At 45.9% G+C, this 144,179-nt stretch overlaps 1 long non-coding RNA gene across 5 annotated transcripts; it reads right to left on the bottom strand.

Moving 5' to 3' along the window:
• Positions 1-50,160: 50,160 nt before the first annotated feature.
• On the bottom strand, positions 50,161-121,963 carry LOC105061602 (uncharacterized). 5 transcript variants are annotated; one of them, XR_012500973.1, is made up of 7 exons: positions 121,637-121,963; positions 119,302-119,488; positions 81,009-81,184; positions 60,618-61,855; positions 58,045-58,181; positions 52,002-54,947; positions 50,161-50,992 (listed from the first exon to the last, which is right to left on the bottom strand). It is a non-coding gene; the product is annotated as an uncharacterized LOC105061602 (long non-coding RNA). The 5 variants fall into 5 exon arrangements; XR_006721533.2 differs by lacking the exon at positions 81,009-81,184 and having other exon boundaries at positions 52,002-53,121; positions 54,720-54,947; XR_012500972.1 differs by lacking the exon at positions 81,009-81,184.
• Positions 121,964-144,179: the final 22,216 nt, after the last annotated feature.

The following is a 144,179-nucleotide window of genomic DNA, read 5'->3' as shown; positions in this document are numbered from 1 at the left end:
CCCCCATGCGATCTTCCTCTCGTGGAATACTGACGCAGATGGAGCGACACCTGTCGTGTGTCTAGTGCTGCACCGTTTTCAGAATCACCTCTTATTTGCTATTCCAGCGGGCACTGTGATCGCTGCAGGAGGTCGTGAGGCCATGTCGCAATAGCCGCATTTTGACGGCTGAGGAAACAAAGGCGCAGGATGTAAACAATTTGCCCAAGTCACACATCAGGTGAGGAAGCCAGGACTTCACGCCTGGGTCTTCTGACATCCGGTGCTCTTTAGACTCCTGCCCTGCCCACTGGCTTGTGGGCACTAAGGGTTCTGACGGAACAGTGTCACACGGGTAGGCACGAGGTGACGCTGCCGCCCGCTACATCCTTAGACACTTCCTTCCATCCTCAGTGCCGTGATTCCGGTTCACGCCATTGTCATTTCTACTTCCATCAGCACAACAGCTTCTTTACTAGTCTCCTTGCCTCCACCCTTGCTGCCCTCCATTCCATGTCTCATGCTGTCATATGCTGCAGCCGGGGTGACCTTTCTAAAGCAATTGTCCCTGCACTCTCAAATATGCATATATTTACAAGTGACAGGCATGTACTATTGCTACCATATTGAGCTCATGTGTAAACTGCACAGGGAACTAGAAAAATTTAAAGTGTGCGGTTTTTAACAACATGATGAAAGGATCTAGTATTTTCCTCCTCCTTCTCCTCCATTGTAAATTAACTAAACTACAATTTAAAAAATTAAATCAAAGAAAAAAAAAACTGAAGAAAGGTAAATGAAGATCTTATCTGCCAGGTCTTCTCTAGAATGGACGTTTCCAAAATTGCAGATAATTCCTCTAAATTTCCAACTCAAGCACTGACATGGAGAGGCTGTGAATCTGGGTGACCTGCATCTTATTTATTAATGCTAGCTAGATCTTTTGCTTATTTAAAAGGTGAAATTTTCCATAGTGATCAGATTGACTTTTAAAAATTCAGTTAATGAAATTTAAAAATACCGTCATCTTAAATTGACTACTTTGTCCCCTTAATGCTGGCATTTATTATTCCATTCCTCAGAACGTGTTGCAAGATAACAGTTTGTTGTGGAACCCCTCTAAGGCAGCCGTAGCCAGTTGAGACTTCCTGCAGCCTTTTAGAGTAGGGGAAAAAATATTTAGGGGCATTGCATAATTGGCAGTTTTAAAAGACCCAAAGAAAGTCATAAAATGCATGCATGGCTGTAAAAGTATGTTCATGAAACTATCCTCAAAAGGCCTGACTAGAAAATACTTATAGTCCAGAGTTGGAAAAATGAAGGCATTTTCTCCTTGAAGCAGCAGAGCATTCTTTGTTTCTCAATTTAATGGAATTCTAGTACAAAAACACCCGATGATCCATTTAAATAACAATGCCAGGTCTGCTGCAAAAATTCACAGAAACAAGGAAATCAACACTTACAGCTGAAAACTTAGCACAGCCAGGCTGCCCTCAGCTCAGACTATTGAGTCAACAAATTAAAGAGAGAGAGGGCCCAAGGTACAAGGTACACCAAAAACGTGTCACTGTGCCTTCTAGACACAAGTGTAAAAGTCCTGGCTTTGGTGGTAATTCAAATTTTTACTCCTTAAGGAACTGTTGTGGAGTTCGAAATGCAATTCCTTTGTTTTCTTTGAGGGGAAGGGGTGTGTGTGTGTGTGTGTGTGTGTGTGTGTGTGTGTAAAACTAAACAGCGTTTGAAGGCTTAAGTGTTTGAGTCCACAGAAGTGAATAGGCCATATGGTCTACTGCGGAATAAGTAATTACAGACTTATTAAAAATACATGTTAATTTTACTCACTGACACCCCATGGTAATGGCTTCCTCAGGATCTAATCTGCTCTGCCCATTATACTCATCTATTTCGGGGGCAGGAACCTCTCGTCCTGAACGAATGGCTGCAGCAAGATTTGAGCTGACCCAGTCCCATCCCGAAAGATGAAACCACTACTTTCCAGGGATGTAGATCATTGAAGATTATTTTCTCTGTTGCCCTCTCTTTATGTTCTCATTTTGAGTCAGAGGCAGCTAAAGCAGAAAAGAGGTTTCTCCTCCTCTCAATCCCTCAATCTGAAGGGGGAAAAAAAATACAAAAAAAAATTTTTTTATAGAGGGTAAGACAGAGATTTCCCTGAGTTGCCTCCTTAAGGAATACAGTACTCATCTAGGTTAAGAACCCCGGAGTAAATCACCGATACTTGAAAATGAATTATAAACTTTATCCCCATCTGTTTTGGGGGAAACAGCCACAACATTTCTTCTAGCTCTTAATGACCCAGTTATTTATCCGAACTTCCCCAACTTCAATATGCGTATGAATCACCGGGTGGGGAGGGATCTTGTAAAATGCAGATTCTGATGCAGTAGGTGTGGATGGGGCCTGAGATTCTGCCTGTCTAACAAGCTCCCTGGTGATGCGGATGCTGCTGGTCTGGGGATCATTCTTTGAGTGGCAAAGACACGGCTAACTACAAGATGCTCTGGAGGTGGCCACACACACTCAGGCTGTGAATGGACCAGGTGTCTGTGTTACTAGATTATTAATTGAATACAGATTAAAATGCAGGCCTTCATTCAGAATATTAAACTTTATTTTCTCAGACTTTCTTTCTTTAACCATTGAAGTTTCTTTAGAGTTGGTCAGTTCCACACCCAAAGATCCTGACCGTCCATGGACTACCATTGGAGACTATAACCACAGAAGACATTTCTCTCTCTTATAACCTGGCCCTGCTAGTCATTCCTTTGAGACACATAAATCACCAAAGCTTCCTTGCCTATCAGCCTATATAATTCAAATCAAAGCCATGTGTTTTTCTAAATGGAGATAGATTTATTTATGTTCAGTGATCACAGATGATATATGCTCCTTGTTTAAAAAAAAATCAAACAATTAAGAAATAATCTGATATGTATTCCTCCAAAGGTAATTTAAATTTGTATCCCAGCAAAATATGACACATGATGGACATCTGGAGCGTCAGCATCAAACGCGAAATCCCAGATTTCGAGGACGGTGACAGGCGATTAGGCTAAAAACAGCAATAGGTATCATGTATGGAGTGTCTGCTGTGATGAGCGTCCTCCTGTGCGCTCTGGCTGTATTGTGCCCTTCACGCCTGTAATGGTCAGGGTTCCTGGATTCAAGCAAAGTCACCAACTTATTAACTCTGAGCAGAAAAGTACTGAAACAGTGTGTGTCTGCAGTTCACTGAATGGGAGGCTAGAAAGCTGAGCTCTGGAAATGGGCAGGAACCAAGGAAGGCTGAGCAGTGGGGATGAGGTCTAGACCTTGTCACAGGATCACTCCGGTTAGGGCCGCACCACTGTCAGACGCTGGCCCCTGACGCAGCCCACGCGAGTGGCTTTGCAGCTGTCCCCACACCATTGAAAGGTTCCGCTTCCCTGTGGGGCCGGAATCGTGCCTCCTCACCAGGACTCACATAACTGAGGATCCCCCCAGGGTCGTCACCAAACAAAACAGACTCTACGGCTTTTCATGATCTTGTTTAATCCACACAGCACATGGGTGACACGTGGGTGACGACGTTCAGGACATGCTGCCCCCCAAACCTGGCACCTTGGCCTACTGAATACTTTAAGCTGAGGGAATTTGACAAATGGCCAGTGCAGGGGGGGCTTTCTGACTTTCCCTTGAAGTAGATTGTAAAAGCCCTCATGGGAGAGGTGCCCTCCCTAAACCAGGCAGAGAGGGGCATCCTTGTTTCCTGAGACAAAGGGACACAGAGAGGAACACCAGGCCTTGCCAAGTCTCCCCCAGTTTGCTAAACTCACACCCTGTGTCCCAGCCCATCTTCCTACTACTGCCCTCTCTTCAGCAAACTTAGAGCAAAAACACCCAGGGACAGCTGTTTCTTCCAGTCTTCATTTCCTTATAAAGGCCCGCACGTGGCATAAAACTTACACTAAATAAACATACATGCTTTTCTCAGTTAATCTGTCTTCTGATACCGGGGCCCTCGTCAAGGACTTTGAACATTAGAGGGAAAGACGTCTGTCCTCGTCTGCACTGCAGCTGATGTGACTGTTGCCGTTTCCAAGAGGAGGATGCTGGGTCCTGGAGAGGAGGCAACTTACCCAAGAAGCAAAGTTCCTGCCGCTTAAGCCCAGCAACCCCTTCCCCCAAAGCCACGCTTCCTGCTGCCTGCCCTGGGACTTCACGCCTCACCCTGAGGTGGAGGGAGCAGCGTATCATTCATCTGTTGTATCTTTTGGATCACAATCATACTAGTTTTCTAAGGAGGAGCAGGAAGAGAGAAAAACAAAACAAATAATGGAGGTGACTTTTCTCCCCTCCAGCTGTTATCATGCTCTTCATCTCTAAGAGAAGCTGCAGCAGGACGTCAGAGCTACAACAGAACCCGCGGACCGCCTCTCCCTGTGCTTCTTGCCTGACCCGCCTTAGCACACGCCGGCGCTGCCAATTTCACGCTGAGAATTAGGCGTGCTCAGTTCAGACTCCTCTCCAGTAGAAATCGTCCTTCCTTCTCCACTTGTGGAGGTTCACCACCAGTTTCCTAGGATGAAATATACTCACAGGTGAAAGCTGTCAGTACCTAAAACCTGTCCCTTCGCCATGCCAGGCTGCAGGACGGTCACTGTGGGGCAGGAGCAGGGCAGTTCCCTGGAGAGCATGGCTTGTTGTTCCAGTGGAACTTCCAGCCTTTACCTGGAGGGATGGCTTTGTCTTGAGGGGTTCGAACAAAACTAAGGTAGAGGGTGCTCGTGGTGAGCTGAAGCCCGTGGCTCTGAGACAGCCAGGGCACTGCATCAAGATGTCTTAGTGAGGCTAGAAAAAGAGAAATACGTAGTGTATTTTCTGAAGCCCGGAAATGAAATTTCCCCCCCCATTACTTTCATAGTGGTCTAGATTTCACTTCTTCCCCGAGCCCTAGCCCCACTTTGGTAGGAGAAAAATGCTTAGATCAGCAGAAAAGATGAATCCATCAGCAGTTCTGTTTCTGTGTGTATTGATTCTCAAGGGGCCAGAACAGAACTCAAAGGTGAGGGTAAGTGGAAAATACACATAGGCAATATTCAACCAGCTGTATTTATGAGCCATTTAGAGCGTCCCAGGGGTGCTACGGCTTAAACTCTATCAAAGCTTTGGGTACTTTCTCTCTTCTTCCCAAGGAGATGCCAACAGTTGTTCATTTTGCAAGTTTCTGTAAGATCTGAATGCTTCCCATGAATGGTACCTAGAAGGAAAACAGTGATTGTCCTGCCAATAAGTGAGAAATCCTGGGGTTGAGGGAGAGAAAAAACCCTGCAGTGTTTCTGTTTTCCATTTTGCACCTATCATGTTAATGTAGGGACTGTGCACGTCTGGCCTGTGAGACAGCCAGTTACCTCTTGTTTTTCATGTAGTAAGTTAGGTCGTCATCCACGGGCATGGGGCATTTTAAGGACCCAGATATTGAATCCAGTTTCTTTATTCCTTCTTTTCCTTTTTTCTAATTTCCTTATTGTTTAGAGGAGTCTCTAAGCTCAAAGAGGTCTCAAGAAACAAGTTCGCTGCATGGCGTGCGAAACAAGCCAGGCTATTTCAAGATGGGTCTAGTGCTTCTCATTGATTGACTGATTCATCCATCCAAAAAGCATTTATGTAATGTCCCCTCTGTGCCAGGTCCAGGAATAGAGAAATAGCTTCTAAAAAAGCTCACAGTCCTGAGGAGGTTATGGACAGGTGAACATTGTCATGCTCAGAACAGTGTGGGAAGTGCTATCATAATTTTCACAAAAGCGACCATTTTTGCTTATTTTCTATTCTGGTACCATGCATGTTAGTGCATATTATCCCTAATCATCCCACTACTCTCCAGTAAGTTTTTTTTTTTGTCCCCTCTGTTTAAGGAAATAGATTGAAAGTGGCTCAGAGACACACTGCTGAAAATATTAGCACTGGGGTCCAAACTTGGGCTGTGATGCTCTGAAACTCCCGTTCTTTGCATGTTGCTCCTAAGTGCAGTAAGAGAGCAAAGGCAACCACTCCAGACCCAGAGAGGGCTCCAGGAAAGCTTCCCAGAGGAGGTGAGCAGGAGGGGAGATTCCAGATGAGGGACAAGCTTTCCTTTACACCCCCCTTTACACAAAGCCTCATCAAAATGTGCCTTGACCCTTGAGTGGTGGGAAAAGAGTGACAGTCCCGCGTTTTTTGGGGAAAAGTAATATCTGGGCCAGGAAGGGAACACACGCAATAATCAAGGGGCGGCTGTAGTCTGCAGAAAAGCCGAAGCGACGCTTGGCCGTGGTAGGTCCGAGAGAAGAGATGGTACCCACCAAGCAGCATCCTGATGTGCGTAGCCTCAGCTTTGTTCCTTTGAATCACCGCGCCTCCTCCCCAAGGCGCTCGGCTTATTTCTCACACGCATAAAGAACACTGCTGAGGAACTGGAATTAAATAGAGTAAAATCTTATTATTTTGAGAAATGGGAGATTGTGAGGCTCGTTTGAATTAATTTTTAAAAAGCATCCTTACTCCAGGATTTGTTTAAAGAAATACTGATAATTACGTTACAGTATTTCTTTTTTTTTCTTTTTTGCTATAAACTCAGAAATGAATGGGATACTAATAAGGAAAATTAGCTAAATGAATCTAGGATTACAGTTCCGCAAACACTGGGTAATAAGTGTGGATCTCATAAAAGTACAGATTTCTAAATTACAACCCTTCATGCAAACTTCTCACCCAATAAGATCACTGTGTCTTAATTAATATAAGTCCCCAAATGCTGGGCCCAATTAAAGAAATTTTACCGTTATAGCAAATCATGAGGCGGGTAGTTGCGATTCTGTACTTATATCAAGAAAGCACTCTCAGAGTAATGATATCAAGAAATGTTCGAAGCCACTCAAAGGGGTGGGAGAGATCCCACAGGTAGATGCTGTATTGTGTCAGAAGCCCGCAAATTCCCCAGAACGTTTAGCTTTTTACTTAGTGGTCACTGAGTGCCTGCCATGTGACCGGGTCCCCATAAATACAAGCGTGACCCGGTCAGTAAGGTGCACACGTGCCGAGGGTATGTCCTGGCTCTCACGTGCATAAGCATCGTGTGTGATAGATCCAGTACGCACTCACCATTCCCATCCTCCCGTGGCCTCACTTCCCTGGAGAGGGGCTTGAGTCCTTTGGTAGGTAAACTTGCTACTGAAACAAAGGTCACTCTGGCTGAGAACTGTCACAGCATCTCTCCGGCACCCAAGTTACAGGCAAAACACCAAGGATGGGAAAAATCAGGCTTTTGTTAACCAGGTAACCTTTCCCGTGGCTGGTAGGGTCTGTGCCTCCAAAGCCTATTTTTTGAATTTTCAACTTTGCAAAAATGAAAGATGTTTCTATCTTCCTCTTCCTCCTCCTGCTCCTCCTTCATCTTCATCTTTGTGTTATTATTATTACTACTACTACTACTATTATTATTTACCATTATTAATCAAAACCTGAACGTCACACATTGATGGTAGTTTAAGCAGAGACCCAGAAGAGCCAAAGAAAGCAGAGGAGACAGAGAATCTCAGAGTCAGCAGACAGTCCCAGGCACAAGTTATCAGATGGGCAGCCAAGTTATTAGAAGTGAGTGCCTCTAAGATAAGACGACTTGAACCTTCTTGGGGACAATTTAGTAACAATCAGAATGATGCATTACTTCTGCCCTGGCTTGCCGCCAGACCAGCTCTGGAAGCGCGGTCACACTCTAACTGACTTGGCATGTGGAAATCAAGCTAAACCTCTTCAACCGTAAGAAGCGTTTCCATCTGCCCACCTAACTTTGCAGAAGAAAAGAGAGAGTGAGAAGTACAAATACTTGAAGATCTTAAAATAAACACTGCCATCCTCTTGTGGTCACCAGCCACGCCAACCTTCTGAGACCCCCCCCCCCCGGTCACCCACAGCCACCCCTTCCTTGGACCCCCCCCCTTCCCCAGCCGTCGAGTAGTGATGTGCAGTTTGTTCCCTATGCCAGCGTCCCCTATGTGAGGGGTGAGAGGTCACCCCTTCTGCACCCAACAAGCCATTGGCATTTGGGGGTGCACCTGCAGGAGGGGGTACCTTTTCCTAATTCACATAAAGGCACACTTGGTGTGAGCTGAGATTAGCCCGCTCTTCCTCTTCATTTTGTGGAGAAAGCCTTACAGAAGCCACTTTCTCCTTGCTTATTTCTGGACAACCATCTGGATGGATATTGGTCCATTTTTCTTCTCTTCCAGGTGGAGAAAGTGTAACCATTTGGATTTAGACTGAACTTGATTTGAATCCCGCACTGTATCTGCCACTTTCCATTCAAATGACCTTGCATCGATGACATACCTTCCCTTGACTCCAGTGTCCCCATCCACAAAGTGGGCATAGTAATAGCTGTTCTTAAAAGATTGTTTAAGGATTAGAAATGGCATAATATACAGAGTTGGCAGAGAAGGAGGATAGCCGTTGACAGCCAACAAATCACCAGGAAAGGGAAAATGACTTTCTTGAAGTTTCTAGGAAAAAAAAAAGTTTGTGTCTGGCCCGCATCTTAAATAAACTCTGCCAACTTCAGTAGGCTTTTCTACACTGTTCTTGCATCTCACGTGAAAATAATCTAATTATATAAAAATGTAGATTTTCCAAACAAAAATGTGTTGCATCCACTTTTTATTCTCTCTTTAAAATAATGCAAGCAGTTCTGCTACTTTGAAAAAAGGACTCAATTTGCAGTTTTTGATTTGTTTATTGCTTTTCGAGGGAAACATATAGCTCATAATTAAGTACACCTCAAGATTTTGGGTGTGCACCTGCCTCTTGCAGAAGCGAACATTATGAACCACGACAAAGATAAAGCATCTGCAAATGACAAATGAATCAGAGGTGCAGAAATGAAAGCAACTGATGAAGCCGTATGTCACCCAGGAGAAGCCAGGGCTTAGGACGAGAAAAATAAGCCAACACTTCCAATTTTCAAAATGAGCCTCAGGATTCATTCGCCTGGACAATGGACTAAAGTAGAGAACTCGGTTAAATTGGTGGCATGTTAGAGCTGAGAAGGACATAGTGATCAGGTGGTCCAACTCCCTGGTTGGACAAATGGGGAAACCGAGGCCCAGGGAGCCACACAGCTTCCTTTTGTGGCCAGGCTAGTGCCACGACCCAGGTTTTCTCACACTCTAGCCACTGAGGAATCTCTACTTCATCCAGGTGTGTTCCTATAAAATCCACTGGATTCTGTTGGTACAGGAAAGGAACTTTGGGTCTACATCTGCCTGGCCTACACTTGTTCAGATTCTGCCTGCTGTCCTAACGGGAGAGGCAGATCAGAAGATTGGGAGGAGACGTGACCTGGGAGATGGGCTCTCCCTCAGGTTCCGTGTATGGCTCCTGCGTCTCCAGGCTAGTGTGGTGCCTGGCTCGCGGCAGGAATTCCACAGGTCTTTACCGAATGAAAAGACTTCGAGTGTGCACTCTAAATCTTATTAGTTTAAGAAATACAGTGATGATCATCATGACCCCTTGCCAATTAGCAAGGAAAGAGAGAAAAGGAGGGGCAATATATATAAGTAGAAAGATCAGGGACTCAGGAAAAAGAGGTTCCAATCCTGGCTTGGCCCCCTGCCTGCCCAGGACAGCGACCTTTCCTGAACTTGATTTTTCTCAACTGCTAACGAATGGGGTAAAAATGTCTATTTCACAAGGTTTTATGACGGTTTTACATGATAATATTTATGAACTGCTGGGCACTGTATCTGGCACAGACTGGGAGCGCCATAAATAATCAATGAGACAGAGAGAGAGGAAAATACTGTGGCAATGGGTGTTTTCCTCACTCTCTCTCTTCTTTTGCCAATAGGCACAGACAGAAACTGCAGGGACAGAAAGACCTTCCCTGCAAGTGAAAATGGAAAAAAGCGAGGGGAGCTAGGCACTTCAGGCAAAACGGACTTTAAGCCCCGACTGTACTGAGAGAGACAGTCACTACATGGTGATGAAGGGGTCCGTCCAACAAGAGCATGTAACAGTGGTAACATTTATGCACCCAACATAATAGCACCTGAATGTGTAAAGCAAGTATTAGTTTTAGACCTGAAGGGAGAAGTAGGCAGCAATACAATAACTGAAAAGTGGGAGCAAGGGTGTTTCATGCTCTTCTCTGCGCAGCTGGGAGATCGCCCCTCCCCCATTCAGTAAATCGGCCAGCGCAGGGCTCCTCGCAGCAGCTATCGCGGGCAGGGTGCAGGTGCGGGTGCCGGGTCTAGGTGGCACCGGCAGGGAGCCAGGGGCTCTCTGCAGGTGTGCGATCAGGGTTCTTACGGCTGGAAAGAACCCAAGGTGTCAGCAGACTGAACCCTCTCGCCTTATGGTTGAGATACCTTGGGAGATGAAGGGACTTACCCAAGGTCACACAGAGACCTTACACTTCCCCTAATTCAAGGGCAGCCTCCCTATACACACACCCTAAGGGGCTGATTCAGGCTGCAGTGCAGGGACTACTAGGGGACTGCATCTTTGTAAAGGGAAGTAGGGGGGACAGAGGAGGGGATGAGTAAAGAGTGGGGAGACAGGTGGTCCAGGCAGAGAACTCTACTCCCGGGGAAGCGCCCAAGGAGCTGAATCCCTCCCTCTTCCTCCCTGACAACAAAGGAAGAATGTTACTAGGTATATTGTTTTGTTAGAACTGTCCTAATGAAGTACCACAGGTTGGGTGGCTTAAAGCACGGAAATCTATTCTCTCACACTCTGAATCAAGGTGCCGGCAAGACTGACTCTCCTGAGGCCCCGCTCCTTGGCGTGCAGATGGCCGCCTTCTCTCTGTGTCTTCCCATGGCCCTCCTTCTGTGTGCACCTGTGTTCTCATCTCCACTCCTTATAAGGACACCAGTTACGTCAGGTTAGAGCCACCCTCACCACCTCATTTTATCTCAACTATCTCTTTAAAGACCCTACCTCCAAATGCAGTCACCGGCTGCCATCCTTGGGGTTAGGACTTTGACATATGAATTTTAGGGGGACACAGACAGGGTGATTTGAGGCCAGGACAAGGGGCAAAAACACACACAGAAGGTGACAGAATATGGAGATGAAGAATGGAGTGATGTGGCCACAAGTCAGGGGACGCCTGGAGCCACCTGCGGTTAGAAGAGGCGGGCGAGGATGCTCCCCTCCAGCCTCCAGAGGGAGCGAGACCCTGCTCACACTGATCTGGGACTTCTGGCCTCCAGCGCTGTGAGAGAACACATTTCTGTCGCTTTAAGCCATCCGGTTTGTGGTACTTTGCTCTGGCAGCCACAGGACACTCGTACCAATGGGGAAACTCAGGGTCTGCCCCTCCCTGTATTATACACGCTCTGGACAGCTTGGCTTTCTCAGCTGCAGCCCAGGAATGGAGGGCGGGGTCCCCCTGGGCCATCAGCATCTAGACTCAGGCTGATCCCCTGAGCCCCGCGGTGTTGTCACAGGCAATGCTGCCTGGGGACCAGGCTCTGTAGCCGGGGCTGGATGGTCCATAGTTGCACAGGGTCCTCAGGCCCAAGAAACCGGAGGAAGGGAGAGAGGGAGACAGCACAGGACGGTGAGCAAAAGCCTGGATCCTTCTCAGGAATCCCAAGCCCTTCCCCTCCTGGGGTTTGTGCTCCGGATAGGCCCTCATCTCTGTTACTCGGTGGGGAGTTCACAGCAGCAAAGCCAGGCTTTCCCTGCAGGAGAACAGCTCAGGAACCACGGAGCTGCCTCAGTTGCTGGTGGCATCCTTGCTGGAAGGATTCACAGCTCCTGACAGAGGAGCACTGGAAACCCCTGCGGGAAGGAGGCCCTGTAAAGCCAGGGCTTTGTTATTTCTCAAAACCCACCCGGGAGCCTTGTTTCCAGACATGGGGCTCAAGTCCCCACTACGCCTGAGCGCAGCCCAGTCCCCCGGCAACCCCAGCTTGGTGCCCGAGTCTCTCTGTAACGTGTGCGCTTTATATGACGCTATTAGTCCTGAGCTCTTCCGTGCGCTGATAAGCGGGAAGCACCCCCTCCTGTATTTGGACTCGTCTTTCCCTTTTAAAGGTCTCCCCTCAGCCTCGCGTGCTCCTCATTCAGGCTGACAATAGCCCTGGCAGTAACGAGGCACCAGCGGGGAAGAGCTACAGCTTCGTAAAGCCCAGGCCCAGCGGCCTCCCACTGCCCACACTTAGGCTCTAATAAAGCCCTTTCATCGCTTCAGGGCTGCCGTTTTCCACCCGGCACCTGAAACTGAAAGGATGTTTTATTTGTACCTGGGACGCGGTCGAGAGCAGTCACGGATTTCAGCCACCCTGCGTGGGCTGAGAAGGGGAGTCAGGTCCAGGTAGCTTCAGGCCTGATCAGGTGACAAGACTCCCCAGGAATCGTGAAGCTTCTAGAAGTTTCTAGAATGGCTCCCATCCAGTGTAGATGCAGGTGGGCTGCATCACTGTCTTTAAACACACAGCTAACTTGTCTCCCCGACTTTCTTTTCGTGTAGAGGAACAATCTTTTCACTCTCCCCTCTGAAATCACTTACCAGACTGGAAAAGAGCCCCCGCTTTCTCCAAACCCCACCCTTTCACAGCACTTCATGGAATGTGAGCCAAGAGCTTTCATCACCCTTGTATATTTACTCAGTGAGTCTCTTGTGCTATTACTATGTGTTTTTACAAAGTGTTTTTATGCTGTTTTCATAAAGTGTTACTTTTTTTAATTACAAAGTCATTCATGATGTTGGTTAAAAATGCAGCATTCATGAAATGTGTGACTTAGAGACTGAGAGACCCCCTGTAGCCGAACCCTCCTGAGATCTGCGTGATGTGAGGTTTTAAATTTTGATTCTCCATCTTAGTTGTGGAGAAAACAAAAGGATGGCTGCTCGGATGGGAAATTGATGGGAAATCCACAACAGAAGTGGGCAGTTCTCCTTAGGGCACCAGGCTGAGCCGCCTTCCCTGCAAGGGGGATGGTTCTAACTTCTCTAACCACTCTCTCCACCCAGCTCACACCTGCTTTCAGCTCGCAGGGCTCCATGAGTCTTGGTTAGTATGAAGGAAGGACAGGTGGGTCCATGTAGAGTAAGCGTATGTGCTGAAATAGGGGTGCTATAGACTGAATTATGTGCCCCCCAACTCATATGTTGAAGCTCTAACACCAATGTGACTATGTTTGGGGATACAGCTTTATAGAAGTAATTAAGGCTAAAGGAGGTCATGAGGGTGGGGCTTTGATCTGATAGGATTAGCGTCCTTATAAGAAAAGACAACAGAGAGCATGCTCACTCTCCACCACGTGAGCACTCAGGAGGGAGGCGGCCGTCTGCAAGCCGGGAAGCGGGCTCTCACCAGCCCCTGACCACGCTGGCACCCTGACCTCAGACCTCCAGCCTCCAGAGCTGTGAGAAAATAAATGTCTGCATTTTAAGCCACACAGTCCATGGTATTTCGTTATGGCAGCCTAAGCCAGTCACATCAATTTAGTTCCCAGCCAACGTTTTTAGTGAAATAGGCTAGACTAGATAATATCAGAGCGCGTCTCAGGCAATAAAGGGAGTTACTGTTTTGTGGAACAGTTGTTTCGTGTGTGTGTGTGTGTGTGTGTGTGTGTACATGTACTACTGGGTGGCGACATAAAGTCTGTTTATTGTGGGTCATAAAGAAAAGCCCGAGAAGCACTGATTCAGGGTCCCCTCTGCCCCTCAACTTCCTTAAGCTAAGACAGAGGGAGGGAAAGTATGCACCCGGCCTAGCTGTTCCTCCACCCCTGCCCCTGCCCATGACTGCTATATTCACATTTCTTTCCCTGTGCCACCACTGGGGCTCCCTCCTCCCAGTGGGACCTTCTGCTTCCTTCTCTGCTGCAGCCCAGGGGCCAGGTGGTCCCCAAGTACCACTAAACTTGCCTATGGTGAGAGAGCCAGCTTCGGGGCACACTCGACACACCTTTGAATCATATTCACAGTGTGTTTCATGCTCTTCGCTGGCTTAGCTCAGATATAAATTCACTCAGCAAAGCCAGTGGCCCTGATGGCTTTGGTTTAGGGATTTAAAAGTTCTCTTTCCACTCCTGCCAGTTCCAAGCCTGCTCCAAGCCTCAGTTTTTGAATTATTAATTATTTAGCCTCTCCTGCTCCCTCTTGTCCTCACAAGACCCGCTGACGGACTCCAGGTTTGCCTCACCCTACAAACCTACAACGGGAGACACACACGTAATTCAAAAAATGAAATCAACTAAAACCCAGGAGGCATGTGGAGTCCAAAGGAGGAGTTTTGGTTTTTGCCTTTGGCAGACACGTCACCGATACCACCAAGGTGTGTTCTAAGATGCAAGTGTCTTTTTGAACTGGCTGTGAGTGGGGAGAAGGGAAGCTCAAGGAAGCTGGGGGGCAGAGGGGACCCTGAATCGGTGCTTCTTTGGCTTTTCTTTGTGACCCACAATAAACAGACTTTACGTCGCCACCCAGTAGTACGTGTACACACACACTCACACACACACACACACACACACACACGAAACAACTGTTCCACCAAACAGTGCCTACCTTTATTGCCTGAGATGTGCTGTGATATGATCTAGTCTAGTCTAGTCTGTTTCACTAAAAATGTTGGCTGGGAAATAAATTGACGTGGTTAATTTTATGTGTTATCTTAACTGGGCTCAGGGATGCCCAGAGAGAGCTGGTAAAACATGATTTCTGGGTGTGTCTGTCAGGGTGCCTCCCATTCGAGTGGGTGGACAGTAAAGCAGATCGCCCTCACCGATGTGGGTGGGCGCCGTGATCCAGCCCACCCAGGACTCAACAACAGAAGGTGGAGGATGGGCAGATTCACTTTCTCTGCTTACACTGAGGCATCCATCTTGTCCTGCCCTTGGACATCTGACCTCTTGGTTCTGGGGCTTTTTGGACTCAGACTAGGACTTACACCGTTGGCTCCCCTGTTTCTCATGCCTTTGGACTCGGACTGAATTACACCACTGCTTTCCTGGTTCTGTTAAGTCTGTTTCTCTGGAGAACTCTGACTAATACAACTGATTTCACTCAGAGAGAGCAGCATTTGTTAGCACTTGCAAGGATGTGGAGAGGATGTAAATTTTAGGGACATACGTTGGTCAGAGGGAGCACAGCAGAGTGGTTCCGACCCCTGTCTTTGGAGTCCAGCAGCGCCTCTGAGTTTGAGTCTCAGCTCTGCCCTCTTTGGGTGGGTCCTCTAACGTCTGTGTTCAATGGAGACAATGATACTTTCCTCACAAGGTCGGGATGAGAGTTTTGAAAGATGAAAATCTTAGCACAGTTCCCCCCAAACAGTAAACTCCTGATGAAACAGTCATGGTTACTAATGAGTAAATATCCAGTCAGTTATTCCGGCATTTGTTGTATGATGACCCTGGAAGCTCTGACCCCGGCCCCGCCTGCTTCTGCTGGAAGCTGGTCTGTCCTGTGACGTGGGAACGGGGATGTTTATCCACAATGGGAAGTGGAGCATCATGCATTTCAGCTGCTAGGCATGGTCATCCCAGACAGACTCGTGTGCAGCGTGTGTCTGCAATCCTGGCTTCTGCTCTTCCATTTTGGGTCACTTTCCAGCAACACGATCTTGCCTGGAATGGGCATCGGGAGGCTGAATTCTGCTTTCTAGCAGACGCTAATGTGTTACATGAGCTTACGCAAGGCATTTCGTTTTTCTGCATCAGTTTTGTAATAATGGGAATTGTAATACCAGCCCAGCCGCCCTCACAGGCACTCCCCCCCACCTTTTTTTTAATGTATTGCAAAATGTACAGCATTTATTCACAGACAGACAAAAAGGCACAAATTCTACTAAATAGTTCAACAACAACAAAAAAATACAGCTGTCTTCAACTAGTCTTATAAAAACTTTCAAAAAGGGGGTAAAATAAATACAGGATTGGGCCATATAATATCAAATAGTCATCTCTACATATACTTGGTTTATTTTTAAATGAGCACTTTAAAAAATACAGAAAGCGGCTTTGGACCCCTCACAGAGTGGCATATTACCAGTACAGAGGGTTTACTGGTGTCACTACTGTCTCCCTGCCCTGGGTATTCCACTCTTAAGGCTGGTGGTTGGCAATTGATCTTTTTTTTTCCCTTCCTTTTTAAAGGATAAAATTCATTTCTAACTACCTTTTGAAAGCCAATTTATGCTTTGGCCATTTGATTAATAGGAGTGGGGAAAACCAGCCTCCCAATCAAAGCGCTTTTGAATAATTCAATGCTCGATATTAAAAGAGGAGGGCGGCTGCCTGCCACAGTTCTCTCTCTACATTGTGGGGAAGATACGGGCTGCCCTTCCACCCAGACGAACACCTGGGCCTCAGCTCGCGCCTGTGCCCTCTCCCTCGTCCAGAGCCCTGCCGGTCCCCAAGACACTTAGCACATAAACATCGGAGCGCAGCCCCGGCAACCCCGGCCCTGTGTCCTGCCTGGGGCTAAGGTCGCAGACTCCAAGGAGGGAAGGCATGTCTTTTTCAAATTGGTCCACCCAGGAGGGTGACTTTCAAATTTGTCCAAAGCTCACTGTACAGACTAGCAGAGGCCTTGCTCCTAAGTGAAAGCCTCTGGGAAAACACCAGGCCTGGCAGTGTCCCCGCGGATGCTCCACGGGTCCCGCGCACGAGTCCCTTGCAGACTCCCCACTGGAGCTGACCCTGGCCTGCAGAGTTCTCCCCCCAGGCCCCAGGGAAGGAGGGCTGAGGGGCGTCCTCTCTGCCTTTCAGCAGGGCAGCGCTGCGGTGGTTCGGGCTGGGGCCTGAGGTCCGGAGCACACCCGAGGGTGCGTCCCCAGGGGCCGGGAGGCTCAGCCTTCAGTGCTCCCATCACAACGCCTGTGGTCCAGATGAAGCGAGAGGTGTGGCGCGTGACTTGCCACGTGACTGCATTGCTCACGGAGCGTTCCCAGTGCTCCCTTCCCCCCGCCACTCTGGTCCATCTTTAACCCTTTCCACTCCAGCCCCTTTGCCCCTCCCCTGCCTTCCTCCTTCTGTTCTCCCCTCCTCCCTTCTCTCCTTCCCCCACCCAGACTCCAGCTACATCCTGCATCTGTAATGATCTCCCCTCTCCGTGTGCTGATTTGCTTTACCCTCCCTTAGTTTTCTGGCCTTCTTTTCTGTTTACCAGCTTCCTCCAGTCTTAGGGGCATGATGAATGAAAGTGCAGGTGATGGGTTTTCTGCTACTACTCTAAGTGCTTTAAAGGCAAAAGTCCCTGTGTATTCAGTGTGTTCTCCCAAACTGAGGCTGGGGGTCCCCAAAGCCACACATACGATGTTGCTGGTAATGGTACCAGCAGACGCTCTGTGGTCATGAGGGCCCCAAATCCAGCTGGGCCGTTCTGGAAGCTGGTGATGAGGTTCAGACGGCACTACCCCAACTTGGAAACAGGAGGGTTAGTGTTGGTATCACAGGTGGTCGAAATCTCCATCTTCAGTGTAGTATGTTTCAAGGAATACCTAGACGTCTGCTCTTGTAATGGAGTCCGTCCATGTGAAACACTGGCACAGAGGTGTCTTATTTTACAACTGAAATAACTGACCAGCTTTACTGTGACTTCACGCATCAGGTTGCAGAGACTGGGAGGGACAATTTGGGCCAACTATCAATGACCCGTCTCATTAAGGGCAAAAGCCGTTCCCTTTCACAGCTGCCTTACCGGTACTCGGCAGGATGCTCAGCACACAACAGCCTCTCAACAAATGCCCGGAGAATAAGTGAATGAATGGGTGAATGAATGAGTGAAGAATGTGCTCAATATGGTGCCAAGCACCGTTGCTTACCGAGATGAGGAGACCCAGCGTCCTCTCAAGCCAGGAGCAGAGGCCCCATAAACACACACCTGCAATTGGTTACAATGACTCTTGTGATGGAGGGCGTGCCCTCAGGGAACACAGACTTGGGACAATAAACGGAGTGGTGCGCTGAGTAGGGGGATGGGAGGGGACCTAACCGTGCCATCTTGTCAGGTCACCCGTAAACATTCTAACTGAAAGAAAACCATTTTAATTGGGGGGATAAATTATGTATAAAACGGTTCTCAAAATACAGTTAAAAGCCAGAGACCCAACCATATGCCAGACTGTGGTGATGGGGAGGGGAGAGCTGCTCCTTTGTGCTGTTGGCTGGCCGCGCTCATCAGGCCCTGAGGCCAGCTCTCGGGAGGCCAGCCTCGCACAGAGTTCTGCTCTCCCGGACCAGCCCCCGCCCCGCGGTGGAAGCACCTCCACGCCACCTCTCCCCGTTCCCTCCTCCTCCATGCAAACTGTGGAACGACTTTAAGAATCAACTTTGGGAACCCAGTGGGTATGGCTGGATTTACTTTGGGTTGTGTTCTAGCCTGTGGTAACTCCAAGCACCAGAAACACCCAACAATAAGGTCCCTACAGGACCTCACTCTTCAATAGCCTGTAATCACCTACAATGAAGAAGAATATGAAAAAGAATATATATACATATAACTGAATCACAGTGCTGTACACCAGAAGCTAACAACACTGTAAGTCAACTATACTTCAGTTTAAAAAAAAGGAAAAAAAAAAGAGATACTTAATAGGAAAGAAAATTACTAGGCTTCACCCTAGACCAGCTGGATTAGAATCTCAGGAGCTGGAACTGAGGAATCTCCATTCCTCTAACTCAAGTGCCCTAGATGAGGTTTTATTAATTAACTGATTTTAGATCTTACAGAAAAACTGAACAGACATTACGGAGTTCCCATATAAAGCCTGCACATGGTTTCCCCCAATATTAACATCAGTGGTGCATTTATCATAATGAACCAATATAGAGACACTGTTATTAACTAAAGCCCACAGTTTACTCAGATTTCCTTAGTTTCTACCTAATGTCCTGTTTCTGTTCCAGGATCCCGCATCACATTCCCTTGATGATTTTTGCTTGTTTTTATTCATTTTTAATTTCAAAGGAAATTTGTGAATATATTCTTTTATTAAAAGTTAAATATTACTGATGAAAAGTTCCTTTAGCAACGCTCCCCCCCCCCAGGTCCTTACCCTTCCCTCAGGGGAAAACAATGTCAAAAGTCTACAGAGTGTCCTTCTAGTCCTTTTTGTATTCATATTCATGGACAAATGTATAAAAGGCTAGAGGATTCTTCTGTATTTCTTCCACATAAATTAAGAGGTTTTGTTCTCTGCATGTATTCAGCTCCTGTTTTTACTCACAACAGTGATTGCTGACAATTTTGTGTCAGTATAATGAAACCTACCAAATGTAAGTTTTTTTAATTTTATTTTTTAGTGTTCCAAAAGGTAATTTTTTTAAAATTTTTTATCGAAGTGTTGATTTACAATACTAGTTTCAGGTGCACAGCAAAGGGATTCAGTTGTACATAGACATACCTATATACTTTTTCTTTTCAGATTCTTTTCCATGATAGCTTATTACAAGAAACTGAATACAGTTCCCTGTGCTCTACAGTAGGTCCCTGTTGCTTATCTGTTTTATAGATGGTAATGTGTACTACATTCTTTTAAACTGAGGCTAAATGTCCATAACATAAATATGCTATATTTTATTCATAATTAGTTACTGATGAGCGTTTACGCTGTTTTTGTTTTTATTTTTTTCTGCTTTGCTATTACGAACTTGCAAAGACTACATCCCTATGCGTATTTGGACTGTTTCTCTCAGGCACTGCATTCATTTGCTAGGACCGCCGTAACAAAAAACCCCCACAAATTGAGTGTTTTTTAAAAAGCAGAGCCTTATTATCTCACAATTCCAGAGGCAAGAAGTCCAAGATCAAGGTGTGACGGTGCTGGGGAAGGACCTTCCCCAGGCCTCTCTTTCTTCTAGACGCTGGTAGTTGCTTGGCGTGTGGTAGCATTGCTCCGATGTCCACGTGTATGTCTCTCAGACTAAATGTCTTTTTTATGAGGACACCAGTACTTTTTTATAAGGTCCACCCTACTCCAGTATGACCTCATCTTAACTAATTACATCCACAATGATCCTATAAGATATTATGTGGACACAACTCACCTCATAACAGACACTGTTCTCTAAACTTCTCTGATCATGCAACCCTCTCAGTAAAGCACAATTTTGTGCACGGACCAAAATAAATGTGTATTTAAATATCTGTAAATTATATGTGAGCTTTGGTACCCATGTGTGCACATGATAAAACTTCCTTAGGTCAATTTCCCAGGAAACAGACACCCAGGCTCTGAGATGTCATGTAGGGATGTTAAAGAAGAGGACATGAGCTCAAAGCAGCTGCCAGTGAGGGCTCAGCTGGTCCCTGGAGTTCAGGGCTGGATGGCCCCTTAGTGCTGCCTAGGATTGAGGCAAGGGGCTAGGCTGTCTACCCCCGCATTGACCAGTCGTCGGACACAGGCTGCCCAGGATGGGCAAGGCAGCTCCCTGGGGCTGAGGGCACTTCCCTAGGAGGAACCAGCTAGAAAGGGTGCCTAGGCAGTGCACTACAGCGCCCTTCACACAAACAGACCCTCAACAATAAATTTAAAAGGATGGTGTAAAGCTAAACACAAACATCGGATTTTCCCCGATACTGAATGCGTCTGGCGTATCCCCCGAGATAGACAGAACCCACCTTCTAGACCACGGCTGGCTCACAGAGAATATGCATTTTAAATGTGAATAGAGGCTGACAGCTGTCTTCCTAAGTGGCTAGACCACATTACACTCCCATCAGGAGTGCACAGTGGTACCCATTTCATTTCTTTCTATTCCCACCAACACTTGAAGTGATCAAACTTCTTAAATTTTTCCCAATATTGGGTGTAAGAACATCTCACCCATCTAATCTGCATTTCCCTGATTCCTAGAAAGGCTGAGAATCTTTCTGTATCATGAATGACACGTTCATATCTTCTCCCCTCCTTCTCTTGAGTTCTGTGCCTTTTTCTCATTGGTTTGTAGGCATCACTTACTTCTTTGACTACTGACCCTTCATTCATTCTTAAGCACAGTGAAATGTGATAACCACACTCCTGTTTTTTCCCTCTCTAGCTCTCTTTCCATCTTTCTGTGATGAGTTTCTCCATGAGACCAACCAGACAGCTCTGATAACATCTACCTGGAACCAAAAGACGGGACCTCAGCCCCCGTGGTGTCACTCGTGTGTGCACTTCATTGGTTAATTTGATCTCTCTGATCCTCAGTTTTCTCATAAGAAAAAAAAAAAAAAAAGAAGAATTTTCCTTTCCAGGATTGTTTTGAAGATTTAATGACCTTATGTATGTGAAAGTCTTATATCATTATGGCTTATTATTTGGCCCTTATTATAAAAATACAGACATCTATGTGCATTCTCTCCTCTCTGCCTGGGATTCATTCATCATTCATATATTCATTTGTTTATTACTCACTAAAGGGAGATTTATTATTGCTAACCACCTGCTGTATTAAGCCTTGATGGATGACATGGTTCCCATCTTGGAGGAGAGCAATGGGGAAAAAAGATATAAAGAAAATAGAGTCCACTTACTGAAGATAACGGAGAAACTCTACATCCTTTCTCCTCGTGTTTCAAAGGAAGGTACTTTCACCCTGAATTCACAGATGCCCTCTACACTGTGCTGAATCAGAACCTAACATTCCCTGAGCCATGCCTTAGCCCTGGGCAGGGTGACTGTGCTGGAGAAGACATGGAGGGAAGCCCCGAGTCCTCCTGCGCAGCCGAGGCAGCCTGACCGTCTTCCTCTTTCCGCCAGTGAGAAGGTAAAGCCGGCCACTGGCCGCGCCGGGCAGCTGGCTGCCTAAGGGGATGTGGCATCTCTTTGCAGGTCCGGCCGTATCCTCCTCTCTCTCAAGTGCCCCTGGGTATTTAAGCCACAAGTCAGGTATCTGTGATGAAAGGGGGGACAGATTCAGCCCTGAAAGGAGACCATGTTTTCCAATCACACTGTTATCAGAGAGCCCTGCCTTTTTGGTAAGCCGGGTTTTGTCCAGCTCTTAATAAAGGATTACTTTCCTATTTCTCTTTTGGTCTCACGTTAGCGCTTCACTGCTTATAAAAGCATGATCTGTACAAGAAGTGGTGAGAAATGCCGTGACACTGAAGATTCAATAAGGTCCACGGAGTGAAAGTCCTGGAAAGGTAGGATCCAGCTCAGTCGTGGATGCCTTTTATATGCTACACAGGGTAGCAGTGGAAAGCTAAGTGTTTACAATAGGAGAGTAGCATGCTTAGATTTGATTCTTCAGAAGATGAAGACAGTGTTAGTGTAACGGAGCAACAAGTAGCAGGAAGCTTCCATTGTCAGCAGATTCTTCGACCCTCCACTGGGGTCCCTCCTCCAGCCCAGCACCACCCTCTCTTTACCCTAGAGACTGCAGGGATATCTGAAAGACAGTGCAGATAAGCCCACCAACTCTCTCGCCAGCATCCTGACTGCAAGGTTAGGAGACAGAAACGTACTTAAAAGGAAAACACATGTGCCAAACTGTAAGGCAAGAAAAGAAGTACAAAAGCTGAATTTGCCTCTGCAGCCAAGTTGCATTTTTCATTTTCTTTTCTCCATTTCCCCTCCTTTCCCAGTCACAAAGTTAATTCTCTTTTAGAGTCTCTTTACAACCAACTCATGATTTCCATCTCTGTGCCGTCTCTTGTGTTGAATGTCTCACGTACATCTGTTTATCATTGTATTTAGGAAGCATTTTTAATGAATCTCCCTCTCCGTAGACTGAGGGCAGAAGCCATGACTTTTTGATTTTGGTAACTTCAGCAGTCTTCACGATACCTCACGTGCAGTCGGGGTTCAATACATGTCTCAGAATAAGCGTTAAGTGATATGTCATGACCCAGTATCAGGCCACAGTTCTCTTTTAACCAACCATCGAGCTGTAACATTGAAAATCTCCTGGAGAAACACCTCGCTCAATATTGCACAGCAGGCTATGAGAGTCATTTGTAGAACCCATCTCTTTTGGAGATTAAAGATTGGAGTGACATTAAAGGTGATCATTATGACAGTTTATTTGGGTATGTTGATAATGTTTGGGCCAGAAATTTTTAGAATATGCAAATTCTGTCCTCTGGTAGTCTTACCTCTCCACAAGGCTCGCGGAGTAAATGCAAGGTTGAGCAACATTTTGCTTTTGGCTGGCATTTCAGCCCCTAAACTGCAGGGCACGTCTGTGGGCTGGGCCAGACCCTGTCTAAGTGAGCGCTGCCTGTAGTCACAGCAGGCAGATGCCTGATGTCGTTTGTTCTTTTCCCCCAAACATAGGCCTTCAGACCGTATCACTCTGAAAGGAAGAAAAGCCAATCCAAATTGCCAGACAGAGCCAGAGAGTCAGCAAGAACCCTGGCCAACACTTGAACAGTGCTGGCCTAGGCCTCTGGCCCCAGGCTTTCTTAAGCCAGCCCAGGGTCCACTCCACGGGGGAAGAAAGAACATCTAAAATTGATGGTAAGAGAGGGATCGCTTCAGAGGAGTTGAACCAGGGACAAACCCATCTTTTTAACATGTAGTGCCTCCAGCCACTATATCCACCACCATGTCGGCCAACGAAGTATCACAAAATGTGACCAATGACAGCAACACCCTCTTTTGAGGGTGAAGTTCTCTCACCCCACCCCCAACCCAAGGAAAGCAAGGACAAGAAAGGGAGGGTCTTGAGTTCTTTTTTTCTAGAAGCCAAGGACCCAGTGCACCTTCCAGCTCTCCCCACCAAACTCCACCACATTGCCCTAGGTTACAAGTTTTAATTTCACTTCTGCCATAACCTTACCCAGCACTCAGATTACCTCCCTTTGGAATCAAGTCTGTCTGTTGATCAAAACAGGTGACAGCATTAAGGTTTCCATCTCCACAAAGAATGGAAAGTGTGTGCAGAAAAGCTGATTGTAAAATTAACCGTAATGCATACAACATGGGACTGAAATTCTTAAGCAACTACTCATTCTGTTAGGCAGAAAATGGCCTTAGATCTTGGAAATTAAAGTCTACTCTAGTTTATGTATTTGGATCCACACTTTATATAAAAACACATCTGTCCTTAATTCCTAAAGGCATTGGAAAGATATATTTGTTTTAGTTTAGAGCACCTTCTGGGTTTTTTTTTCCTACAAAGCTAACTTTTAGTCATTTCCTTTGGTTTTAAATCCCCCTGCCCTTTCCAGGGCTTTGTCTACCAGACTTCCCCAGAAAACCTTTTTTGACCCACTCCATCAGTCTCAGTTCATAGAGCTGTGATGATCTCTTCCCTTTGACTGTTTACTTTTCTCCTTTTCTGACTCTTAACTCTTAAAACTAACGTATCTGTGTCCTTTTATCCCAGTATAGGAAGTCAAGTAGCTGATTCCAGCTTTCAGTCCTCTGTCTTCATACCCCATGCAATTTAGTTCTCTTCTTGCTTTCTTCTTAGAGTGGATGCTTCTTGAGGCAGGGATAATTTGGGGGGCTTTCATTGGAATCACCTGGTCAAAAGCAATTCTCTGCACAGAAAGAGCATTCAGTAAATATTAACTGACTCACGGTGACAAAGAAAATGAAGATGTACATACAGTTGATGGAAAAAATGAATCTTTTGTCTCCTTCTCTACATGTTCTAGATACTGAAATCCTAGTTGCTTAGGTTATTTTTCTCCCAAGTTATATTAATCTTCCCTTAGGCAACATACTTCACAGCTTAGATACTTTCTTCAGATGTTAGAAATTATTAGACATGCAAAAACATATGACCCTGATCTGATTTTAAAAACCCATTATAATACAAAGCCATTTATTCTGCCCAATACAAATGCATATTAATTTTGTATTATGTGCAAATATTTAGGTTTGGGTCCATGTAAACATACATCCATTAAGCAGTCAAATACCTAAATTAAAAATGGCAAGCTGAAAAAAAAATTCTGAGTGCAAAGGTGTGATTGCTTTGAAAATAGCCAATTTAGAAAAGAGTTCAGCCTTTAATTGGCCAAGTTAAATAAGGCACAATTACTACTAACTTGGTCCCCAAAGACTGGCTCTAATCGTGTCATGTTTAACTTGGCTGGCTAAATTGCAAATAGCGCTCTCCTTTTCTGACTTGGTTCATTGGCCTAATATAATGCCTTTCTATCGCCGACTTTTCCTCTCCTGACTTAGCCCTTTCTGTGAATGGAAACTCCATGGACTAGGAAATATTGTACTTTTTTTTTTTCCCCAGAAAAACAGCAAAATGTATGTGTGGTTGTTTTTTTTAAAGAGTTTCTGATACAATTTTATGAGTGTGTAGCTGTACAAATGTCAAAGGTTCACCATAAAATGGGTACGTGTATGTCAAAATTCTTTATAAATCTGCCGTCTCAAGATACTCTTGCAGATTTTTGTTCTGCTTTATGTTACAGATGCGGAAGAAGAATGTTCTTTTTGTATTAACTTTATCCTCCTCTGTTACTGAGAGATGAGGTGCTTAACTTGTATGTACATTTAATGTTCAATTAGCCAGCTCAAGGATTCCACACACATCCAGGAGGGCCCAGGGAAGGGTGGTTAAATATTTATCTCAATTTCTGTCTAAAAGCATCAGAATTCAGAGAAGGCCAATTTCTTTTTGTTCAGGATGGTCCGTTTTATGCAGAGTGGATTCAAAGGGCATCTCACTTCGTATGTAATACCATGGACTGTATCAACCTAAAAAATATAAGACATCTTTTTCTCTGGTAGAGAAACGTGTATATTAAGCATTCGTTCATTTACTTAAAAACTATAAACATTTAAGGAGGGACAACAATGTGCTAGGTTCCATACTAAGCACTAGACATAGAAATTGGTAAGACACAAACTTTGCCTTTGAGAAGCCTGTGGTGTATACTGTACGGAGTTATTTGAGTTACCTGCAAAGTGAGTGAGTCAGGAATAAGATGGCTTCAGATTCCAAATTTTAGCTCATTCTGCCTCTTTTTAACTCATAACATAGTTTCAGTCTGTCTTCAGCATCTCTCTCTTGCATGTCACCACCCAGTTCTGTTTGGCCTCCCTCCTCAGTAGCGTCCCCCCTCCCGCCTCTGGTTCCACTGCTTTCAAGGGCTCTCCAACCTCAACACGAACTCTTAGGAAACAGCTAGTTAGGCTGTCTTGTTATCGCACATCATCTATTAAGAACTCTCTATATTCTCTCTCCCACGATTGTTTGCCTTGAGCCAGAGCCAGCAAAACCATATGCTGATGAAAAAAGAGATAATTTCCTGATACCTTCAGGTACATTATTTACTTAAGAGTAAGCTACACACACCAAGTCATTTTTATCTGAATTTGCAGCTTAATCCAAACACTTTAAACATTTTCTATTCCACCAAGTCAGGACCTGCTTTCAGGCCAAAAAGTGTGTTGGGGGAGTGAAAGGGTGGAGAAGGGGATGCCTACAACAGACCCAGGTCTACAGATTGGTTATAAGAGATGGTCCAGTCTGTACATCAGCTTTATCTGATGGGTTATTTCTGAAGGATACAGGCTTGAGGCCTCAACGAATAAATTCTCTCCATCAACATGCCACTCTGTCGTAAAGCGCTAACTTTTGGTAACACATAAACACGAAAATGAATCTGTCCATCAAATCTCTGTTAGCCTTGTTGACCATTCAGCATACAAGTGAGCCCACAAATGAGAGCCCACCACCACGGGATGTAGCAGAGCACGTGGACCAAAAAGCCCAAAGCCACAGAAGCCTCAGTAACACAGATCCTGTCCCATAGAGAATCATTTCCAACTGAAATAGAGTGTTTTCCTCTGGGATTCAGGAGAAGGTATCTGGGGGGTATGCTGCTGTGTCTGAGAGGAATGCCTGACACAACAGGAATTTTTGTTTTTGTTTTTGTTTTTTAAGCAAATCTTACCAGAAAGCCAATAGGTAAGTAGATAAAGAAGAGAGTAACCTTTTCAAAGTTAGAGGGTGAGGATGCCCCCCCCGCCACGTACACCCATACACGCACACACTCACAGAAGCACACATCTGCACCGTGGCCCCAAGGCTTCGCAGAGCATAGTTGGAACACGTTTGCTTTTGTACAGCCTGAAGCAATAATAGTTGGGCTTGGCCTGGTGCCTAAACTGTAAATTTGTAATTAGTTCCAGAAAAAAAATGATACTCAAATCAAGAATGAGCTTGGAGGGGAGAGAGGAATCTGATTTGGAATGTCTGCATGTACTTGTGAAATACTGAGAATCTTGAGTCCTGGGTTTTAGCTTTGGCTACTAACTAATCTGATTACCTTGAACAAGTTACTTAAGCTCTCTGTCCTCCAGTTTTCTCATATTTGTAACAAAGAATTACAGTAAAAAAAACTTCTGCCTACCATCCATGATGCAGACACTGTGTGCTACCATATGTAGAAAGATACATTCCAAGGCAAATACTAGGGTGCCTAAAAATTCTTTCCCATGAACATTCAGTTTATTGGGCAATAAATAAAAGAAGAAAACAAGATTATTCTGTGAAATACAGCCTGTCATTTCGAATGACTCTGACCCGTCTTTCATCAAGCATTCCCTCCTGATGGTGGAACTAATCCTTGGATTTCGAAGGTACACACAACATAATGCTTCAACTTCATCAAATGTCTTACGTCACCATCCATGTAGAAGAGGGATCCAGGAGTGGAACCAAGCACAGTCCGATGCAACAAGGTCTGGCCAATCGCTGTATGCATGAGACTTGATCCCATCCTTTTTCTGGATTTCCAAGTGAGTCAACCACATAGCATGAACTAAGACATTGTTGGACAAGAGGAACACGCCATTGGATGGACCAAAGCCAGCTGGCGATAATTTAGGACTCCATGTAACATGGAGTCAAACATGCTCAAACATTACACGATGATGTGAAACAACTCTGAAGCACAGAACTCCTTGGAATGGCCACAAAACATACTCAAATTACCTTCTGCCCGAAGTTATCTTGTCTAACTTGCTGGAACACTTCACCTGCCACTCTCCTATTTGTTTGGCTGCTGCCTGTTCAGTCAGAGCTTTATTTTCCCCTAGTAGAAACAAAAAGTTCAAAAATTATAATTCTGTCATCACAGAAAATATCAACCATATATTCTGAATGAAAACAAAATCCATATTAAAAACACAGTCAACAGGCATGTTGAAACACACTTCAAGATGATTCCAATATGTTCATATACAGTCGGACTCATTCTCAGCTAGACCATCCCTTTCGGGAAAGACCTTTTAGGACATCCTATTATAACCATTCTGGTACTATTAACTTCTGGAATTATTTGGAAATCAGCCCTCCTTAATTAGCTTGGCTAATTGAAATTTTTATAGATAAGATTAAGAATATCTCACCTTGACATTGGTTTTTATAGGTTGTGTAGGTTCAAGTGAATAATCAGGGCAGTTCGTGTAATTTAAGATTATTTTCTATCTGAAGAGAAAGGAAAACACAGAGTTTTCTTTCCCTAAAATAATACTGAGACCAGTCATTCCTTTATTCAACATTTACCTAGCAACTAGGAGCCAGTCATCGTGCTGGGCCCTAAGCATAGACAGAAAGAGTAAAACAATCTGTTTTCGAGAATCTTCTTTGTAAGGATATTTGGGAGGTTGGCAGCATGTTGTAGAAAAGGATAGATCTGAGAAGTTATGTTTAGTCATGCCTCCTGCAGGTTTTAATGCGACTGCAATTGTATGTGATGGAAACAAGGACTCTAGATATTTTATCAGAAATTACTTGGGGGGAATAAATTAGGAGTTTGGGATTAACAGATACACACTACTATATATAAAACAGATGAACAACAAGGACCTACTGCATAGCACAGGGAATTATATTCAACTTCTTGTAATAACACATAATGCATAAAAATATATGTATGCATGTGTATAACTGAATCACTTTGCTGTACCTCCGAAACTAACACTAAATCAACCACACTTCAATAATAATAATAAAAAAAGAAATTACCAGCAAAATGGGCCAACAAATAGAATAGGTAGAGGAAATTGTCTAGATTTAATGCATTCCTGTAATATTAATTATTTCTACACTGCAAATTCTCTCCAGAACTTAGTTTTGTGTGACAAAGAAATGTTATCTAGTAAAATGATCAGATGGAAGCTATATGCCTTAAGAAACAGGATGACAGAATAGAAAAGACAATAGCTCTTTCCTTTAGTTCTGGGCATGAAGAACTATCCTTGAAGCTCGGGGAGCCTCAGTTTCCTCCTCAGTAAAACTGAAGAAGGAGATTGCTATTCCCTTGGAGTTAAGTAGCATCTATAATTATTGTCTTCTTCCAGGACAGGCTAAATTTGTGAGAGCGGAGACCATACCTGCCTACTTCCCCATGTTATCCCAAGTTACAAAGCCTACGATCATTTAGAAGTATTTGTTGAAAGACAGTACCCAATTTGTTAAAGATTACTGTGAAGGTGAGATGAGAAATCATACGACAAATTATTTGAACATCGTGAAACATTATTTTTAAGTTAAAGAACTCACTTGATTTCTTGCTTTCTTGATATTTTTGCAGTTTGGATAAATGCTTGACCTTTCCTTGGGGATAACCAAGTTGCTTATCAGGAAGATCTCTGGTCCCCAAATTTGAGAACAGAATCCAGCTCACTAGCTAGCTGTACCAGCAGTTTTCAGGTTTTGCCCTGAGATGATCCATCATTCCCCAGGCATTTTAAAACAAGGTCTCAAAGTGAAATTTCATCTGAGTCTCTGAAAGCATCTTCTTCCACTGGCACCGAGATAGGATTTCATGACATCCAGTGGTTAAGATGCATACCCCAGGGGTTTTCTGGGTCTGACTTTGAAACAACCTGTCTTTATGTAATGAATGGCCTAAATGGCCAGGATGGAAATCCACACAAACCCAAACCAAGAAAAGATTTGGATAACGTCCTGAGAACTCACTCAGAGTAAGTCATGTAGCTTTAACCAGTAGTCAGTCCCACCCTGTTGCTCTTTGGAAGTTACCAGCTTCTTCCTCAGCATTTCTTCACTCAAGTCCACTGCAGTTGGCTTCCTCCAAGTGGGGTGTTCACCTCCATCCCCCACTATCCTTGGGGCAGAGGGCACTGCTGGCTAATCACTCCCAGCTCTGAGTGAGCTCAGCATTTCAAGGAGAAGCATCTCCTTGAAATTCCCTTCGAAGCAGCTGTCCTCATAAATCCCCTGTGACATCTGTGGCCCCCTAAAGTCTGCCTTCTATTTTCCAACGTAGATGGCGCATCATGTCTGTGAGCCCCTCATCTCCAGTATAGACCAAGCTGCCACCAGCCATAGGCTTCTGCCTCATGACTGAGCCGGTCCCAGACACAACCATCTACAACTACCTCTCCATTTCCCTTTGGCGTCTCCCAGTTCTATCTCAAGCCAAACCTCATCCATACAGTGACTCGTTAAGGGCTCCTCTGAGCTCTCATCATGGGTCTCCAAGGGCTGGCTCCCAACAGTTCTGCATCACTGTCCAAATTCATCCATGGAGAACAGCGGCGTGATGACCACACAGTCTGGCATCACGCCTGAAGTGTTTCATTTATTTCCCTTCAGGGACATCAATATGTATTTTTTCCTACCCTCAGTGAAATGCCCTATTGCAAACCCTAAGGACACACAACTACCTGTGAGGGACATTTACCATCAGCACGTAAGTGCCATGGTTTTATGATGTGTCTGACAGAACCAGACGCAGACACCTCAGCCTGGGGACTTAGAACTTCCCGGAAGACAGGCGTTGTTCTGCTCCCACCTGGAGCCCTGCTAAGTGTTCCTGACTGGCGATTGTATCCAGATGTACACTTACCCACTGCTGGTTAGTTTCCTTCCCTCTTACTGGAGGTGGGGGTGATGGTGGCGGGGGTGGGATTTGTCAGGAGTGTCATGATTCTCCAGGGATGCAACAGTAAAGCTAAAGAACTTGGGTGCTGAGTAACCGACGACTGAGATGGGCTCCCAGGGAAGTCTCATGTAGGGAGACGTTCTCAGTAAGAGTGTGTGTGTGTGTGTGTGTGTGTGTGTGTGTGTGTGTGTGTGTGCAGGGGGCAGGGGATGTTGTGAATTCTAAAAGGGAAGGCTGAATTCTTTTGAAGTACTAGAAAACCCAGGAGAACATACAGTAATTATTTAAAGGGAAAAAGCTCTTTAAAATCTTTCTGAAGGTTGTTCCTGGAAAGGAGGGAAAAGCTAAGGCAGTTCCCCTCACTTCCATCTCACCTCCTACCCTCAGTGTTATATTCAGGTCCTTCCCTGACAGGAGCAGAGATGCTCTTCCCATCCGGCAGCCCCTGTCGCCATGGTGCCGGGAAGATGCCAGGAGACCACCTGGCCCCCTGAGCTAGGACCGCAGATGCCCCAGCCCTGCACAAACCCACAGAGGCTGCACCCTGGGTGACTGTCCACGTAGACACTGAGGGAAAGCCTGCGGGGGCAGTCGGCCTGGGACAAGGCCAGCGCAGACAAACACCAGGCAGCTAGAAGTGTGACAGTGGGACTTGGGAAATGAACGGAGTAAACTTCAGGATTAAGTTGAAGCTGACACTTCGCTGGCACAAAATGACATTTTATCAACTATTGGAAAAATTGGCCACAACTACTTGGTCCTTAGGGATTTGAGTGGTATTTAGTTTTATTTTTAAATAATTCCAGATCTAGAAAACTGAAATAGAACAAAAAATTCCCATAATAGCTTCACCCAGATCCCCCAAATGTTAAATTTTGCCTTTACTGCATACAGCTGTTTTGTCAGTCTCTCTGGATGGATGGATGGATGGATGGATAGATGGACATACATATATACGTATGTTACATATGATGTATTATATATAATTTTATTAGTATATCTAATAAGGTATGTAATTTTCTTTCTGAACTATTTGTTGTAGTAATTACTTCCTTTGCCCCCAAATCATTCAGATAATATTATCTAATGGATAGGCCTTATCCTAGTAATGTCCTTCATAGCAAAATAAATTTTTTTTCTGGTTCAGGGTTCAGTCTAGGATCATGTGCTGCATTTAATTGTCTTGTCTCTTTGGTCTCCTTTAAACTAGAAGCATTCTAGAGTCTTTGTCTTTTATAAACTTGAAATTTTTGGAGAATATTCCTCAATTTGGATTTGTTTCATGTCTCCCCATCACTAGGTTCAGATCGTGTACTTCGGCAGGGATGACGCAGAGGGAAGTGTCCCCCTCAGGCATTGTACCAGGAGGTGAAATCGGTTTGCCCAGGCTAACTTTGGTGGTCGTGAGGCACTTGGTTATTGTTTCCTCTTTGTAATTAATAATCATCACGGGGAGATACTTTACAACTAAGTCAATATCCTGCTTGTCATCCACTTTCACTGGCCAGTTTCAGTAGCATCCACTGAAGTGCTTCTTAGAATCAATTGTCACTGGGGTGTTTGTCAAATGATAACTTTCTGCTTTCACCATCCCTTCCACATTTGGTAGTTGACATTCCACTTCCCTTTCCCCATTATTTTTTAAACAGTTTTATTTCTACCATTGTGACCTCATGGATTATTATTTTAGTCAATGGACAATCATCTTTTAATGTGAATTTATTTGTATACAATGACAGTAATATGCTGGGACCTGAGAGGCCACACAGACTCATTGGTCCCCAGGACACATTTTCTCGGAGAGTTCTGGGATATGGAACTTGTGGCTCGTGAGATGTTGGTTTGGATCGTGGTCAGTAAGGAAAACGGACTTGGGGTCACACACAGCTGCCCAGTCTGCAGTTACTCATCACAGGCGGTGTTAAGAAATAACACGTCTCCTGGAGATGCAGTGTTTGGGGCCTTCCAGTAGAGGGAACGTAGGCACGCAGGAGTTGGATGTTACGCTGGCCAACCTGAAGGCCATGAAGATCGACTCGACAGATGCCCACGGGACTGTGACTTGAAGGTTACCAAAGGTCAGGGATGGGAGGCCTTCTGAAGTGACTTCTGCTGGCCTCCTTGGTTCTACACCTCTCGTCATATGGCTCCCTTCTCACCCTCCCCCGCCTTTCTCTTCGATTTGCCTCCTGCTCAGACTCTTCTTTCTCATCAACCTCTTACTTTTATTACTTTTTTCTTATTTATCTGCCTGTGCCTTCAGCGCCCGAGGGCATAACTTTACCCGAAAGACTGGGTCTCAGATCTGAAAGTTTTACTGAGCGCTTCTTAGAATGGAGTGTATCCGGCCATGGCCACTGGTGGGTTCTGACCTGGAGGAGCTGGGAAGGAGCCAGCGTTGGTCCAGACTTTGTGTGCAAGCAGCAGAAATCGACTCAGGCACGTGTAAACACCGAAAGACATTTGCTGTAAATATACAGAAGCATCAGAACGAGCCGGAGAGCAGAAATGTCAGCAGATCTTAGGGAGGGTTTAAATCAGACTGCGGCACTGTCCAGACCCTCCATGTGTCATCTCTGCCCTTGTGCTGACATCAGCCCCATTCTCCTCTCTCCTCTCTGCAGACTGACTTATGCTGCATCTCTGGTCCAAGCGGCAGAATATAGCTGCCCCCTGGGGATCCAGAGTTTTTAGGTGATGGTGCCAGTGAAAGGCCCCGAAAAAAGGAAACTGTGTATTAGGCAAATACCCCAGTAGATGTCCCCTAGGCTTATACCCCCAATTTCCCCTTATGTCTTAAATTCCACTATTAGTAAATTTTTATTTTTTTGTCGTCTTTTTTCAGGCATATTTAATAAAGTGTTAAACAATTTAAAAGTAAATTGTTGGGAAAAAAATGAAAAAAAACCATGTATAATCTATCATCTAGTGGTAATGTTATAAATATCTGGTGTACAGTCATCTGTCCTCAGTTCTATGTGTGTGTGTCTGTATGTGTTTATTAACAACATGGCTACAATGTTATACATATATTTGTTTCATAACTTGCTTTTCCCACTTAATTATCAGGGTATCACCTTGCCATTAGCATTTGTTCTGAAACAGAATTTTTAATACTTGTGTGGTCTTCCTTCCCATGGCAGTGCCACAAGTTAACCAATTCTCTATGTTTTAGACACCGTTTGGGCGTCCCTCTAGTCCATAAGCCAACCCAGGGAATTAACTGCCTTTGCTCCAAAGTTATGATGTAGCTTTGACTCTGTCCGTCTGGTCAACAATTATCAGCCTAGAGTGGACCCAGCATCCAAGCTCAGCCAGGAAGATTCTCTCTCCTGGGAATTTGGAATTGGGGACTACAGATTCCCAGTTTTTTAGTGAGGTTATGCACACTTTTTGGTAGCTCTGGGGCAGCCACAACTTGCCATGGGGAAGGAGAAGCAGAAATAAACAGTTGACTAAGATACAGATGAAAAAAAAAGCAGGGGCAAGCGATGAAAGGAAAGTAACTTCATGAGTTCTCTGTGATCTTTTCATTTCCAGGTTTTAGTCTGGTAGCGGGTTGAATAGAGCCATCCATTTCATATTTCTGTCCTCTTGGAAGCTCAGAATATAGTCTTAAGAGAGTTGCAAATGTCATTAGTTAATAATCTCAAGATGAAATTATTTTTCAATTTAAGGTGGGTCCTTAATCCAATGGGCTGCATCCTTATAAGAAGAGGTGGGGCACAGGGACAGAGGAAAAGCCATGCGAGAACGAAGGCAAAGATCAGAGTGACGCTGCCACAAGCCAAGGGACACCTACACCTTGGGGCCACCAGAAGCTTCTGGAAAGACAAGCAGTGATTTTCCACTGGAGCCTCTGAAGGGAGCAAGGCCCTACTGACACCTTGATTGCAGACTTCTGGTCTCCAGAACTGTGAAAGAGTCGGTCTCTCTTGCTGTAAGTCACCTGGCTTGTGCCGCTTTGTGAAGGAAGCCCAGGACGCTAGTACCAGCCCCTGCCCGAGGACCAGCTGCGCTGTTGGTCTTTGACTCAGGCAAGAGGGGGCCGCTGTCTTGAACGCCTTGAGGTCCCTGCTGGACCCTTCTTCTAACCCATGGGGGCTCAGGGATGTGCCCATCCGAAACCCAGACATTCTTCTTCTGAGCCATAGTCCAGAAAACCAGGATCCCCGAGTTCCTGGCCCAAATGGCCAAGCCCACTTGAGGGCCTCTGCGGGCCCGTTCCCTGGGTCTGTCCTCTAAAGGCATTTCAGCTTGCTGGCAAGAGCACCCCTAGGTCCAAAGACTAGATAGGGTGGTGGTTTGCAAGGGGTGAGGATGGACTTGAATGGCTGGGCTGGTGAGTCCAACCTGTGTGATGGTCAGCAAGGTCCCTCAAGATGTAGGGCAGACCTGGAGGTGAACAGAGAAAAAGGGCTGGTCAGGGCCAGGGGGCCGGGCCATGGGCCTGGCTCTCCACGGGCTGCATTTTCTGGCCCCAAACTCTGAGAAGTCTGGTGCTCCAGACTGTCTTGAAGGTACAGTCGGCAAGGTAGGAAGTCAGAACATTACACTTAACTGTTCAAACATGACATGGACAGCTTGGTGTATAACCGTTAACCGTTTAGTCATCTGGAACGTGGGCCTTCATTCGTCCTCTTGCCTCAAGCTACACATGTCAAAGGCAGGGCTGCCCAGTTATGCTCCTAAATTCAGTCCCATGCGACATGTTTATCCTTATGTCCCCAGCCCTCCCCCTGTGCTTAGGCTGGCTCGTCCTGGCTTTTGTTTGACTTTTTTTTTTTTTTTTAAATTTTGGTGACTCTCAGATGTGACCATTGTAAATTACACCAGGGTGAATCCAAATGCATACATTTTTGTTCATATCCTCAATTGGTATTAAGATAAAGTCCTGGAAAGGAAATGACTAAATCAGGGGGTGCTGAGATTCAGACTTTAATAAACCAAATTCTTCCCTACAGGCAGTGTAAGAGAGAATGCTGCTTCTCTCATCCCTGCCAATGATTAAAAGATATCTCCCAAGGTTCTTTTTTTCCCTTTAACTTCAAATGCATTGAATTCTTAGTGAAAATAAGTTAGTTTGATTAATCTTCTGCTCAGTAGAACATTCTAGAAAATATTAGACTGGGCTTGGGGCTATGCAAGACTTGCTAAAAAGGTTTAAAAGGTGTGGACAGGTGTTCACAGGTGGCAGTACTGAAGGCAGCGAAGACAAACATCCCTCCTCTTCCAGCTTTGCTCGGGGCCAGCAGTGCCCTTCCACCCTGAGGATGTCAGAGTTCACACTCCTACCTGTTACTGCAGATACTTTTCAAACAGCATTTTGGAGGAAGAATTCCAGTGTCTGCTATATGGCACCCTGTATATCTTATGTTTATTTCCTGGAGAGGTGGAAGGGGTATTTGGTGGTAAAATGCTGGAAGGGCACCAACATCTTTCTGCTTCGGAGCGTCAGAAGTGGCCCCGCCCGTCTTGTCACCCCGTCACGAGGAAAAGAGTGGCAGCATGAGGACCACGCGGCACGCGGGAACAGCTGATGGGTGATGTCGCCGCCCCCGTGTGGGGAGAGGAGAGGGACTTTTTTGTTTTAAAGGAGTTGACAAAGGCTCTAACTGCATACAGGTCAGAAGGGGAAGGAGTCCTTATTTCAAGACCAGGAAGAGTTGAAAACCAAAGATACTAATCACTAAGTCCTTTCTGGGCAGTTAAGTTGAAACTCACCCTTATATTCTTCCTAAATTCTCTCTCTTGCTCTCTTTCACACACACACACGCACACACACACACATACACAGAGTCTCACACACACACAGAGTCACACACACACACACAAATGGACTGCACACAATTCTTCAGCCTCTGCCTGTGGAAACAAAATCAATATTGTGTTGCACATAAAGCACCTATTTAATTTAAAATTGCGTTTTATACTCCATTTACCCCATTGGAGTAGCCCAAAGTCAGTCACTTCTTTCTGGCCATTTCCAGGCTGCGGCTCACCTTGCATTGTTCCCCTTGTCAGTGTTAAGCTTGTGAAGGCGGCTTTGAAGCAGACAAGAAAAGCTCCAAGCGGGAGACGGCGCCCTGAGACCCCGGGTGGAAAAGGAGCATGCATACGCACACACACATGCACACACACACACTCTTGGCTCTAGGCTGGCACATATTCTTTAGTGTTTTTTGTTCTCCCAGTTCATTGTAGCGGTTCTGTGTTGGGCACGTGGGTGATGATGTGAAAACTGCAGACATAAAACCCAAGTGATGCCCACAGAGGGTGTTCTCTGCCTCAGGGCCCTAGGTCTCACTTGCGAGATCGTCTGACCCTCGGTCCACTGAGTCAGTGCTCGCGTGGTGCCTCACAGCGTAATTCCCTCTTTGTGGAAGGAGAGGAACCCTTCAACACGACAGTAATTACACTGAGCTAAAGCAGGCATTACAAACTCCTGTCCCGTCGGAGCATCCGTGTACTGATGGTTCAGAGGTTTCTAAAAGAGCTTGTTCGTAGTTACTGCCTGTGGTGGCAACAAACCCAGCCCATAAATGTGTGTGGATAAGAAATTTAAATTTCTTTCACTCTATTTCTATTCAGAGTCTCCATGTGTCCAGGTGCTTGGGACTAGTCTCAATCAGTTCAGGGTCCCTCCTTTCTTCATGTGAAGTCCAGGGTGACAGTGTCCTACCAAGATGCCAGGCAGGGTGTGGGTCCCCTGTATCCACACTGGCATCCACAGAGGTGCCCACTGCTGCCCTGGTCCCCAGATCCATCCACACAGTTGGCTGCATCCTCCATGTGACTCCGTTGTTCTGTCTTCTCTTCTCCACAGGCTCTTCCACTCCTGCTCATGCAGAGGCGCTGAGAGCTCTGGGAGACTCCAGCTGCCCGCTGTCTCCCCCAGGTCCTTGGGGCTCTGTGGCTGCTCCCTCCCCCCTCTAGAGGCTGCAGACCATGCCATCTAGAGCCCCAGGCACAGCCCTCTCTACTCCAGCGTCTGCCTTCCCTGCAAGCCCCCCCCCCCCCCCGAGAGTGAGGCAGAGTCCCTCTCTTGTCCCTCGGGGGCCCTGAGGCTCCGGGCTCGCCTAGTAGATGCAGGGCCTTTTCTCAGTGACCCCATCTCTCTCCTCTGACTCTCCGCTTACCTCCAGCTTGGGGAATCCTTTCAGAACTACAGAAGCTGTCGCAGGCACTGTGAGCCTTGGCCAGATCACAGGGATCCTTCCCTTGTCCCTTGGTGCCCACCTGCTGGCTCTGTTTGCATTTGCTTTTAACATCCTGCCCTCGTGACCCTCTTCTGAGCCCCCCCAGGGCTGTTGGAACCTCTATGCCTGAGCTCAGGCTCAGGCACATGCAGAGAGCCTGACGGGTCTAGGAGTTCATATCCAGACCTCCCTCGCCCAGGGTGGTCTTTAGCCAAAGACAAAGACAGCAACTCTGAGGCAGAATTCATGCTGTGGGAGCAGGCTGAGACCAGTAATCTCAGCAGTCAGGGCAGAAGGAGTGAGAGGTCTCTGGGACGTCTCCTATAAGGGCACTAATCCCACTCTCACTACCTAATCACCTTCCAAAGGCCGCACCTCCCAATACCATCACCTTGGGGATTCGGATTTCAACATACGAATTTGGGGAGGACACAGACATTCTGCCTACAGCACCAGAGGTGCCATCCTGGGCTAACTACCTCATTTCTCTGCACCTCGGTTTTCTCACCTGTAAAATAGGGATGGTAATAGTACCTATTTTACTGGGTTGTAATGAAAATGAAAAGACATAAAGCCATGCTTTAAATCACGCCCAGCACACAGAACGTTTCCAGTAAATGCCAGCTATTTTAGAAAGCATACAAGGTCTCTGCATTGTTTCTGAGGCCAAAACTTGAAATTCAGAAGCCTGGAAAACACTCCAAGCTTCATCTATGTCATTGCTTCTTGAGATGAGGAGCAGTCCAGCGTGGAAGAATGAGACAGGTAACAGGAAGCAGAGGCGGGCCAAAGGGGAGACACTGGTTAACATTGTCCTGCCGTGTATACTTAGAACCTTTCATCTTGAAATGCATGGACTGTAGAAAAAGCCATCTAATTAGCCTGAGATAAGCTTTTTTTTTTTTTTTTAAATCAGAAGTCATAATGTTCAATGACCGTTCTTCAGATTTTGAACGTGGTTTCTCTTGTGCTGTTTAGTTAAACTGAGAGTTCAACCAGCCCAAGTCTAAACAGGATCACAAGGAAAAGACACCATCAGATTAATCAGAACAGTGCAGAAATAGTTTACTTGGTGGGGGGCGGGGAGGAGAAAGCAGGGGTTAGTTCTCTGTTCATTTCTACGTGACAATGAATCTTCCCCCAAACAAGGGGCTTTCTGGGACTCTACAGACAGCAGTTAGGTAGACTTTCCCCCCACGGCAGGTGTGCATACAACGCTTAGCCCTGGACTCACAAGAAACCTTTCCTCTCTGGTATAAAGCAACAGCGATGGAAATTCTCTGCTGGTTGAAAAACAGATCTGAGACCTTCACCCGCCGGAACCTTCTTAGTTGTGAGAACCATCCAGTTCCACAACCAGCATCTTTGGGGCTGGGGGGACACCTTATTGACAAGGGCGTTAGGAGGAGAGCGGCTTGGATTCAGAATGAAATATTTATAATCCCTCCCCGGGGGCCGAGAGCTCAGCACCAGGAGTCCACGGGCTTTGGCCCTCCGGACCTATTTTTCTCATTCTCCCCGGCAGGATAAAAATCTAAACTGTGCTTAAGAAACGGTGTTAAATGTGTTAGTTGACTGAATCTGGCATTTATAATGCAATTTAGCAAAGCTTTATATTGACAGCATGACATTTTTAAAGGGCCCTTTCTGATTAACAAGGTTCAGAATCGCTCCCTTGATTATGCGCGCAGAGCGAGGCTGAAACGCTGAGGCTGTGGAAGGGGGACGGGGCTCCTCAACCGCCCGCGTCCTGCTCCGTTCCCGACCGTTTTGAGGGACAATGGGGCTGGGGCTCCTTTTTTTTTTTTTTTTTTTTTTTAGGGCAGAAGAAAATGTTCTCTCGCTTTTTGGGGACTTGCTGTAAGAACAAGGCCTCCGTGGGTCGAGGGACGGCTGCAGATGTGTTTTCGGTGTCTGGATAAATAAAGCTAAGCTGTCCAGCCAGAGGCGGGCGGGAGGGAGACACAAAGCTCTCCTTCCAAAGAGCGCACTGAGAGAGCGCTTAACGTATCTCAGCTCCACCCCGAGTCCCGTTCCCGTTACAGTATCTCCTGAATCTCCCCTAATCATCCAACAAACACCTATGGATCTCACAGAGGAAGGAAGGGAGACACGTGAGTGATCTTCTACAAACGCCACCCAGAGAGGGATATAAATGGTCCTGGCTGGTTCCCAGCAGAGCCAGACGTAAGTGTTCACTCTCTTGAAGATGATGATCTTAGCAACCATCTGCGGAGCATCCACCTGCTTGCCAAGTGCCATGCTAAGAGTGATACCTTTTTTTTTTTTTAATTGTGGTCAAATATAAACCCCACAGAATCTTCATTTTTGCGTACATTTTTCAGGGCACAGGTCAATGGCATTTTACTACATTCACCCTGTTGTGCACCCGTCCCCATCTGTCTCCAGCACTCCTTTCATTTTGCAAAACTGAAACTTCACACTCATTACATAATAACTCCCCATCCTCCACCCCGAGCCCCTGGCAAACACCGTTTTACTTTGTTTCTATCAGTTTGATTACTCTAAGGACCTTGTGTAAGTGGAATCATACAGTATGTGTCCTCTGGTGACTGGCTTATTTCTCTCAGCATGATGTCCTCAAGGTTCATTTATGTTGTAGTGTGTGTCAGAATGACCTGCCTTTTTAAGCCTTTTTAAGGCTGGATAATACCCCATTGGATGGATATACCACATTTTATTTATCCATTCATCCACTGACAGATATCTGGTTCATTTCCACCTTTTGAGTATTGCAAATAGCACTGCTGTGAGTATGGATGTACAAGTCTGTGCCATCTAGCTTACTTCTGATTCCCAGGATGATGCTGGAGCAGAATTATTGTCCCCATTTTCAGGTGGTAAAACTGATGCTCAGAGAAGTGACCTGCCTAAGACCCTTCTCCTAGTGAGTGGTGATGCAGAGAGGTGAAGCCATATCCATCTGCCATCCTCCCCACCTCTACCCACTGGTTCAGTTCAGCTCATGTGTTATGTCCACAAAGCATCTGTACTTCCGTTAGACAGTAAGTGTCCTTCAGGACAGTCTCTCTTCTTCGTCATCAGTTGTGACGTATTTTCCTATTTATGGCGAGAATCCAGGAATAGATACTCAGAGTTCAGAGATACTGGATGCCCCCTCCTCCACATCACACAGGGAGGAACTGAGCAGTCGGAGAATTCCGGAGATAGGTCCCGAGTGTGCTGGTACCCTGAGATGCATCTCAGCAGAGTACTGAGAGAGGGCTCATCCTCGAAGCCAGGAGTCAGTCCACCTGAGATCCAGAGGGGAGAGACCAGACCCAGGAGGTGATGTAGGTACCTAATTCTCATCCACTGCACCACACGCCACTAGCAGTGGGGAAAGGGATATGGAGACCCAGCCCTGGGTGTCCTAGGATACCTAGGCTCACACGTCAATCTCTCTGGACCTTGGACTCTTCACTGATATTGTAAGAAAAGCTATTTTTAACCTAAACAGAGAGTTTAACATGTCTGATTACTTGCGGGCGACTCCCAAATGATCCGCTTTGCAGAATCGGGCTTGCATAGGTTTTGTTTTGAACAAAGGAAGAAGGGAGTTAGCAGGTGCCCAAGGGATGGAGAACCGGCTGAGTATGGGAGCCGCTGCTTCCCAGGTGACAGGAGAGCAGAGGGAAGGAGGCTCCACTCTGGTACCCCAAGTCCCCGCCAATGGGAGCACTGGGCAATGGGGGCATTCTCCTGGGAGCCTGGGGCAGCAGCCATGGGGAGGGATTCTCAGGCCACTTTGGGGGCAGAGGATCACCCCCTGTCACTAAAGGGGGTAACTGGAGAGGCAGGAGACGACAGGTGCTGGGTGAGACTGTTCGTGCCGCTGCAGGAGTGAGAGTGAAGGGGACGAAAGCCAGAGAGTTCAGGGCTCTTGCGCTGTTCCTTTGGGATCCTGGGTCCCCACTGTAGTCCAGCCTTTACAAATCAGATGACCTTTGCGATTCCTCCCACATCTAACATGCTATGACTCGAAGCAATATTAACCGTGCTCCACAGAGGAAAACCAAGAGTAAGGCAGGAAGTCAGTGAGAGCACACACTGTAAACACTGTGATGTCAGTCCTTGAAAACGAGTGTTTTACAACACGTTGTTTCTGATGAAGCCGGGACACATGGCTTCATGCTGCTGATTCCAGGACTAATGTGAGAGCCCTGGGCCCAGGCGCCGTATCTGAGCTCAGCCACCTCTCCCCATCCCGTCATCCTGATGCCTGGTACCCGATCCCCCAGGCACCAGAGCGCTCGTGTCAGAGCAGCGCCTGGCAGCATGTCACAATGAAAGGACCCATCAGCATTTCCATTCTAAATACCGCCTTTGGAAGGATTTATTACTGGTCCATGAAAATAAACTGAAGTCCTACTGGAAGACAGGACTTTGGCATGTAAGCAATTTGTTGGAGGGGTTTGATTTTGGAGTGTGTGTGTGTGTGTGTGTGTGTGATGTAAGACAAGGTTCAAATTTATTCTGATTTATTTGTATGCTAACAGAAAACACCGTCAAAGGAAGAGTTGACAGCATACATTTCCCACCCCCCAGAAACAATAGCAAATGACATTCAAACAGCACAGCTGGACACCTTTCCACTTCCCAAACATCAAAGCCACGCGCTCTCTCTGGCTCAGCCCCAATGAGCTAACCAGTTGATTATCTAAGTGACAAAGCTGCAGGCACACGGTACAGCCCAGGCCCTCCCTCTGGGAGGGTTCCTGGGGTGGGCTAATGGCCCCTGGCTTTGCAGAGAGGGCGGCACCCGAACAGCCAGGCCACTGTTGCAGAAGCCTCCTCAGAAACTCCTGCCAGCCGTAGCCCCTTCCTCCTGCCGGACTGGGGTGGGGGGGCCCAGACCCAAACCGTACACCATCTCCAACACAGGAGCACAGGCTTCTAACGTCTGTGTTCCCACGGGATTTCACTGAGGGAGAGGTCTGGACTGGCCATGGTTTTTTAAATGTTTTCGAAACTGAAAAATGTGACTTTCCTGATGCAGAGCTGGGAAGAGACTTCCACCAGGAACTTCCACAGACTGCTCCTTTCTTAGCCTCAGTTGGCAGGACCGAGAGCGGAGATGAGAAAGGAAGAAATCCCACCAGAAATGATGCCAGAGGATTGTCCATAGGCAGCTTGGTGAGGGGCTAACAGCTGACAGTCATCCTCTCTATGGGCAGGCACCCAGTCCTGTTCTCAGGGTTCCTGTGTATTAATTGGTGAGGCCCGACCAAAGCCTGGTGTGCCGGGAAGCGCCACCACCCACTTCCGCTGAAAAGGAGCCTGAGGCCCTGAGAGGCGGAGTGGCTCGCCCCCAGATACACAGAAAGCACGGCGAGGAGCAGGTGTTCGAACTCAGGCACCCGACACCCACGCTCCATGCCAGCGAGCCCTGGCCTGCTCTGCTTTCGTGGCCACAGAGATGCCCAGAACCAGTGGCAGCCTGAGCAGCTTGTACCTGAGAAGCTAGCCTGACCCTTAGCTCTTTCCCTTGAAAATAAAACTGTCACTGACTTGGGCACTAAATGGAAGCGTGTGCATGTTGTTGGTGGGTGTGAGTGTGTGCACGTGTGACGGCCCGAGGGCAGGAGCCACGTGCCTGCCTGTAGGCACCTCACGCTTAACACTGTGGCCGTCAGGACTGCAGAGAAAGGACGTCGGGGAGGACGCTCCGGTCCAGAAGTACGAGCTGACCTGTCCACAGCACACCGCACCCAGCTTACTGGCGGCACTGCAGGGCCCGGTACCCAGCTCTCCGACCCCAGCCCAGGCTCTCCCGACTACAGACAAGTGCAGGTGCACCTCTGACAAGAGAAAGATGGAGGCAGAGCTTGTCTGCATGTTAGGGAGGACCAGATGAGACCAGCCCGGGAAGGAATGAGCCTTAACTGACACTCTCTGGAGTTGGGAGTATCCAGTTTTCCAGCAAATTCTAATCCTCACAGAGGAAACACACTTGTTACTTTTGGCAGATGGAGGAGCATAAAGGAGGGGTCATGCTTCACTTGACATGAGCCCCCATCATTACCTAGGATGGACCACCCATCCTCCTGCAGAGGTGCCTGTTTTTCACTTAACAAATATTCTTGTTTTTAAAAGAGGTCTAATTAGGAGAAAATGACGTCAACAAATATTGCCCAGGAAGTGCTCCAGGGCCGCCTAGAAGTCCCGCTCCTTCCCAGATCCTTGGAGCCCAAGGATGAATACTCACTCCCACCCTAACCCAGGGATGAGCCTGGACAGGGAGCCGAGAAGCTTCTCGGCCTCAGCACCCAAGTCGCCAGCAGCAAAGCCCTCCCTCAGTTGGTGCTGGTGTGGATAAGACATGAGGGGTGCAAACACGTGCTGGGCTTTCCAGAGTGCCTCACCAGACCCCTTTCCCAGAGAGACCCGAAATCCAGGCTCCCACGGGGCAGAGGTCTTTACCTGTTCAGGTCATTGACATCTATCGGCTCCCAGAAAAGCACCTGGCAGACGGTGGGTCCTTAAAAATATGTGCTGAATGAACAAATAGTTACTGACCGAAGGGATACTTCAAGGGCAGAACAGCTTCAGAGCCAGCCGACTTCAGACCTGATTGCCAGCAGTGAGCTTCTAGAAAGTCGCTTATCCTTCTCCACCCGGAGAACCTGGAGTCGGGAGGACCTGGCCCACTCCCTTGCGGGGAGGAATGTGTCCTGATGCCGGTGATCTTGAAGCACCACACACCTTCGACCCCCACGCAGAGCAGGAAGCCCACATGTCCGTGACTCTTGGCCCCAGCCAGAGTTTCTCAAGGAGATCACGTTCTTGTGATCAAACAGTTCATCTTCCAATCTAGTGGCCCTTGTGACAAATGATCCTCACTGGAAAGACCCTGTCCTCACCACTGCTGACCTTATAACTGGACATTACCTCCCCTCTCAGCTCTTCTGTCCTCTTTCCAGCTTGGGTGGTTCAAGGCCAGAGTCACCAAGGGGAACCAGGCTTCCCCTCAGTGGGGATCGCTTAGCGAAGTCATGGGCTCTAAATCTGCAAAGCAGTTTGGTCAACTGTATACCAACAGGACATCCCACTTCCAAAAATATCCTGCCTTGCAAGATCAGCTTACTCCCAACGTATCAACATGCACAATCTGTTCGCCCTAGTATGGCTTCGAGAGAACTTGTATCAGTATAAATATTACTTTAGCTTTTAACTGCTAATTATATCAACATAAACTTAATTTATAGTGATAATCACAGCCATAATGTGCTGCTGCCAAACATCACCACTGACGCTTTGAGGCATCGTGTAAACTCAGCCATTAGCAATCACGTAAATGCTCCCATTACTCATTATGATACTGGCTAAAGAACTTCTCTAATTGACTTCTTCCCAAAGTCCACAGTAGGTAAGAACCGAAGACTAGACAACGTGGGTCAATTTATTACAACAAAGTTGTTTCTTACAACAGCCTGCGCTGGCAAATAGGAGACTGCAAAGGAGGACCTCGGTCTGGCGCAAACACGGTCTCGGTTTTAAACTTAGCTCGGGTCTCATTATATCAGCTGAATCATAACATTCTCACTCAGACAAATGCCTGAGTGCGCTGCTTCTGTCTGCCTGTGTCAATATAAAAAGGGAAATTTACTGCATCCCGTAAATTCATACCGCTTTTTTAATTTAAGAGGTTCAAAGTGCTTTACTAATTTCAAATATTGCTCCCTTTTCGGTGGCAGTTTAGTGGACATTTGTTTACGCCTCCTGAAAGGTTTTATACCACTTTCCCATCTTGAGGCTACAATACCCCAGTTTTGCTTGGGGAACTTACCCACCCAACACACTCAGCTCATACTGTCCTCATGAAGAAGACTCCATCTCAGGAGTGAAGCATGTGGTCTAGGATCGTCCAATCAGCACATTCACCCGCCCCCTGTCCACAGTGATTGGCCCAGGTGTGAGCACAGGGCCCGTGTCTGGCCAGGGAGGGTCAACGAGACTCAAGTGTAGGAAGTACCATTTCTCTTCCCTCCATTCGGTAGGAGGCTCAGAAGAAGGCACTGAGGGCTTACAGCCTCGATCTGCTGACCCCAGGGGAGATGCTGTCTGAGAGAGAAGCAGCCTGTTGAGGAGAACACAGCTAAAACACCGAGAGTGGGAGGGAAACAAGTGCCCGTGACATGTAAGCTCCTGCATCACAGTGTGTCTGAAACCAGCCCTTTCCCTGCACTTTTCAGTTACACGAGTTGAGACTCCCTTTTCAGCTTAACCCAGTTTACCATCACTTGCAGCCAAAGCAATCCTAGTTGGTACAGGCAGCAGGTGGACATGGGGTATGATTTTATATGTTTCTAAGATGAAGAAATGGGAGCATAAAGAAAAAATGTCCAGTCAGTAATGAAGCTGTATAAACGAAACACAGACGGGTGAGCAGATCCGAAATATTCCAGAACCAACGCACCCTGTAGATCCAAAAGTTTTAACAAAATTCAAAAATCAGAAGCCAGAGTCGCAAGCCAAAACACCTGTGTCTTTTCCTTTTCACGTATTTCTGATTCTCCAGTTGTTTCGGTGCTAAAGCAAGCAAAATCTCTGGGGAGACAAACAGAAGCTTCAGGAGAGATGTAGGGAATTCAAGTGGGAAGAAGGGAGTGATTTGGGGTCAGTGAAATGATCAATTCTAAACCCAGGAAAGTTGGTGGGAGACTAATGTAAAATTTGAGAAGCCCAGATATGTAAGATCGTCTTGCACTTGGGAAGCCTGGTTCCGTGTGCAGGGCTGAGCCAGTGTGAGGAAAATCAAATCCTCGGGGCTTTTGAAGATGCAGTTTTTCATCTTGGAATCCGTATTCCCAGCACCCCACCTACTGCTCTCTGCCGGTGCTGGAGCATGTTATCTGTCAGGGTCCCCCCAATTAGCACTTTGAATGCAATCACAACATTGGAGAGCGTGCCCTCATCTGCCAGGGGCGGGTTGGTTTCTGCAATTAAGCTGAAGTTCAGGTTTTGGCTAATAACAAGAGGGGAATGTGACAGTGAACGGAATGCTCACTCATTAACTCATGCTAATGGGCGTGTAACCACCCAGCCACCAGCCCGCCAGCGTGAGAGCCAGGCACTCGGTGTCACTCTGATCTCAGAGCGTTCGCAGGTCTATTTCACAACATGACTGAGGTCTGGCGGTGACCTAATCGGGAGTGGTTTGGAGGGAAGAGAAAAGGATGATCTGATCTTGTTTTAAGTGCCAGTCTTAGTCTCAATATTTTATGAAATAGTCATTAATTTTCAATACAAAGCTGATGGTGCTATTATGAGGCCCGCATGTTTATGCAGGAAACGTTGCCCGGATATCCCTGAGAGTTCAGTGAACGCAGGGGAAAACCATTATCTCTTATTTATGTAAGGCAAATGGTAATTACCACACCAGTCCAAGTTGTCTGAGAAGACAGGTCACTGGAAAGAAGAGGGCGGACTGAGCATGACACTGGGACAAAGAAAGTGCAGGGAATGAAGCCATTGTGTTCCCTGAAGAAACTCTAGAATCCCTTCCTTACTCATTCCTTGAGCACAAGTGTATGGAGTGTGCCCCTACTACGCGCCAGCCACTCCCACAGGCGTGTTCAGTAGTCCAGAAAGCAGGAGAACGCAGCGCAGGGGCAGAGTCCCTGCGTAGCCTGTGTGAGGCCCTGGGTTCAATTCCCAGCACCTCCACTGAAAAAGGAAAATGCCCATCCGTCCATGGTGGGAAGCACACGAAGAAGGCGCATGGGTAAGACCGTTGTTGCCGCGACTACAGGATGAACAGCTTAAAACACATTCTCTAAACACAGCAGGTCATCTGTCCTGAACGACAGTGTCTGTGAAAACCCACGGAGCTGTGTGAAGGGCCTGGCAGGTCTGCAGCGTGATGGGGGCCATCTGTCACGGGGGTCATGGGCTTGGGCTCCATTTCAGCCGCTGCAGATGTGCCCCTAAATGGATGCTTCCATTTTAACTATTAATAAGATGCAGACTAGTCCCACTTCCCTCTAGAGCACCATCTATTCAAAATTAATTTATTAAAAATGCATCCTAGTCATTAGTGCTAAGCAGATTTATGAATAGCAGATCATTTAGGGTACATAAACGCGTGGGCCCTGAAGTTTCTACCTGTGCCACATTTTCTATCCTTTATGCAGAATCCTGGCCCTGTGTGTTGATATCTGTCGACCACCACTTTGGAGGTTATTTATTTCTGCTGGTCCATTTCTCATGGTGATGCAGCTTTCCAGCATCTTCTGACAGGTGGTAGCTGACGCCAATCTATATTAACTTCAGTTTATGCTGAAAATATCCCACTGAGTGAAGGCAATGTTCGGATTATGGTCTGGGTGTGTGTTGCCTGCGAGGGATAGTCTTAAATTTTCTCTTCCTTTTGAAATGAGGAGCATTTTGGCTTTTAATTTTCTGACTTGCACTTTTACTATTTTCTTTTTCTTTTTTTAGACTGTCAGCTGATTTAGTGACAGCTGGTAACGTCCGTGACAAAATACATATTTTAAAGAAAGACCTTTAATAAGAACTCAGGTAAAATCTTACGTAGGTTTTCTCCATTAGCCATTTTATTAGTGGGGGTCTGGATTGTGCTGGTAGAATAGAGGAGAAAAAACCTTTTTATTTTAAAGCCATAATCATAAAAAGAGTTAAGTTAGGGGGCTAGCCCTTCAGGAAAATTGCACTTTCCTTGACATTGTATAATTTCAGTATTAAGAAGCATTTTAATACTTAAGATACTTAAGAAGTATCTTTAGTACTCAGAAGTATTAAGACACATGTAAGCCAGTTTCTAATTTTCAAAAGAAAATTAGGTTCATCTATTCGTCACTGAATTTCCAGGCTGAAAAGAGATCACAGAAAGCACTTGGCCTGTCTGACAGCTGAGCATCCTGAGGACTAAGGAGTGAAACACGTGGCTCAGGGTCCTATAGCTGCAGTGGTACATCCTGTGCACACACCGAGATCTTTCCAGTATACCAGCCTCCTAGCTCCCTGCTTACCATTCTTCGTGAGTCTAAACTTTCTATTGCCTTATGTTACTGCTTATCAATGGAGAAGAGAGAAATGCCGAGTTTTAGAGTTGGAAAGACTTATATACTGACAGACATCACGTAAGTATTTAGCCAGCCCTGCTCTGCATTAGACATTACACTGGATGCTGTGGAAGCTAACGTCAGTCATTCCCTGCTTAAAGTTTTCATAATTTGAGGAGTGTGTGTACGTGCGTGCATGCGTGTGTGTGTGTGTGTGTGTGCACTAGTGTTGATGCCAGGGTGGGTGTAGGGGTCGGGAGGGACAGTTACCAGAGAAAAAGAGCAATCTTGTCATTTGCACTGTGTTATAAGGAATATGATACCAAGTCTGTCCGGGGATAGGAGGGAGCCCGGGAGAGTGAGCGCTCCGCCTGTGGTCTGCAACCCAGGCTTCAAAACCATGCAGAGAGTCTTATTTTTAAAAAGCTCAGCTTCCAGAGCACACCCCAGGGCCACTGAATTGGAATTTCCAGACCTGGAGACCCAAAGTTGCATTTTTAAAATGCTTTCTACCTTGTGCTGATCAGGCAAGTTTGCAGAGCATTGTTCTATTCTACCCAGGGGGACGGGGGCTGGTCAGAATTGACTTAGGAGAGCAGCATCTCTGGCACTAAAACTTCCCAGCTGGAGAAGGACTTTCCAGGCAGTCAGGGAGGGCAAACAAAGCTCAGTCCAGAGTTCTTCGGACGGCCATTCTCTCCACCAGGCCATCTCTGACTTCCCAGGTGGAACAAAAGCTGACAGGTCACTGTACCCACCACCGAGGTATTCAAGCTGCCCATTCCTTTGGGGAACACAGCAGTCAGCAAACTGCAGCCTTTTGGAGCAGAGCTTCTGAGGCCAAGGTGCAGGGGTGGGCAGTAGCTCCCTAAAATACTGGAGATCTCACTGGAATTAGAAACAGATCTCCCTGGAACCCACCCCAATTCCAATATAGTTGTTTGCATTCCATTGCTCATTCATGAGAAAATAAAGGACAAGAAATGACTTTTCCCTAAACTTACTCAGTTTTTGAAACTCTGAATAGGAGGATCTCTGCTACTTAGAGTATGCAAAGTAATACTTAATAACGTTTTAAAGTATCCTTAATTGGAGAAATAAAAAGTTGTCAACCACATGTCAGTCCTTGAAATTTACAGAAGGTTTTACTGGTCTCTGAAACCCGGAAGTCTGGGAACAGTCGCTCTATGTCTTCTAAATAGAAGCCTTTTTTTTTTTTTAAACTCCGCTCTTTCATACACTCTCACATACATTCAAATCACACCACAGATAACCCTGAACCTTTTTAATTTGCTCCTTTGGGGGTGGGGGGCGGTGCTAGCTTAACAAATTGTTATTCCTGTTCAGCTTATTTCATTCACTATATTGTCCTTCCTGAAATCAACCTGAATGCAGGCATATTTAAAATAACTTATTTAAACTTGCGTTAGAAACATGACCTAACCCCTAAAATCACTAAACAGAATTTTAGAGCGACTACAGTTTTTTCCCACTCCTGGAGGGAGAAGGCTGTTACTCCATCTCCCCAAACCAGTTTGCTCTGGGAGAGCTGCTGCTTCCCTTTTTTTTTTTTTTTTTTTTCAGTCGTAATATTTGATGTCATCTCCTGCTCCAGAACTGCAGATCAGCCAGCAGAAGTACTTGTCTCCCTTGTGGCTAGGGGGCTCAATTTATGTGGATATGAATAAGATTTATGGTGTGTAATAAACATTAGTAAAACGTGACAAAAGAGTGAAGATTTAAAGACACTTACTAATTTGAGATGACATTTTAAACATTCTCAGTCTTTCGAGCAATACATACTTCAGGTCTTTATACAGGTTTCCAGGCAGAATGCCTATTAGGGAATGAAAATCATCTGCGTACTTCTCCCTCTTTGCGCGGTCCCCCACTTCATTTATCGCTCCCCAGTAGCGATCCTATCCATCAGTCTTTAGTGGTGCCTTTATGCTCAGCACCTAGATGTTAAACAAATTAGAATCTTAATATATGAAGTGTGACTATGAGGTCTAAAAGGAAATAGGGAAGAAAAATATTTGAAAGAAAAAAAAAAAAAGGCTGGCCATGACTTAAGTCCTGGATGCCCTGTTAGAAGTCCAAGTTTTAAAGGACTGAAATTGACAGAGTGCCAGTCTTTTGGAAAATGCTGCCAGGGCCCTTTTCCCTCTTACATGGGAAATTATACAAGTAAATCTACCTAGAAAACATGTCATGGATTTGGAAAGTTGGGGCTTGGCCAATTTTCACACATCTGGTTTGCCGGGCAGTCTCTGCTCATCAGATAATAAGGACTTACGTGAACCCAGCTTAAAGTCCAGGGCCAGCCTCTCCATCTGCATTTGATCTCACCTGGACGCCGGCCCTCCGCTCTGGCCTGGCCCTCTCCATTCAGGGCCTCTTTTATTTCCAACACAAAATGGTCTCGTGTTGTTAAATGGTCTCTAATTTTTCTAATAGTCAACAGTAGAGTTTCTCGCTGGTTTTCAGTAACACGCTTTATTTTGCCTCCCTAATTTGCTCTCAGTTGAATCTGATTACATTTACTTGGGCAAAAGGGAGGGGCCATGGCTACCCAGAAAGCCATGGACTTGAAGTCGTCCTAATGATCTCATGGGGTGTTGTGTGTAATGCAAACCCCAGGTCCCCTCCACTCTGTGCAGATGCCAGTCTTGGTGACTGACACATACTTAAGCACTCAGGGCTGTTTTCCAGTGTGTGATTTACTCTCCCCCTTTAATTACCCTGGAGATGGTGAAAAAGAACATTAGAGGCTTGGTTTTTAGGGCAAAGAGTATTCCCTGGAACAGGTCACAAGCAGCACCTTGGTCCTTAGCTAATTCAGGGACGAACTGCATACAGGTTCCAGGATGGCCCATCTCTGCATTTCTAGTAATTTCGAAAATAGAGACCTAGGAGAGGAGTTGCAGTAGTGAATTATGGTCAGTTACAGAAGAGAATTTAACTTACTCCGAGGTAGCCCATAATGTTCAACAGTCCATATTACAGGCAGCTATTTTCCTCTCTTCTCCAACAGCAGCATCCAGGACCTCACACATGGAGGGGCACAGGTGGTTCCGTGGTTCCCCCTCTTGCATTTGCTCCAGGGGCTGCCCAGGTCCCCCTCACACCTTTATGGATAAATGAAAGTCTTGATGCCATCACTAGGTTCCTGTCATCAGCGCAGGCACTGTTCAAACTTCGGGACACAGGAAATAGTGTTTGCAGTGATGATTTATTATAGCTGGGGGCTTTCGCACACCCATACACTTGCATCTTTTATACTAAGTGAGTTTTTTTTTTTTCACCTTTATAGATGCTACCTCTTACCAACGACCCTCATGTAGATCCATGCCTGGAATGATTTTTCCACCAGTGGGCCACGAGTTGTAGTTTGCCAGGCCTGCCTTCTTTTCGGGGCAGAAAGAGCCTTCCAACTTCATCATGGTCCCGCTCTCACATGTGAGCTAACCATGCCCGGAGAAGGCCTTTTCCTTGAAAATGGTAATTTCCATATATTAGAGATAGTTCTGTGCTATGATCTAGTACAATCTGGTATGTATGGGTTGCAAACAAAGCAACTGTTTTCCTTGAAGAAAACTTCAGCAGTTATAGGTGCTAGGGCTCGGCTCCCCTGTTGCCAAGGTCTCCAAACGGTCCTCATCCCTTGACACCCTCATCGGTACCTGGAGGCAGTGTGGCACGGTGGTTTTCAGCATCAGAAGGCAGGTTGTACGACCTTAAGAGAATCACTTAATATCTCTGGATCCATAAAATGGTGAGAGCATTAGGTCAGACAGTCTCCCAAGTTATTTTTGGTACTAAAAATCGGTGATTCAACACTAACAATGGTTGGCAGGCAACTCCGTACACGCTGTTCAGCGAACAGTATCTGTTTATCTCGGTGTTTGGGAAATTTCCCTCTGTTTTTCAAACCCTGCCCATCTTTACTCAATGAGTCTTCGTTACGCATTTCTGACTGCTTTTTTCTTCCATTCATTCATGAGGTCGACTGGCTTCCTTTGCTTTTCTCTCAAAGCAAATGAAGCTATTCAAGCTTGTCCTTAAGCGGAGGTGCAAAAACTAGATCCTCAAAGCAAACATAATAAGGACTATTGAGACGGAATTGTGAAAATCAACACTCAGATTAATAGACGCAATTTAACTAAACAAGCAGGGCTATTATGGAAATTCCCCAGAAACCAGGGTCTCTAAAGCTCAGGCAGAACCAGACTATGGACTGATGGGTTGGGCCCCTGTCACCACGTCTAACTGCTGCCTGAAATGGTGACCTCCTCCGTGTATTTAGGAGTAAAATGCTATCATGTTAAACAGGCAAACAAAAACACCGAAGTGGAGGGCAGAGAGGAATGAAATAGGAATGGTAGCATGTTGATAATTATTGAAACAAGGTAAGGAGGAGGAACACATGGGGTCATTCTCTTTTTTTACTTTTCTGTATATTAAAATTTTTCCAATATAAAAAGTTAAAGAAATGTCAGCCCTGTAGCTGGTCTTACTCTGGAACTAAGAGGTTGCAGAAAGAAGGGTAGAAGGCTCTAGAAATCCATCTGGCTGAAGTCCCTGAAGGCATCCACGAGGGAGGATGCTGAGTATCCATCATTCAGCCGTTAACACCTTTGGGAGTTCCAGAACAGTCCCATAATGATTTTACTAACATCCCAGCTCCTCCTCGGAGAAATGCAATCATTGTCACAGCATACCCAAAGGTGGACCATAACCTTGATGAAATTAATTAGACAAAGCCCAGGAAATTCTTTTCTTCTGCTTCATATATGTTTGTTTGACCTCACCTTCTCCCACCGGGCAATAGTTTGTGGTATATTTATACAATGGAATGCTACTCAGCCATAAAAAAGGAATAAGATGATGCCATTTGCAGCAACATGGATGGACCTGGAGATTGTCGTTCTAAGTGAAGGAAGCCAGAAAGAGAAGGAAAAATACCACATGATATCACTTACATGTGGAATCTAAAAAAAAAACAACGAAATTACTTACAAAACTGACTCTTGGCATAGAAAACAAACTGATGGTTATCAGAGGGGGAAGGAGGTGGGAAGGGATAAATTGGGAGTCTGAGATTTGCAGATGAAAAATAAATTAAATAAAATAAGTAAGTGGAGGGCTGAGCGCACAGCTGTAACTTGTGGTTTGACCTTGGACATACCCTGACAACCACAGCCCAAAGCCGCCACTCGCCCCAGGCTGCATCCCTTTGCTCTGGAGGTGGGCTGTTCCCCTTTCAGGCCCACACCCTTGATTCTGGAATCTTGACCCAGGCTGGCAGCTCCAGGCCACTTGGAGAGAGAAGCACAGGGTTGTGAATGACCTTGTCCCACCTTTACAACCACCTGGCCAGACCTTCAAGGCCCCACCTCTGAGCCCCAGGAAGTCCTGTAGACCCAGAAGGAAGCCCTGGCCCAGTCCCAGCCCTTTCTCAGCAGTCAGGAACACCTCCCTGGGAGCAGGCAGTTGACAGCTGTCTCAATTCCTTCCTCTTTAATACTTTGTCACTCATCTCTCTCTACAGGCATGAATTATCTATGAATAGATGGTACATCCATTTATTCACTCATTGGTATATCAAATATCTATTAAGCACATTCTACATGACAGACCTGGACAAGCTCGGGGAGGGCAATAGAGTATGAGATGCTTCTTTACCTTTAAGGTCTTTCCAGGCCAGGAATTCTGTTTCTTTGTTTCAGCGCCCAGGGTGGTAGCTGACCCTTAGTGGTTATGCAGTGTGTCCCTGTTACTATTAATGGAAGTGGCCAGGGCCGCCCATGTGGAGCAGCAGACCCAGGACAAATCACACCTTACAAGAGTGCTTCGCTGCCCCCGTCGCTTCTTTCAGGAGGTAACTCTGATTAAATGAACAACAGGAAAACCCTGGGAAAGAAACAAAAGGAATTGTCCCAAAAGGGCAACTTGCAGCTGGAGGTGCAGGTGAAGGAAGCAGGGGGTGAGGTGGGGCGAGGAGAAGATGTCATCGGTGGGCTGGCAGGGAAAGTCCTCAGCGTGGGAACCTGTAAAGCCTCTGAACAGGTTTTCAAGTAGAACCTCCCACTGTCCTTTTCCCATTCCCCTCGCCCCAAAGTAGTTCTGGCTGCCTGATTAAAAACATCACAGGGCACTGGCCAGGCACTAGGCCAGGACTGAGCAGCCCTGTACTCACATATTGTACGCTAAGTACAACCCTGAGTAAGGACCCATGAGCCAGGAGAGGCCAGGAGGCCCTTCCTCTCTCTGCAGTGTCTTTATTCTCCTGTTCTCCAAGCAGAAAGCCAGAGCTGAGGATTAAAACACTATGACTGCGCCCTACACCTCCTACTGGAGAAAACCAGAGACAAAGGACAGAACGGCTGGAGGAGAGAAAACCCCCGGGACAAGGACGAAAGACTGCCCTTGAGTAGCTGAGCGTCCTCGAGTTCTCTGCTAAATTTACTCTCTTGTATCATGGTTCCCCACGCTGCCCCACAGGAGAGTCACGAGAACCAAGGAAATAATAGATGTGAAAAGCATTTCAACGGTTCCTGCCTTAACCTTTCATCTGTAAAACGGGCACAGTCATAGCACCTACCTCATAGGGTTATTGCAAAGATGAGCGTTAATGTATATATATAAAGTGTTCAGAATAGTGGCAAAGACAGAGTAAGCATTTATGTAAATGTTCACTATATTAAAAGTCAGATCTGGGCAGGACATAGATGGTACAAAAAGTTTAACTAAGAGTTACTAAACGTCGATACCATTTACAGAGGTGGTGGTGGGTTTCAGGAGTCAACGCGGGATGGGGAAATGTGCAAGGATGGAGCTGTCGAGGAGACGAGGCAGGGATCAGAGGACTGAGCACACCGTTCTCTCCTCCCTTCTCTGATCTCCTGCCTATGTCTCCATCACCCAAACCAACCACAAGCAGAGGGCAGGTCCAGGTGATGCTGTCCGTGGGGCCAGCCTCGGGGGGCACAGAGCATGGATCTGACGGACGCAAAGCAAGAATAACCAGCACGGCTGTTCTTAGTAGTGATCTTGGTACTAGCATTAACCAGTGCAGACTCGTGTTATTGTTATTAACACTGGGCATCTCTAATAACGGGAATTGCCGCTTTTGTTATAGATTTGAGTTTTACTCTTAAATGGCTTTCTGTTTGAAGGATGTGTCGACGTCACTGTTTCATTTGGGCAGCTCTGTTGTCCAAGTTAAAGAGCAACCAGAGCCCAGAGCAACTGGGGTCTCGTCCTGAGCTGGAATCTCAAGCACTTGCCTGCCTGCAGTCCACCTCCCGTCCTGAGAAGTCTCAACTTCCTTTCATATAAAAGGGAGAGACGAGTTCTAACTCTTACAGCGCAGTTGTGAAAAAGAATACCCTGCCAGATCAGTACCAATATGAGGAACTGGCAGATATAAAATTCTAAAATATTTCTTAATATTATGCACGAGTTCTGACTTAACAAGCCTGGCATATTGTGGCTACCCTGTTAAAAAAAATCCGCTGATCATTTTTCACAACTTATTTATTCTTGGTGCCTATTTCCCTTCCAAGGAAGGAAGGGGATAAAAGAACTTTAACATCTTTTTTCTTTACAGAGTGCTTTTTACATTATTCCTGAAATGCACTTCCACACAGAGAATATATTTCGGGGGTCTGCCTTCTGATTCTTTTTTTTTTAAATCTAAATTATTTTCTATAGACTTTTTAAGCACTTTGTTCACCTAAATGTGTGTATTTCTGCTCTAATTGAAATTCCTAAATAGTCACTTTCTGAACTGTCAAAATTGTAAGGCTGTTGATGGGCGCAGCACTGGGGTTTCCATGGCAACTACTTTCATTGCCTAGGCGACGCTGGTCTGGTGATATCACCACTGAACTGGCTCAACTCTTGAAAATTTGGCGCCTCCCAAAAATGTGCAAGTATGTCCTGAAACTTTAACGGGCTTTTATTTTTAATGGCTGGCACCAAGCTTGGATCTGCCAGGACTCAGGAAGCAGCAGCTCTGAGTTTCATTGTGCAGCGGATGGGAGATTTGACAAGCATGCTCATACCACCAGATCCTATCTGGATGGTGATGTTTTATGCGACTAGCTCACAAATAACATTACCATCAGTCATGGCGGCTGAGATGCAAGTAGAGTTAGGTGACAGAATCTTAGTTCGCTCAAGAGATAATAAGATGCTTCTGAATGTCACAGTTGGAGTTTAGATGGTCTCACAACCCTGTTTTTCTCTTTTCCTGCTTTCTCTTTTTGTTTATTCTTTCTCTCTTTCCCTCCTTCTTTCCTTCTTTCTCTTTTCTCTCTCGTCTGAAGAGACGAGGAACACTGAAAGCTGGAAACATCATGATTTGTTCATTTTGGATGTCTGTTCATTTAGGATGTAGTGTGTCATTCCTAAACTACCTCCTGTTAAACTGTTTGTGGGAAAGTTCCATTCAAAATAAATCATTTCTTTATAAGCAGTTTTATTGGTGCGTGGTCAAAAATTACCCAGGGAGAAGGAGATCATTTAGCTTGCCTTTTTTTTTTTTTTTTTTCCCTGTCTATGGAACTCAAGTTTCTTCTAATTACATCCGGAGGATCATTTAAACAGGGTGGTCCATTTTAAAGCAGCCACATTTAAATCTACTTTGCATTAAATGAGCCCGCTTTTAGATGAGTTTGGCTGGCTCAAGAATACATCACAAAATGCAAATCTGATGATAAATAAAGCTTTGGCTACATCAAGGAAACGGGGAGCATTTCAAAAAATGATGTTAGCACTGACTGCTAAGTGAAATGGCATTCCTTGAACACTCCGCATATTTTAAACATTCAAATGTATGCCGCAGAATCAAATATGTCCATTTGATATGTGGCAATTCGTAAGTAACACAAAATAAGAAGATGGGGTGCGAGCTTTCCCTCACAAGTGAACACTAGTGAAAAGACAAGGGTGGGAAAGGGCTGTTGGAAGTCAGGAGAATGAGGAAATGGCTCTGCATACTCACTGCAGGAGTCATTTCAAAGTAACCCGCGGGCAGGATGCGGGGCGCCCTGTGCCAGTTACTCCGCATCTCCTTGGGACCTGCTGCTGCTGCTGAGTTGTTGCCGCGCTCGGTTTGGCTCTCAGGAGAAGAAGGAGGTCCTGAAAAGGGGAGACTATAAGGTAGGACTCAAAATAATTTAATGGGCTTTTAAAACAAAACAGTTCAGACTGTACATACCAAAAAAAAAAAAAAAAAGATTATTCCCTTTGAAGTATTTACCAGTGACCGAACTCAACCTCCAGTCCCTCTCCCCTTCCCAGGGCTCAGAGGGTAGGGCTGAAATTCCAACCCTCTGATCACCTGCTTGGTTTCTCTGGCACCAGTCTGGATCCTGAAGTGATCTCAGAGCCCTGAAAAGAGCCACCTCATTAGCATAAACTCAGGTAGGGCAGAAAGGGGCGCGTTATGAATAAGAAAAGACACTCCTATCACTCAGGATATTCCGAGGGTGTCTGGAGCCCTGTGCTGAGGACAAAGACCACTGCGTTCTTTATTTTATCACTGTGGTCTACAGCAGGAAGCTTCCAACTAGGGCACCAGCAGTACCCCTTAATCTCCCACCCGCAGGTGCGAGTGGCCCCCAACCTTAGAGGTGGGTCAGTTTCCCCTCCCTTGAACGTGGGCCGACCGTGTGACTGGCTTTGACTAACGGAATGCAAAGAAAGTGACATTCCTGAACTTCTGAGCCCAGGTGTTAAAAGAGCTGGTGGCGTCTACTTTTTCTCTTGGGGAACGAACATTCCCTTTGGAAGTCAGCTGTCATGCTTTCAGAATCTCAGGTCAGATGTTTGGATGACCAGAGAACACACTGAAAGAGACCCTGGAGGATGAGCCACCCTGCTGAATGCAGCCACGTCATGACTTCAACTATACCACGTGGAGCAGAAGAACCTCCCAGCTGATCCAAGCCAACTTAGAGCATGGGGACAAATCACACACTTCTGTAGTTTTAAGCCAATAAATTCAGGGCAGTTTGTTACAGAGCAGCAGGTAACTGAAACATGGGCCTGTTGATAATCTGATAGTTTAGTATCTTAGCAACAGAACCTCACAAAATGTCCTTCCCAGAAGCATCTCTGTTGTGCAGAATTCTGTTACACAGAGAAGAGTGTTAAAGTGAGGCTCCATGTAGGAAAAATTTTGAGGACCATGTCATATTGAAAGGTTACAATCTTGAGCCTGGTTAATTCTGATCGTGCTCTCTCCAGTGTTTCTTTTCTCTGTCTTCCTGTCATCAGTTCTCTGCACTTTTCTGTATCCTAGTTTACTCACTTGGTGACCCTAATATAAGGACTAACTATAAACTCATGAATCTTCTTCCTAAGCAGCTATGCAAAGACTTGCTTAGCCAAGTAGGCTTTTTGCTACTTATTATAGTTACCATTTTCATTGCTTAATTTTGTAGAACCTATAACCAAAGCCCCAACAGTTGGTATTTTAAGAAAAAAGAAGAAATTTATATTTTTCTTAACAAGCTCAAGAGGAGAGAACATGGCTGGCAGGGCAGATCTACACCATGTGGTCATGCAGGGATCCAGGTTCCTTCCATCATGCTGCTCTGCCACCTCCCAGGGCACGGTCAGTGCTGGATTCCTGGGGTTCCTGGAGGATGGTTAAAGTCTTGGAGGAACTCATACACAATATTTTAAACCAAAGTCTGGAAATGACCCACAAGCACTTCCATCCCCCACTGCGACCTATGTCATGTGGCCACACCTGGTAGTCAGTCACCTGCTGGGTAGCCATGTGCCCAGGGAGCATCTTATCACTATGGCAGCCACATACTCAGATTCTACATTTCTCATAGGGAAGAAAGAATGGGTTTTGGTTAAATAATTAGAAATATGTACCACAGATATCTTGCAGTCTTTGAAGACAATCTCAGAAAAAAAATGGCATTTCAAAAAAAAAAAAAACGAATAGCAGCAGCATGATTGTAATAATTAGCTTGGCCACCAATGTAAAAGCATGACAGCTGACTTCCAAAGGGAACAGAAAGTTGAGAGAGAAAAAGTAGACGCCACCAGCTCTTTTAACACCTGGGCTCAGAAGTTCAGGAATGTCACTTTCTTTGCATTCCGTTAGTCAAAGCCAGTCACACGGTCGGCCCACGTTCAAGGAAGGGGAAATTGACCCACCTCTAAGGTTGGGGGCCACTCGCACCTGCGGGTGGGAGATTAAGGGGTACTGTTGGTGCCCTAGTTGGAAGCTTCCTGCTGTAGACCACAGTGATAAAATAAAGAACGCAGTGGTCTTTGTCCTCAGCACAGGGCTCCAGACACCCTGGGAATATCCTGAGTGATAGGAGTGTCTTTTCTTATTCATAACGCGCCCCTTTCTGCCCTACCTGAGTTTATGCTAATGAGGTGGCTCTTTTCAGGGCTCTGAGATCACTTCAGGATCCAGATTGGTGCCAGAGAAACCAAGCAGGTGATCAGAGGGTTGGAATTTCAGCCCTACCCTCTGAGCCCTGGGAATGGGAGAGGAACTGGAGGTTGAGTTTGGTCACTGGTCAGTGATTTAATCAACCATACCTACTCATGAAACCTTGATTAAAAAAACAAAAAACAAAAAGCAAGGAGGCTAAGAGAGCCTCCTGGTTGGTGGACGCACTGCTGTGCTGAGAGAGCAGCACACATGGGTTCCACGAGGAGAAGGCATGGAAGCTCCATCATCACATCCGCCCCGTTCCCAAGATCCTTCCCTGAGCGTGTCTTCATCCGAATGTTCATTGTATGCTTTATAATAAAATGCTAATTGTGAGTATAGCACTTCCATGAGTTTGGTGAGTCATTCTAGTGAATGCTTGAATCAGAAGGAATCAAGGAAGCCACGGAATTTATAGCCAAGACGGCAGAAGTGTTGGCAGCCTTCGGACCCCACTTGTGGCTGGTGCCTGAAGGAGGGGCAGCCTTGTTAGAGAGCTTGCCCTTCCACTTGTGGGATCTGATGCAAACTCTGGTTAGTTAACGTCAGAATTGAACTGAATTGTGGACACCAGGTTGGTGTCGGAGAATTGGCGTCGGATTACAATGTCAGCCTGTGGCTGAAACAAAGGTCCCAGGATGCAGAGGGCTTGGGTTTAACTGCTCATACTCTTACTCTCCACGTGGCTTCTCACGAAGACTCAATTTTCTCATCAGGTGATGGTTAAAGGACCATATCTACATTCAGGGCTAATATGAAGGTTAAACATACAGGAAAAACACTTTATGAACTGAGGAACACAAAGCAAACATTAGCTACTATTGTGGCCCAGACTCTAATGTATAATCAAAAATCTTATTTATAACCCAACAAGAGCTTTGTGGCCCCATTTTTACCCTTTTTCACGTCAAGTGAGAGAAATGATGAATGTAGATTCCCAAAGCTAAAGATATAAATTTGGTTCCATGTGTCTTTTGTGTGCATGTCTGGGATTTTTTCAACCAAGTTTTTTCCACTCCGTTCCAGGCAGAAAGTCGACAATTTCTTCTCATGAATCATCTTTCTGTGGCACACTTCCACACCCGGCAGAAAAATTATGTGAGGCCACGGTCTCTACTGGCCCACACTCAAAGAAAACATGCACAGCCCAACTCCATGTGGTCTTTGAGTCATTCCTCAGATCCTGAACTCTCTCAGCCCTGGAATCGGAGTTGGTTAGTGGGAATCCCAGCTGGATGCTTTGCGCACAGTTGCTCTCCAGAGTCGGCAGAAGGGGATGGTGATGGAGTAATGTGAAAAAGCACGTTCACTTGCTGCATCCACTCATGAAAATGAGGCTCTACCTCTGAAACAAAGATGAAACGAACCTGTGTGATTTTTTAACAGTTTAAGACTCTGGTTTAGTAGGATGCTACTTTCCCAGGAACTCGATGACCCAACCCAAAGACGGTCAAGGACAGGGAATATATTGTGGACCGACTGTGTACCTAGGAATGTAGGGATTAAGAAAGATGAGAAAAACACCCAACACCCGAATTCAAACATGTATTGAGAACTTCCTTCCTTCACTGAAACACAGTCTGGGACCTCAAGGTCTCTATGCACGTACACACACACGCACATGCACATACAGAGACACACACTGTCTCTTTGAAGAGACAATATATATAATGAGTATATTGACACTTTACGTTATCATCGTCAGGGTCTTACAAAGGAAAGCCAAGAATAGATCCTCAATGCTCTATGTACCGGTTTCTCTTCATGGATGGAGCCTGAGACCCAGGCACTGGACTTAACTTGCCAAAAACTCACCAAGTCTGACTTGATGTGCTGAGAAAAGCATTTCCTTCTTGTTAAATGACCTTGCCTCATCCTGGACCCGTAAAAAGAAAGCTTTCAGATCATTTGTCTCCATCACAAAACTTATAAAAATGAGGATTTAAAAAAAAAAAAACTTAAATTATTTTGGCCCATAAGTTTCAGATGGGGTTGTATATTTCCCTAAAGGGTCAAAAATAGAACATTTATTAAATGGCAAGTTATTCAAAAACCAGCACAGGCCCCAGTTGTCTTTCAAAAGCTCTGATTTACTGCATATTTCTCCCTTGAGAAAGGCTTTTTTAAAATGTTCATTTCCATTTTAAGAGGCTGAGGGCTTTGATCTGTTGGGAGCATTCTTCTGTCCCTGCCTGGGGCCGGTAGGCTACTCCAGGCAGAGCTGGAGACTTGCTCTCAGGGCCTGTATTTTCCCCTGGCCTCCCCTGGCATCCAAACAGCATCTCCGGCATCTGCATTCCCCCTGGTTAACGTGGAGGTCCGAGCCGGTGAGTCACCACACCAGGGGACGTGGGGCCACCTCTGTTCTTCACTCCTCTGGAAGGACCCTGCTGCCAGGACATCAGACAAAGGCAAGATAGGCTTTGGCATCCCTTGACCCAGTGGCAGCTGCCAGGCCTTCCTTTAAATTATTCAGAATCCCATAATCAATTTACCCTTGTTACTCCAATAAAGTCAAATCACAGCCTTTATGATATTAGAGTGCATTCTGCTTTTGAAAGACTTTTGTCTTCATTTCTTTAGCTTTGCACGGGGGCTGCTGATACGGGCACAGAGTCCGCTGGGCATGCATTTTTTTCTATTGTAGATGAGTGGGAAGATAAAGGGTGACGTGGGTCACTTTCAGTATCAAAAACTCTCGCCCGGCTTTGTTTTCAAATGACACCACACTTGTGCCTGTGGGACCACCTCCGGCCCTCACTGCACCTTAGCGCAAACTAGAGAGGCTGCCCTGAAAGGGCAGGTTCAAGTCCCTCCCAGGTACTCATCTTGGTGAGCCACCAACATGCTAGGTTTTAGCTCCCACGCACCTTACAACTGTAGGCACAGTGTGCCTGCCCTCCTGGTTTCAGCGCCCTGCCCACATCTGCCCCAGACACACACACACAGACACACAAACACACACACACACAGAAATCACGAAGGCGGCACCAGATGTTCCTTCCAGTACTAAACAGTTCATTATTCTTGCCCCTCCTCCCTTCCTCTTCTCTTCTCCTTTCTCTCCTCCTCCCCATCCCCTCTCTCTCCCATTCTCTCTGCAGCAATATAGTGAAAGCGTATATAAGCTTTGCATGCAGTCAGCCTGAAGAGGCTCCTCCAATAATTCAGGGCTGGGCCACACTCAGAGGGAGCTGGCCCTCAGCACTTCATCACTGGGCTGTTCCGTTGAGTCTATTCCACACGCCAGATGACTGTTAGTAGGAACAGGCCCAGAGGGATGCAGAGACAGAATGAACCCTTGATGGAGGCGGGCCCGCCTGCCCTCGGCTCCCGCTGCGACCTTTCACAGGTAAATGACATGTACAGCCGTAAAAAACCCACAACTCTCCCATTTTCCCATAGCACATTTTGTTTGTTTGTCAGATTACACATTCAATCAATGGTGAGAAGCCACTGCACTGTCCGAGGAGTCGCATAATCCGGTGTAAACCCTGGGCTCTACGGGCAGAAAGGAAACCAATCCAAACAGTTTTCTACAGGCTGTGACCCACTGCAGAGAGAAAGAAGCAATAACAAGGGTTTTTTTTTCTCCAGCTGACTTTCTATGGCAGGGAGGGAAAGAAATTGTGTTCCCCAGGAGAAAGTGATTAATTTTATTTTATTTTATTTTATTTTATTTTTGTAGCTGCAGGCAGCCTGTGGATAAGTGGGTATTACGATCCTGGTACATCTCTAATTAATAAGATCAATTGCCACTGTATTTTCTTTTACAAACTCATTTAGATATGTCAGGGCTGCAATTATTTTGAGAACGATCTGGCTTTACGCTTATTCATCTTTCCTCTTCCTCAAGGAGAAAGTAAAACTGTCAGCTTAAATGCCCTTTGAAGTCTGTTTTAGATCCTTGATTGAAAATTAAAAACAAAGTCACTATCCTAGTGCCACTTACAGGGTCAGAGTTCCTGTCCTCACATTGGAGTGTGTGTGTGTGTGTGTGTGTGTGTGAGACTGCATTAATTTCTGTTTTTAAAAGGGTCACATCTTGGCTTTCTAATAACACATTGCATCCCTTTGCCTTAATCTCTTTAGATCTACAAGAACCTTGAAGTTTTATATTATTTTAAAACTGAGAAGCACCGGGCAGTCATTATGCTTAACTGTTGTTTTTCAATTCGGAGAAGGATCTCTAGCCAAATAGACATTGTAAGTCTTGGTAGAAACCTGGAGGATGGTTTAGGAAGCTTCAGTCACCAAATTCCTGCCTCCTGCAGTAATTACCACCAATTGAATGTGCAGAAATCAGCCCCCACTCCTGAGGACTCAGATGTCACTCCACCGGGTGGAAGCGCCCGCCATCCCTTCTCCAAGTCTGTGTGCCCAGCCCCGACAGCTTCACCACCAAAAAACCCAAGAACCTTCCCGGTCGTTCCAGCCCTCTCTGCGAAGTCCCCCATGGACCCAGACACACAAACTCGGCCATCCCTGCAGTGCCAGAGGAATGCTTCTAGACACTCCATCTGGGAAGGGTGAACCCACACTGTTTCAAAGATGACTTAAACCTTTTCTTGGAGAAGACAGGCTGGCACGAGGCTAACACATCAAAGAAACTGCCCTGAACCGAAGCAGCCATCTCTCCCCGGCCATACCCTGCCAGCTTCACCCACCCTCGCCGTCTGTCTGATTTGTCTTTAAGGTTTTAACACCATCCCTCTGTTGACAAATGAATACTTCTCTGGAAAATGAGGTATTTCCAGAAGCTGGCAGACACGGACTGGAGCGCACAGCTCTGGCTCCCTCAATCCATTATTTGAACGGGAGAGGCCTGGAGGTTTGTGCTAGCATTACACTCAAGTTGATGATAAATGTGGTCTGGCCGGGGTGGTAATAAGGGACTTTCTAGCCAGGTCCTGTCTAGACCTCGGTTTGTTAGGGAGTGAAAACCACAAAGGGGGAAGCGGGGGCTACAGTTCCCTGCTCCTCAGAGAAACTGTCCTCGGGGAGATGGAGCCACATTTCAAGTCCGAACCCCCGTCCGGCCCCCCACGGCGGCTGCTGTAAATAACATTAGCCTGTCTTTCAGCGAGCTCCGGGAAGCTTAGACCCTGAACACGCTGTTTGTTGTCTGTAGTTGTGCATTAGGCTCAGTACTGTCAAGTCTAATTATTCTCATTAAGGCCTGAAAGTTTTAGGGATTAATTAAGCAGAGAGCAAGAGCTTATGCAGAACAGCAATATTTTCCCCCTCAAGGATTAGCCCGTCATCCTGGTGGGGTTTTCCTTGAACGCCGTCCATTACTTAATAAGATAGCAAAGTGTGGAGCTCATATAATATGGATTAGAAATAGCCGACATTTCACATGTGCTATTCAGCCATGAAAATAAGTCCTGGCCCTTTTGCCCATAACCCAGAAGGCTCGCTAATGAGAACCAGGCAGCGGGGCTAATGAGAAATCCAATACGTGCTGTTTCCTCCCCGCTTCCTTTCAGTTTACTTTCCATGGAATCCAATGTGTGTAGGAGGAGTCTGGGTCCATGCTAGCATTCCTCTCTTTACTTGGTAGGAATCTTAGAAATTACCTAATTCTACCCGCTCTGCGATGGATGCTGAAACTGGGATTCAGTGATTTGCTCAAAGGCCCGGTAGTCACCAGTGGCAGGAAACTTCTGGGAGCACTGACATTCATCAGGTCAATTAGGATGGTGAGGGTCCTTTGCGCTGAGGGTTTCGCGTGACCCCAAACTCAGCAGAAACAAGATGGTCTCACAGCAAAAAGGAGGTGACCTTGAGGACCTAATTTGCATGTGAGCCGCAGGGAATGCTGGGACGCCTGGAAGTGCCACAAAGTGTCCTGTCTGATGAACAACTGCAAGGCTTTCTGAGGAAATGGGGGAAACGGATGGAGAGTTAGGCCCTGGCGTCGCCAGATACAAAAAGGAGAGACAGACATGGGTAATCACCTTTGCCTTACCCCGTTAGTGTGCGTTTCCAGCAAGGCAGATTTTCAGAGGGGTGTTTGTGCCGTTCGTTTCTCACACCTCACACAAAGGCACCGCTCTCACTTGGTGATTTGACACGGAGCATTCAGCTCCCCCACGCTCCCAAGTCCACTCACTCCCTCCCTGGTCTCTTTAGATTGGCCCCTGATGCATGCCTAGGACTTGGGCTGGAGCAGGGCCAGAATGCCTAGGGCTGATCTGTGCTGAGCTCTGGCTTCTGCCCGGCAGAGGTGGAGGTACCATGCCTACCCCAGGCCCCGCCATTCCCTGCTGGCTCCCCCTTTACCCCAACGTGTCTCCACCAGCCGCACTCACAGGACTGCCCAGCATCCTGCAGGTGGCCAGAGCGAGCACACGCCATAGACCCCAGCTGGAATACAGCCAGGAAGAACCAGCTTGGCTGCCAGGCTGGATCAGGAACCTCAGTGTACCCCCCTTTCTTGCTTCTGGGGAACTCGTTTTGGCTTCTCAAAGAAGGCAGCAGGAGAAGCGTAGCTCGTAGAGGCTGAATTCACTGGGCAGAACCAGGTCCCAAGAGGCCATGGGTGACAGCACAAATGGGAGCAGTGGCCACCACTGCTGTCATCAGCTGGCACCGCTCCCTGAACGTGACATGTCCCTCCAGCTCCTTTGCTCATAACGAGCTGTCATCCCCTCCCCAATTCTCCAGGGCACTTTGCTTTTAGTTCTTTTTGTTTTCTAAATGCTATATTTGCTTGCATGTCTCTCTCTCTCTGAACTGTGAGTCCCAGAGGGTCTCACGGCCTCATTTATTTTTGCTTCCCCACGGGCTGTCTTCTGCACTGGATATTTTCATCCCTGCAAAATTCCTATGTTGAGCCCCTAAGCCCCAGGGTGACAGTGTTTGGAGGTGAGGTCTTTGGTAGGTAATTAGGGTTAGATGTTAGATGAGGTCACGAGGGTGGGTCCCCCATAATGGGGATTAGTGCCTTTATACAAAGCGGACGAGACAGGAGCCCTCTCCCTCTCTCTGACTGCACTCACCAAGGAAAGGCCACGTGAGGTAATCACCAGGAAGAAGGTTCTCACCAAGAACCAAATCAGCTGGCACTCCGACCTTAGATTTCCCAGCCCCCAGAACTGAGAGATAAATGTTTGTTGTTTAAGCCACCGAGTCTACAGTAATTTATTACAGCAACCTGAACTGCCTAAGACAGCCTGGAGCCGTGATCCTTACATCATAGGTGACAGCCAGCTCGCTGACGGACTGGCTGAAATCTCTCTCACCTGCACATAAACAGTGGCCCAATGATTAGTCAGTAAATCCATTTTCAGCTCCTACTGTGGGAAATGCGCTATGCTGAGTGGTGATAACTTCTTTGCGAAACTGAACCCAAGGTCCAAGCAGCTTCACACAGTATTAGATTTTTTCAAATGAGTGTGTCATTATGCATGGAAGTCTAATTAATCTTATTTCCAGTGTGTGCACTGAATAACCTGAGAGAAGAAATCAATTACAGAAATTCCTGTTACTCATAATTGGGGGTCTTTTGTGTCTCAAGGTTGATGTTTGAAATCAAAACTGTTTAGCATGACAGGTGGGGAGATGGGAGGAATGTGTGCTTTTTAAAATTTTGAAGAAACTTAAGAGTAAGGGATATAGTTACTTGTGTATGTTGATAGGTTACTTCTGCATCTATTCAGCGTGAGCATAAAAGGTAAGAGAAATATTTTATAAATAATACAACTAATTGACAGGTCTTTTGTTATTTCTAAATCTTCTGACAGAGGCTGCTGACTTAGTATTTCTGTCCCAGCTCTTCCAAAGGTGAAGCTGTGAATCAGGAGTGAAAGAAGGAACGTGACATAAAAGAATAAATGAAATATAGGGTGAGGAGTAATACTATTTTATCTATTGCTTGTTCATTACAATAACTCCTTAGATGCTGGAAGTTTATGTCTTTCAGTTCCTTCCTTCCTTCCCCTTTCTTCCTTCCTTCCCCTTTCTTTTCTTTCTTTCTTTCTTTCTTTCTTTCTTTCTTTCTTTCTTTCTTTCTTTCTTTCTTTCTTTCTTTCTCTCTCTCTCTCTCTCTCTCTCTCTCTCTCTCTCTCTCTCTCTCTCTCTCTCTCCCTCTTTCTTTCAATTAGTTCTGTTCAGTGAGCACCTGGTTGAAACATGTGAGATGTGCTCAGTTGAACTTTGCCAATGACACCATAGGATTGCTCGATTTAGCAAAACTGGTCCTTCATGGGCCACTTTAAGCTCCCAACATGTGCGTGGAGAATCATGTACATTTGACCAACAGGTACATTTCCTTTTCTCTTTCAATCTGCATTTTCACCCATCAATTCTTGACCACGTACCTTTGAGGATGAGCAGGGAGCCCGGATGTGAAAAAGACTCTGCAGCTCAGTGATCACAGGGACCAGTCCCTTTCGGGTGGGTCTCCGTCTTGTTCCTGCACCGCCCCACCTCCCCCTCCCCTCCCACCCATTTCATCATTTAATTTTCTTCCCCTTTTCATTTTGGTTCCGGACCTTTTTACCACCTAGGCGTGGCTGTGTGTAAAAGTCAATTTTTCTTTGGAAACGGCTATTTCCACGACATGGGGCGACGTGGAAGAGCTTAGAGTGATCCAAGCTAATCTCGGTCCTGACACCACTGTGGTGTGAAGGATGAATGGGGGGAGGGAGGGTGGCCGTGAGAAGGATGCACTGGACATGCTCCGATTATGCTGGGTGTGAGGATGCAGTAAGACCAAGGAGGGAGGCCCCGTCCTCAGTGAGGATAGAGGCCAGTGGGTCGCGCTGTGCCTGACGCCAGCTCCCTGAGAAGGAACTGTGGTCACTGCTGCGTCTGAGACAAGCGAGGTCAGACGCAGCGCAGGGGTGGTCCCAGGACCCACACCTCATTGGGGTGGAATCCTCAGGTCTCCTGCCTCTGCCCTCTTTATCCCAACTGCCTGCCGGCTGAACAGGGGATGGTTTTATCAGATTTTGAAAAATCCTTACAATCTATTAAGCAGAAAAAAAAAATGTTTCAGAACTAGAAATCTAGCTTATTGACAGTTTCTAGTTTTCCTTTAATTTCAAGATTGAGGTTGCAGAGAATAACTTGAAAATTTGACCTATTACCCAATACCCCTTGGCCGAGACAGTGAGTCTTTAACTCTAAACATCCTATTATGCCAACGGAAAGGAAGGAGGCTCTTAAACCAGTTCAGTAGATGGCGGATCCAAGTTTAGATGCGCTGGAAGGACCGTGTCAAACTTTGGTTTACTAGCCCCACCTCTTGTCCGGTATCTGCCTCACTCTGATCACCGCGTCTGTTTGCTCACACTGCGACCTAATGCCTTCCTCCAGTCTCAGGAATGGGTGGTTGGCGTATTGTCAAAAAGCTGTCCCCAAAGAACTTGTTCCAAATTTGCTGGGCAAGGAGAGCAGCAGGGGCCCGACTGCAGAGGGGATCACCCTTCCCCCTTTCTTCTGCCCAAGACACAGGATGGAGTGAGTGCACCTCCAGGCGAGCCCAGCCCGGGGTGAGCAGACAGCACTGGGCTCAGGCTCCAAAGCGCCCAGCGCTGGGCTCTGCCCACACGGGGCTGTCCCCACGGGAACGGCCGCTTTGATCAGAGGCAGTGTGCCGCCCACTGGAGGGGCAGGAGGCAAAGCCACAAGTTGTGACAGGCTCTAAAGACAGTGGAGTCATCATAAGCCAGAGTGGAACCTTCCCAGGTGTGCAGCCTGGGAAAAAAACCCAGGTGCTGCCGGGTCAGCTTAGCCACACCAGCCAGGGGGGCGGTGAAAAGGAAAACACACAGGAAGGCAGGACGGCTTCCTGCTCTGTGGGGGAGAAAACCAGTGTCAGGCTGAGAGCTGACCTGCAGAAAATGTCTGTGGAATGAACAGGCCTCGAGCAAAGCAGAGTCAGGTTTAGATCTAGGCCAGTAACTTTGACTGTGTGGCCTTGGACAAATCACTAAACCTCTCTGAGCCTCAGTTTCCTCATGAGTGATGATAACTGATTCAGACAGTCACTGTGAGGATGACATGAGATCACACACACACCCCCAGCCCAGTGTGCAGTAAACTTTGGTTTTCTCATCACAGCCTGCATCCAACTCCCACACTTTGGGAAGGCCATTTGGGGCAGGAATTCCTGCCAGAGAGACCTTCATTCATAGGATAAATGCATGAAGCACAGGTCTGAATCATACCTATCCATTCAGAAGCAAATCTAGAAATTATTAATTCCACAGGCTTCCCAGGTGTATATGCCCCTCGTTGCAAAGACCTTATTCTGCTCTCTGGGTTTCTACCAGCCTTGACCCCTGCAACGCCGACCAGAGCCTTCGGAACTTTCGACGCTCCCTCCTAAACCACCTTCCTCTCTGCTCTCGCTTTCCTACGAGCCACCAGCTAAGACACCCATTCGGCCCTGTTGTCCTCTGCGTGCCTGGTTTACCTCTCATTCCCCTCCTTACCCGTGCCTTCCGGATCCAGTCTCCGGCTACATGTCCCTCTCGCTCACGTGGAAACGCTCCTCCTGTCAACCCTTGTTTATCCCCCTAATTGGAAGCCCCCGACCTAGCTCTCCCAGGGGACTCTTCCACCTTGACGCAGCCCCTCGATGAAGTCTTGAGGTTGTGTCTCATTTATGTTTCCATGTGTGCACAGCCTGTGACTGACTGCCTTGCTTCTTTCCTTCCCTTTTAATCCTCCCAGCGTTACACACACACACACACACACACACACACACACACACACACACACTGAGCATCTGGTAAGTCCTGCTAGCCGTACTTGGTGATTCCTTGTTACCCGGACACTGCTTATCTTGCAGTGGGTCCATGAAAAAGGGAAAAGCTAGATGTGTGTTCAGAGGAAGAAGTCAAATTCTCTGCATAGAAAACATCTAGAAAAAGCCAGAGAGTCTTTCTCCCCACCCCTCTGCCAGCCTCGGAGCTCTTCAAACTCTGAGCTCCAAAGTGAGTTCTGTCTCTGCGCTTGTCTCCCGGAAACACAGGGAGGAGGCCCTGGGAAGTGGGGAGGAAAACATCTCAGGAAGTCAGAGAGGCAGCTGGCAGCCCCACCGCCTCCGCCCAGGCCCCTGGCCTGCAGGGACAGATTTCCACATCTGCTCGGAAGGAAAGGAACTTCTGTTTAAAAGGAAGCATGTCCTCCACTGGTCTGTCAGCCAGACGTGACTGAGGAGAAGAGGCTCAGAGCCACAGACTCTGCGGAAGACCAGCCACCCTCCAGCTCCCACCCGAGGGGACAGGTCAGCTGCCACAGACCACCCCTCGAAGGCTGACCCGAAAGCCAAGCATCTCCTGGCAGGCGCCACGGTCCTGGGCGTGCACACACCTGACAGGAAGGCAGTTACCTAATGTCAGGTTGCATCATGTGATCTAAACCTAAAATAGAAATGGTCACACTGCTCAGAAATGACAGATCTGTCACCAGCATTGGCCTTGGCTTTGCCACCGCTGTCACAGGGTGACACAGCGCTGAGCCTCGCCCGTGGGTGGATCAAAGGGTTTTCTCTCCACTGTGGTTAGCAGAGGGCAAAGAGGGGTGTGGTGGGTTGAACGGTAGCCCTCAGCAAGATGTGTCCATGTCCTCACGCCTGCAGCTGCGATGCGGCCTTACTTGGAAAAAGGGTCTTTGTAGAGGATATGAAATTAAGGATCTTGAGATGAGAGCATCCTGCATTACCCAGTGGGCCCTAAATCAAATGACAAGTGTCCTTATTAGAGACACACACAGAGAAGAGGAGAAGGCCAGGAAGACAGAGGCAGAGATTGTGATTACGCCGCTACCAGCCTGGGGCCGTCCAAGCTAGGAGAGGTAAGGACCAGTTCTCCCCACGAGCCTCCAGACAGGACAAGGCCCTGCAGCCCCGGGAAGTAGGGGCCGATTTGCCAGCTGAGAGCCTGGCCTTCCTCGATCCTCTTCTCACATCCACAAGCCGCCCTTTCCTCTGCCTCCTCCTCTGTGCACACACACACAGATCCCCGAGTCTCCGGCAAAGTTGGGAGAAGTAGGGGACACTTCGAGGCAGGTGGACTCACAGAGTTAAAGCAGGAAGCAGTCCTTTTCAGGGGGGGACTCTATGTCTGCAGCACAGGGCCGGCCTCAGAATCAGGGATTGACAAAGAACAGCCTCTTTCTCTTCTCCTCCGTTGCCTCTCCCCTCGGATGACAAGCCCTGGTTCTGTCCGGACCCCTGTGCCGAGGTGACAGTGTCAGGAGGGCTGCTGGGGAAGGCTGTGGGTGTGGGGGCTGCACACCGGGCCTGGCCATGTGGTGAGTGGGGGCAAAATTTCAGCCACACTCTGTTCACCACGAAATATACACAGGCCTGGGCTTCGGCAGCCCAAAGGAAGAGGCATCTTTTTTCAGTCTTCCCACTCAAGAGGACATCTTTTTAAGTCATAAAAAGATACGTTGGTGAAATCGAGTCCCCCTAAAACCGAGTTCCCCTGCCAAGGGTGTCATTAACCTCTGTGTCCAAAACTTTCTTTCTTTCCTTGTCCCACCCCTGCTTCCCTCAGGATTAAGGGGTATCAAAGAAAAGGGGAGACTGAAACTGAGCAGGACTCTGCAGGACCTTCCCGGGTACAAAAGCCCCTTTGTGTCCCTGTTTCTTGTTTGTAGGAAAAAGGCTTTAGTCTCCTAGGCCTTCCCTGAGTTCCAAAGTTCATACTCAAGCAGTTACTAGTTAGGGAAGTGATAGAATGCAGAAACAAAAGCAGTCAAGCAAGAAAAGTGGTAATAACAGCTCAACAATAAAACAGAATCCCAGTTCCTCCTCAAGGAATATACATAACAACCTGACACATATCTTCGAGTTGTTCAGCAGAAACTAAACCCCTGCCCAGGCAGAAGATGGTGACCACACGTACAAGCACGTGGATCCCAGACTGGCTGGAACCCGAAGGTTGATGATTAAGATTCCTCAACATTATCCTGTTACCTTACCACCAACCAGGCAGAAGAAGGTCATGCACCCCGCAATCCTCAACCCAAATGTTGCCTTTAAAAACCCTCCCTGAAAGCCCCGGGGGAGTCCGAGTCTTTTCAGCATGCGCTGCCTGTTCCCCCTGCCTGGCCTTGTAATAAACGCTGTACTTTCTTTCACCACAACCCGGTGTCAACAGACTGACTTCACCGCTTGGTGGGCGATTAGACCCAAGTTCGGTTCAGTAACACTGGGAGAGTTAAAAAAAAAGTTTTGGAAATGGATCCTGGTGATGGTTGTACAACAATGTGAACATAACTGATGCCATTGAACCATACACTTAAAAATGGTTCAAGTGGCGAATTTTATGTGAGATATATTTCACCCTGATTTAGAAAGACTAATGATGTAATATATCAAAAATCACTGAATCGTACATGTAAATGAATGAATTACATGGTTTGTGAATTGTATCTCAATGAAGCTATTTTTTAAATGCAAACAAATTTTTTTTTTCAAACACATTTTTTAAAAACCCACATTTTGCAAAAACAAAAACAAAAAACCTAAGGCTCCAATTAAACTGTGTCTGTGAAAAAAATTTTGAAGACACCGCATGTGCTAGCAGAGCACCTCGACAGCAGACTCGCACTCTTGCACTGCCTTTAACTGCCCTGCCCTCCTGCCCGTGTCTGCTTCCTTCGTGTTGCCTTTGAGATCTGAGCTCAGCTTAGGGTGACTGTTCCATGCAGGAGATGGTGCATGGCTGCAGGCAGGACCCCTGGCTGTGCAGCTCTGATTCCCCGCCACCCAACTCATCAGTCAGGCTGCCCACCTCTCAGACCCTGACCTTTCAAGTTGAATTTTCCTTCTTTGCTGTGCCCTAAAACCCTGCGTGCAGGCTCTTTGCCTTTCCTCTCTCACTTAGCACAGCCTGCATCTTCTAAACCATCTCTTCTATCCTTGGTTTTCCCTTAAACCTTCAGCTTTTCACTGCATCACATCTTTAACATGCTGAGAGCTTCAAGCAGGGTCATGGACTGTTTTGACGGAAGGAATCATTAAAACAGCAACAATTTACAATACACGCTGGATATTTGTACACATGAAATACAGGTAGACACAAAAACAGAAACAACTTGTCAATTCATCTCCTCCGACTACGCTGGAAAGGATAATCTCGAATTCCTGACACACTACGTTTGCTGTAAAGGCATCATGGAAGAGGACTGGAAATACTCGCCGAGCAATGACAGAGGAACTAGGTCGTAAAAACATCTTACAGATAAATAAGTATCTATTGTTCATAGGGAGGTGCCACGTCCAGATCAGGGCATATATTGTGATTAGATTTAATACCAGTGTAAACATACTGCAACCTGTCATTTTTCTCAGCTGGATTTGTGCTTCGCTCACGTTAGATAGTCAGCAAAGACTGGCTGAAAAGCACAGAAGTCTGGAGGAAAGCAACTAGGGGCAAAGAGAAGAAGGCAAAAATAAAACCAGTCTCAAAAATACAACATCCTACCACACATAACAGGTAGTGTTGGGGAAGAAGATGTTAAGAGATTTAGAAGAAGAAAACAGACATGCTAAGAGCGGTTGTAAGCATGTTTTATCTTATTCCGATTTTTAGAAAGTCAGCAATTTGCATACCGCACCTGTATTAATCAGATAGTTGATTGAGCAGAGGCTTCTCATCCCTTCCCTCCCTCAAACTGTCTAGGATGACGCTGGGGGAATTGAGTCTGATGTTCAAACAAGTAGCGGGGAGGAGAGTCTGGAGTCACCACTCAGTGAAATAATTTAGCACTTTTATTAGGAAATCATATTTACCAAAGAAAAACCTCATTTTGACTGCAAACACAGAAAAATCAAGCCCGTAATCTCAAAGGCTGCATGAGGAAGATTAGTCAAGGACACCTCTGTCCCCAGAGAGAGACAAGCTGAACAGGTAAATCCAACTCCATTATTCAGAGCTGTAGGCAGATTATACAACCTCTTTGCTTCTGCTTGTTGTTCTGAATGACTGTTTTCTGTCACTGTTGGCTGCCTAATGCAAAAGCTATTCTGAACTACCAAATACTACTCACTGACCAGTGTCCTTCGTATCCAGGGTGCCAGTGTGACTTGGTTTTGGCCAAGGAGACACAAGGAAGTTTGCTAAGAATGCGGGTTGGGTTATGGGAAGGCTTCCCCCCCTGATAAAAGAGACAGGTAAGGGAAAAGAGCGAGCTCTCCCACTCTCCCATCCCTTCCCCGTGTTTCTGCCCTGCACATGGTTTTGATGCTATGAGCTACAAAAGCCATTTTACAACCACAAGATGGCGAAGACAGGAGACAAAAGTCAACTCGGTAACAGAGTGAACAGATAGAAAACACCTTGCTCCCTAAAGACTCAACTGAGCAACTGAACCTTAACACCAGCCTCCACCTCCCTCCGGATTTAAGTGAAAAAGCAGATGTCTATGGATTTAAGGTTCTATTTGGGGTTTCTGTTACTTGCAGCCGAAAGAACACACCATGTCACAGGGGTCCCCACAGGCCTAATGCAGAAGCTAGAACCTGGGTGTCTGATGAGCTACTGTTGCAAGTCGCCTGCAGGCATCTGCTTGCACTTTGGGAAAGTTGATGACAGGTACCTAGGAACGATGACCGAGGTGGAAGGGGCAGCCTGGGAACTGTGGCCTTGGTCTATGGAGAGAGGGCCAGCAGGCAGAAGCAGTTAAAAAGCCAAGCGGTTTCAAGAGAAAGGGGGCACAAGCAGAACTGCCCTTGGCCTCCATTACAAAGTAGACACCAGGGGGTGGCCTGCTCCCCATGACTCCAAGGAACTCGGCCTGTCTCGGGTCCAGCTAGGACGGTGGGAAGCGTAGCACTGTTTGGTCAGCAGGAGGGCTTCAGCTTTGCAAGTCCCAGGAGACGGCACCCTGGGCAGAGAATGGCCCGAATGATGTACTGTTCTCCTGGGCCCTCAAAAGCGCTGGACTTCTGCAAGGGAGCAGAACTGGAAGAGGGCTGCTCAGCAAACACTAGGAGAAGAACTGCGGAGTCACGTGGCACGTATCAGCTCAGCTTTCAGCAGACACTGCCACGTAGTTTGTCAAGGCGTTGCACTGGTTTGCGCTGTATGACACTATATACGAGATGTCAGACCCTGTACCCCACATCCTTGCCAACACTTAGTATGGTCAGTCTTTTTAATTTTAGCCCTTATGGTAGATGTGTAGCAAAGTCACAGTACAGCTTAAATTTGCATTTCCCTAAAAACTAATTTAATACTTTTGCATGTGTATATTAGCCATTTGTATGTTTTCTTTTTGAAGTACCTCTTTATGACTTCTGCCCATTTCTCTATTGGGTCGTCTGTTTCTTTCTTATTAATAGGATTTCTTTATCTACTCTGGACAGGAGACTTCTGTCAGACAGATATATTGCAAATATCTTTTCCCACTCCCTGACCTGATTTTCAGTATCTTATTGTTTTCTTTTCATGAATAGAAGTTCTTTTTTTAAATGTATTTAAATAAATCGATTGCTTATTTTATGGTTATTACTGTTTTGTGTCCTGTTTGAGAAGCAATTGCTCATCTTAAGGCTATGAAGATGGACTCCTATTTTTCATCTAGAAGTTGAATTATTTTAGCTTTCATGTTTAGATCTTTAATTTTCTTGGAACTGATGTCACTTATATGGTGTAAGAGAGGAATCAAGATTTTTGACATATGAATATTTAATTGACTCAGATCATTATGAAAAAACATCTTTTAACCAACACACTGCTGTGTTAACTCTCTCATTAATCAAGTATGAATTTATATAAAGGAGTCTGTTTTTCATACTTTCTTCTAATACACTGCTTGATGTTCTATTTTGTATGAGTAGTAAGCTCTCTTACTACTGCTGCAGCTTTGTAATACCTCTTAATATAATGAACCCTCCAATTTTATTTTTCTTATTCAAGGAGTACTTGGCTATTATCCTTTGCATTTCCGTATAAATTTTATAATCAACATGTTGCTTTCCCCAAAAAAGAAAAAAAAATTCTAAATCCTAAATATTTAGATCAGTTGGCTTCTTTATAATATTGAATCTCCTAATCCATGAATATAGTCCATTCCTCTTTTATTCAGACCTTATTTAATTTCTCTTACAATGTTTTCCTGCACATTTTTCATTGTGTTTATTCTAGATACTTGGTGTTTTGGGGATGCTACTGTAAATGGTATGGATTTTATTTCTCTTGCAATTGTTGCTAGTACAGTAGTCTCCCTTTACCCAAGGTTAAACTTCTTTGATTTCAGTAACCTGTGGTCAACCATGGTCTGAAAATATTAAATAGTAATTTCCAGAAATAAATAATGCATAAGTTTTAAATTGTGTGCTGTTCCGAGTAGCATGATGAAATCCCTCACTGTTCCTCTCCATCTTCCCAGGACCTGAATCATCCCTTTGTTCAGTGTATCCACACTATATATGCTACTTGTCTCCTTAGTGCCTGTATCAGAAAAAAACATAGTCTATGTGAGGTTGGTACTATCTGAGGTTCAGGCATCCAGTGGGGGTCCTGGACCACATCTGCTGCAGATAACGGGGGACTACTGTATCTAGGAATACAACTGATTGTTGTATATTGATGTACTCAGTGGCATCACTGAATTTATTTAATTCTAATAGATTTTCTATAAAGTCTTTTGTCTTTTTCTGAAGGTACAATCATGTCATCTACAAATATCAACAGTATTTATATCTTCCTTCTGAAACCTCCTTGCTTGTATTTTTTCTTGCTCGTAATTCTAGTAGAACACTGAAGAAAAGTGATTCAGGTATTTTTTCTCATCCTTAATCTCAAAGGATGGCTTAACTCTTTTACCTTTAAAATGTTGTTTACCTTAAAAAGATGTTTTGCAGTAGATTTTTTTGTATATAACACTTTATCAGACTAACGAAATGACTTCTATTTTTATTTTGATAAGTAAGGATTTTATCAAAAATGCACATTGAATTTTATCAAATGCTTCTTCTACATCTATTGAGATGGCCACATCTTTATTCTATTTTTATTATTCCATATTGTCTATCTTATAATTTATTCAATTTATATTTCTCCTTTGTTCTGTTAATATGATAAACTATAATTGCTGTCTTTTGATTATTAAACCATTCCTATATCTCTGGAATTAACCCAAACTGTTTCTCATTTGTACTTTTTATACATCATTGGATTTGACTTGCAAATATTTTAATTAAGAATTTTAAGTCTACATTCATGCAAGAGATTCATCTGTAATTTTTCTGTCTCATGATGCCCTTGTATTATTTTGAATTATATCTGTCTTTATAAAACAAGTTTTAAAATGTCTTTTTGTTTTCTCATCCTCTGGAAGAATTATATAAGATCAGTGTGATTGATTTATTAAAGTTTGGGAAGATTCATTGGTGAAACCATCTGGACCTGGAGCTGTCTTGAGGAAAAGAATTTTAGTAATGGATTTGACTTTAATAGGTATTAGACTCTCCAGAATTCCTATTTCTCACTGTTTTCATTTTGATAAGATTTGCTTTTATAAATTATCAAGTGTATTAGCATAAAGATGTTCATAATATTTCATTTTTCTTTACTGTAAGGAGAATCTGTAATGATGCCCCTTTTTCATTCTTATTGTTGATAATTTGTATTCTTTCTCTCTGTCTCTTATCACACATACACGCACGCACGCATGTGCGCGCACACACACCCCACAAATACATAGTCTTCCCAGGAGCTTATTAATATAATAGCCTTTTCAAAAAACCAACTTTTGATTTTGTTCATTGTCATACATTTGACATCGATTTTATGAGATCTTTCTCTCTGTTATGTAAGGGTTTAGTTGTGTTTTGTTTTCCTAACTTCTTCATACAAATACTTGATCACTATTTTTCAGCATCTTTTCCTTTCTAATGTATTTGAAGCTATATAATTCCACTTTAATAGGCTGTATTTTATTATGATTTCATTCATTTTTAACTTTGATTTCTAGCTTAATTCCACTGTAACCAAAGACTATGATTTCAGTTCTTTACAATGTGTTGACATTTTCTTTATGGCCCAGCGTAGAATCAGGTGTTGAAAGTATTTCACACCCACTGGAAAAGAAAGTATGTTCTTCCCTCGTTGGGTGAGACTTTTCTATAAAATGATACGTCGAATTGTTGGATCTGTCATTCAGTCGTTCTACAGCCTTACTGATTTTGGTTGCTTGTTTATCATTCACTTACCCTGTTAAAATCTCCCACTGTGGACACAGAATTTTAAAGACATCCTTTTACTATTTTTGACTTTCATCGTTTCTTTTGAGAAGTCTGGTATTAGTCCTAGTGTTGCTCCTTTGTCTTTTTTTTTTTTTTTTTATTCTGGCTACTTTTAGGATTTCTCACGTCTTTCATTCTCACAGAGATGTATCAGACCACAATACGTCCAGCTGCCCTTGTCTTGTCCTTACCCTGTTAGGGTTTATTAAGCTTCCTGAATCTTTGGCTGGATATCTGTTTTTCAGTTTAGGGAAATTCTCAGTTATTATCTCTTCCAATTTAGCTTCTGTTTCATTCTATCCTCTTCTTCTGGGATTCTAATTATAATCTGGGACTCCAGTTCCATGTATCTTGGGCCTTTTCTGTCTGCCTCACAGCCTGGAAAAGACTCAGGGGCCCCAGATCCCCAGGTGAACAGTGTCCATTGGCACATCTGTGGACTATCTGAACAGGTAAACTCCTTGGAAAGCTCTTCCATGAAGTTTCTCTCTGCACCACTCAATCCCCACCCTCCATCCTTCTCCTTAAACACATTCTGAAGTGTTTCCTTGTGCCAACAGGTGACCATTCTGCTCTCTCTTTCATTGGCCCCACAACCTGCTTTGAAAGCTGTGTCCAGGGGGGGCTTCCTGAACAGTCCGGGAGGATCCTGGGTCAAGTTTTTGCCTTTGGCAGCTCTGGGCTGTCTAAGCAGCATGCGAGAAAAAGTAATATAATTAGTAGGAAGGATGAGATAATTTCACTCTGGAATCTAATACCTGAACCATTCTCTCCACGGGAGGGTAAGACAGTCGGAATCCCTTGAGGTCTTTGGAAAGACTTCATCTTGGTCTTTAAATGATGCAAACCATATACTTTTTAAAGTGTTGCCTTAACCACCCCCTTCCCCAAGCAAAAGAAAACAAAAGAAAAAAGTAAATCCCTTGCACTTTGTATAAACCCCTTGTGTTCACCTCATAATCACCTGATGAGATAGATTTATCATCTTCATTTTAGAGCGGAGCAAACAGGCTCAGATAACACGGGCAGTAAATGGAACAGGCAGGGACCGAACCTGTGACTGTCCGTCTCTTACCAAGTCTGGGCACGTGCAGGGGTCTGAACATCTCGCCTCCCTATTCTTCTCCATTACCCTCCTCCTCTCCATTTCTTTCTCCCCACAACACATTCAGTAGATCTAATGAAAAGTCAGGTGACACAGGACCAGGGTGCCATCGGCTGCAGGAGTGCCCACACAGCCACCCAAGGCACAGGACAGGAAGAAGTCGGCTCTGCTCACCTCGCAGCGCGGTGCTGACGGCTCTGCGCGGACTTGTGGCAGCTGCGAGGCCCGGCTTCTCCCCGCGTCCTCTCCCCCTTTCACTCCTTGGTGATTCAGTGAGGCCTCTGCATCCGTGATCTTCGACGGCTTTTCTTTTTTCTCAGGCAACAATGAGCCTTTGGTGGGGGCAAGGGCTGAGACACTCGTTTAATGAAAATGGAGACACTCAAAAGCCAAAACAGAACAACAAACACAAGGAGGGTGGAGAAAGGGTCACAGATGCTGTTAAGCCAGCAAGCTCTGGACCAGGGGCTGGTTTTCTATGTGTGCTCAGAAGCCACTGGAAGTGTGTGGACGTGTGTTTGTGTGCATTTCATTGGCTGTGAGCAGAGACAGGACTGAGGAAGGGGTTGAGTGGGTTTGACAGGGTAGGTGGGGAAGGGGAAGGGGTCCTCGGGTTGGGAGATGGAAGCAGGGGGCAGGGGGGGAAGGGGGCATCTTGGTGGCAGCGCTGGGAGCTGCTCCGGAGCCCGCTGACTGACATATGATTCTGGGCAGGTCGTCACCCATGTGCTCATCATCCTGCCACTCAGCCTTAAGAGATGTTCTGTGTTTATTCGTCCGGAAGGCCTCGCTCAGGCTGGCCTCTGCCTCATTGGGCAGGCCGTCGCAGCCATCAGCCGTCAGATTCCGGAGGCCTGTCACACGGCCTGACACCCACCACAGTTCCCAGGAACTTGAGAGACACCAAGCTCCTTCTCCGCGTGCCCAGGATGCATGGAGAAGTCGGCGCCTCTCAGCCCCTCTCTGGTGCCCTCCCAGCTCCCGCCAGCTGCCTGCCCCCAAACCCATTAGCCCCCCACCAGAACAGACACCCAGCAGCCAAGGGATTCTGTTTTCCACTCTTCGTTGCCTCCGAGTCAGGTGTGAGGATTGGGGGCGGAGGGGTGAGGCTGCTAATCAGTTAGGAAACCCTGATTGCATCTTAATAACAAATGCAAAGCACCCAAGAGCAGCAATTTGCAGTAATGGGAAAAATCAGCAGGTCCCTGGGGTTTGACAGGAAGTAAACACTCTCTAGGCTCAAACTGGGGGGAGGAAAAATCATTTGTGAGAGCTGGTGGCGCTGGGAGCTGCAGTCTTAAGAGGGGAGACCCTGGAGTAAAAAGAGACGACACTGGACTGAAGGAGGCGAGGCTGTCGGGAGTGGCCTCTCCCTCCTGGCGAGTCACCTCCACCCTCCCTGTGTCCCTCCCAGCCTCCCTGCCTCCCTGCCAGAGGATTCCGATGTGAGACTGTCACACTCTCCCCCAGTCCCTCTGTCAAACGCCCACCAGAAATAAACAGAAAAGACCATTACTAACAAAATCTGGCCAAATGTATTCAAATCAAAGCACCCCAGGCTGGGGGCGACCAGGAAAGGCCTCATTTCCCTCCTCCAGCCTCCATGACTGTACACACCTCACCTCAAGTCAGGAGGGGCTGGGACCTCCCATAAAATCTCTCTATCCTGCCGGGAGATTCCTTTCTTTTACAACCTCCTTGGGCTGGAAGGGAGCAGTTACTCTCACTAAAAGGTGGAATATGTTTCACAGGGTCAATTTTTCTTTCTCTTTGAAAATGTTCCCAGCACTGAACACACATATTTTTCTTACATGTAATTTGATTTGGATGGTTTCTTGACCTGCATCCAAATCAAGCCGCGGGTAATTATTACTGTCACTACTGTTATTAATACTGATATTTATCATAATCTCACAAATGCCGGGGACAGCCCTTCACCTTGCTTTTACTTGGTTGAAAGGAAAATGTAACATACTGCGCCCCCCCCCCAAGTTTACCCTCTTGCATTCACTGTACCCGGCTCCCACGACACGAGTCATTAGCCCAGTTACCAGTGATCTGCAGGCAGCTCTAACTCGGAATTGCACTCAGCGGCAGAGACGTGGGTTAGTGGGGGAAGTGACAAGAAGTCGAACTTATCTCACTGTAACGAGACAACATCTCATTGTTAGGGCTTCTCACTAAATTCTTCGTGAAGTAGTGAGCTCCCAGTACCCAGAAATATTCAGGTAGAAGCCACGGACATCATCTTTCACATATGCTACTTGAGGAAGTAATGATTTGGACCTTGGTTTTCAAATTTCAGGTCCATCGGAATCACCTGGAAGGCTTGTTTGCAGACCGATGGGTCCCGCCCCTAGAGTCGCGATTCCGTAAGTCTGAGGAGGACCCCAAGAACTGGCATTTCTAACAAGTTCCCAGGTGATGCTCTGATGCCACTCGTCCAAGGAGACACTTTGAGAACCACCGAACAAGGGGAAAGGCCAGGTTCGATCATTTAAAGCTTTCTTCGGAGTCTGAGTTTATGAAGTTATAAAGAATGTTAAGTAAGAATTAAGAAGTGACCAGAAGTTGCTGCTCCGGGTGAAGAGATAAGATGTGACAGTTCTCTTACAAACTTAACATGGATGTTTAGCAGAAGGACAGCGCTGTCGTGTCTCCACAGATAGGCTGATTTATCCCACCGGCGCTGAGATGCTGGCTCAGCCTGTTGCTGGGAATTTTCCACCGCCACGTTTAGTTCAGGTGGATAACGACACATACACAAAGATAAAGCCCTGGTTTTTACTCCCCCTGGAATAATTGTGCACCTCTGGCTTCAGTGCCTTAACGAAAATAAAAGAACCCAAAAAGTCCTTTTCCCTGACATGCGATGAGCACCACACGGTAATACCGCCTGATCTTGTGACTGCCGTTCCTCTGCTTCTTTCGGGAGCCGTGAAATCACCTGCAGCCACGTTTCATGTCAGCTGCATCTGAGTCCCGCGCGCAGCCGCGAAGGGCAGTAAGGAGAGAAGGGCAGTCCCGGTAAACACCTCAAAACAGGACCGTGTGCGAGCGCTTCCTGGCTGCAGAGCATCTTCCACGTCTGTTATCATGTTCAACCCCACAAAACCATGCAGAGCCGACAGGACAGGTGTCATCAGCTCCATTTTACCGATTAGGAAGTTGACGCTGAGAGTTTCTGAATTGCCCGAGGGCCGCTCACTCAGTTCACAAAAAAACATCGCAGAAGAAAAATTCAGGTGTTCTGACTCCTGGAGCAATCTTTCCGACTATCTCACCAAGCTGTGCTTGAAACAAAGCAGTCGGCAAAGAGGTGGGGCAGTGAAGAGGACCAGGAAAATGGTAAATTTGCAGCAGTAGACAGGGCTAGAGCATCTGGTCACCAGCTCTCCTTCCTCCTTATCTTCAGTCTGCCTGGCAGACAGCCTCACCTACCTAGCCATCCGTCCATGCATCCACCCATCCACCCATCCACCTACTCACCCATCCATCTACTCACCCACCCACCCACCCATCCATCCATCCATTCATCCATCCATTCATTTATCCACCAATCCATCCGTTCACTCATCCACCTACCCACCCATCCATCCACTCACCCATTCATCCATCCATCCATCCACCAATCCATCCATCCATCCATCTATCCATCCATCCATCCATTCATCCATCCACACATCCACCTACCCACCCATCCATCCATTCACTTTATTTAAAAGATGAAGAAACAGGCCCAGAGAAGTGAAGTTCTCTGCTCAAGATCACACAGCTAGTTACTAGCAGAGTCAGGTCTAGAACTAAAAGTAGAACTCACCTCCTGACTCTTGATGCAGACCCCACCCTCTGTGAGAACAGCAGTGCCATATTTGAGCAGATTCGCTGATGTGCTTTTTTCCTATGTTTTCTGTTACCCTGTCTCTTCTTTTTATTCTAGAATTAGCTTAATATTGAATGCCTGAGTGAAGGAGAGAGATATAAGAACAAAGTCACTCCTAGGGTATGCGGGGTGCCAGGGAGATATTTTTGTACGGGGTGGGGAACTGTCCATATAGATCAGTTTGAGGCATCAAAAACCATCCTGGCATCAGAATGGTGGTTCCAATCTTTGACAGCCCTGACAAAGAGTCACTGCTCCATCCAGTAGAAGTGATCTGCACCAAGCTACCGTCTAGGAAAGAACCCAGCACTGGGGGCCTTGGATGGTCCTATAAGTGCAACATCTGGGGCTCATCAGGTATCTGGTAGACCCTCACATGGAGTAACCAGTAAGCTCTCCAAAGGAGAGAAATGGGGATGGGGCACACATACCTTTCAGAAGCTAGAGGAAGATTTGCAAAGGTTTGAAGATGACACTTCAAAATACAGTGGGTTCCCTGAGGCAAAGGGCCTGGGAAAGGGGTCCCGTTTTCCCAGGTCTAAGGGCAGTACCACACCAGACCACAGAGGAAGGAAAAAACTCAATACAAGCTTGGAGTCTCAGGGAATTAAAAATACATGATGATGTAAAAGCAAGGTCTCCCCACCCTGCGACTTGACAGACTCTGGGCTGGAGGAATGAGGAAGAGAAAAGCTGAAAGGGAAGGAAAGAAAGGGGAGATGCTCTAGGGTCCTGAATTCCGCCTAGCCAAGTAAGAAAGCGAGAGGAGGGTGTTCCACGGGACTGTGCCCCCCGACCTGGGGCAAGCCATGACCTGCAGCAATTCTCACCTCTCCCTCCACCTGATTCTGCCACACCTGACAAGGTGAGGAGCTGCAGAAGAAATGTCTCTGAAGTGTGTCTAAGTGGGTGGGCTTGAGGCAGCTCTCAGAAGCCCTCCCCAGTGTGGACTGTACCAGTGATGTGTTTTCTGTGCTCCCAAGAATGGTGCAGGTGTGGCGGAGACAGAGAAAGGCAGACAGAGAGAGATAGAGAGACAGAGAAAACTCTAAGAGGTTCTGTAATGAGATACAGAGGAGTCCCAGCAGAGACCCGGATGAGGAAGGGCACCCCAGCAGAGGTCAGAAACGGGAACACCAGGCTATGACCCTCCTGCTCTCCGACCCTCTAATGTCATGCCTCCTAGAGGATGGAGGTAGCCATGAAAAGGCGGATCCTGACTCCGCTAAGAGTAGGCTTTTACCATTTGGCTGAATGGGGGCTCAAAAGAGAAATTAAATTGTTAGCAAACTGAAATTTTAAAACTATATATTTTTGCATATCTCACTTTTTGATTTGGCATTATACCTAATACAAGAGGCTCAAGTGAAGAGTGATGAGAAAATCCAGGGGGATGCAAGCAGACAAGGGTCCTGGGCAGCCGTTTTGTCTCTGAGACACAGGTGATGGGTGCACAGAAGAAAATGGATTCCAGGAATTCCTTGGGGTTCCGTTTGTCTCTTGGGATTCTCTGTCCTGGTCCCTTGTGTGTCCTGGCGGCCTATGACGTGGAGGAGGCCGCAGAGAAGTGACTGTCCTCTCCTTCCTCCCACCCTCACGACAGCCTCATACAAATGGATGTGGAAAGCCTGTAAAAATGCTTCCGAGCATCTCTCCTCAGGGTTACAAGCAGCTCGAATTGATCTCGGAGGCTGTGGGGTCACTGGCTTTATTCTAGTCTCGACGGGGGAAGCAGGAATGCCTGCGCCCACCGGCCCACCTTGACCTCCACTCACAGAAGCCCTGCTTCTTGTCCCCAAGCAGGGTCACGGGAAGTCCTGCACAGGACGTGCCATCACTGTTGACCAGCAAGCCCAGGGGACTCTCTCCTGAAGCACCCGCTGAAGCCATTTCACAGCCTGACATGAATCACGTCACCAGTGCTGTTTTCAGCAGTGAGGACACCTCTCGTTTTCTCATGAAAAAGCCCAGGTCACCTGAGGACACTCCTTGCAGTGAGCCAGCTGGCCCTCATCTCTGTGTCACCCAATTCTCTGGGTCCCCTCCAGGGTGATAGCCGTCGCTTTCACAGCAACAAATACACTGAACTGGTTAGGAGGATTAAAAAAAATCTTTGTAATCTGCTAAGTAACACCCGGATCCCTTGTCCTCTCTAAGAGAGGACGAAAGCAACTAATACCCCTACAGGTTTCCCCTGGGCTTACCGAAAAGCCATATTTTAAAAACAGTGAAAGTGCAATGTGAACCAGCCGCACGTATCAGTATTTCATCTACGTGCAGGGAATATGTCTCCAAAGTAAGATTTGGGGGAAGAGCGTTGCAATGTAAGAGCAATTAGGCCAGAGCACCTGTTCACTATGTAAATGTAAACTGGACGTGGGAAAGTACGGTGAGTCGTATCATACCCAGAGGCCTGTCAAGTCACCTGTGGTTACTTATTTAGCTCTTGGTGATGCTGCCCCCAACGCCCAGCACCGCCCGAGGTGCAGTGAGATATATAAAAATCAAAAGAACATGCAAACTGCCTTCACCCTCACATAAATGACAACCTAACCAGAGACTCAATTTTTCACCCATCTGCGACAATTGGAGAACAATACAAAACGTTCCTATAAACGGTAAGTGCGAGAAGCACGGAGGCTGACATGCGTTAAGTCCCAGGCCGGCTGGTAAGCATTTTTCATATGTTATCTCGTTAAATCTTTAGGAGGACAGGCAAGTGCTGTTATTAGGCTGAGTGGAATGAAACAGAGATTGAGAGGTTTGAACTGGCCAGAAGCGATGCCGTGAGAAAGGCAGGGCTGGAATGCGGGTCTGCTTGACCTCAGAGCTTAAGCTCTCCCCAGTTCTGCGCACGTGTCAATGAGAGGACCAGAGAGGATGTGCCGTGGTTGTTCGGAGAAGACAGTCACAGAGGGCCACAGGGTAAAGGTGCAGCACAGTGTACCGGGAATGCCCCAAACCTGGCCAGAACCGGGACCAAAGTCAAGAGGAAACGCTGGCAGCTAGGCTCTGGGTGATGTGGGGGAGCTGTGCGTTGTGAGCAGCTCCATTCCCAGATCTGAAAAGGGAAGCAACTTCTGCAATGTCACACCGATCCCTCAGCTGTGAAAGGTGGTAATTAAACAAGATGCTGTCCAACTCTTGTCTCGGGGAGAGGGTCAGAGGAGGACACGGGACAGCTCAGGGCACAACTCGAATGCTGGAAGCATATCTCCATTGTAGGAACCTCTTTGATTGGCTGTATTTGTGCACCCTGAGTATCATCAGATTGGCACAGACTCTGACACCCAAAACCTCTTGAGATGGGCACATTGCACTTGCTCTGTGAAGGGACGCTAAGGGTCCATGCTTTCTTATTTAAGGTCTAAAACTATCTTAAAGTAACCCAGATCTCAGTGATACGTGAAATAAAGTAAAGTGCTGCATCTCAATTGTGTGGAACTGGAATCTGAGAACCTCTCCTCTCCTAGGGAAGTAAGAGCAGAGGCGAGAAAGGCAGATAAAATGGGAGTGGGAGGTGAAAGTCATCTTTTGGGAGGGTGAGCAACGTGAATCCAGGAGACCAATTTCTTTTTATCATAAACTAATTTATTTATTTGGTGGGAAAAACATCTAAGGAAATGTTTCTGGGAACTTTCAGACAAATTTCTAAGTAAAATTCTAAAATTCTCTAGAGGACTATGTGTCTAATATAAAAGAAGTTCTCGTTTTATTCCTAACATCGTTAACAGTGCACAGTATATGTGTTATCCATCTGCATGTATTTGCCTATGTAGTCTCCACTATGCCCCTCGTCTGCAGGTGAGCAACTAGAGGGACAAGAAGCCCAGTAATTTACCTGAAGTCAAATGGCCAGGGAACACTGAAGCCAGGGTTCAAACCCAAATCCACCTGAACCCAAAGCCTTAGCTCTTGACTGGCTCCAATGGCAGTGTGATCACCAAGTCACTTTTCTCCCTCTATGCATAATTAGATGTGTCCACAATGAAACGAGGTTGGTTTGAACAAGTGACTCCTCTGCATAGTGGGATGTTCAGTTTTACATACAACTCGGTGTTCTTCAGTTTCCTTTCAAGCCACAAAACCACCACCAGTACCAACAGCAAAAAATCCAGTATGAAGTATTTAAGCAAAAGTTAGTAGGTAGGTGTTTAGAGTCAACAGCTTGTCTTTTTTTTTTTTTTTAGGTACACTTTATACATAGTGAAAGATGCAGATCATAAATGTACCTCAGTGAATTTTGGCAAAACTATACACCTATATAAAAATCACCCAGTCAAAGCACAGAATATTTCTATCACCCAAGAAATTTCCATTTTCCTATCTCACAGGCAACCCTATTCTGATTTCTAACACCATAGATTAGTTTGGCTATTACAGAACTTCACATAATTGGAATCACACGGTGTGTAACCTCTTGTGTCTTATTTCATAGGCTCAGCATGTTTTTGAAATTTATGTTTTTGTTCATATCTATTGTTCAACATTTTTACTGCTGAGTGGTAGTCCCTTGTCGGAACATAATACAATTTGCTCATACATTCTCCTGCTGATGGACATTTGGACTGTATCCAAGTTTTGGCTATTATGAATAAAGCTGACATATCATACTTGTACAAGTCTTTTTATGGGTAAATGCTTTCATTTTCTCTTGAGTTTATCTCTAACTGTGGAATGATAAGTTACTGGGGAAACATATGTTTAATTTAGATGAGATTGGGCACATTCAGGGTGGTATGGCCATAGACAACATATGTTTAATTTAAATGACACTGCCAAAAAGTTTTATAAAGTGATTTTTACAACGAGACTTCTAGTTGCTCCACATCTTTGCCTACATTTGATGTTATCACATTTTAGCCATTCTAGTAAAATGCTATCTCACTGTGGTTTTACTTCGTACTTCTCCGATAACTAATGATGCTGAACATTTTTTCATGTGTTTGTTTTCCATCTCTGTATCTTCTTTGATGGTGTGTCTGTTCAAATCTTTAGTCAATTTCGTTGTTGTTGGATTGCTTGTTTTCTTGAGTTCTGAGAGTTTTTTTTTATATGTTCTGGATAAACCTTTTATCAGATACGTGATTTGTAAATGTTTTCTCTAAGTATATGTCTTGTCTTTTTTTTTTTTTTATTCTCTCAGCTGTGTTTTCCTAAGAATAGAAGTTCTTCATTTTGATGAAGTCCAATTTGTCATTTTTTTTCTTGTATGGGTTGGGTTTCTTTCGCTGTAACTTAAAAAATCTTTACCTAAACCAAAGTCGTGAAGATTTCATTCTGTTTTCTTCTAAGAATTTAATCATTTTAGGGTTTTCATTTAGGTGTATGATCCATCTTGAGTTGATTTTTGTCTACAGCATGACGATCAAAGTTAATTTTTAATTTTGCATGTGAATATCCAGTTATTCCAGTCATTTTGTTGAAAAAGCTCCTTTCTGCACCTAATTTGCTTGGCACTTCGGTAAAAAATTGAGTGACCATATATGTGTGGGCCTATTTCTGTACCCCATTCTATTCCATTGATCTATTTGTCTATTACAATGCAATATCTTCACTTTTATAGCTTCACAGTAAATCTTGAAGTCAGATGGTTTTCCAACTTTGTCCTTTTTTAAAGGTTTTTTTTTTTTTTTTTGGCTACTCTAGGTCATTTGCATTTACATATAAACTTTAGAACTAGTTTGTCAATTTCTATTAAAAAAAATCTTCTGGGATTTTGAATGGGAATGCACTGAATCTATCTGTAGACAACTGACATCTTAACAATATTGAATTCTTGATTCAAGAAAGAAAGTTCTTGAATATAGTATATCTCTTCATTAATTTAAGTCTTCTTAAATAACTCTTAGCTTTTTAAAAAATAATTTTGTTTAATCCATTCCCAAGTATTTTCCCCCTTAATAGAGGCACTGAGGATTGAACCCATAACCTCACACATGCCAAGCACATGCTCTGCCACTAAGCTTTCCACCCACTGTGTTGGTGCTATTGTGAATTTTTAAATTTTATTTTAAATAAATTTTTTAAATTTTATTTTAATTTGTTTGCTATTAGTATATAAGAATAAAAATGATTTTTATATGTTGACCTGTATCCTGCAAGTCTGATAAACTTATTCGTTATTTCTAGCATTACTTTCTAGATTCCTTAGGATTTTCTATGTGTACAATCATGTCATTTCTATTTCAGGACAGATCATTTCTTTTCTGATCTTTTTGTCTTTCCTTTCTTTTTCTTGCCTTATTACAGTGGCCAGAACCTTCAGTACAATGTTGAATAAAAGTGGTAAAAGCAGGTGTTTTTGTCCTGTTGCTCATCATAAATAAAATGTGTTCAACAGGTCTTCATTAAGTATGATGCTAGTGGTAGGATTTTTGTTTTTGTCCTTCTCCGGATTTTAGAGGGTGTTTTTCTTTCAGAGTTTTTAATCTATAAATGGTTGTTGAATTTTGTCAGATGCTTTTTTGTCATCTCATTACCTATTTTTATTTTTATTTAAACCTAGATTCCAAATATCTCTGCCAGCTATTTGCTGTTTATCTCCTTGTTTTCTGGTATGTGTGGTCTTCTACACAAACTGGTGACTCCAACACAGCATGAAGCTGGAATCACACAACATGACTGAAATCTGATATTTCCTAACAGCTGTACTTTTGTGTGGTAGCTTCTATTTTCACTCAAATACTGCTCGTTGTAGGAGTGCTTTTAATTTTGAGCCAAATCATTCCAGAATAACATATTTAAGTCTTAGAAGTAGTTACTGCAGAGTTTCTTTCACCTACCACATTTCTTGAGACAAATGTAGCCAAAAGCCTCAGAACTTGGCTTGTTTATCAGAATCGACTCACAATCTGAAAAAGAAATGCAGAAATATTGCAGGTCCTCCCACTGCATCAAAAGCCATGCAGCCAGGAAAGACTGGAAAGGAAATGAAGCACCGAGATGTGCTGCTGGGCAGCCAAGGACCGTGTTATCTATGGATCAACCTGATCAAACCGTGGTCATTAAGGAGCATTAAGGAGCAGTTTGGGGGGGAAAATGTTATAATTTTACCAGCCGAGATTTGGCTAGGAAAAACAACTACCTAATCCCAAGGATTGCTAAAAACTTCTTATTCTATTCCCTGAGCAACGGTCACTCGACCTCTAAAGGAGATGTCCATCATATTATCAGATGAGACAATGCTTGAAGCTAAGCCTCGTCTGGATTAAGAGTTACTTTTTTCTTTCTGTGGCTTCATGCTTTATACCTCTCTTTTCCTTTTCCTTATCTTCTCTACTTTCAAACTTTTCTGTCAACCAAACATACCAAGCACCTAGAAAGCAACTTCTGTTGCTGACTACCAAAGAGGATATGCTCAAACTAGACTTGCTCTTCACGATCAGCTTGGGAATGTTCTTATAACAGTGACACTCTCAAGTCTCAGAATAGCCTGAAACAAGCTTCCTTAGAAATTACCTTCGGGGCCAAGTCACTCATGAAAGCAAGACTTCATACTTGAAGCCTGAGTGTTGCGTCCAGTGAGAAAACCTAAAGGGAACTGGGGTCAAATAAGTTTAGGAATTGTGATGTATTATTACATCCTCCGGGAAATTCACAAGACACAGCTGCATATCAAAAGCCCTCAATATACTCTTTAACCTAGCATGACTCTCAATCTTTTTTGACCATGGAAACAATTGTTTTGGTTTGGTTTGGTTTCATTTGGTTAACTATGTAATACCTTTCAACTCTCATTCCATAGACCACACTTTGACACTGTCACTTAACCTTCTATGTTCATTGGTACCCTATATACACTCAGCTGTGCCTCCTACAAAAGGGAAATGAGCAAGTCTCAGTGCAACGTTCTATGCTGGATTATCACAATCATCCTTTAGGACCCTTCAATCTGGCATTGTCATCATGGCTTCTTGGACGGTGGGCATCCTTTGGAAAAGGATCATATTTAGATCTGTGGCTTGACTTGATAGCTGAAGGAAGGTGAGGGTGAAGGAGGGTCCAGATAGAGTGAAAGCATCAGTGAAGAAAGGAGAAAAGGGGAAGAGGGTGAAGACATTCAAGAGCTGCATAGAGAAAGTACACTGCCTTTGAGGGAGACTGGGCAGTCTGCACGTGTGGTTCAGTCCTGAGGGATGAGGTGGGACTTTATCTATGATGAGGCCAACAGTTTTTATTGAAGCTAATTAACGTGGCTTAACCCCCACTTTGTTATGTTCAAGTCATTCCTATTATGGGCAATGAGATCCTGTTTCTTCTTTTGCCTCTCCTGCCATCTCTTCTTTCGGGGTCTTGGGTTGGTTTAGTTGAGCTTTTATTATTAAGACAACTTATCTTCTTTAATGTGAAACTTCTTGATTCATTCCAGTATGTTTTCATTTTTTTCCTGTATCTCAGAATATGCTTCCTCTGTATGTCTGACCATGGGCAGCTGCCAACCTCATGCCACCCTCACAACGAGCCAGGGCAAGCGCCCAGGGTTTTGGGAGATGCTCCCCGTGTTCTTCTTGCTGCTGGCAGATGGGCAGTGACTCACAGAGCCAGCCCTTGAGAGAAAGGAATTGGTTCTGCCAGCTGGTGCTTAAGAGAAAAAGAAGGAAAATGCAAGGCTCCCAGAGATCTGCTGGCAACACCAAGGCCAGCCTTGGACATCCTCCCCGCGTCACCACACCCTCCCCTGCCTCCACTTCCGCCTAGCCTCACGCCTTGGGAAATCTGGAGTGTCCCTGTCAGGGCGTGCGTGGAAGGAAGTTCACATTTTCGATGCAGCCAAGGAATTCTCTTCCCACTCTTCCCTAGAGTTCTGCGAGATACTTGCTGCATTTGGTATTTACTGTTGGAAAGAAGAGCTACAGTCATGGTGACAGCCTTGCTCTCCACGCCCAGCCTGTTCTACCAGTCAGAAGGACACGTTTATGAGGTGTGAGCCTGAAGATGGAAATGAGAGCAGTTTGGGTTCATAACCTGTGGAATCGATCAAGCTAGTCTTATGTTGTCAGCTGGGGACCCAACAGAGAACAGTGCCTGGCAGTTAGAAGGTCTGCCTTTCGTTATGAAGGGGCGGCAGGTGGCTGGTCTAGCCAGGAGACCCCACGCTCTTTGCACAGGTCTTGAGTGACTTTCAGCCTTCACCGAGGTGGCCGGCCAAGGGCCTCCGGAGAATCGGACAGCCCTTCAGAAGAAGAGTGGCTCCACTGGCTGGAGGGCAGGTGTCCTGACCTGAGGTGGGGGGTCTCCAGTCTCCGCCCAAGCGCAGACGTGCTTGCTTCAAGTGGATGCCCCTCACGTGGGCGCCCCTCACGTGGGCTGGCTGCTGCCACGGGACAGGCAGGAAAGGGATGGAGAGAGAAAGAACTCTTCCATCTTCACCTTCAGCATCCCTAGCCATCCCCAGGATCTAATCTATTGAATGGCCACTTTCATTCCTATCTTCTCGCTGTTGATTATGTTGCCCAGTGGAGAAGGGGCTGGATTTTCCAGAAAATTTTTCTGTCAAGTCATGATTCCCCAAAGCTCAGAGTCCAGGACCAGAAATGTGCGTGTGCCGTCCACAAGCCTTCTTAAAAGAAAGCCCGGCCCTTGAAGGGTGTGTTTCGAGGACCGAACTAAATCCAAACTGAAAAGTGAATTTGTGTACCTGTTTGAGGTTTAGAAGGTCAGTGACTCCATCCCCTTCCTCTGGAGCCTGCACAGGGCTCCCAGCTCCCCTCTCATCTGCGGGTGAGAGGCACTGGTTTATGCTGACGGCAGAGTGTAAAATTAAGTGAGTGGCTGGTTATTCCATTTCTAGCACATCACAGTCCTTCTTATACAGAGCAGGTGTGCACAGAGTTTAATCTGTTATTTGTTTTCTTTTTAATCTCAGGGGGGATCTGGACGAGGTTAACTCCCAGTTATTCAGATTATCGAGTTTGTCTGCTGCCAGCTGAGCTGGGCCTCGGGTGGAGAGTCGCTGGAAGCAGACAGATGCAGGCGGTACTGTCCCAGGGAGAGGGCTGGTCTGCTCTAGGGGTTCAGGAACGGAAGGGGAGAGACAAAGCGCCAAAGGACCGGGTGTCGGCGCTTGTCGACAGATCTGGTATGGAACCTCAGAGCAAAAAGTAAAGAATCATTCCAGGGTTTCAAAGTCTAGAGTAGCTTCATACAACTGAAATGCAATGCAATCCACATATATAATTACAAATTTTCTGGTAGCCATATTAAAAATGCAAAAAAGAAATAGATGAATAGTATTATTATTTTGATAATTTTTAATTTAACCTAATGTGTCCCAAATATCATGATTCAAAGTTAATATTTTACCGACTGTTTTTGTTTTTAATACTAAGTCTTCCAAACCTGGTGTGTCTTTCCCAGTTACAGCACACCACGTCACAGATGAGGCACATTTCCCACGGGGCTGGCGGCCCCCGCAAAGCCTGAGGGGATCAAGAAGATGTCAGGGGAGATGTGTGGAAAGGGGTCCTTCGTTCCAAGAGGAATTCAACAAGCTTGTGCCATGTTAGGTTTTGGATCATTCCGGGATGCCCGAGAGATGGCCAGAAGGAAACTGAAGATAGAGGACTGGTGGTTGGGGTCGGGGAGGTACAGAAGATTGACTGGCCAAGGCAGATGTGAGGTAATAAAATTCCCCTGCTACTATATTCTGAACTACTTGCTGCACGAATGCCCAGACATTGTTCTGCATTAAGATTTAGCCCCTTGACACACGCCCATAAGAAGAAAGGGCTAGGCCCACCTCTGGTGAGCAGGCTTCCCCCAAAGCTTTTGAAATACGAAGTACTGGAGAGATTACTGCACTCTGCCAGCCTCTGAGTCATTCCCCAGTACCCATCAAAGACTCAGATACAAGTGCTTTTTGTTAACTGCATGTATGTTAAAATACCAAAAAAAAAAAAAAAACAGTACAGAAATGTATACATCAGAACATAAATGTATTCTCAGTTAATTTTTCTATTTTTCTTATAAAATAAGGATGCATCACACTGTATCATACCATGCCATTTTCTCTTCAGTGTATGTTGTGGACCCAAACCTCCACCTCATCCTTTTTAATGCAGGCATACTACTCTACTGTGCGACTGTTCCACCATTGATTTATCTGATCTCTCGTTGATGGAAATTTATGTTGCTTCAGACTTTTTTTTTATTTGCTATTATCAAATGCTACAATGGCTGTCCTTCTACATACATCTCTGTACAACTGCCAGTTTTATTCCCTAGGAATACATTTTGAAAGTGATTATAATTATCAGTATGAATATTTTTAAGTTCTCAGTGAAAATGGCTAAATTGCTCCATAAGGCTTACACACATTTACCTTCCCTTTAAGTATTTCTGTTTCCACAACTCCAGGGTAATATTGGTGATTTTTATTCTTTTCAATTTTGTCAATCTGATGGTTGGAAAAAAAATCATATTACATTTTACATTTTAACTTCTTTGATTACTAGTGATAAGCAGTCTTTAAATATGTATGGAACATTTGTATTTCTTCATCTGTGAACTGCCTGTTCCAATTTTTTGCCCATTTCTATACTGGACTTATGCCTTTGTCTTACTAACTTAACGATACTTATATTTTGTCTATAATACAACTTGAAGATTTTTTTTTTCCCAGTTGTCTGCTCTTGATTTTGTTTGTGGTGCCTTTGCTTAACATTTGCATTGCACATAAAAATCAGGCTAAAATAATCACGTGGAGAAGCTGGAGGTGGGAACTGGAAGAAGGGGTAACAATGGGAAGAAATAATTCAGTGCTTTCCTTTAGTGATAAAACTGGCCTACAGGCAATATTTAGGAGCAATGGAAATCTCTTAACTCTCTGTACATCTGGTGTAAGTCTCATTTTATTAAAAACAAAGTACAAGTTTGTATTTTATTTTAGTAAATAACTGAATCTCTAAACTGTAATAAGATAGAAAAATAAAGAAGGATATTTTCTCTTCCAGCCTTAATTCTCATTCTTCTTCAGAGACATGCCCACTGGGAAATAGAAACAAAGGTCTTGGAAAAGTAATTTTGCTGCTTTAGAAGCAACGGTAACAACGGAAATACTCTGCAGTTTAAACAAGGTTCTCCACATTATCCTTTTTCTCACAGACGGGGCTGCTGGGCCAGGTTAACATCGCATTTACTCCAGAAACATCTTTAAGCACCTACCCTGCGCTAAGTGCTTCTAAAAAGGGGAGAATTTCTTGCCAACTGGCAGCGGGACAAGAGCATGAAGCAGCTGGGCATCACTCTTAACGGTGCCCGAACCCAGTAAATATAGGAAAATCAATTAGCACGGCCCTGTCTTGAAGGCCTTACAGGCTCACAGGGAGTAAGGGATATTGAACAGGGATACTGAACACACTTGGGCCATGCAGTGCCTCCCACCCACTAGGGGTGGGTCCAGTGTGGTGGGAGGTTGGTTCTCCCTCAAGGATCCAAGCAGTTTTTGGACGAGGCATTTTTTGGAGATAACTTATGTAGTTAAGTTACCCAGAAACTAAGAAAGCAGACTTCAAATAGTTCAGAGGAGAGAGATGTAAGCACAAAGACCAGAGATTCTCGAAGCACTTGCCATCTTCACGATGCCCTGCTAAGGGAATAGTCTGAGATACAAAAATACAAGCAGTGAGAACAGGTGATGCACAGACCATCAGGTGGTGAGGGCTGTGGGAACTGGCATGTTGGTGCCCATGGCTCCAGCATGGGCCAGCCTCCGATGTGACTCCTTTTAAAGATAAGATGACTTTTCAAGCTATAATAATAACTATGGCTCTCACTTATACGGCCCTTTTTACTTTCCAGGGTCTGTTCCAAGCACCTTACGTACAATAGCTCATTTATCCCTCACAGAAACCTTAGACCTCCCTTTTTCAGGTAAGGAAATTGAGGCACACAGGGTTTTAGCTACTCACCCAAGGCTGTTTGGTTTGGAGGTGGTGGGGGTCAAAATTTGAACCTGAGCTGGGATGTGAACCCAGCCACTCAGACTTCATCATCTGTGTCCCTGATCACTGTCCTCCAAGCTGGTACGTTTACTGAGTATTCAGTACGTTGCAGGTCAATGTATTTACTATGTATGCATGATCTCAACTGCCATAAACCTGGCAGGCTGTGACGCTGACAGCACGATTTCTCCCCTTTAATAGCATGAGAGGTTCTTTGTTGCCAAGAGGTTCTTTGTTGTCACCAAGTAAGAAGTGGCGGGGCCAGGACTCGGACCCAGGGAGAATGACCCTGGAGAGAGCCAGAGCTCCTAGGCACCACCATGGAAGTAAGCAGTGCAGGAGGAGGGGATGGCGGTCCCGAGGCACTTGGTACCGGACTCACCGCGTCTACTGTTAGAGTTCTCTCTGGAGCCCCCCAAACAAGAGCATATTCAAAGGATGACCTGCAAACATTTGAGGAAGTTTGCAGGAAATGGAGGGGACAGGCTTAGCTGGAAGGAAACTGGGAAGAATCCTTGATACCAAGGATTCTTGAGAAAAGGCAGGAAAAAAAAAAAAACGGTCAGGAAATTCAGAGGGGAATTCTGTGTTGGATGTGGAGTTGGTCTAAGTTGCCTCTTCTATTTGCTCATTGAATCTTAATCATCTTCAGACAAACTCAGTTCCCTTTAAGAACATTCACAGATGACAGAATCAAGATGTGGGACGTTCAGGAGAAGCCGTTTGTCCAGCATTCTCTTAACCAGCACTTGTATGCTTCACCAGTTCTTTGGTCCGTGGGGTTCATAATCACGTTCCTAACGAAATAAAAGTGGCGTCGGCATTTTAAAAGATAGACTGGATTATGTTCCGTGTAATTCACTGTTCAGAGCATTTTGTAGCGTTCTAATCCTTTTTGACATGTTGTGCTCCATGAATGATAACTAATAACTCACCTATAACCAGAAGACATGATTAACCAGGATAACCCACCTCCTAACCATGACAAATAGCAAATGTTCTGGAACAGTCTCTGAACGGGAAGCCTGAGCAGCGTGATCTGTGAAGCAGTTTCCAGTGGGGACCCAGAGGCAGCGACCCCCTGCTCACTTCCTCCACTGGCCGAGCCCAGGTCCCAGAGATTCGGGTTGACTTGCCGGCCCCGGGGTTTATGCACTTCTGCTTGTAAGTCTGACCGCCAGGAGCGCTCCTGATGGGTGCATTCTCCAGGGCGCAGAAGGTCTGTTCTTACCCAGGACTGTCTGATGGTCTGGGCGTGAACGCCAAGAGACAGATGACAGCTCCAGCTTCAAAGGTAATCCCCACCAACCCCAACAAGATGTCCCAAACAGCACTCTCCCACGGACAGGAGGTCACTGGGTTTACTTAGGGAGCTGCTCACACCAGTGACAGTGTTGTGAGGCAGCGTGCCCGCAGCCAGCCAGGGCGGCGTGCTCCACACCCCGACTCCCCACCCTCTCTGCTGCCTGGCTGCTCTCATCACTGACTGTTAACTTTGAGGCGTCACCTTGTTAGGGCTAGCTGGTCACCCCGCTCCTAGGGCTGGCCTGACAAATCTGCCTGCAGCCCATGTCCCAGAAGGAAATCAGAGGAGGCTGACTGCTGGGCTGGGGCCACAGTGGGTTTGCTGCCAGGTCCTCTGCCCTGGGCCTTTTCTCCACTTCTGTCTTGTCACTGACTTGTCACTGGACCTCTTCTCTCTCGCAGGAGGTCTCCTGTCCCCTGGCTTCCTCCAGAGCCTCTCTGCAGAGCATGCACAGAGGGCTCTGCACATCAGCTGTGCTCCAGGCAAGCTCCACGGACCAGAAGGGAAAGCCTGCGCCCCGGTCCCAGGCCTCTGCTTTCTGGGTGGTCCTGAGGCCGTGCGGCTTGTTTCCTCAGCTGCAACCCGGAGGGGTAACCGCTCCCCGGCTGCGATGGGGGGAAAATGAGAGTGAAAGGGAGAATGGGTATGAAAGGCCTTTGGAAACGGAGAAACACCCTACGAGGTAAAACAGGAGACAGACGTGCAACCTTAAAAAGGAAGGAATCCCGACTCACACTACAGCGGACAGGACCCTGACGTTACGCTAGTCGGCCACCGACTCAGGCCATGAGTAAGGAGAGACAAGTATTCCAGAGGAGCATTCCAATACTGCAGAATTCCCTCATGCAAGCCTCTTGTAGGTTTCAGAGGTGCCAAGTGACACAGGGTGGGAAAGAAGTAATGGGTGTCGGAAATTAAAAATATAATTTAAAACCCCTCCGTTCCTTATTCTTCAACCACTGAGATTTAAACTTTTTTTAAAAGATAATCTAGTATTATGTTAAATGCAAAAAATCCCATGACACTCCACTTCTGGGTATAAACCCCAAAGAGCTGAAAACAGGAACTCTCACAGATAGCCGTACACCCATGTTCATAGCACCGTTATTCACAACAACCAAAAGGTGGAAGCGACCCCAGTATCCATCAACAGATGAATTAAAAAAACAAAATGTGGTCTGTCCATACAAAGGAACATTGTTCAGGTTTTTAAGGAAAGGAAATTTTGACGCGACGACACGAATGAACTTTGAGGATATTGTGCTTTGTGAAATATAAGCCCGTCACGGAGCACAAATACTACATGATTCCATTTACAGGAGCTGCCTAGAATTTAGCCAGACCTTGCTTTATTGATCTTTATTGTGTTTTTGCAAATTAAAGGTCTGGGGCAACCCTGCGTTGAGCAAGTCTACTGGCACCATTTTTCCAACAGCATTTGCTCACTTCTAGTCTCTGTGACACATCTTGGCAATTCTCTCACTATTTCTTTTTCATTATTACTGTATTTGTTATGGTGATCTGGGGTCAGTGAACTTTGATGTCACTACTACGACTCACTGAAGGCTCAGATGATGGTCAGCATTTTTTAGCGAAATTAAGGTGTGTACGTTGTTTTTTTAAGACTACAGTTCAGTGTAAAAGTAAGTTTTATATGTACCAGGAAACCAAGAGATTTATGTGACTTGCTTTACGGCAGCGGTCTGGAACCAAACCAGCAGCATCTCCGAGGTCTGCCTGTAGTCAAATTCACAGAGACAGAAGGTAAAATGGTGCTTTCCAAGGGCTAGCGGGAGAGAGGGTTATTGCTTAATGGGTACAAAATTTCTGTTTTGCAGAAATGAAAGGAATTCTGGAGATCCATTATATAACAATGTGAACATACTTACCGCCACTGAACTGTACCCTTAAAAATGACAAAGGTGGCAAACTTAATGTTATGTTCATTTTACCACAACTGCACATCACGAGCTCTCAGAAGCCACCTGATTTTAGAGGCGTTTCTGAGACTTGAGTATACAAAACATTCAACCCATATTTATGGAATTTAAGACTATGTTGTGCTCCCATGACTCTGAGGGGCTTCAATAAAGGAAAAGGTCTCTGTCCGGAGAAGAGACTTAGATGGAACAACGAGGCTGCTGACCACATCATCTTTCATACACTTCGAAGAATCTCAGTTGAATAGGTGCTCAGTTTCCAGACTTCCTACCTCTGCTTCTGTTGCCCCCGACGGTGGGCTCTCAGCCTCCACTGCAGCAGTCCAGCCCTTCCAAGTGTCTCTCCCCGAGGCGGCTGCCTCACCTTCCTTCTCTGCTCACGCTGCATGTTCTGCCTGGGTCATTAGCCTTTCTTTTACAGCGTTTGCCATCTCTATGCTAATGAGTCTCCAGCCCAGATTCCTCTTCTGAACCATAGATTTTTATACCCAAGTGCCTATTGAGTATTCCCATCTGAAAGCCTCTGAGTATCTCCTTCTATCCCAAACCTACGTACCCCAGCTCTTCCGGCGTTTCAGCGAATACCACCACCATCCTCCCAGGTACAGAAGCCACAGAAGTCAATCATAGCTTTCCCTCCCTCACCCCTACATGTAAGTCCTATTGTTTCTATCTTGCAGCTATCTTTGGAGTTCCTTCTGCCACTTCCCCACCGTCACCGTGGCCTGGATGGATACAACGGCCTCACATCACACTGCTCCAGACATAACCCCCTGTACTGGGTCGAGGTACCGCAGATGGCACACTGCCATGGGGTCCTTGAAGAATCCCTACTAACAGAGGTTCTTGGCAGGGTCATCAGCTACCAGCAAGGGATGGAGAGGTGCCCTGGGGCTAGCAACAGTGGGGAGCCTTGGGTGGCTGGACCTAAAAGGAGCTGACACCGTATACAACCTAGAGAGAGAGCCACAGCAGGGAGAAAGGTCTGCCAGGCAGGATCCGTGGCTGCAGCAGGGAAAACAGCCAGTGCCTCTCTGAGGCATGGCAGGGAGGGAGCTGGGGAACAGATACCCCAGTTTCTCTCTCCTTCTACCCTCCCATCTCCTGCTCCTGCCTCCTATGGGCTGAACGTGCCTGGAAATCATAGGGCAGAGAAGCCTGCTATTGCAGCCCCAAACGTGCCAGGCTACTAGACCACAGAGCGGGATGGAGAAGGTAGCAAGTGGGTCTGGAGGGGCAGATGGAAAATATCCAACATACCCTCTAATTCAATTTACACACTGCAACTCAAGCATCTTTCTATGGCACAAATCTGATTTTGTCACCCCTTCACTAAAGGTATTCAATGGCTCCACATTGCCCCAGGACAATGTCTGAACCTCTTAGCACGACCCCTGCCTTAATCTCCAGGCGCACACCCATCAAACCCACCACTGCCCGTGCCCCTGACCCTGACTGCTCTTCCTCTTTCTCTCCATTCCAGCCGTTCTGAATTGATGGGTAATGCCCTCTTGGGTCTCTGTACCCCTTTCCCTGCCAATTTATTCCACTGGCCAGTTCTCACTTGAGTCGTGGCCTCCTCCAGGCAGCCTGCCCTAACCATCCAAGACGGGGTTGGGTGTCCCTCTTGTGACTCATCTCTCTCTCTCTCCTCGCCCCTACTGTAGCACTCTGTGCTCACTCAGCAAACACTGTTGTTTTTGCCTATTTCACATCCATTCCTCCCACAGATCAGAAATACATTGAAAGCAAAGGCCGACAGCCCCAGCACCTGCACAGTGCCTGGCACGCAGGCACTTGGCACGTATTTGCTTAGTCAATGAAAGAATACTCACAAAAATCCTGTGACGCTGATATTCTCATCTCATTTTTTTTTATATGTGGGGACACTGGGGTCTGGAGATGTTCAGTGACTTGTCCAAAGTCACAAGGCTGGCTCAAGATGACATCCAGACTAAAGAACCTGTGAGTTCTGCCTCTCGAGTGGGTGTCCATTCCACCTCCCTGGGTTGCCTGCCAAGGATGCCCCAGAGCTGCCAGAGAAAAGTGCTGCTTTGCCCTGATGTGCCCAGAAGTCTAGGCTCCTCTGCACACAAACGGGTCCCCCCTCCCTAGAGAGCATATAAGTTTCCTTCTTTGGCTGGTTTCTCTGGCAACAAGGCAAGAAGTAAGAACTGATGTGGGGAAACAGTGTCAGAGAGTTTCAGAAGGCAAGTTCTGAGGCCAAATGCTTTCGCTGGAAAGATGAGAGAGAGAGAGAGTCACTGGAACCCAGTATCCCCGCCCCAGCCAACGCGCTAGTCCAGCATCACGCCTGACCAGCACTGGAACGCTTCTCACACTAGCCCGAACTGTGCGGAAGCCCAGTCCCTCTTACAGCAGATACACCTGCTTTGATTCATTTTCTCAAATCCCGTGAGGGCTGACGTCCAGGGTTGTGAGACGGCAAGGGAACACTGGGAAGCAAAAGGCCTATCGCCCAGTTTTTGTGAGCAGTTTCTGGATTTCTGCTCCCCCCTCCCACCCACTTCTCCCCCTTCTTCCCGCTGAATGGAGAGTGTTTAATAGAGCGACTGCAGGCTTTCATCCAAAGGAACAAACAGCTAGCAAGCCTGGCTCTCGAAACACTAGGCGGATGTCAACATGGGAGCCTCGGAGAAATTCTTCTTGAAGAGCACTTTAGTCAAGAACACGGGGACGTGGCGAGAGCGCAGAGCCAGCTGAAGCGAATGCGCCTCTCGGTGCGTAATGAGACCCGCAGCCTGGCCTGCGCTCCCCGCTCCCAAACGGGGGCTCCGAGTACTTTCAAAGTGCACAGAAGCCTCCCGGCACACCCGTGAAAAAGAAAAGGGGTCATTATGTCTATTTTATGAAGAAGGGGTGCAGAGAAAGGCGCCAGCACTTTGCCCCAGTTCACAGCCGGGGTGGGTGGGGGCTGACTGCCCCCGTTCCCACCTGGGGAGGCTCTTCCCGGCCCAGGTGGGGGGCACCTGGTCACAGGGCTTTGTCCCAAGTACCTGACTCTCCCAAGAAGCTCACGGGTGTAGGCGTCTCCAAACATAAGTCCTTTTTGGTGTGAGGCAAAGTGGAAAATATATTTAAAAATAAATGAATGGACTCTTACAGCAAAAGCTGCGGCTCCGTCAGCTGAATTGGGGCAGCTTCGGGTGTGTGAGGCCCTTGGAGCAGGAGGCTATAAACTTAGGTTGCCCTCCTGCCTGGGGGATCTCCAAGGACTTCACATATGGAGCCTTTTTTAAAAGTGAGATTCTAAAGCAAATTGTGCTTAGGGCTTGAAAACACGGAGTGTCCTTAATGGAAAAAGCTCCGTAATAGCCTGATGCTGCAGTGAGGACCTTGGGAAGGGAGCCGGGTCTCAGCCAGCGGTGTCCCAGTGCCTAGTGGGTTCATGCCAGAGAAAGGGAGGGAGAGAGGAAAGAAGGTTGGAAGGAAAGTGGGGGGAGAGAGAGAAAGAATAAGGAGAAGGGGGCGGAGGGGAGGGCAGGAGGACGGGAAGGAGACAAGAGGAGGAAGAAAGGAGGGATGGAGAAAGGAGGACCAGAGAGAAGAGGGGAGGGAGGGGGATGAAGGGCAAGAGGGAGGAAAGGAGAGGAAGTTCCAGAAGAGGAAGGTGCAAAGAATGCAAGACAGCGGGGTCCCAGCTGGCTGCAGACCCCCCCCCCCCCCCGCGAGCAGTACCACCCACTGGTGATGCTGGAAGCCAGTCTGTCTCCTCTGATCGCCATCACCTCAGAGCCACCCCCTGCCCTGCCCTGCCCTGCCCGAGAGGCTGAGCCCACGGATGGCTCACCAGCCTCCTTGTCATCTGGCTTTCTTGTGGGCCAACAGGATGGGACAGGAATACAGAGAAGCTGAGGTATTCACTGCCCTGGCTGTCTCCCTGCTTTGGCAGTGACCACGTGGCCGAGGCAACTGCATCACATCCCTGGCCGGGTCTAGCTCCTGGCTCCTGCCCCGCACTCACAGCCTCTGACCATGCCATCCTGCTCTGGCCCTCCAGGCCCAGGACCGGTCACGGCTTCCCACCACCATTCACCCCCAAAGCTGCGGCTCCCTGCCCCTCTGTAGCCCTACCCACACCTTTGTAAACAGTACCCTTCCTTAAATGCTCTTCTGTTAAAGCCTCTGAGTGGGTGTGAGTTTCCTGCCCAGGTCCTGACAGATGGGACGGTTACTTAACTTGCCTGAGTGGTGACTCCTTCGCCTCTAAAATGAGGAAGGTGACACTATGTGGGCAGGGCTGTTCTGAGGCTAAGAGGAGTGACGTCTGTAGGCATCTACTACTTGCCTGGGCTAGATTATAGATTTCCCACGCAGGAATTCCCTTTCTCTGCCTTTTACAACAAGCAATTGGGCTTTCTGAAAGGGATGAGGGCGGTGATGAACTTGCAGCTCACTGCCAGGGTCCAGCCTCTCTGAGCTACCCAGCAACCCTATCTGGCAGCCTGGTGGCCTTTGAAGATGCTTTTATCAGCTCACAGCTGGGGGAGAAGCGTATGTTTCACGGGTGTGATACAGGCTTGGGTAACCATCTCCAGCCAAGGGGAAACCGGCATGTGTGTGTGTTCTAACTTAGCGAGGAAGGCCACAGAGGCCTGCTGGGCCTGGGATGTCTTCCTCGAGGCCAGATTACAAGAATCCACACTCTCCCTGCTGGGCAAGGCCTCCCTTTTGGGGTGGTACTTCGTGAAGCGTTAGGCTCTGCGTTCCTAACCAGCCAGCTCTGCTCTCGATCACCAAAGCATCTTAATCACTCGTCATCACTGTGAAGGGTTCATTCAAGCTCCAAAGAAAATCCAACTTGTTCTCTCCATCATGCATTTTTTCCAAAAGTACAGAGGATTCACCGTGTGTCATCACGGCGGGGCCAACAAGGAGGAAAAGCAAATACAAAATGTGCTCTAATCCTGCAGAAGCCCTGAGTTAGAGCAGGGAGCTGGACCCGGCACGTCACCCCACGCTGTCACTCACCAGCTCCCTACGGGTACAAAAGCTGCAGATGGGACAGGGGACGTGTGCGGTGGCGCTTCAGCAGAGGGTGAAGGCAAAGTGCAGAAAGGTGGCCGCAATTGTCTTAATGGAAACAGAAGTACAGGGAAACTTGGGATGCGGTTTTCCAAGGTTCCAGAAGTCCTGGTCGGCAGAGTGTGGGCTGACCGGTACCCAGGCTGTCCTGAGCCTGGTGGTTTGTTGATTGCTTTCATTCCGTCATCCTGGTAGCTGTCCCATCAGCCTGCTTCGGCTCCATGTTTGATTTTCTTTCCCCACCACCCTTATATTTGCTATTCTTTTTAATTCTCATCATTGCTGCTCCAGCTGAAATCTACCATGCTCAATTTACAAAGGACAGCCATCGTTCATGCGGAAATGTATCCAATGACTTTTGAAATCCAGCCCATTATTCAGGATTCTGTGACCTCCTGTCATGCTTCCTGGTACTGTAAACACTGAGACTTGGCAGAAGAAAACTAACAAAAAGCGGAAAAAATTATGGGATTATGGTCTTCTGTTCTGTTTTAAAACACTGACTGTGTAGGGTTTTTCAACAGAGTTTTATGGACTGAATCTTCTAGGCAGGGAAACACATTTCTATCCGTTTCTGTATTAATGACATATTCATATTTACACAAACCTGATGAAGTTAGGAATGACAGAACTACATAGTTTCCTTAATTCATCCAACAAATTTTAGTAGGCACCTACTACATACCAGCCACTGTTCTTAGCACCAGGAATAAAATGGTGAATGAAACGAAGACCCCTTCTCTTGGCGATTATAATCTAGCGAGAAAAAAAGATGAAGGATGAGCATGTGACTGATGTCAGGTAGCAACACGCGCTAAGAAGGGAAAATAAAGCCAGGTAAGTGGGCAGAGAAGGCCTGGGTGCTATTTTAGATCAAGCTGTCAGGGACGGCCTCCTGATACAGGAAAAGAATTTGGAATGTGGAGTTTTGGAGTCAGAGTGTCCCAGGCAGAGGGAACAGTCAGTGCAAAAGTCCTGGAGCAGCAAAGCCTGGCAGGTCAGAGGACAAGGAAGAGCCAGGAGGTGAGCGTGGCTCCATGGAGGGAGGAGGAGGTGAGCAGTGGGAGTGGAACTCAGCCAGTCTGTCGGAGGGCACATCCCGCAGGATCCACAGACCACGGGAAGAACTCCGGTTATCTTTCAGGGTGAGCTGGGAGTCTCCTTGGGGGGTTCTGTGTGGATTCTGAGCAGATCGTGATACACTAAGTTTGAGAAGACCCACTCTGCCTGCTGTGTGAAGAACAGACTTAGGGCAGAAACAGAGAGGCCAGCCGGGGCCACTGCCACAGTCCAGGCAAGAACGGGCAGGCCCTCAACCAGATGTGATGTATTTGCTGTTTGGCTTATAATTTTCCTTGCCTTCCATGAACTGGGATTTTTTTCCCTCCTTGGTGAAATAAACCTTCCTACTTCAAAGCTAACCCCACGACAGACTTTCTTAAATGGAATATAATGTCAACTAAAATTACATTACCCATATATTCTCTTCATCCCATTCACCCCAACTTGACAAAAGAAATACAAGATTCTTTTTTGCTTTTCTCTGCATAAAAATCTTCCCAGCAGTTGGTCTCAAATTTTTGAGGCACCGGTACAAGATGAGATTAGAAACTGAGAACTCTGCTTTATTAAATGTTCTTTTCTTCTAGTAAAATTGGGTTTAATCACTTCCCAACTATACATTTCAGACTTTCACAAGTCATCCTTCTAAAGGAATGCTTGTGGTGCTAATTTTCAGGGATTGACTCATACTCGGAATTATAGTATCTGAAAGTTGTCATCTCTATTAACAAAAGATTATTACTGAATTTTCACCTTGAAATCAGTTTTTAAAAACGTCTCCATTTTTAAAAACTGGCATTGAACAATGCCAAAATATGGCATTGAACACATTGTTCGTTAATAATATTTAGTGCCCCTCTCCGCAGACAGTTCCTGCAGAACAGTTATTCCTCCCTTCCTGCTAACATCAGGCTTGACCATTTGATTTCCTCTGGCCCATGAAATGTGAATGAATGTGGGCCGTGCCATCTCTGCCAGGAGCTGTCAAAGCTAAGACACAGCCTCACCACTGCTCTCTTCCTCTGCCATGAGGCTGGTGTGTCCCACCTGGGGCTGCTTTTTCAGCCCAGGTTCTGGAATAGAAACAGCACTAGAGCAGAGCCAAAGTGACCCGTGAGCTGTAACTCAGAGAGAAAAAGATCTTTCTTTGTGAGGACGCTGAGAGCTGGGGTTGTTTGTTACTGCAGCATAACTAAACCTCAGCTGACTGATAAACACATATACCTATGTTTTGCCCATGTTTGCTTCAAAGAGGTGGAGCCGTAAACTAGGGCCTGTTGCTTTCTTACAGATCATTATAGCCTGATTTGAACTTGCAAAAAAGGACCTGGAGAAAACTTCAGTGGCATTTTGAAGACTTCTTAAAGAATCAAGTGATCTCTGTGTTCTCTCTGGTTTAGTTACACTTTGGGGATTTTTCTAATGCAGAAAATTTCCAAGATGGAGTTTCATTTGTGACCTTCCTCTTCAATGTCTTAACCTGGGGCCAGGGATATAGAAAACACTGTGCCTGCCAGCGGACCAGGGGATGTGGGGAGGTGGGCTGGCCCCTGTTACCCCAGCCTGCCTCCAAGATCTGGGGGGTGAACACTGACAGCTACTATCAGTAGTTTATCATTTCAGGGAGTGTCCTGAAGTTACTTAGAGATCTTCCTAAATGTGAACACATATCAGGTACTTCGTAATTCCTCAGCATAAAGGTCCTCAGTGGTTTGTTAATGCACTTAAAATGAAAGTCTAAAGTTCTTTTTTTTTTTTTTTTGAGATTTTTTTTGAGGGAGAGGTAGTTACTTTATTTATTTATCTACTTATTTATTTTTAGAGCGGGTACTAGGGATTGAACCCAGGACCCTGCACATGCTAAAGTTCTTCCCACAGTCTGCAAGGCTCAGCATGAACCCACCCCTGCCTGGCTCTCTCCTCCTTGGCTCTCTCTTCTCCATTCTTACTGGTCTCTTTTCAGTTTCCCAAACACATTAAAATCTTTCCTATGTTAGAGACTATGCAATTGCTGTCTCTTCCTCCTGGAACATTCTTGATTCCTCTCCTGTTTTATTTCCCAAAGCATAAAAGACCCCGTCTGAATAGCTGGGGCCCTTGAGAAAGGGTGTTCCGAGCACCATGCTCGCGGCAGCCCACGTGCTCACCAGCTCTCAGGACAGACAGTAAAGCACAGAAGAGGGTCAGGGGAATCCCTCTGCACCCTTGCTCAGGTTTTCTCAAAACCCTGCCCACAGATCACCGCCATGCCCACTCTTGGGAGAGGTCTGACCAATGCTGTTGCAAACCACCTTGTGAATCAGAGGTGCTGGCTCCAATTAATATCACTAATACCCCTCTTTGTTGTCCACTTTTTCTGTCCCTTCCCATTTCAATTTTTTCCCCACACTGCTGTCTAGTCCTGTCTATACAACCAAAATGAGAGATCTGTAACCAGAAGGCAAATCTTTTTATGATAGTGAGTCTCTTCCTTTGTAGGAAGATCGTAGCTTCCTTTAAGTGGTTGGAATTATCACCAGCACAGCTTCTCTTGCATAATAGGTCTACCCGAGGTGTAGCTATTTTAAGCCATACATTTGATTGTTGTCACTCTTTGTTCCCTAAAGCCCACATGGATCCTATTGTAAGTATCTTTGTTTCCTTTATTTCTGCAGGTCCTCACTCCAAGGGAGAAAAAGGATGAATTATTTTATTTCTTTCATTTAATTTTTCCAGGCGCCTGGGGAATGTGCTTAGAGAAATCCAAACAGAAGAAGAAAAAAGAGTGTCGTTGAAAGACGATCAGCCCCAATGCCTTTACTTGGCTTCAGAGGGAAGAAAAAGGTTCTTCAGTGGGCGGTGGTCCATTTGAAAGGACAGAAGAGAAATCTCTTTTGTCTGTGACAGTCTCATTCACAGCCCATAATGCTTCTCTCTACATTCTGCAAGGGGGTACTCCACAAAGCAATATGCATATGGGCATGTATACACACACACACACACACACACACACTCCCACCGGTGTGCAAGCCAAAGAATGTGGAAGGGCTTCCTCTGTGAGCTGGCAGTAAATCTCTACAGAGTGAGATACAGTCATAATGCCTGTAAGGGACTAAGCAAAGACTTCATTCCCAATCAGCATCCAAAACTTGGGGCGTCTTGTACACTTTTCTAACATTTTGCCATCATTAGCATTCTCTCTATTTTATGTACTCTGAACCTTCCAATTCATTACAAACAATATAAAAATATTACTATTACTAACAACAAAAGATAGCATTTTGATGGCTTGTTATGCTACGTGCCAGATACTAAATAATTCGTGTGCATTTTATGATTAAATTTTTAAAAAGAGCCCTTTACTTAGGTATGATTCTTGTTGTTGTTGTTATTATTATTATTATTATTACTATTATCATTTTCTAAATCATAAAACTAAGGCTTTGAGATTTAAATAACTTGTGTTTGGGTTTCAAGTCCCAATCATCTGACTCCAGGATCCAAGCTCTTAAATAGACACTGGTGTCGTCTCACTATGGAAACCACATGGAAGAGCAGAACGCAAAAGAGCGGAAAACTCACCATTTAAAAGGGCTAAAAGCAGGACACCATTTTCCCTAGCAAACCCAGTCCCACCCAGCAGGCTCTCCCCCTCTCACTGCTCTATAAACTGGGACAATTTCCCAAGATCCTGTCCTCATTTCTCTGCTCCTCTGTGGCTGCGTTACATCACTTGAGCCCTCATCCACAGGCATGCTCTGTAAGTGGCTCCGTTTCATAGTGAAATCCTTTGGGAAAATCCCCTAAAATACACTGGCTGGAGCCCAAGAAGGAAACTTCGTAGACCAAATTCCACTCTAAATTAGAAAATATTTTAGTAAGGACCTACTATATTTATAGTAGGTGTGAATCTCCCCCTTCCCACTTACAAAAGTGATAGAAATTCCGGATGAGATCTTGCCACCAAGACAGAGAGAATCTTCTCCATATCAGCACTGGGAACTGACGAAACGCCGTGACAAACTGGAGAGGAAGAGCCTGGAGGCAGCCTGTCTGAAAAGATCTCAGGAAACACTCACTTAGAAAGAAGGCACTCTCTACATCCGCAAAGACCAGGGTTGAAATCATTTCTGTTTGATACCCACGTAGCAGGGAGCACAGAACTCGGCTCTAAACACCAGAAAAACAGGAGACTGCTCCTTCGGGGGAGTGCCACACGACAGCGGGGCCCGGGATCAGCGCTAACGTGGCCGGACACCTGTGCCACCAGCCGCAGGAAGCCCGGCAGGCGTGGGGCTCCGGGCAGCCTCCCGGAAAATGCGACAAACTGTCTGGGCCGCCCACCCCGGGACAGACCCGTGTGCTTGGGGATGTGATCCTGACCAGCACGTGTATTAATTATTTCCGAGGCCTGGCAGTAACTCTGCGGGCTTCTGTGGCAGAACTATCCAGGCACCACTCGGCGCTCCGCAGGAAGAGGTGTGGGGACGGCATGGAAGCTGTCCCACACGTGGCCCTGGCCCCTTCCAGCAACCACCTTCCCTTTCTTTAGCCGCACTGAAATCATGTCCAAAACTGAGATGAAAAACGGTAAATGGAGTGATTCAGATCTGCCCTTGAAGGGCTCCCCAAACATACATTCACCACGGCAGACATCCCAGCGCACCACAATTCCATCACTCTCACCTCGCGTGGTTTTCTTCCATTTTTCTCTACCCCAAGGAAGTCCATCTCCTTGCGGCTCTTTCTATGGTGCACGTTTGCCCGTTCCTACCTTGCTGGCCTCTGGGGATGCCTTCTCCCCGCCTGGAATGCTCTTAATTCCTCCCCACAAACTCACTTTCTAGCCCTTCCTCAGAATCTTTTGGACCCTGAAACCTGCTTGGTACAGATAAATGGCTTGGTTGTCTGTCCTCTTCCCACTCACCCCTTCTCACCTCTGGTGGGTTAGTTAGGCTTTGGGAGGTAACTAACTAGAAAGAGCTTCGTTATTTCCTGGATGCTCCTCTCTGAAGATTGGCTGAGCCTATGCTGAATGCAAGGATGGTCTGGGAGGGACCAGTGAGTGTCAGAAGCCCCACAGTCCATTCAGATAGAGCTTGGAGCATCTCCACCTCTGGACCACTCTAGGCACTGGCAGGATGGCACAACCCTGAGCAGAGGGTGAGAGCATCAAACAGAAAGGTAGGGAGAGCAGAGAGAATGGGGACTCATCTGAGGCTGCTCTAAATCCATCAAAGGGTGACCAACAGGAAAGCAGAGAACTGTTTTACACCTTCTAGAATGCCATGTGTCGAGGACTGCCCATCAGCAAGATCATTTTCTTGCTTCCTACGTGTCTTTGAGACATGGCAGGATAACAGCAGAGTTCCAGGAGATGCTCAGCTGCTCCAGCCGTCCGTGGTCCCACCTGGCTCCGTACCTTCCCAGTGCTTGTTATCTCTAGCACACACACTTGCCCTGAACAAAGGTCTGTTGCTTGCTTTATGTGTGTATACCTTTTCTTCCCAGTGAATTTCTAGGTTTCTTGATGTCAGCGCTTGTAATTTAAGCATGTGCCTACTTTCATTATATAATCTCTAATAAGATGTAGTTTTGTAGTTTCTTCCTCTATTATCGTATTATGTAAAAACAACAGGGTGGATTTTCATCAACTCTGCAGAAGTTTTGTGCGGGAGGGTAGCTTAAAACCAAGCACATTTATCACCACAGAGTTCTGGAAGTCAGAGGTCTGAAGTGGTTCTTACAGGGCTAAGGTCAAGGCGTTGGCAGGGCCGCACTCCTGGAACCTCAAGGGGAGAATCTGTGGCCCTTTCCAGCTGCTAGAGGTGGCCCACTTTCCTTGGCTCCTGGCCTGTTTCTCCACCTTCAAAGCCAGCAGCATAGCATCCTCAGACCCCTGTCCCTAATGAGGATTCTTGTATACTGGGCACATCTGGACAATCCAGGATAATCTCCCCATCTCAAAATCCTTGACTTAATTCCACCTGCAAAATCCCTCCTGCCACATTCACAGGTTCCAGGGAGGACAGACATCTCCAGGCCTGAAGGGACAGAAAAGAGAACGGTTTCCCAAGCCCAGAATGGGGTATGCTGGTGGGGAGGTCTCAGTGGGGCCCGGGGGTGGTAGAGGTCATAAATACCAGACCTCCATCCCTTCCTACTGGGCAGAGTGTTTTTGAGATGGTCTCGTGTAAAGCAGAAGCTACACCACACGCCTATAAACTTAGCTTTAGGGGTGTTGGGAGGAGAGAGCCCAGCCGAAGGAGGTGGCACTCTAACATAGGGGAGAAAGTAAGAGCCCGACTGCCGGGGTCCAAACCCCAGTGTCACCAGTGACTGGCTAGGTGACTTCAGGCCTCTGTGTCCCCCTCTGTAAAACAGGGATGATGATAAGAACGTCCAGCCCAACGGGCAGGGGTGAGAATTTAAGGAAATAGCGTTTGTGGAACACTTAGTGTGGCTAATAGTGGGTGCTACTGTGACTCTTCTTTAAAGAGGCTGCAAATGGGTTTCAGTGAAAAGCCTCCATGCTGTGGACAGAGAAAACAAAGCGGTTTCAAAGGGAAGGTCCAAGGTCAAACACTCAGAACCACAGGTCCTGATTTTCGGACAACCTGTTTCCCACATTGGGCAACTCGAGGTGGACTTCCTCCGGAGTGCAGGGCAAGCAGGATTTACATATTTAACAAGCACACCTGGAAAGGCCAGTGAGTGCTCATAGTAGACCTGCCGAATCAAAGCAACAGTTCTGTGATGGATTTAAAATATGTTCACAAAGTCTTTGATGCCTTGGGGGAGGGTAAAGCTCAGTGGTAGAGTGTGTGCTTCGCATGCATGAGGTCCTGGGTTTAATCCCCAGTACCTCCTTTAAAAGGGAATTTTTTTTTTTTTAAGGTGAAGGCTAACTCTCTTCTCCTTGAGTATTGGCTGGATTTAGGGACTCACTTCTAATGAACAGGATAAAGCAGAAGTGAAGGTGTGCGACTTTGGAGACCAAATCATAAAAGGCACTGCAGGGTCCTCCTTGCTCCTTCCCTGGGTCACTCACTCTGGGGGAAATAAATGGCCACATGGTGAGGACACTCAAGCAGCCTCTGGAGAGACTCACACAGGCCTCCTGCCAACAGCCATGTGAGAGCAGCATCTTGAAAGCAGATCTTCCAGCTCCAAGCAAACCTTCAGATGAAAACAGCGCCTGTAGCATCCCAACTGCAGTCTCCTGAGAGGCTCTGAGCCAGGCCACCCAGCACAGCCACACTCAGAACTCTGACCCTCAGAAACTGTGAGATGATAAATGTTAGTCATATTAAACACCTAAGTTAGGGGCTATTTTGTTATGCAGCAATAGAAAACTACAAAGCTCTTTGGTTGATAAGATATCAAACTCTGATTCCTTTACCAGGGGCATCTTGAAACGTGTTTCAGCATCACACATACATGACTGATTATACACAGCAGGCCGTGAGCCTGAATCCTTGGGGTCTGTAAAGGTATCTTCTACACGTGCATGTGTGCCGTCCAGAGAGCTGCGGGTACACCCAGGAAGTTCTATTTGTACAGTTCTCTTTCAGATACAGGAGTCACGCCTTGGGATGGTGCTGGCGTAGCAGCCCTGTTACAACATTTGGCCAGCAGACCCTTTGTCATCTTCGAAAGTCCCATCAGGGACTTCAGAAAATTTTCCTAATTCACTTTTAAATAAATCCCTAATTTAAAGGACCTAACTGCCATTCTCTGGCAATATCTCACACACAGAGGCCCACAAACTTTCCAAAGACTGCAGTGCATTTATCCAGCATTAATTAATTACTAATAAATAGTTAATAATGAATGCACCAGGCACCAATCTTTACAAAGATGAGGAGACACAGCCTGGGCCTTCAGGAAAATCACTATCTCATAGTCACTACACCCATGTGGAACAGTATTCCAAGGCCCTGGGAGGAGGGGGGAGAGACCGCGTGGGCTTTAAAGAAGAGACAGTGTTTGCGCAGAGACACAATTCTAACTTTGGAAAGGATTTCTGCAGCAGCTTCAGGACCCCTACCCTTGCTCTGAGTGGAAAACCAGAGGAAAGCGGAGCGAGATGTTTCTGATCTGCGGTATTACTCAATGCTTGGTGGAGTATTCGAGTTCAAGGAAAGCACCAAATAATAGCAACCATAAGCCAGGACGTCAGTCTTAGCTCCAAACACCACCTTGGTTCTCATGAAAGGTTCAAGTCGAGGGCTCAGCACCAGGCAGTGTGGGAAGGACACACATCTTCTCGTCGACGGGCTCTGTCCCAGGTCAGCCTGAACGGTACCCAACGCCGCTGCCCCAGCTTGGAGGCTGGCGGAACCCACATAACAGGTGGAATTCTGTATCAGTAAGAGGCTTCCAGAGTGTTTACTCCTTGCCAGATTTATTTAGCAGGTATGGGATTGAAAGGATTTCCCCACAGGATACGGACACACGAGTGTGCGGCGAAAATGCTTTTTCAACAAACGCTCCCTCTAATCAGGTCTCGGTTTCCGCATTCTAGCAGGACAGCGCTCGCTGCCCTTCACTGGCATTTCAGGCAAGAACAAACAGCCGCGCTGACAAACCAAGCCAGCTGAAACATGGACATCTGTCTGTCACTCTGAAGAGCAGCTGTCACTCTTCGCTCTTGCAAAACCCACAGTATATTTTAATATTATGTTAGATCTGTACATTGAAGATGAAACAACTTTAGGTGTCTGGAAGCCTAAAACATCTGAACGAGAAGGGAAAATACCTTCCACCCACTGCTTTGTCTACCTTAGATGGTTTCCAGAAGCTTCTCAAGTTTATGCTGGGTCTAAAGAATGTGTTCATTAAGAATCTGCCATATCAGAGCTTAAAAATGCAGCTGAATGTTTACGGGTCTCTTGAAGGGCCTGCTGGGAGTGGGGACGTGGCCACCCCAGCAAGGTTCTTATCTAACGCTCTCTTTCTCTGCATCTACAGTGAGGCCAAAGCAACCAGATGAAGAGGGAAAAATCACCCCCTCATCTGGCCTGTTTGATGCCAAACATCTGGACGTTACATAATAAGCCACTGGGGTCTTTTTTCTTGCTCTCCTTTTTTAAAAAAAGGCCTAACAATTAAATCTGGTTTTTAAACTCGACATTTCATGTATTTTCCATGAGCTCTTTGAGGGGACTGGTCTTGATTATTCTTTTCCGTTAAAAATCGTACAGTAATGCTGAGAGAAGAAATCACTAAAATAAAGCTGAGAACCATGAAGGTAACCTCTGATCCTTCCTCAGAGTCTTCAGACTCCATTCCTCACGGGTAAGCTGCTCAGGGCAGTAAGGAAGATGCCCACACGCTAATGGCCGTGGACGCCAGCGATCTGCACTTTGAGGAGCACTCGCTTCTGCACAGCGGCTCGGTTTTGCACAAAGAGGAAAGATACCAACAACTCAAGGAACTGCTTTCTGTTTAGTTCCTTACAATTTTTCAAAGCACCTTGAGACAGGACAGTGGACTAGAAAGTGTTCTGAGACCACAGCTGCCTGTAAGGTAGCCAAGTCCTCGGTCAAACACAAGATGTGTCCATGAGGAGTGAGTATCCTGGTCCTCTCTCTCTCTCCCTCTCCCCCCGCACAGAACCCGCGCCAGCCTCCTTTACTTTTTCAGGAACTGGTGAGTCTTTCTCATTAACTGAGGCTATTTTCCCTTCCCTGGCTACTGTCTTTCCTGCCTCCTGGTTACTCCTCCAGCTCCCTACTGCCACCCACTTACCCCTAAAAAGCGAGCATGTGAGCAAAATGGTGAAACATCATGTCTCAAGCACTGTGGCAGGAATCATCCCCACATTATTATGGAGAAACTGAGGCTCGAGAAGATTAAGTAACTTGCCTGCCAAGTGGCTGAGCTGGAATTTGAACACAGGTCTGTCGGTAGACATGGTAGTGTAAAACCACGGGTGAGAGCTTGGCCTTTGAAGTCAGCAGACCTGGGTGCAGGTCTGAACTCTGCCACTTAACTGTGTGACTTTGAGCAAATCACTAAATTTCTCTAAGCTATCACTTTCCGTATCTGTAAAATGGAGATAATAATAAAAGTGTCTCCATAGGGTTTGTGATAACGAGAAAACGAAGGTAAAGTACTTGGTAGAGTGTGCTGGAAATTTTCAATAATTATTAGCTATCATTATTAGTATCCACTAGATTTGCTATATTTCACTCCATTGTACAACTTCCACAAGAACACTCTGCCTTTGGCTGTTAGGCTTTAAATAAAATATGCTAGTTATTCTAGATTTAGTGGCAAGTAACAAAAATCCAGTGAAGAGTTGCTTAAACCATAGGGATTTTTATTGTCTGTTCAACAGGAAGTTTGAAAGTAGATGGTCCTAAGGTAGGTTTGGTGACGTAATGATACTATTAGGGAATCAGGCTCATCTATTACTTCTCATGCTCACAACATGGCTGCCGCAACTCCAGACATCACATATTCATGTGATAGAATGGAAGAGAGAATGACAATAATAACACTCTCTTCATATTACTCTCTCTTATCAGGAAGGAAAATGGTTTTCAATGGCTTCCAGGAGGCTTTACATTACATACCCTTGGTCAAAAATGATTACATGTCTGCACATGTCTGGAAAAGAAAAATAGGATTGCCATGGCTGCCCGCAAACTTTTTCCATAAAGGGCCAGATAGTAAATTATTTAGTCTTGGCAAACTATGCAGTCTCTGCCACAACTAGTCAACGCTACTGTTGTAGCATGAAAGTGTCTACAGACAAGAGGGAGACAAATGAGTGTTTGTGCCCCGATAAAATTTTACCAAAAGAGCCAGCAGTTAGATTTGGCCAATTCCTATCTTGGAGCAATCATGATTCATCTGTGTCCCTGAGTCCATGGCTGCCCAGATTAATTTGGGTTCCAACAGCAAGGAAAAAGGAGAATGCCTATTGGGCAGGGTATGCCACAGGGACTGGTCCCAAAGACTCCTGGGAAAGAGGAGAGATGTGAAGTTGTGAGGAGCAGACCTGGACTGTCAGGAAGCTAGGGGTGTGTGTACAAGGGACCACAGTGAGGGAGCCAGTCGTAGGCCCCTTCCCCCACAACTTTAGCCAGAGACCTGTTACTTTTATCTGTTCTACCTACAGGCAGACCTTGGAGATGCTGTGGGTTCCAAATCACTGCAATAAAGCGAATATTGCAATAAAGTGAGTCACAGGAATTCTGTGGTTTTCCAGTACCTATAAAAGTTATGTTTACACTACTGTAGCCTGTTAAGTGTGCAACAGCAGTATGCCTAAAAAAACAACAATGCACATACCTTAATTTAAACATACTTTACTGCTAAAAAATACTAATCATTATCTAAGCCTTCGGTGAGCATAAGTTTTTGCAACAGTAGTGTCAAAAAAATCACTGATCACCATAACAAATATAATAATAATGATAAAGTTTGAAATATTGCAAAAATTACCAAAAATGACACAGATATATTGAGTGAGCAAATGCTGTTGGAAAAATGGTGTGGATAGGATTGGCACAAACTTTTAATTTATAAAAAAAACAAAAAAAAAACAAAAACCAAACAAACCACAATATCTGCAAAGTACAATGAAGTCATGAATGAGAAAAACAGGTCTGCTTGTATTGCATTTCTGTTTGGGGGGCTTTTAGAGGCAGGAGCAGAGGAAAATCTCCAATAAAAAATTAGAAACTCCTGGTCTAGAAGATAAAGATCTCATCTGCCCATAAAACATCCCTTCATAATTATACCTCCCATGATTCCAGTAAATAAACTCTGCCCCCATGAGACGCTCTATTCACGGAGGCCAAGTCCTTCTCCTGTTTCTCTGCTCATCCTTTTCCTTCAACCTTCGCCCCGCTCACCTGCAGGCTGAGATTCCCCTGTTAATTTTACTCAAATAGAAAGTGTCCCCAACATACAAGACCCCTTGCCAGCCTAGCATACTCATTCAGTACTTACTATCTAGTTACATAAAGAAGCAAAAGATACAGTAATTTTCTTTACATTTCATAAATCTCGTTGCACAGAAAGAATAGAAGTGAAAGGTGAATATACAGGTGAAGTATAAAGGTGATTAGAAAAAATATACATATTTAGAAAAACAGTGTAGACTTCCAAAAGCATTTTATCCCTTGAGTATATCCCTTGGAGTACATGCTCTCCAATAAGGTTGCCAGGACTCACCCTGTGGAGGACTTTTCTCTTTCAGAATTACATTTAGATCCAGGCACAGAAGAAACCCAACCTTATTCAGTTAGAGTGTATCCTATTTCCTTTTTCTAAAAATGGTTTCTCTTACCTTGATCGCTGACTTCTTCACTGGAGTCCAAATGACTTCTGGATGGTTCCAAACATCATATCCACCTTCAAGAGCAGCCGTCAGCACTGAAGGTATTAGCAGATGTGACTTGCATTCTGAAGGCCATTCCTCAGAAGATGCCCCCACTGTTCATGGCGATGGCCACTCCACAGCCATGACCGCACTCCTGAAAATATGACAGATCAAGGAAGCCCCCTCAGTGGTACAGTCAAGGGAAGTTCTTAGGCAGGAACAGTTAGAGTTGAGCCCTGAAGTCTGGTGAGGTTTGGTGAAGACTAGGAATAAAGATTCGGAGACGGAGAAGCACTTGAGTTCCACACCTAGACTCTGAAGTCTGGATTCAAATACTGGCTTTGCCACTGACTAGCTGTGGACCTCGCACTATTCACTTCACCTCTCTGGACCTCAGCCTCCTCATCTACAAAATGGGAACAATAAGACTACTGCTCTCTCAAGGCTGCTGCTGAGGATTACATGAGTTAATACAGGTTCAACACTAAATATGACGGAAATGCTTGCTTTTGTCAGTAGTAGGAGTTTCTGAAATCTCATTGACTGTCTTTCCTGGTCAGTCAAAGGGATTCACGAATTGCCTCATTTTTTAGATATTAAAAAGTGTAGTCCATATGCATGACTGGGACAATACCAGAAACTGACACATGGTAACTGACTATACTCAATTTAAAGAAAGAAGAAAAAAAGTGTAGTCCAATCAAATACAAAACCTGACCTCTCATTTCAATCACTGTTTCTCGCCTTCCACCAACAACTGGAGGCAGGCCCAGGTTCAGGAACTTGTGGTGGGGAAGGGGACATGGTCTGTGTTGTTTCTTCTTCTTGGACCCTCTGCCTTCTCCATTCACTGGCTGGTGACTCAGGTCACGCAGGGCCCAAGGAACAAAGTTCTTCAAGGGGGGCTCAGTTGTAATTAGGGGTTGGTGGCCGATATATAAATGCCTGCTCTTTCTCTTGTGGGGTACTTCTGTGGGTTATTCTGATACCCCCTCCCCCATGGTTGGAGGTCCCCTTTCATGGGCAGCCTCTGCTGACAGCCTCTTCCCCCACAGGTCCTTGTTTATACTGCTCACCCGTGCCTGGGGAAGCAGGTCCACTCTGCCAACAGGAAGACTAGTTAGTGCATGTGTGCCCTGCCAGCTCCTGGAAGTAGAGGCTGTTCCAAATACCTCCTTCTCTTGCCACTGTAAACACTTCTCTCTACTCTGAGGTCACATCAGTCCAAACTCCAGAACACACCTGTAAAGTTCTCCAGGTGGTTCTCTGGAGCCCTCCTCACTTATTTTAACATAGGTGGGAAAGCACAAGAGGTGGACACTTTCATTAAAAAAATGTTCCCTGCTGGCCTTTCCTGGGCACTTCCTTTGGCTCCCATTACACAGCCTGGAGGTGAGGGATGGCACTGACTCTCCAGCAATCCCACAGTGATGGTCTGCACCTCACTGCAGAAAGTGGGCAGCTATTAGGTTGGTGTGTGAAACACCAGTCTCAGTGGAAAGTCCAGCACGTGTGAACAGGAGTCCCCCTCTATCGTCCTGCCAAGGGTGGGTGAATGCTAGGTTGCAGCAGATTGGGAGCATTGTGGGAAATTCCCGCAAGGTAGCTTAGGTGGCCCAAGGGAAGAGCTTGACTACCAGAGGGGATGGAATTTGGGCTTCATGGTATAGACAATGGGAAGCCAAGGAGGACTTCTCTCTGCTTTTCCCCATGCAGAACACCCTCTGACCTCTCTCCGGGAGTTAGGTGGGCCTGATTTTTTATTTAAAATCAAAAAGGCGAGTGCCAAGTGTGTGTGTGTGTGTGTGTGTGTGTGTAGGGGGTTAGCCTGCAGCAGGGGACACGAGACCAGCCACAAGCCAAAGATAAAAGTGAAGAAAGAAAAACAAATAAAAAGTCCAGTGAGCAGAGAGAAAAGCCGACCCTCCAGCCCGTACACTAAATGAGGACGCCTGGCGCCTGCAGCGAGGTCAAATGAGGTCAGAGGAGCTTATCTCTCTGTGCGCCTGAGGCTGAGGGCATCCCGGGACAGCGGCGGGGCTGGAGGCTCCCCGGATCCACCTCTCGTAAGCAGGCCAGGATCCCAGGACTCGGGCGCTGGGCAGGACCCTCGGAAAAGGTGGAGGTTTAAGTCTTTTGCCCAATAAAAGGGAGGCTGCCGACTGCTTCTTCTGGTGGGAGAAGCTCTCAAAAAGAGACAAAGAATTGTCGAAGTGTCTGCAGGTCTCCTTCAGAATCAATTCTCAGTATAAGGGCCCTAAAACAGAAAATAAATAAAACACTCCTGAAATCACCAACATACCTGCTTCAGTTACACGCCCCAAATCCTGATTCTCTGAGTTGGGGACAAAGAGAGACGCCGCCGGGACCATGAGGCGCAAACCTCCCACAGGAACCGGAGGTGCAGCCCACAGCGCCCGAGGCCCGGGTGTGCCAGCGTTCGTTAAACTTTTGCAGGAGGGATGCGCTGGCCCCAGCCTCCCGGTGCGGCTCGCGCGGACCCCGGCAGGGCACCAGCAGCGCGGCACTGCCACCTTGTGGGCACCGGCCGCCGGGCGCCGCGCCGAGGGTGCAGTCGGCGGGGCGGGCGGCCGAGGGCCGGGGCCCCGCGCGGCCGGCGCCGCCCGCAGGAACCCCTCGCCGAGCGGGAGCCGCTGAAGCCCAAGGGGGCGGGGCCGGGGGCGGGGCGCTCCGGCTCCGGTCACGTGGGTTAGCAACAGGCAGCAACCAATGGGAGCGTGAGTCAGATGGTGCGTGCGCTCGCCGTCCGCGGGAGAGGTGGGGCAGGGAGTGGAGGCATCCCTGCGCCCCGCGCTGAATCCGATCGGGAAGAAGGCTCCCTAAATGGGTGCGCCTTTCGGGCGGGGAGCCCCTGGCTGTGGAGGGGCGGGCAAGAGATTTAAAATAGCAGAGAGCTTTAAAATAGGACTTTTCCACTCGCACGCCCCAAAGCAGTGACCCTGGGGGGCTGTGGGCGGCAGCGGGATGGGAAGTGGGGAAAGAGCAGCGGGAGCCCTGCCGGCAGCCCTAGCCCGAGTGTCCCCCAGCACCCCCCCCCCCCCCCCGCGGGCACTAGCCACTTGTTGCGGTGCCAAAGCCTAGGGGCTGCAACTGCCTCTTGGATGCACATAAGGGGATTAAAACAAAAGGAATAATGAAGTTCCTGGCAGTGGCCTGTTCTGCCAGTATCAGGTAGGGAAGACATGCACAATCGTTAGCCCCTCACGGAGACCAAGACTTGGCCCCAAGAGGCCCAGGCAGAGGACAGTCAGGAATTGCGTCAAAAGGAAAAGTCAGCTTAGTCGTTGGTTTTAATTATTGTAAATGGAAAAGCCACATCCAAAAGGACATCTAATGACTTTTACGGTAATTTCACCATGTTGACATAAAGCAGCCCACCCCTGAACGCAGAGAAGACCACAACACAAAATGTCATCGGTGTATTCCGGGACACGGGCGGAACCAGGACCAACAGAGACAAGCATGGTTTCCGTCAGAGTCCCACTCTTCTGGTTTCATGGTCGGGCACACAGTTGATCTGGCTAATAGGGCATCTCTTTCTCTGTGTGTCTCTCACAGTGCCTTATAATGTCCTCCCAGAAGCTCTTTTACTAATTTTTTGTTTGGGAGTTCACCTCGTGTTTTCTTCCTCTGAAATAAATTCAGGGCGTAGATGGCCTCAGAAGGGCATCTAATCCCATTGCCCTGCCTCAAGGCACTTTGAAAGACTATGAACTGCAAAACTGTTGTAAGGTGTTATTATAGAGACAAAAATATCTCAAAACCTGCAGGATCTAGCCAGTCCTGTTCTTAAAGTAACCTAGGGAAAGATGTTGTACAGTACTCTTTAATAACCTGCTACAAATGCTAACCACTCGGGGTAAGATATAAGAACTTTCTGATCCCACGTTTTATTTGCTTCTATTTAAGCTCATTCAGGGTCAGGCTACCCCAGAGGGCAGTTGAACATCTGCGCAGCAGCTTATGGGCAGGATGTGCACTTCCCTCTGTTAGGAACACAGATCCGTGGTGCCAGCTGCCACTGGGAACCTTGCCTGGTGCCCAGGCACCCTGGGGATTTGCCAGGGCGGCTCTGAGAAGGTGATCCACTCTGAGTCATGATTTTCTTCTTTTATCCCAACTCTGCCAGCTGAGTTCATTGATTCACTATGTGAACAGGCCTTGTGCACTTAGTTCGTGTAGAAATAAATCTACTGTACTTGATGGCTCTATTTATGCAAATTTGATGTAGTTTTTGATATTTCAATGTTTTCTACTTGAGTCCTTGACCAGGAAAAGGTTTTGAAGATGTCTTGAGGATTCAATGAACATTTGTTGAGTTCTAAGTGCCAGGTCTTTGTTTAGGTACTGGGGATATAGCATTGCAGCAGGAAAATTGCATAATGAAACAAACTCATGAGGAAAAGAAGAGTGGATGCACCTCTTTCCATAGAACAGGAGTAAGTCAGCTGCCCCACACTGGCTGATTGCTGCTCTCTCTAATTCTGCTCCCTCAAATTCCTCCGATTCAGTCCTACATTCTTTGGGGCAACTTCTTTGATCATGGAACAGTAAGGTCACCACATATTTAATATTATTAAATAATATCATGTGATAGGAAAATTCAAGGGCTAGGCATAAAAAAACCAAATACCTGGTTCCAGCCCTGGTTCTGCCACTTGATGAAATCCATATCTTTCTACGAATATCTTAAGCTCTGAATCTTGGTTCCCTCATCCCTAGAATGGCGTGATGCTTGCTTTGCAACTCCAGAGGGTCAAGACTCGAGGGCTTGGTTTTCTCATCTGTAAATTGAGGGGTTTGAACTAGACTGAAGGTTGGCGTACTTTCTTAAGAAGTGGATTCCCTTTTTAAGATAAAAATCTAATCTAAAACCTCAACAGAGAAAATAGGTGAAGACAGGCTTGCTCTAGTGGCCCTGAAAGAGAAGGCTCAGAGTCCCACACATCTCTTCCCCAACCTCGGAAGGCCCTTGAGGCACCTGTGTGGGATCCTAGGGGTGCACGGAGCACAGTTTGGAACCCCTGTCCTGGATGATTATGTTTAAGGTGTCTTCCAGCCCTAAAAGTCTATAAATCAGAATGTTCTAATATTGTGTGTTTCTATGATAAGATTTAACCCCTGTTTTCTTCCTTCATTTATTAATATGTGTGGGTGACTTTACTAAAACCAAAGTACATTGCATTCCTCTCTTTCTATTTGCAAGGCAATCTTTCCATCACAAAATGCAATTAAACTTTGATGGAACATAGTATGCAGTAATGAGGAAAGCACCAAACTGGGAGTGAGACGTGTGTTCTAACCCTGGCCTTGCCTTTAACCAGCTCCCCAACCTTGCTCAAGTTGAGGAAACTTAGGAACCTATCCAAATCAATAACATTAAGAGGTTGGGGGACTTAGTAATCATAGGATTGCACATGATCATTTCTGGATTCCATGTCCTCATGAGTTCCTCTAAATTAAATAACTCTCTGAAATTCCACCCTGCCTAGAGGCCAAGTTGCTCCAGCACACTCTCTCCTGTATATATACTCACCCTATTTGGAGAGGAAGGGGAGGGGAAGAAGACAAATTAGGTTGTAAATGACATCGCCAGGACATCAAGCTACAAATATCCACTGAACGACTGTTGTGTTTGCACAGGTGGTTGGAGTTCACAGCATGCCTTGACCTCAGCTCCCCAAGTGGGAGCCACATCTCCATCAATAAAAGGTCCTGCTGGGCACTGAACGCAGTATGGGCGTCCATGAAGACAAATCAAAAAATCCCAGAGTTTGGGGAATGTTTCAAGGAAACAGTCTGGGTTCAGGACCCAGGACCTGGGGTTGGACCAAAAGGAATGACCCTACAAGAGACAGACAGTTATGCATCATTGCCTCCAAGTGTGCACATCCTGGGAAAAGGCAACAGGCCCTGCCTGGGAAGCTTGGGAACTTTAGGGATGGACACAAGAACAACAGCTCTGGTCATGGCTGTGACTTGGTTATAAGTTAACTTTATGGGTCACCGAGTGTCTGGAAACAGACTATAAAAAGAAGAAAGGGTGGCCTGAGCAGCTTTGTGTTGAAAATGGCTGTGACCAGTTGCTTGTGGAAGGGGTGGAAGGGAGGTGTATTGACTGCAATAAAACTTGATGGGCTCAGCACTAGTCCGTTAAAGCTGAAATCAGAAGTAAACTTTGGACCCAAGTAATTGGTTTGAAGCTGTGCTTATGAGTGGGAGCGGAGGGGATTTTGTTCCAAGCGGTAAACAATATGGTACCCAGCTGATGCCCGTGATCCGTCTTCTTTGTGACCTCTAATCCCACGATCCTGTCTGCAGGCAATTCTTTTAGGTTAATCTCACAATGCACACAAATCAGTTCAAGTTTGACTTTCACTATAATGCTTTTATTTGAAAAAAAAAACAAAACTCCTTGTTCTTGGAACAGCGAAACATAAGATAAATAAAAACAAATAAAATAAATAAAAACATCAGCTTTCGCAACTTGCTATTCTTCACTGTCTGTTCTGGAGGAAACTGCATTGCGTTTCATGTTAACTTCTCTCTGACCATCCAGCGTTAGCCTCCTTCGGTTAATCAACAATTATTTACTGAGCACAGACTTTCACATTATCTGGTGTCAGAGAGCGGACCACCCACAGTTGTAGGCAACAAGTAAACCAAGATTCTGCCAGAAATACGTCAAAAAATACACATCTTTTTTTTTTCAAAGTTTAGGGGAGGCGTATTGAAAATTTGATTCCAAGCGCAAAGTAGGAAAGCACTGAACTGAGTTTCACAAGGCCAAAGAGCTCATCTCAAGTCTCATTATCTGTAGCTGTGTGGCAATCAGAACACAAACTCATATCTCTGAGCCTCCATTTGTTTATCTGAAAGATGAGGGAGGTTGAATTGGGTCATATTCCATATCACAAAGCTCAACTATAACAATCATTCATGTTTCCTGAGACAAGCCCTTTGCCTTCTTAATCAGCTACTCCTCATAACAACCCTATGATGTATGTATTATTTTCCCCACTTTTCAGATAAGAAAACTGGGTTCAGAGAGGTTTTGAAACTTGTCCAAGGTCACACAGTGAGTAAGTGACAACTCTGGCATTTGAACCTAGTCTTCTCGCAGATCCCCAGTGGCATCAACAATTTCATGTTGCTGAACTGCCTTAGGGTTCACCCAGGAAGGAGGGCACCCTCATTTTTAATTTATATCAGACTTGCACCTTGACTTCCTCAGAGCTGCCAATAAGGATCACCTCTACGTTGGTTCCCGCTCTCTCATCTTTAAAGAGGCACCCAGAAGTGGTTGCTGGAGCAGAAGCTGGTAGAAACAATCACCTGGGGAGAGGGGGGTACTTGGAGGGACAGCAGTGCCCAGCCCTCTGAGGACTGAAGACTGAGGAGACCTTTGACTAATGAGTGTGCCCCAACATTCAGAATCCATGAGGCTACAGGTGCCCTCAAGTGAACTAGGTAGAGGTGACGAGGGAAGCCCAGTGATGCCTGAGGAGACCTTCCTGTCAGTTACCCTCACACACCCCACAGACCAAGCCTGGCTTCTCAGTCTCCTGGTAACTATGCAGCCGACACAATGCTGTGTTTGCAGCTGGGCCCAGCTAAGAAATAGAAACAGAACCGTCCTTCTCGGGAAGCTGGGCACCCCAGGATGGGGAACAGAGCGACCCAGTTTGGTTTTTGGTTCCCTCACCCCCTGGTCACTGCTCCAGAATGGACACCTAGCAAAACATCAGACGAAACATTACTTAGATATTTCACCTGCCTCGTGACCAAGACTTGGACTCCCTGGAATAGAACGACCCCACTGAGTCGCCAAAGATCTTGGGGAATGTTTGGGTTCCCACAATGTTGAAAACGAAAAATGGCAATTTATACAAGGCGGGACAATGATGACTCAGAGGTGGATTACACACAGTCTCTGCTTGAAACTCACCGTCTCGTGGGGTCCACCAGGGCTTCCTGCCCCTTAGGACCTCTTGGGTTAATCGAGTTATCCCAAGACCAGAAAGAAAGATACATGAGAGGTAAGTATAATTTCTTTAAGTACACAAATTATTAACATGTATTTAATGGATTCAGTTGAAAATAATCAGCTGAAAAATGTCAGCCTCAAGAAACTGCACATTTTGCCTTGAAATACTGGGGTTGTCAGAAACAATAGAAAATAATCTGATTCATTATCAAGAGAGAGGAAGTAGCTATGCACATTCTCAAGAATAACAGTGGGAGAGCTAATTCTCCTTTACTTGTTTATATTAGATTAATCTTGATCTGTATTGTGGATGTAAATTACACTTCCTCCAATAAATTCAGTTTTGCAGATAAAGAGGTACTGCTTTTCCTATCTATTTTTAGTAGCTTGAAAACTGCCCCGCATTTTGCTGACCACATATGTATCGTATGAACCCCCTTCCAGCTCCCTGAGGTGATAATTACCACTTGGGAAATCCCTTTTGAGGAATGAGTGAATATTCCAGTGGAGAGAACTCTGGCTTTGGCGTTAGGAGACTGAGCATTGATTCCAGCACTGCCTGTAACTAGATGTGAACTTACAGACAAATGACTTCAGTAGTTCCATGTACGGTGAGGGAGTAAAATAAGACGGTATCTTTCTAAGATTCCTTCCAGCCCTAAAATTCTGTCTTTGCTCAACGCTCACACACAAAAGCTGGGAGTCTCTGCTGCATGAGACTGTTGGAACGACTGGGAGGAATGGTAAGGGGACTGGGGACTAAGCGAGGGACCCTAGAAACAGGCACATTAAAAAAAAAAAAAGAGCCAGCAGCCAAGGCTGCTGCCTCATTCCCAGGAAATTCCCTGGGTGGATCCCAGGTGGAGGGAGATGTTGCTGGCTTCATCCTGGAGCACGCATGGATGATTGGCGCAGTGGGATTCTACGGGATGTGACGCTGAGAAGACCTATTTATTGTCCTCTGATTTAGCCAGGAGAAATGGGAACAACAATACCTTCTTCAAAAGACCGTTGTGACAAGCAAATGACGTAACACATAGAAACACAAGTCCGGGCCCACAGGAGACGGTCAGTACGTGATCCTGAATCTCCTAATAAAGCCAATTAGGTCTTCAAATTTACTCGGTTGAATTTTGGGTTTTAGCAGTACTAACATAAATGGAGGGGGCTGGGCCAGGCCAAGTCCTTGTTCTCAGACACTTGCTCATGACGGTGTTGAGACGGGTAAATGAAACGACACATAAAGCACTTAGAATGGCACCTGGCACCAGCTAAGTGCTTAATCGCTGTGAACTCAGTTGGCTCAACGAGACAAACTGAGCAGATGCACAGAAGCTTTGGTTGTCAGCGGTGGTTATATCAGGGCCATCCACACACTGCCATAGTTCTAAGATTCCACTTTCCTCTCACTACCTAGAATTACTGGTATCTTGGTGTAGATTTTCTGAGGAATACCTTTGTTTTCTTAAACCACAAAAAAATGCCTATGTTAAGAGGAAAAAATATACAGTAGAAGATCATTGATCCAACATGCCCAAGACCTAATTTCCACGTGTGCGGACACTTAGGCAATCCTACTGAGCACTATTCCAGGGACCAGGGATACAGGGAACAAAGACACCCAAAGTGCCTGCCCTTATGGAGCTTGTATATATAGATATACACACACTTAAATGTCTATGGTGTAAACTAGCAATAAACGCACAGATATATACCAGGCTAAGAAGAAAAGTGAAGCGGCAAAGCAGAGCGAGGGACGGTGTACTGTATTAGATCAAGTAGTCACACAGGCCGTCCTGATAACCCATTCCTATATTAACTTTATTTCCAGAATGTAGACCTATTAGCTCCAGTGAGTACAGTAATTGAATAAAGATATTTTACTAGGTAAAGAATGGCACATAATATGAGACATAAAGAATGGTAAGATATAAAGGAGTTAAACAAATATGCCCTAGAAAATTCTTTGTATAATACGCTCATATCGTTTGAATCCACCAAAGAATGTATTAAAAATCTGTCATTGCTCTGCATCCATTGAATACATCTAAGTTTACCTCAAAACAAAAATAATATGTTAAACAGAAAACCCCAGATATTTAGTGATAGAAACAAAATGAATATATGTCATTTTTCAGTCCTTTCCTGGAAAAATGAAGATATTCGATGCACACTCACTTCCTTAAAGAATGTCCTAAACAAACGAAAACGGATCACGTTATAATGAAAAATATATGAAATTTTCCTTCCCTGAGAAATCCTTGCTGGTGGCACGTGAAGGAGTGGCAAATTCACTTACCTTCAAACCGGGCTGCCGTGGTAGTCACGGAACCAGAAGAGGAGGGAACAGCTCTTTTGCAAAGAACTCTCTGTATCATTGGTTGACCCTTGCCATCCTTTTCCTTCCAAATTTCCCTCTCAACCTCTTTATCTGATGATCTGCTGCAGGGTAGTCAATGATCGCTGTTCTCTGAGATTTGTGGGCTTCTCACAAGATTAAATGGCCTCAAGTCGGGTCAGTTTTGATCTGCTTGTTACTACCCACATGACCTGCCCACACACCGAGTTGCCAGCAGGTTGCTCACCCAGGGGGACCATCACCACACACCGTGTGCCTCAGCAAACTGTTCTTAGTATTTAGAAAAAGAAAAAATGGACAAGAGCTTTAAGTTTCCATCCTTTGGAACGTTCCTGTGTTTGGACATCTACGTAAGCAATCAGCTATAGGAAGATTTCTATGGTGTTTATGATTAACGAAGCCCTCTCTGACACTTTAACTCATTTAATCTGACAGCAGCCTTGTGAAGAGATGGGGGCTGGAATTGCCAGCTAATCACCAGAACCATTTCCGTTGGTCCCCGGACACACCCATAGACTCCATTTCCCAGGGCCCCTGGCACTTGGGTGTGATCAGGGACTGGTCCATAGAAACTTCCTGCAGGAGTTTCTCCACATTCTTTCTTTTCCACAGCAAAGTTATGGAGATGGAGAAGTCACAAGATGGAGCTTGGGCCCCTAAATTTCCACATAGAGTGGAGTTACCTGAGGATTAGAAAAGATTCGTTTTGAAAAAAAATTTTTTTATTGTATCACACTCATATGTGGGGGTTCTGTGATGGGAGCTGGTGTTACTTTGACAATGCGTATTTCGCCAGTGTTTTATTATTAACACACCAGCATCATATAGTTTATCTCCTGTGAGAAAGCCAAGAGCAAGTGTTATTTTTGTCACCACACCCCTTTTCAAATTGGACAAATGAAGGCTCAGAGAGGCCATACAATGCAGCCAAGGTCAGGAAGCTGTTAAGTGATGGAGTTAGGTATCTGATTTAGGTCTAGTCAGACCCAAACCTTGTGGTCTTTCCACGACACCATGATAATTTTGCAAGATTTGTGTGCTTACGTCGATCTTAACCTTTAACCTTCTAGGTCATTCCTCAGGTGGTGTTGAGAGCGATTCTTGATTAGCACGCATTTGTTGCTCATGTCTTTCTGCGTCTGAATTGCAGAATTAAATCCCGTGTGCAGTTACCCGCTCACTGCCCACAGGGCTGTGTAAATATTGTGATTCCATTGGTCTCTGGTAAGATGCCACCTATGTTCCGGCGAGGCAGTTTCCTGGACTTTATTTTTCTAAAAGCCAGTAGAAATAAATCAACCCTTTTATCCTCTCTCACTTTAACAGCAAATATTTTATTTAAATATTTAAATATGTTTCTACTTAAATATACTATATACTATTTAGATAAATATTTACACATTATTTCCATAAATATATTTATTTAAATATATTCAGTGCCCACTAGGTGCAAAGCACCATGTATGACGCTGTGAGGGATTTAAAAATGAATAAACAAGGCACACAGCATAGTGGCCAAGAGGGTATAGACTCTGTAATAAGTGCCTGAATTAAAAGTCTGGTTCCTCTATTTGCTAGCTGTGTGACCTTGGTCAAGTTCCTTAACTTCTCTGTTCCTATGTTTCCTGACCTGTGGCATGGAGGTAATATTAATACCTACTCATGAACATGTCATGAGGATTAAATGAAACAATGCCTTAAAAACATTTAGAATGACACCTGGCACCAAGTAAGCGCTCAATAGCTGTTAACTGTGATGATCAGATAAATGAAGGCGGTGGACCCAAGCCTTGGCAAAGAACTATTATTATATTAGTGCCATCCACAAACTGAGATCGTTGTGAGATTCCATTTCCCTCTTACTATCTAAAAGTACCCATATTTTGGTGCAGTTTTTCTGAAACCATAAAAATCTCTTCCCATCATATATGAGTGAGAGTCCACTCTCAAATCTCTTCTGTCATCAGGCACTAAGTAAAGGAAAACATACATTATACACATTTTTTAAAAAAAATTTTCTGTGCCAGGCACTACATTAAGCCCTTTGCCTCTGGGTTTCGGGTTGTTCTGTTGTGTTTAAACCTCTCTGTAACTCAGTTTCCCATTTGTAGATGAAGCCCCCTAGACTTCAGAAAAGCTAGCATGTGAGCATCAGATCTGGGATTCAGAACTTGATCTGTCCTGCTCCAAAGCTGAGCAGTGAACCCTTATACCAATCCCCCTCGCTGACCTGCTCGGCGATTCTCGGCTAGTCTGATTAAAGCCCCAGAATTCACAATCTTCCAAGAGTACAGTCAAGAAAGACAAGATAGCATTGTTTTAACCTGCCTCTGCATCTCGGAAGTGATGGGGCCTTGATATTAACAAGGCCACTTCCCTTCTAAGTGCAGGAGATCCTTGAAAAGGGTATTTTAATCATGGGTGTCATATTTTATGATTGTGTCTGTTTGTATTTAGAACCCTTGTTATCCCTGGTGTTTTTGCCCTGAGGACATCCCACTGAACAAAATTGCATACATCTTTGTGGATTACCCTTTCTGCATCCATAAGTTATCTGCCTTTTTAAAATAATTTGTACTAAAATACCAAGTGTTTTTTCTAATGGGAAGAGACAGCTAGTGTTTTTTTTTTTTATGCAAATAACTTCTCCCCACTTTCTCCCCAGCGCAGAGCTAAATCTGCAGCAGCAACGGAGGGCAGCTCGGTGCTTCCAGAAGCAATTTGAGCAGAGCAGTTGGGAGTGGCAATGTGACTTAACAGCCCCTGCTCGATGTTAGGGAAGGCTGAATGAGACATTGGGAATAGGCAGGGATGTGTTAAGGGCACTTATTATAATATTCATTGCTTTTGTTTTTAAGAAACAAGCTGCCACTCGGGTCGTTTTGTCTTTGTGTGTAAAGATGAGACTGTTAAATAAAATCATAAGCATAATGGATTGTATCACACGGTTTCATTTTTCTCCCGTAGGTAATATGTTAGGCTTTCTGTTTTTTAACTTCCATAGTATTTGATAGAAATCAAGAATTCCATTTTAACTTATGCTTTATGCTGGCACGTAAACATATTACGTTATGAGTGTCTAAGTGTATACCTTTAATTTCGTTACTCTCACCTGAAAAAAAATAAAAAGAAGCCAAATCTCCAATAAAAATTGGAATGCTTAAGTTTAAAAAAAGAAAAATTAGCACTGTATCCAGAAAGAAAACTGGAGTATTGCTACCTCCTGGCTAAAAATATATTTTTTCCTATAGGCCTTTTTTTTTTTTAACAGAAAACTGACTTTGGAAGAAAAATATACAGAAAAAAAGACTATTGTAAGACTAATGAGATGTTTGAGAAATGAGCTCTGCAGGCAAAAGGCAGCCCACGAAAGAATTATGCATGGCCTTAATTGTTGTTAGGATTATAATTAATAATTACAGTTAGTTCTTAAGCAGTAATTGCTTCAGTGTCACTTCCAGCAAAGCTCTGGCCAGAGTATCCAAGCACAGTGGGCTCCCCGCCTGCAAGCAGTTGGACAGCATGGCTCCTCTGTGGTGGGAATGGAGACAGGTTACCCTGGGAACCCTGACTCAGGGGAGGTTAAATTATTTGCAAACCATTCAATGATCCGCACATCACAAGATGTCCCGGAGCAATTTTCTCATGCATTCCACTCCCCAGCCTCCCATGCGTTTCACACCGTCCACGTGTCCACCCTGGGACTCTGCACATCCTTGTGAGCCTTGCAAGACACAGGGTTGCTGGCTGGGCAGCTGCAGCTCTTTCAACCCTGGCCTCCACCCCCACTCCCCACTCCCACCCTGTCCCCAGCCCCCGGCATTCTGGACGCCTAGTAGGAACTTTCCTGGGATTCTTGATTCCACATGTCCTTGTCTCCTAAATGACCCCACTCTAATTTGGTGTTTCTCAAGGTGGGATCTGCTGAGTCCTCACATCCTGATCACAAGGACAAATGTCTAAACGCAGATTCCCAAACCCTGCTCCAGACCTTATTGCCCTGCAGTCTCAGTAGGTCCTGGGAAAAGGCACTTAATTGTCACCTTCCTGCCGCCCCCTGATTCTAATGCATGCTGGAGTTTAAGAATTACTCTGCTCATCAAATGACTCATTTAGCTCTCTGTCTCTCCCACTCTTGCTTTTTCTTCTTCAGCATCTCTTTTTTGATAGCTCACACGCATTCCCAAAAAACCAAGATGAAGACGAATAGCCTTTGGTCCGCCCCTACAAGCCCCCTTTCTGCTCCGCATCCCCCTCTGAGTGCTTTCCCAGGAGCAGAGCTGAGGGCGTTTTACGTTCCTCCCTTTCTCTCCCTCTCTCTCTCACTTTAAAAGCAAATGCTTTCACCCTTTAAATAATCATTCCTCTGTCTCAGGGGCCTCTCGTCTAGACCCTGAGGCATGATGACAGAGGACAAACCCGGGCTTTCCTTCTGCTCTCCCGGAGGCTGGGTCCCTGGGCTCCACAGCACAGCTTTCTACCAGGGGCAGTGCCTGCCGCCCTTCCATTCCGTACCCACCACATGCCTCAGGCAGCCAGCCACGGCTCGCTCTCTCTCTCTCTCTCTCTCTCTCTCTCTCTCAGCCATTCCAGGGTATATCCCCGAAAGAAAGAATGGAATTTGTGTTAGGACCAGCATGTGAGAACACCAAAACGTGTGACTGTGCCAATCTGATATCAACCCGTGTGGGGTCTTTTCTGCATTTGCACACGGATTGCAGACAGACTAAGAAAGGTCTGGTGCTGGCAGAGAGAGTCAGGTTCTTCTGGACTTTCGGAGATGCCTGTGTGGGATGGACAGATGCCTTCTCTGCACTGAGTCCCCAGGGAGGTTTCTATCTATAGGTTATGAAGAGGGAAGAGCCAGCTGGCTGGCTGAAACTTCACAACCCCCTCCGAAGCCCCTTGGGTGAAATGGCCATCAACTGACTTTGAAAAAAAAACAACACCTTTCAGCCTGCACTTGAGTTATGAATCTAAAGATCAGGATTGTTCCCCTTTCTCTTTGCTCCCAGGGCTACGGCTCAACTGGCTGCATGAAATGGAGTCGGAGGAAAGAGCTGTCTGCATTTTGGCACGTAAAGATGCCCTCAGCGCATTCCGTTTTGTTTCTGGAATTGCAATATCCAACCCCCCGAGAGAGATTTTTTTTTCCTTTATGGAATAGAATCCTTACTATTTTACCAGACTAGCCCCATGAGATAAAAATAAAGACGAAGACTGACGAAAAGGGTTGAGGGTCTCAAACTTGACCTTCTATTTGGGACAAGATGAATTATGTAGGAGAGGTTTTTACAGTACTGTTTGCTGACCCAAATAGCAAACGAATAGCCTTCTTTCTTCCTCCCACTGCTTAAGCAAAAAACAGCTGTGCACAGCATCTGGAAGAGTGGTTCCGACCTTGTTTTCTCCTATTTGATTCCCACTGGCTTTTATGTTTTCCATAAATGATTGAAGAAAAGTTCTCAGTTGGAAATAGCCATAAAATCTTCCATAAATCCTCAGTTAGCACCAGCTTCAGGCAGCTCATTGGATCCTCAGTCTGCCCAGTCTCAAGGCCTGTGAAGGCTGGCTGGCTGGCTGGCTGGCTGAGGGGGAAGGAGGACCTGAGTCTCATCAAAGACAGGTTCCCCTGGTCAGTGTGTTCTCCTCGGCCTCCTCGGGCAACCACAGAATCCATAGTTTCTCTTCTCAGCCACAGTCCCAGTGATGGTCCGTCTAAATTCCTTTCTGTCTCTGAGGCTCCGTTTCTCCATTTGTTAAGTGACAACAGGCGTAGTACATACCTCTGAACACTTAGGACAGTGCCTAGGACACAGTACAGGTTCGTTTTTATTGCTATGAATCATTCATGTAACATATAATAATGAAAATATTAAACAGTTATTGAGAGACTATGACAGGCGTTCACTTAATTGATGTTGTTTAGTCCCCCAGACCACCCCAGGGGGGAGGTATTGTCCTTCCATTCCATGGAACAAAAAAAATTGAAGATTTGCAAATTTAAGTAATGGGCCCAGAGGCTCCCTACCTGTAAGCGGCGAAGGAGGGGCTTGGCTCACCAGGATCTGTGTTCTTTCCAGCATTCAACAGAATCCACTGTCCAGAACCTACTGTGTTTTCTGGATGCCAGGGATTCAGGCGAGACCAGGTAAGAAGGACTTGAAGCCCGCAGACTGCACGCGCCGCTTGCCACAACTCTCAAATCCTTCCACGGCCGGTGACAACAAGGTCGTGGGAGGGACGTAATGGGAGAGCCACGCTCAGCTGCACATGACCCGCCTTGAAGACCGGCTCCCAGTCCTCGGTTTGTGCGGACTCAGCCTACCTCTTAGTCTCCTGGTCGCAGTTTGCATCCTCTCCCTGCTCTGGGTACCATGATACTCTCAGAGTCAGCTCTACCTGGTGGTGACACAAGAGCTCTGCCCAGACCAATTGTCTACCAAATTGGCTCCGAAAATTCATGTTTTCCTTGGATGTGAACCTTCTCCGAAAGCCTGACTAGAGGGTTACTGCTCCCAGGAGCCCCATGTCTGAAAACTGCAGAGAAAGGAAGCCAACTCTCAACGAACATCCACGAAAACTGAGAAAACCACCCCAAAGTCATTGACTCAGACCCTGTTCAGCCTCCAGCTCGTGCCCTTCGTGGACCGCGAGAGCTGCCCTTCAAAGACTGAGCAAGATTTCGGGTCCTGTAACACTCTCATCCTGATCATATCTCCAGGGTCAGATTTGGTGATAATTTGACTCCAACTAAAAACTACATTAGGGGATTTTGCAAATTCATAATTTCCAAAGGGCGCATCAGCCGATATTCTACTATAATTTCTTAACTCCATTTCTTTCATTACGGAGTTACTTTTGTTCCCAAGTGGGGCATTAGCTTTTTCCCCATTTTGATACATTTAACTCATGTTATCAACTGCTACCGAAGGTCTGTCTGAACAAGTTCTTGTTTTTACCCAGTCTTTCACCAAAAAATCCTATCAACTCCGGTAGTGTTTAAAAGACTTTAAATTTGTTTCCTATGACATTTTCCAAAATTGTAATAAACGAAGAGTGTTTTGCATTTCCCACGGGCTGGTCTTAACCTCACCACGAAATTTAGGGCCAAATTGTATCCAGTCAAGGCTCTCTTAATAACCCAATGTCACGGTCCTCACTGAATCAAACCGTAGTTTACCTATCCCAAATATTTTTCTTCCTCCCTGCTGTTGCCTGCTATGTTTTCCTTTTGGCCAAGAGACGAAGTTTACCTTCCACTCTTTAGCAAAAGAAGCCACAGACTCAGGGATAGACAATTACACTGTCAATTGTAAACACAATACAAGCTTCTGAAAATGATGGAAGGAAAGCACTTTAGGACCTCTTCCACTAAGCCCAGAGGCTTCTGAGGGGTACGTAAAGGAAAGGACGATGTGAAGATAAGATCATTTTCCACGTGATGGCCTAGGAACCAAACACTTCTAAATTAATACCATTTTTCAGAAAAGGGAAATGGGGAATGGGACTGAAAGGATGTCTATTGTGAAATGGTCTTTATACCAGGATTTCAACATGCTTTGCAAGTGTTTCATGGCAAGTAAACAGCGTTATCTCCTATCCTGCCATGAAGCTGAGGGACACTGATGGACCCCGGAAGATAAAAATGCAATGTGAAAATTCTGTCTTCCTTTCCTGTGCTACTTACCCCTTTGATTTTCATGGAGATGTGAACAGATCATGGAATTTGCCGACATCTGCTTCAGTATGGATTGTGTCCTAGTCTTCCCAGTCCATCGAGGTGGGGCAGTGGGGAGGGCCAGGTAAGAAACCACCTTGGGGGCCGAGAAAGAAAAGAGCAATGTCCACAAACATGGGGATAATCAGCTCAGGTTATGGAAGCCAATGAAAACGTTGTGAAGCCCAGATACAAATATTTTGCACCTTTCTGCCAGGCACTGTAGTTTATTACAGGAACCACGTTTTAGAAATTCACAGGCAAGTGTTATAAATTTGAGAACATAAGTTGGACCCCTTCCCATTCCAATAAGCAGTCGCAGGTGTGGTTTTCATGAAATTGTATATTTAGGGAGGGAGCGGGAGGAAGGGAGGGAGAGGATTACATGTTCTAAGCAAACTGTATTTGCATACACATTATGCATGTACCCAACACACACTTGTGCAAAGATGATTAAATATGTTCTGTGTTGGCAGCCTCTTACTGTGTTTCCTTAAAGCAGGAATACCAAATGGGTTCGTCTTGCATGCCAAATCCAATCAGCGTGTAGTGCCTGTTTGAGATGCTACGTTGAGAAGGATTCAGAGGTTATATCTACGTTCAATCAACTTTTTTTTTTTTTTTTGCCTAAAATGTCCCATGCTCAATGTGGGGCTGCTATATTTTATTACTTGGGCAGGGCGGGGAGGGGGTGGGGAGACAGTCCCACAGAGTTCAATACACCTGATGCCTCCCAGAGTGGTACAACCCAGCAGCCCTGATTGCGAGGCCCTGGGAGCTGAGATGGATTTAGAAAGAGCGTGGATAAGGTATTGGTAGTGACCAATTAGCAGTGTCCACCAAGGGAGCAGTCCAGCGCGGGAGGGCAGCAGTGGGGAAAGGACTGGCATATACTGCAGTGTTTGCATCATATATTTGTCATCCCTGGTGAAGAACCATAAGAAATACAGTCACCTTTCCGTATGCCCACTAATATCCTTCGTTCATCTGTGCAAGCCAGTGTGGCGTCATGGAAGTGTTTACAGTCGGGACAGAACAGTGCAAAAGGTAATAATGAAACAAAAGACGTGTCCGCCTTTAATACAGTGAAAGGAGAAGAGGGTTATTTGGGTGCTCCTGAATGTTTTGCCATCATTTCTATCAAAGATCGGGGCATCTTGAAGTTCCTTGTCCTCAGAATTTTATTTTTTTCCTTCTGCTTCCAAGGACCTATTCACTTGGGTATCCTTTGGCTATTTGTACTGGAGCATCCATTGATGTCCACTGAATACATGGAGGGAAACTGCAGGGGTCTTTGTGGGTCATTCTGCCGCCGTTGGCAGGGTCACCTCCCAGAGGGAATGAAGGCCTGTTCTTCTCTGACAGAATTCCTGCTGAAGAGCCTACAGGCCCCAGGCGTCTCTCTTCTCTATAGTATTTGAGAGAAGTTCGTTCAGAGGTCAAAGCTGGGCTATGAAAGAGTTAAGGCCATGCACATTAGAATACTCCATCCATCCCCCAAGCCTTCTGTAGGTCAGGATGAAAAGTGAAGCAGGCAGGTGCTTACTTTAAAGAAAGGAAGGTAGGAACTAAACTCGATGGTCTCATAACCTGAACCCATTCGTTGCCACAAATACTGTAAGTTCCTCTGCTTTTTCCCAGGCCAACGGTAAAGGTGTAGATATGAAGAGGCCTAGCAAATTGTTAGAAATTCTCTTGCTTTGTTTTGTTTTGCTTAACTGGGTCATTCAAGTTGACGCTGTTTAGTCATGCAACAACCATTTAGTTCTAAGGGCTATTAGGAATTCTTTTCTATTCACTTAACACGCAGTTTTGAGGACTGTGAACAGACAGACTCGGGTACCAGCCTCAGGAAGCTCGGCACTCCCCGCCAGTCTGAAGCAATCACAGGGCCGTCAGGTAACTGCCAGGCTGGGAGATGTCCAGGGGGCTGGGCAGGCAAGACGGAGGCACCTCACCGACTTAGGAGTAGGAAAGGCTTCTTAGAGGATGCAACAGGACACTGGGAATTGAAGAACAATTTCTCGCCTTCAGGGCTGGGTTAGGGTGAAAGGAAAACATGCTAAATGCCTTAGAAATGCATGGGTTAAATGTGCTTTTTCTTTTGAACCAGCAGCTCCATTTCTAGGACATTTCCTAAAGAACTAATCAGACAAGTGCACAGCTATGCAGGTACAAGAAGGTCCATCACAGCCCCCTTTATGATAGGAGAGAGAGAAGGGGAGAAAGAGAGAGAAGAAAGAGAAAAAGCAACCTGGATAGTCAACAATAAGAGACTGGGCAATTAAATCGATATACACTCAGAAGACGAGGGATAAATGGAACCATGCAAAGTCATCTTGTGGAACAATGTTTCTTGATATGTGAAAATGTTCACAACAGGTTTCTGGGGAAAAAAAATCAGGCTATAAAAAGATGTATCACTATTTAGGAGCTTACAATCCATGGATCAAAGGATGGTCCCTAGAGAACAGTATTAGCATCACTGGGAGTTTGTAAGAATGCTGACTTTCAGGCCCCACCCAGACCTACTCAGTCAAAATCTGCATTTTGACAAAAGGCTTAGGTGCTCTGAATGCACACTGAAATTTGAGAAGCACCTGTCCAGACTACAGACTGCTATTCGCCTGCAGTAAGGTTTCCACTGGTCCATGACACTGTGAGAAAAATAAGGGCAGTGTGTCGAGTTTTTCATAAAGTTAATGTATACTTAATTTGTAGCAATGTTCTTTATTCTGAGATTATACTCTTGCTTTTATGGGGTTAAACTTCCTTTCTTTTGTACGACGATGGTGATTTTTGGATAGTCGGCTTTGTTTGTTGTTTTGCTGCTGTTTCAGTGGCCCTACTTAGCAAAATAAACAGTTGGTATGGTAATCCTATGTGTTTTTGAAATTTTACTAGGAAATCTGGGAATCATGATGAATGCTAACACACATCGCTTTCAAGTGAAATATTATGTGTGGGTGTGTAGTTTGGGTGTGTGTGTAGATTCCACGTAAACACCAGTTCCCTTTGGGAGGTAGGACTGCGGACATTTTCAGTGGGTTTTTTTCCCCTCTTCTTTCCTGAGTTATCCAAGTTTTCTGCATTTAGCACTAAAAAAAAAAAAAAGGATTGAAGTAGAAGCTGGAGGAGCCTACAAAAGGCAGGTGTTCGGCCTTGAAGGCTTAGGAGCCTATTTATGTTCGGGGACCCTGGATGCCATGATGATGTACGTGAACCGTGGACCCAGTCAGTCAGGTCCAAGGCCAAGGACTTCAAGTCCCTGAGTCTCAGGTTCCTTATTTATCAGTTGGGTTATGATCATGACAGTACCTAACTCTAGGGTGGTTCGGAGGCTTAAGGGAATTAGTCTTATTTTGCCGGGGCTACTGAAACAAATGACCACAAACTTCGGTGGTTTGAAACAACAGAAATTTAATCTTTCACCCTTCAAATCAAGATGTCAATGGGGCCCTGCTCCCTCTGAAGTCCCTAGAGGAGATTTCATCCTGGCCTCTCCTGGCTTCTGGAGGCCCCATGCGTGCCTTGGCTTGTGGCCACATCCCTCCAATCACTGCCTCCATCTCCACACGGACTTCTCTCCTCTCTGTCTCACAGAGACACCTGGAATTGGGTTTAGGGCATGCCTGGGTGATCCATGATGGTCCCATCGCGAGATCCTCAGTTTAGTTATATCTGCAAAGCCCCTTTTTTCAGATTAAGGTCACATTTACAGATAACGGAATTGGGACATGGAGATATTTGGGGGTGGGTCAAATTCATCCTAAGACTGTTTGAATTGAAACTACGATCCATGAGTGACACAGAACAAATGTAGCTTTTGTCTCATTTCTGTTTTCTGGGAAGCTTGTGTTCCAGGACTTTCTCTAATGGCTCTGGCTTGAATAGAAGCCCCTTGCTTTCTAATTTCCAACCCAAGAAATTATGAATTACTAAAGGTCTCCAGCTCAAAAACCGTAGCTGTTAAGGGTCTCAGCATTTCTGTTTGTTGAAAGTGGGAACCGAGGTTGAGGAAGCAGCACCAAGGCCTAACAGGAATGCTCTCTAGATTAAAGATTAAGGCAAAGTGGGCCTACAGAGTTGTTTGACTCTACAAATTTCCATCTGTTGTTTTCTTTCTTGCCACAGTCACTAACAGTCATCTAACAAATAACTATTCCCCAGAGGGCCCAGAAAAGACAGCTGGCCTCAGGTACAGGATAGCTGGTTTCTCAGGACAGCCTTTTATAAGAGCATCCTCCAAGGGGCACAAGGAGGTGGTTTTAAAAAGAGGTGACCACCTCTCCCAGAGTGATGGTCCAGCCCTGCTGGCGGCTCCCATCCCTGCTTCTCCAGACTCAGCCCAGCGGATTGCTACCATCACTGCCACATACCTCACCGCGGCTCCAAAAAGCTGAAAGAACTGTATTTCCTTGTTACCAACTTAGGTCCTCAGATGGGGTGAGGGCTTGGATATATATTTATATAAAGTGATGCGTCATGATGTAAGGGCAGGGTTTGGCCTGCCGTAGGGGCCCGGTTTGCGTTTTGCTGAATGAATGAATGAATGAATGAATGAATGAGTGAATGCATTTATGACTTTGGGAGAGTCGAATTTTAGGATTCAACTTCAGAATTCATCAAGCAAGTTATGTACAGTCTTCAACTGTAGGGGTCCCTTCCCGTTCCCCTAAAGGGGTTTTCTCCAAATGGGAAACTAAACTGCTGGGAGGGCACATCATTTCTGCTCCTTGCCAGGGTGAGTCCTTCTGCCCTGTGAGGCATTTACAGAATTGGGGCTGAGGAGAGGCTCTTACAATACAGCTTCTTGTGTGTCCATGTGAGGCACCTAATCACTCACTCGTGGGTCCTCCTCCTTGCAGGGAAGCCAGCATCACCTCCACATGGCACCCAGTTTATTTGAAAAACCATACGAGGGAGCTAAGAGACAGAATCCTCTCCTAAGCCAAGTCAGGCAGCTTCCGATCTCAGAATTGCAAATCCGGGCTACAAATTCCCTTTGCATGGAGCGCGGTAGACTTCCCTTAGCGCGTGTTTGGGAATACGTTTGTAGCTCTCACGGACCATGCAGGAGAAGTAACTCGCTCAGTGACCTATTTCTAGTATCTCTTCCATTCCAACTCCCTGACAATTAGCCCATAAAGTGCCCCGCTCCATACGTACACGTAAGGAGGGAATGCTGTCATTTGGATACTGCAGACTGAAAATACAGCTAGGCTCCTGAAAAATTCAGACGTCTAAACCAAATCTGAAGTTGCCATTTGGAACAGCAAGAAAATTGCTTGAGTTCTTCCTTCGATCCGCAGTCACATTGAATGAAGATTCAAATGTCGCCCCTGCTATGACTCCTATCTTTCACTGGTGAACTCTGGAGTTAAACTCATTCAGCAGTGAAGCCATTTCCAGAGCTTCTATAAGTAGACATTTCCAAATAATTGGAACCAACAGCAATTCAAGAAGTTTCATTCTGCCCTGTGGAATGGTATATTCGGCTAATGGTACTAGACCCATTACAGTGGTAGTGTTTTTATTTCAGGCTATGGGCAGGCTTTATAAGAATGTGAAAATCAATACAAAAGGTTTGTCAGGGTGACATGTTTGTTAATGTTTTATTGATTATGCTATTGGTTGTAAATTTTCTAACTTAATAAAGCTCAAGATTTTTTGCAGTAAAAGACAGAGGTTATTTAATTAACTGGCAACTTAATGCAAACTACTAACATGATACATTGTGACTGCTTTAAAGTGACACCCAATTCATCACTCTCCAAGTGGGCATGATGTCATACACGCACACGAGAATATGATGTCCCTGAAAGAATTAAGCAGGGGAAGGCTGATGTAAAAAGGAAAGGCGTCTAGACACGCACTTAATACTAAAAGAAAAGCTGACTAAGCATACAGTTGTTTTATTTATAAATTCGGAATAGGCTCTCTAAAAGCTAAGCCAAATTACAAATGCCCATAATTCAGGTAGCATTTGTTAAAAAAAAAAAAAATCATGATACGCCATTTTCTGTATCCCAAGTGAAAGAACAGTGACCTAACCCAATGATCTTGTGAAATCACAATTATTTAACACCTCGAAGAAAATCACATAAATCTGGTCCAGCAATGGCTTATGTTACTCTTTTCCAGACTGCTTGGTTTCTTCTGTATGTATTGTGGGTTCCCTGTGCTAAGGTCCTGTACTAGGAAGATGCTCTGTCCCTCACCACCACAAGTTCCAATTATCTCCTGATGTACGTTGCGGAAACAGAAAGTTGTTAGACTCAAAGCATTTTCCGCTGAACCATTAGTAAATCAAGTCTGTCTCTCTTCAACTACAAATCCTTTAGGATGGGAAGCATAGGTCTCTGAGCTTTGTTTCCCTTGGTTTTCCCCCCTACTGTTAAGCCCTGACATACAATATTATATCTTTTGCAGCCTTCCTAGAATTACATGGTGATATTCAACCTGGAATGGAGGTGGTTCCTAATTTGCCACGATGAAACTTAGCTCTCCCATCTGCCAAGATGTGACATTGCTTTTAAAGCTACGGAAAGCACTGTGCAGCTGGCAAATACCTATTCCAGCCCTGATCACTTTCCACGCTAATAGCTAAATGGACATTAGTTCTTTAAATCTTCTTCCAAATGTCTTTCCTAGGAAATGATTTAAATAACTGTTTTGGAGTCACAGAAGCCTCTCGAATCACCAGCTCTTCCAAGAAATTGTAAAGATTCTCATGGAACCGCTTCAATAAAGCATTT

The sequence above is a fragment of the Camelus bactrianus genome, chromosome 20 (genome assembly GCF_048773025.1).
Source record: "Camelus bactrianus isolate YW-2024 breed Bactrian camel chromosome 20, ASM4877302v1, whole genome shotgun sequence".
In the NCBI taxonomy this organism is placed as follows: Eukaryota; Metazoa; Chordata; class Mammalia; order Artiodactyla; family Camelidae; genus Camelus; species Camelus bactrianus.
The sequence above is the reverse complement of the archived record's forward strand: the minus strand, read 5'-3'. Positions and strand labels throughout refer to the sequence as shown.